This window comes from Mus caroli, unplaced genomic scaffold (genome assembly GCF_978045245.1).
Source record: "Mus caroli unplaced genomic scaffold, Mus_caroli_1 scaffold_5, whole genome shotgun sequence".
NCBI lineage: Eukaryota > Metazoa > Chordata > Mammalia > Rodentia > Muridae > Mus > Mus caroli.
Window position 1 is genome coordinate 117112526 of NW_028227260.1, and position 142270 is coordinate 117254795.

The following is a 142270-nucleotide window of genomic DNA, read 5'->3' on the forward strand; positions in this document are numbered from 1 at the left end:
ACTTACTATGTAGTGAAGGTTGGCCTTGAACTTCTGATCTTTCTTATGCTATGACTTTACCTGTGTGCATCATCACACCAGGGCTTCATGATGCTAGGCAAGAATGCTGACAACCGAGTTGCATACTTAGGCCTGAATAGGTTGTTTGTTTCAGGGGGTTTGTTGTTGTTTGGTTGTTGCCGTTGTGGTTGTGGTTGGGTTTTGTTTTGCTTGTTTGTTTTTGAGACAAGTTCTCACTATGTTAGCTGGGCCTGGCTTGGGACTTGCTACATAGATGAGGAGAGCCTCAAACTCACTGATATCTGCCTGCTTTTGCCTCTAAAGAGTTGGTGTGTGTGTGTTTAAATGGGAATTAAGCCCAATTATTCATATGAAGATTAAGAGTGGTAGTGCCAAATATAGCATAAACTTTCTATATAACAGTTAATAATATTCCTAGTATTGTTATCAATAATACTGGTATATTAAAAAGGTTTATTTATTTTATTATTTTTTGTGTATAAGTATTTTGAGTGTATGTGTGTGTACCACATCTATGCTTTGCATCAATGGATGCTGTACTGGCTATTTTTGTGTCAACTTGACACAGCTGAATTATCACAGAGAAAGGAGGTTCAGTTGAGGAAATGCCTCCATGAGATCCAACTGTAAGGCATTTTCTCAATTAGTGATCAAGGGGGAAAGGCCCCTTGTTGGTGGGACCATTCCTGGACTGGTAGTCTTGGTTCTATAAGAGAGTAGGCTGCGCAAGCCAGGGGAAGCAAGCCAGTAAAGAACATCCCTCCATGGCCTCTGCATCAGCTCCTGCTCCCTGACCTGTCTGAGTTCCAGTCCTGACTTCCTTTGGTGATGAACAGCAGCATGGAAGTGTAAGCCGAATAAACCCTTTCCTCCCCAACTTGCTTCTTGGTCATGATGTTTTGTGCAGGAATAGAAACCCTGACTAAGACAGATGCCAAAAGCATATGCTGGAGCCTCTGGATCTGGAGTTACAAACCATTGTGAGTTACCATGTGTGTGCTAGGAACTGAACCTGGGTCTTCTGCAAGAACAATCAGCATTCTTGTCTGCTGAGCCAGCTCTCCAACCCTGAGAGTAGAGAGAGTTTTAACAGTTTCTATTTACTGTGTATTTTTAAATGTATGAGGGCTCTGTTTGCATGTATGCCTGCATGCCAGAAGAGGGCATTGGATCCCATTACAGATGGTTGTGATCCAATCATATGGTTGCTGGGAATTGAACTTAGGACCTCTGGAAGAACAGCCAGCGCTCTTAACCGCTGAGCCATCTCTCCAGCCCCAGGAGTGATATTTTCAATGGTATGTATTTAAATGGCTAGTGAAATGAAAATTGGATGACTCTATATCAGGACTTAGTCATTTTAGTCCAGAAAAACTCCCAGGCTCTGACTCCATGCCCTGAACCATGCTATCATGTGGAGTGGCTGTTTACAATGACACGGATGATCTGCATCAGAGCAAAGAAGAAAACTGCTCTCTCAGGTGTCATTTTCCTCCTCAGGAGAGATGCTGAGCTCACTGTCTGGATGGCACTACGCACATCAAGGTTCCATACACTGAAATCCCGCTGCTGAAATGAAGTCCCAGATAGGTGAGCTGCTGGGGTGTGGGGGGTGTGGAGGCAGTATGGCAAGGCAGGAAGATCTCACTACATAGTGGGTTCCATCCCAGCACCAGAATAAAAGATTTTAATGCTCTAGTAACTTTAGAGCTGGGTGGGGTGATGGTACACACCTAGAATCTCAGCCCCTGGAAGTAGAAGCAGAAGAATTGCCACAAATTAGCAGAAGTGCAGGCCCTAGGACAGTGGGTGATATCCATGGGGAGGACCTGATGTGGACTGAATGAGCTATCTCCCATATATCATATTTTTGGGTATTTGATTACTTGGTCCCCAGTTGGTGACACTGTTTGGGTGTTACTGATGAGGAGGTGTCTGAAAAATGGAAACTTAAGGATTCTTTGGGAAGTCAGTTGTGTTGGATGGTGTTTTGCTGGGGCAAACATGTGAAAGAATGTTTCACTGAAGCAGACACAGGAGAAAGGATGTTCTGCTAAAGCAAGCACATGAAAGCACACATGAGGAAGGATTCTTTGCTAAAAACATGCATGTATTGGTCTGCCTTACATTGCATAGTTGAGCTGCATTTGTAAGGGACTCCATAGAGGGAAATGTACCAAAAAACAAAACAAAACAAAAAACCTTCTGGTGGTGTGCTGTGGCTTCTTGCCACTTCCAAGGACTTGGGCTGATGGGGAGAGAGATGTTAGCTTGGGCAAGACATGTGCTGAAGCAGGGCACGTGGAGGACACATGATGTTTGGAGGGTATAAAAAGACTCGAACAGAAACCAAGGCTGAGCTAGCCTTGCTTATAGAGCTAGCTGTGCAATGCTTGTTCATCTAGTGTCCTCACTGATCTTCACTCTGCTGGGAGAAGCATGGCAAAGAACTTTTCCTGGCATTCCAGTTGGCCCTTGTCCCTCCTGCTGACTCCTGCTGATTTGGCTGAGGCCTGACTGTTTCTGCTAGGTCATACCAGTACTGCTGCTATCCTCATACTACTGAATTAGACTGCTGGTGTATCTCTGAAGTGTTTGTGAGTGAATTGAGCTGCCTCTGCTAACCTGTGAACTGACCTGCCAATTTCCAGACAACACACATGGGTGTTGCTCCAAAGAACCTTTCTAAACAGGTCCACTTTTCCCCCCCACCCCGTATCCTTTCTTTTCCACTACCTCTGGTGGGTCATGGGTAAAAAGGGAGGTTAAAGAATTTAAGAACCATCATTTAAAATAGGCTTTGACAGGGCTGGAGAGATGTCTCAGCGGTTAAGAGCACTGACTGTTCTTCTGAAGGTCCTGAGTTCAAATCCCAGCAACCACATGGTGGCTTACAACCATCTGTAATGACATCTGATGCCCTCTACTGGTGTGTCTGAAGGCAGCTACAGTGTACTTACATATAAATAATAAATACATATTTTAAAAATAAGCTTTGAAAAAATTAAAGTTACATGTGTCTTTGCTGGAGGAAGTATGTCATGTGAAGGTGGTGGGGTGGGGTGGGGTGGGGTGGGGTGGGGTGGGGTGGGGTGGGGTGGGGTGGGTGGTGGTTTGAGAGTTCAATTCCCAGCAACCACATGGTGGTTCATAGCCATTTATGATGAGATCTGGTGCCCTCTTCTGGCCTGTAGGCATACATGCAAGCAGAATGCTGTATACATAATAGATAGATAGAAAGAAAGATAGATAGATAGATAGATAGATAGATAGATAGATAGATAGTTAGATAAGATAGTTTGGGACCCAAACTCTGCCCCTTTGCAAGAGCAGTAAGCTCTCTTATTGTCAAGCCATCTTTCCAGCATCCAGGTAGTACATTCATGATTGTCAGAGAAAGACATGCAGGGATCTGACAGGTAGTTCTTTCTTGACAGAATATATGCCTTCATGAGCAGAACAACAAGAGATTTCCAGCAGACAAACAGGCCTTTTCTCTGTAGCAGGAGAGTTCATCTAGCTTCCAAGGTTCAGCAGATTAGAGACCTCTCATGCAAAACTGAGCGCACATTCTTCTCAGGTGGGCTAAGATTGGTGCCCATGCAGGTAAGTGTGAGGAGTGAAGGAGAGAAGACTGGGGGGTCAGCAGAGCAGAATGGGGTGTGAGCAAAGTAGAATGGTGGTGGTGTCAGCAGAGCAGAATGGGGGCAAGTCAGCAGAGCAGAATGGGGGTGTCAGCAGAGAAAATGGGGGGTCAGCAGAGCAGAATGGGGGGTCAATAGAGCAGAGTGGGGGAGTCAGCAGAGTAAAATGGAAGGTCAGCAGAGCAGAACGGGGGGTGTCAGCAGAGAAGAACGGGGGGTATCAGCAGAGCAGAATAGGGAGTGTCAGCAGAGAATTGGTTGTCATTAGAGCAGAATGGGCTGCAGCAGAGCAGAACGGGCATGGCAGAGCAGAATGGGGGGTCAGCATAGCAGAATGGGGGCATCAGAGGAGAATGGGGGGCAGCAGAGCAGAATGGGATGTCAGCAGGGCAGAATGCGGGGTTAGTAGAGCAAAATGGGGGTGTCTTAGTCAGGGTTTCTATTCCTGCACAAACATCATGACCAAGAAGCAGTTGGGGAGGAAAGGGTTTATTCAGCTTACACTCCCATACTGCTGTTCATCACCAAGGAAGTCAGGACTGGAACTCAAGCAGGCCAGGAAGCAGGAGCTGATGCAGAAGCCATGGAGGGATGTTCCTTACTGGCTTGCTTCCCCTGGCTTGCTCAGCCTGCTCCCTTATAGAACCAAGACTACCAGCCCAGAGATGGCACCACCCACAAGGGGACCTCCCCACTTGATCACTAATTGAGAAAATGCCTTACAGCTGGATCTTGTGGAGGCATTTCCCCAACTGAAGCTCCTTTCTCTGTGATAACTCCAGCTGTGTCAAGTTGACACAAAACTAGCCAGTACAATTTACCCCTTGTCAACTTGACACACAAACACATCACTAGTAAGCCTCAACCCTTAGTTCTTATTCATCCCCAAGATCTAAATAACTTTAAAAGTCCCACAGTCTTTACATAGTAAAAATTCAATCCCTTTAAAATATCCAGTATCTTTTAAAATACAAAGTACTTTAAAATTCAAAGACTCTTAACTGTGGGCTTCACTAAAAAACTTCCTTCAAGAGTGAAAAATATCAGGGCACAGTCACAATCAAAAGCAAAAATCAATCTCCAACCATCCAATGTCTGGGATCCAACTCATGATCTTCTGGGCTCCTCCAAGGGCTTGGGTCACTTCTCCAGCCATGCCCTCTGTAGCACACACGTTGTCTTCTAGACTCCAGCTGCCTGTACTCCACTGCTGCTGCTGTTCTTGGTAGTCATCTCATGGTACTGGCATCTCCAAAATGCTGCTGTCTTCACTGTAACTTGGAGCTTTAACAATAGCCTCTCATAGGCTCTCTTCATGGTGCTAAGCCTCAAATCCTTTGCATGACCCCTTCAGTCCTGGGCCATTAGTTGCAACTGAGTCTGCATCTTCACCAATGGCCTTCCATGGCCTCTCACAGTGCTGAGTCTCAGCTGCTCTGCGTGACCCCTTCATGCCTTCAAAACCAGTACCAGCTGGGTGACTCTTACACAGTACCAAGTCCCACTGCAGCACAAGGTACAACCTTGGCTATCTCTGGAACACAGCCTCTGTGCTCTCAAAAAACACTTCCCAGAAGATGTCACCTCAATGATGCTGGTCTCTTCTTAATCACTGCTAATTTCTTAGCTCCAGCTAACCAGCATCAATAGTCCCAGTAATGCAACGGTTTTGCTTTAGTAGTTCTGGTATCTTGTTAATCACAGCTGATTCTTCAGCCTCAGCTAACCAGAACTACAGAATCTTCACAATCAAAATAGCAATGGCCCTGAAAAGAGTCTTTAATTTTCCCTCTGAAATTTCACAAGCCAGGCCTCCATTTTCTGCACTGTTCTCAACATTATCTTCCAAGCTCCTACACAAGGTCTCACAGAGCTCTTAACACCAAATGGATCTTCTAGCCCAAAGTTCCAAAGTCCTCCCACAGTCCTCCCCAAAACATGGTCAGGTTGTCACAGGAATACCCCACTATGCTGGTACCAATTCGTCTTAGTCAGGGTTTCTATTCCTGCACAAACATCATGACCAAGAAGCAAGTTGGGGAGGAAAGGGTTTATTCAGCTTACACTTCCATGCTGCTGTTCATCACCAAAGGAAGTCAGGACTGGAACTCATGCAGGTCAGGGAGCAGGAGCTGATGCAGAGGCCATGGAGGGATGTTCTTTACTGGCTTGCTTCCCCTGGCTTGCTCAGCCTGCTCCCTTATAGAACCAAGACTACCAGCCCAGGGATGGTACCACCCACAAGGGGACCTCCCCACTTGATCACTAATTGAGAAAATGCCTTACAGCTGGATCTTGTGGAGGCATTTCCTCAACTGAAGCTCCTTTCTCTGTGATAAATCCAGCTGTGTCAAGTTGACACAAAACTAGCCAGTGTAGGGGGTGTCAGCAGAGCAGAATGGGGGTCATCATAGCAGAATGTGGGTGTCAGCAGAGAAGAATGGGGGCTCATTAGAGCAGAATGGGCTGCAGCAGAGCAGGATGGGGGTGGCAGGGCAGAATTGGGGGTCAGCAGAGCAGAATGGGGGTCAGCAGAGCAGAATGTGGGGTCATTATAGCAGAATGGGGGGCAGCAGAGCAGAGTGGGGGGTTAGCAGTACATAATGGGGTCAGCAGAGCAGAGTGGGGGGTCAGCAGAGAAGAAAGGGGGTGATTAGAGCAGAGTGGGGGCAGCAGAGCAGAGTGGAGGTGTCAGCAGAGTAGAATGGCGGGTCAGCAGAGCAAAATGGGGGTGCCAGCAAAGCAGAATGGGGGGTCTGCAGAGCCGAATGGGGGTCAGCAGAGCAGAATGGGGGTGGTGTCAGCAGAGTAGAATGAGGGTCACCAGAGCAGAATGGGGGTCAGCACAGCAAAATGGGGGGTTAGCAGAGCAGAATGGGGGAGTTAGTAAAACAGAATGGTGGTGTCAGAAAAGCAAAATAGGGGGTCAGCAGAGCAGCTGGGGTGCAGCACAGAAGAATTTGGGTGTCACCAGAGCAGAATGGGGGTCAGTATAGCAGAATGGGGGGCAACAGAACAGAATGGGGGTCAGCAGAGCAGAATGGGGTTGTAGGCAGAGTAGAATGGGGGGGGGGTCAGAAGAGCAGAATAAGTGCATCAAAGCAGAATATGGGGCAGCAGAGCAGAATGTGGGATCCACATAGCAGAATGGGGGGCATTAGAGCAGAATGGGGATTCTGCAGAGCATAATGGGGGGTAGCAAAGCAGACTGGGAGTCAGAGTACAGAATGCGGGCCAGCAGAGCAGAATTGGGGGTCAGTAGAATATAATGGGGGTGTCAGCCTAGCAGAATGGGGGTGTCATTTGAGCAGAATGGGGTTGGCAGCAGAGTAGAATGTGAGTTCAGCAAACAGAATGGGGTGTCAGCCGAGCAGAATGGGGAGCATCAGAGCAGAATGGGGGTGTCAGCAGAACAGAATGGGGGTCAGCAGAGCAGAATGGGGGGCATCAGAGCAGAATGTGCTGCAGGAGAGCAGAATGAGGGCTGCAGAGTAAAATGGGTGGTGCCAGCAGAGCAGAATGGGGGGTCATTAGAGCAGAATGGGGTTGGCAGCAGAGCAGAATGGGGGGTTAGCAGTGCATAATGGGGGATCAGCAGAGCATAATGGGGGTCAGCAGAGAAGAAAGGGGGTTATTAGAGCAGAGTTGGGGCAGTAGAGAAGAGTGGAGGTGTCAGCAGAGCAGAATGAGGCATCAGAGGAGAATTGGGGTCAGCAGAGTACAATGGCAGATCAGCACAGCAGAATGGGGGTGTCAGCAAAGCAGAATGTGGGTCAGCAGAGCAGAATGGGGGTTCAGCAGAGCAGAATGGGGGGTCAGCAGAGCAGAATGTGAGGTCATTATAGTAGAATGGGGGCAGCAGAGCAGAGTGGGGGGTTAGCAGTACATAATGGGGAGTCAGCAGAACAGAACGGCGGGTTAGCAGAGCAGAATGGGGGTGTCAGAAAAGCAAAATTGGGTCACCAGAGAAGAATGGGGGGTCAGCAGAGCAGAATGTGGGGTCTGCAGAGCCGAATAGGGGTCAGCAGAGCAGAATGGGGGTGGTTTCAGTAGAGCAGAAAGGGGGTCATCCAAGCCAAATGGGGGGAGCAGCAGAGCAGAATTGGGGGCAGCAGAACAGAATCGGGGGCAGCAGAGCAGAATGAGGATGTCAGCAGTGCAGAATGGGGGTCAGCTGAGCAGAATTGGAGTCAGGAAAGCAGAATGGGGGTCTGCATAGCAGAATGTGGGGTGTCAGCAGAGCAGAATGGGGGAGTTAACAGAGCAGAGTGGGGGCATCAGAGCAGAATAGGGGGAAGCAGAGCTTAATGAAGGGCAGCAGAGCAGAATGGGGGTCAGCATAGTAAAATTGTGTGTAGCAGAGAAGAGTGGGTTTTCAGCAGAGCAGAATGGGTGGTTAGCAGAGTAAAGTGGGGGGTGTCAGTAGAGCAGAATGGGGTGTCAGCAGAGCAGAATGGGGGGTCAGCAGAGCAGAATGGGGGCATCAGAACAGAATGTGGGGCAGTAGAGCAGAATGTGGGATCCACATAGCAGAATGTGGGTGTCAGCTGAACAGAATAGGGGGTCAGCAGAGCTTAATGTAGGGCAGCAGAGCACACTGGGGGGTCACCAGAGCAGAATGAGGAGCATCAGAGTAGAAGGGGGTCATTAGAGCAGAATGGGGGTCAGCAGAGCAGAATGGGGGGTTAGCAGAGCAGAATTGAGGTGTCAGCAGAGCAGAATGGGGGTCATTAGAGCAGAATGGGGGTCAGAAGAACAGAATGGGGGGTCATTAGAGCAGAATGGGGGTCAGCAGAGCAGAATGGGGGGTTAGCAGAGCAATTTGAGGTGTCAGCAGAGCAGAATGGGGGTCATCATAGCAGAATGTGGGTGTCAGCAGAGAAGAATGGGGGCTCATTAGAGCAGAATGGGCTGCAGCAGAGCAGGATGGGGGTGGCAGGGCAGAATTGGGGGTCAGCAGAGCAGAATGGGGGTCAGCAGAGCAGAATGTGGGGTCATTATAGCAGAATGGGGGGCAGCAGAGCAGAGTGGGGGGTTAGCAGTACATAATGGGGTCAGCAGAGCAGAGTGGGGGGTCAGCAGAGAAGAAAGGGGGTGATTAGAGCAGAGTGGGGGCAGCAGAGCAGAGTGGAGGTGTCAGCAGAGTAGAATGGCGGGTCAGCAGAGCAAAATGGGGGTGCCAGCAAAGCAGAATGGGGGGTCTGCAGAGCCGAATGGGGGTCAGCAGAGCAGAATGGGGGTGGTGTCAGCAGAGTAGAATGAGGGTCACCAGAGCAGAATGGGGGTCAGCACAGCAAAATGGGGGGTTAGCAGAGCAGAATGGGGGAGTTAGTAAAACAGAATGGTGGTGTCAGAAAAGCAAAATAGGGGGTCAGCAGAGCAGCTGGGGTGCAGCACAGAAGAATTTGGGTGTCACCAGAGCAGAATGGGGGTCAGTATAGCAGAATGGGGGGCAACAGAACAGAATGGGGGTCAGCAGAGCAGAATGGGGTTGTAGGCAGAGTAGAATGGGGGGGGGTCAGAAGAGCAGAATAAGTGCATCAAAGCAGAATATGGGGCAGCAGAGCAGAATGTGGGATCCACATAGCAGAATGGGGGGCATTAGAGCAGAATGGGGATTCTGCAGAGCATAATGGGGGGTAGCAAAGCAGACTGGGAGTCAGAGTACAGAATGCGGGCCAGCAGAGCAGAATTGGGGGTCAGTAGAATATAATGGGGGTGTCAGCCTAGCAGAATGGGGGTGTCATTTGAGCAGAATGGGGTTGGCAGCAGAGTAGAATGTGAGTTCAGCAAACAGAATGGGGTGTCAGCCGAGCAGAATGGGGAGCATCAGAGCAGAATGGGGGTGTCAGCAGAACAGAATGGGGGTCAGCAGAGCAGAATGGGGGGCATCAGAGCAGAATGTGCTGCAGGAGAGCAGAATGAGGGCTGCAGAGTAAAATGGGTGGTGCCAGCAGAGCAGAATGGGGGGTCATTAGAGCAGAATGGGGTTGGCAGCAGAGCAGAATGGGGGGTTAGCAGTGCATAATGGGGGATCAGCAGAGCATAATGGGGGTCAGCAGAGAAGAAAGGGGGTTATTAGAGCAGAGTTGGGGCAGTAGAGAAGAGTGGAGGTGTCAGCAGAGCAGAATGAGGCATCAGAGGAGAATTGGGGTCAGCAGAGTACAATGGCAGATCAGCACAGCAGAATGGGGGTGTCAGCAAAGCAGAATGTGGGTCAGCAGAGCAGAATGGGGGTTCAGCAGAGCAGAATGGGGGGTCAGCAGAGCAGAATGTGAGGTCATTATAGTAGAATGGGGGCAGCAGAGCAGAGTGGGGGGTTAGCAGTACATAATGGGGAGTCAGCAGAACAGAACGGCGGGTTAGCAGAGCAGAATGGGGGTGTCAGAAAAGCAAAATTGGGTCACCAGAGAAGAATGGGGGGTCAGCAGAGCAGAATGTGGGGTCTGCAGAGCCGAATAGGGGTCAGCAGAGCAGAATGGGGGTGGTTTCAGTAGAGCAGAAAGGGGGTCATCCAAGCCAAATGGGGGGAGCAGCAGAGCAGAATTGGGGGCAGCAGAACAGAATCGGGGGCAGCAGAGCAGAATGAGGATGTCAGCAGTGCAGAATGGGGGTCAGCTGAGCAGAATTGGAGTCAGGAAAGCAGAATGGGGGTCTGCATAGCAGAATGTGGGGTGTCAGCAGAGCAGAATGGGGGAGTTAACAGAGCAGAGTGGGGGCATCAGAGCAGAATAGGGGGAAGCAGAGCTTAATGAAGGGCAGCAGAGCAGAATGGGGGTCAGCATAGTAAAATTGTGTGTAGCAGAGAAGAGTGGGTTTTCAGCAGAGCAGAATGGGTGGTTAGCAGAGTAAAGTGGGGGGTGTCAGTAGAGCAGAATGGGGTGTCAGCAGAGCAGAATGGGGGGTCAGCAGAGCAGAATGGGGGCATCAGAACAGAATGTGGGGCAGTAGAGCAGAATGTGGGATCCACATAGCAGAATGTGGGTGTCAGCTGAACAGAATAGGGGGTCAGCAGAGCTTAATGTAGGGCAGCAGAGCACACTGGGGGGTCACCAGAGCAGAATGAGGAGCATCAGAGTAGAAGGGGGTCATTAGAGCAGAATGGGGGTCAGCAGAGCAGAATGGGGGGTTAGCAGAGCAGAATTGAGGTGTCAGCAGAGCAGAATGGGGGTCATTAGAGCAGAATGGGGGTCAGAAGAACAGAATGGGGGGTCATTAGAGCAGAATGGGGGTCAGCAGAGCAGAATGGGGGGTTAGCAGAGCAATTTGAGGTGTCAGCAGAGCAGAATGGGGGTCAGCAGAGCAGAATGTGGGGTCATTATAGCAGAATGGGGGGCAGCAGAGCAGAGTGGGGGGTTAGCAGTACATAATGGGGTCAGCAGAGCAGAGTGGGGGGTCAGCAGAGAAGAAAGGGGGTGATTAGAGCAGAGTGGGGGCAGCAGAGCAGAGTGGAGGTGTCAGCAGAGTAGAATGGCGGGTCAGCAGAGCAAAATGGGGGTGCCAGCAAAGCAGAATGGGGGGTCTGCAGAGCCGAATGGGGGTCAGCAGAGCAGAATGGGGGTGGTGTCAGCAGAGTAGAATGAGGGTCACCAGAGCAGAATGGGGGTCAGCACAGCAAAATGGGGGGTTAGCAGAGCAGAATGGGGGAGTTAGTAAAACAGAATGGTGGTGTCAGAAAAGCAAAATAGGGGGTCAGCAGAGCAGCTGGGGTGCAGCACAGAAGAATTTGGGTGTCACCAGAGCAGAATGGGGGTCAGTATAGCAGAATGGGGGGCAACAGAACAGAATGGGGGTCAGCAGAGCAGAATGGGGTTGTAGGCAGAGTAGAATGGGGGGGGGTCAGAAGAGCAGAATAAGTGCATCAAAGCAGAATATGGGGCAGCAGAGCAGAATGTGGGATCCACATAGCAGAATGGGGGGCATTAGAGCAGAATGGGGATTCTGCAGAGCATAATGGGGGGTAGCAAAGCAGACTGGGAGTCAGAGTACAGAATGCGGGCCAGCAGAGCAGAATTGGGGGTCAGTAGAATATAATGGGGGTGTCAGCCTAGCAGAATGGGGGTGTCATTTGAGCAGAATGGGGTTGGCAGCAGAGTAGAATGTGAGTTCAGCAAACAGAATGGGGTGTCAGCCGAGCAGAATGGGGAGCATCAGAGCAGAATGGGGGTGTCAGCAGAACAGAATGGGGGTCAGCAGAGCAGAATGGGGGGCATCAGAGCAGAATGTGCTGCAGGAGAGCAGAATGAGGGCTGCAGAGTAAAATGGGTGGTGCCAGCAGAGCAGAATGGGGGGTCATTAGAGCAGAATGGGGTTGGCAGCAGAGCAGAATGGGGGGTTAGCAGTGCATAATGGGGGATCAGCAGAGCATAATGGGGGTCAGCAGAGAAGAAAGGGGGTTATTAGAGCAGAGTTGGGGCAGTAGAGAAGAGTGGAGGTGTCAGCAGAGCAGAATGAGGCATCAGAGGAGAATTGGGGTCAGCAGAGTACAATGGCAGATCAGCACAGCAGAATGGGGGTGTCAGCAAAGCAGAATGTGGGTCAGCAGAGCAGAATGGGGGTTCAGCAGAGCAGAATGGGGGGTCAGCAGAGCAGAATGTGAGGTCATTATAGTAGAATGGGGGCAGCAGAGCAGAGTGGGGGGTTAGCAGTACATAATGGGGAGTCAGCAGAACAGAACGGCGGGTTAGCAGAGCAGAATGGGGGTGTCAGAAAAGCAAAATTGGGTCACCAGAGAAGAATGGGGGGTCAGCAGAGCAGAATGTGGGGTCTGCAGAGCCGAATAGGGGTCAGCAGAGCAGAATGGGGGTGGTTTCAGTAGAGCAGAAAGGGGGTCATCCAAGCCAAATGGGGGGAGCAGCAGAGCAGAATTGGGGGCAGCAGAACAGAATCGGGGGCAGCAGAGCAGAATGAGGATGTCAGCAGTGCAGAATGGGGGTCAGCTGAGCAGAATTGGAGTCAGGAAAGCAGAATGGGGGTCTGCATAGCAGAATGTGGGGTGTCAGCAGAGCAGAATGGGGGAGTTAACAGAGCAGAGTGGGGGCATCAGAGCAGAATAGGGGGAAGCAGAGCTTAATGAAGGGCAGCAGAGCAGAATGGGGGTCAGCATAGTAAAATTGTGTGTAGCAGAGAAGAGTGGGTTTTCAGCAGAGCAGAATGGGTGGTTAGCAGAGTAAAGTGGGGGGTGTCAGTAGAGCAGAATGGGGTGTCAGCAGAGCAGAATGGGGGGTCAGCAGAGCAGAATGGGGGCATCAGAACAGAATGTGGGGCAGTAGAGCAGAATGTGGGATCCACATAGCAGAATGTGGGTGTCAGCTGAACAGAATAGGGGGTCAGCAGAGCTTAATGTAGGGCAGCAGAGCACACTGGGGGGTCACCAGAGCAGAATGAGGAGCATCAGAGTAGAAGGGGGTCATTAGAGCAGAATGGGGGTCAGCAGAGCAGAATGGGGGGTTAGCAGAGCAGAATTGAGGTGTCAGCAGAGCAGAATGGGGGTCATTAGAGCAGAATGGGGGTCAGAAGAACAGAATGGGGGGTCATTAGAGCAGAATGGGGGTCAGCAGAGCAGAATGGGGGGTTAGCAGAGCAATTTGAGGTGTCAGCAGAGCAGAATGGGGGTGTCAGGAGAACAGAATGGGGGTTAGCAGAGCCGAATGGGGTTCATTGGAATATAATGGGCTGCAGCAGATCAGAATGGGGGGGTCAGCAGAACATAATGGGGGTTTCATCAGATCAGAATGTGGATCAGCAGAGTAGAATGGGGGCAGCAGAGCATAATGGGGCTCAGCTGAGCAGAATGGGGTGTCAGCAGAGCATAATGGGGCTCAGCTGAGCAGAATGGGGTGTCAGCAGAGCAGAATGGGGGTCAGCAGAGCAGAATGGATAGTCAGCAGAGCATTATGTGGGGACAGCAGAGCAAAATGGTGGGTCAGCTGTGAAGAATGGGGGTGTAAGCTGTGAAGAATGGGGGGCAGCAGAGCAGAATGTGGGATGTCAGCAGTCCAGAATGTGGTGTGTCAGCAGAGCAGAATTGGGTGCAGCAACTAAAGGAGCAAGAAGCATAGAGGAAGAGCTGGACACTGGAAGCTCAGCTCTCTTTCCATGCCTGGGAGGCCTCACATGCCCATTCAGCCACCTGTCTCAGCTCCCCCATGTCCCCCTTCCAATGTGCCTCTAGCAATCAGGGTCTCCAGCCTCCTCGGAATGTTGAGCCTCCACTCCTGGCCTTGACCGTGTAGGGAGCAGTGATGTACTGGCATTTACCTGTGAGAAGTTTGGGATGATATCCCTCAATTCCAAGAGATCCTTCCTCACTATTCTAAGGGAAGCTGCCTTTGCCTTATGGCAGGCCAGGCCAAGGTAAGTCTGTGTCCCATTGGATCCCAAGGGAACTTGTACATGGCCCGTGCTGCTTACCTGGACTCCCCAATGCTGAACAGAACTCCCATGAGGAGAAACTCTCTGGAGCTGTGCTCTCTGGGGGCTGGTGGAAAGGGTGAGGGAACACGTACACACATACATACACACACACACACACACAAACACACACAGAGTGGATGAAGCAAGTTTCAACAAACTCCAACCACTTTACATATATACACACACATATTTCATGGATGGAGCAAAGCACCACCTAAGACAAAAATTGTCTATGGAAGAAAAAGATTAGCTCAGCCACAAGTGACATATTCTATAGAAACAATCACCATAAGGACATATTCTTCAAGAGGAAATCACAATAGGATTATTGCTTATGTAGTCTTCTTTGAAACTCATACTTACCTAAACATCTTCCATTTATATTTCTCTCATTGTAAACCAAAGCAACAATTCTTTTGTCATTAACAAAGTTTAAGCAAGTCGGCCTATAGTAGCAAGTTTTTGCCTCTGCGTAGCTGATGACAATTTGTATTTATGAAGAAACAGATCATCATCTATCTTACATCTTATTTTTGAAGCCTTGTTCAGCTAAACTGGCTAATGTTCTATTCTCTGTTCTTCACTCAGAATTATTTACTCTTTACTCATAACCCCATTTTTCCATGGTGCACACCGAACCCTGTGGTCACATCCACAGATCACAAGATCCAGGAACTCAAACCCAACCTAGAATGAATGCTTTCTTTGATTATTAACTTGTCCCAAGTCTATTTTTCTCTTTCAACTACAAATACATATTCGTAACGCATGAAAGCTTACTGGACTCCTTTTCTAACCTATACAGCTGTAACTTTAAAGTTTTAAAAGCCTACTTCAAAAAAAAAAAAAAAGGCTGAAGCAGGAGAGAGGATGTTCTGCTAAAGTAAGCACGTGAAGGGACACGTGATGAAGGATTCCTTGCTAACAACACGCATGTATTGGTCCACTTTACATTGTGTAGTTGAGCCGCTGATGTAGCAATGATGTAGTGATGTCAGCTGAGACAGACTCACACGGAGTTTTGCTCAGACTCATGGGCTGAGGTAAGCCGTGGAGGACACATGATGTTTGGAGGAAGTATAAGTAGAACCCAATGGACAGTGATGGAGGCTGAGCTTGGCTTGATTATAGAGCTAGTTGTACAATGCTCGTTCTTGCATCTTCACTTCTTCACTGATCTTGGCTTCTCTGAGAGGCACAGCCAAGAACTTATGGTGTTCCCACTGACTCTGGTCCCTTCTGCTGACTCCTGCTGACTCTGCTGAGGCCTGGCTGTTTCTGCTAGGTCTTTCTACCACTGCTGTTATCCTGACATTACTGAACTGGACTGCTGGTGTATCCCTGAAGTGTATATGAGTGGATGGAGCTGCCACTGCTAACCTGTGAACATAACTGCCAATTTCCAGACAACACAATCCTTTCCTTTCCACTACCTCTGTTAGGTAGTGGGCTAAAAGGGGGATTAAAGCATTTAAGAACCATTATTAAGGGCTGGTGAGATGGCTCAGTGGGTAAGAGCACCCGACTGTTCTTCCGAAGGTCCAGAGTTCAAATCCCAGCAACCACATGGTGGCTCACAACCATCCGTAACGAGATCTGGCGCCCTCTTCTGGAGTGTCTGAAGACAGCTACAGTGTACTTACATATAATAAATAAATAAATCTTTTTAAAAAAAAGAACCATTATTAAAAGTAGACTTTGGAAAAATTGAAGTTATACTATCACACCAGACTATAGGCAGTGAGGGTCACCCCTAACCTAATCACACCATGTTAGATACGGTAAGAAAGTAGCAATGCCCACATGAGAAGGCACAGCAGTAGCAATAGGCAACCCAGCCTTTCCAGCCGTGTCCCTTCATTCATTTGCACCCTTTCCTTGCTCTGCTCTCAGCCTTCCTGTACACCAGTGGTTCTCAACCTGTGGGTCGCAATCCCCACAGGGATATCAGATATCCTGCTTATCAGATATCTACACTACGATCAATAACAGCATAACTACAGTTACAAAGCAGGAACAAAACTAATTTTATGGTTGGGGGTTACCACAACATGAGGAACTGTATTAAGGGGTCGTGGCATTAGGAAAGTTGAGAATCACTGGCTTCTACTATAACCGTACATTATGCTCTCCCTTCTCTATCTTCTTCACTTCCTTCCTCTCCAGGTTCCTTTGTCCTCTCCTGCCTCTGCCTTCCTTGCAGAGCTGATGGTTCTCAGCAGTGAGGTTCAGGCTGGATGATGACATTCTCTTGTCAAGTGGATCCAGCCAGCCCATCTATACACTGGGTCCATGCAGCATGTGCACACAGCAGGAACTGTGATGTAAATGTAAGTCAGATTCCTCCCACAGTGACTCCCAGTCTAGTTGGGAAGGGAAAGCACAGCCATGAAAAGGAAACGAGCAGTTGACTGCGGTGGTGCACGCTTGCAATCCTATCCCATGGGAGGCAGAACAGTTTTCCACCAAGGACTATATCAATAGATGATACAAAAATGGAAGCCAGGGCCTTGCAAATGCTAGGCAAGCCCTCGACCACTGAACTATATCCCCAGGATGCTAAACCAGAAATTTGAACTCGGCAGGATCCCCTCAGAAAAAGAACAGGGGGAAAATATGTTTCCATATCCTTCTAGCCATTTTTGAAGAACTATAAATATCTTAATACCAATTCCAAAGGTCATTGCAATACCATTCATGAAGTATTAGATGCTCATGCAGAGACGGCTGGTTGACACTTATTTACCATGTCAGTAATTTTACACACCTTGTCTTCTTTTTAAAATTTGTATCTGTATGAGTGCTTTGACTGCATGTATGTCTGCACACCATGTGTATGCAGTATGTAGAGAAGGCAGAAAAGGGCATTAGATCCTCTGGAACTGGGTTAAAGACATTTTTGAGCAGCCTGGCATTGGCACTGGGCACCAAACCCAGATCCTGTGTAAGAGCAGCCAGTGCCTGTGCCCTCAACTGCTGAGCCACCTCTCCGGCCATCTCCTGGGTTTCAGCTGTAAAAACGACATTGCTTGTTCTTGACTACTTTAATTTCTGTGGATGTGTGTGTGGGTGCCCACAGAGGAGTAGGATCCTCTGGAGCAGGAGTTTCACACAGGCAGTTGTCAACCTCCAGGTTTGTGCTTAGAACTGAACTTGGCTCCTCTGAAAGAAGAGCAAGCACTCCTTGGCTATCAGATATCAGTAATAAAAGGCCCTGCTATTTTTTTTGTATTAACCTTAAATCATAGTAATTGTTTATATTTGATGTCTTTATGATGATCACACAGCCACATTACCTTCAAATAATGAAACTTCAACCTCTAAGTTCATACCTGTTCATGTACTCTGTCGACCAGGTAGGTTGAGACTTACAAACAGCTATTGTGTGGATGAGCAGGTAATGTCACTGAGTTCGGCTGTTCATGTGGAAGGAGCTTTTGGGAATCAGTTTCTCCTTCCATTTTGTTTTAAGGCATGGTCTCCTAGCAGTAACCCTGCAGCAGGGGGAGTTGCAGTCAGTATGGGAGCATGAAGAAAACAGCTCACCTGTCAGCAGAGCCACTGTGGGTATACCTCTGATAGGCAGAGCCCTGATGGTCCGGTCCTGCTAACATTTACTGCACTTGTTGCTGCCTTGGTCACTCTGGTCTTTTCTTTTTCTTTTTTTGCTTTTGCCTTGTATGGATATTCTTGGGGGCGGTTTCTAATTCCCCACTGGACAATGCAATCAAAAAGTGTAACAACAGTGATGATTCCCCCAAAAAGCATTACCAGTCAAAGAGTTTAATAATTTAGCATAAGATTTCTGAGAAAAAATTAAAATATGTATGGTTAAAAAGATTAAGGCAAGGTGCTTTTTATGTACAATTAATTAAATCAGGCAAGAGCGTTTCATCAGCTGCTTTGTAGCAGGAAACCTAAGGCACAACATAAAACATTCTTTGTTACTGAATGAAAGGCATGCTAAGGTTAGGAAGCAAAAACAAGGCAAGTCCAGTTGCTAAGGGCTCATGAGTTTCACTTACAAGGGACAGGCTAACGATCAAAGAATTAATTGAGTTTCAGTGCCCACTATTTAGATTGAGTTTCTGTGTCCATTTGTAAAATTTGGTTGTCCTGGTTTTATAAGTATAAGTTTGCTGATGAGTTCTGGTGTGCATCTTGAGGACTTAGTGCTGTGCAGCATGTAGACTGGATAGATTCTTCTTTTCCTGCCCTAAAGTTCTCTAGACAACTATCCATTTGCTTTGCAAACAATTTATATGAAAACGATATAAGAACAGGTAGAAGGTTAACTGTGTCAGATGAATAAGAATTGTGTTAAGTTAGAATAACATGACGTTGGGCTGGAGAGATGGCTCAGCCGTTAAAGGCTAGGTTCACAACCAAAAATATAAGAATAACATAACGTCTACTTCCTTGCTTGGAACTGCAAACTGCTACCTGTCAGTACAAGATAAACTGACTGTTAAAAAGATTTGGCTTGCTCAAATTCTGTTAATTTATTTTAGAAAAACTATTACTTTAGGACCTAGATGTGTTATGGGAAAAAAAATCACACTAGAGGTTGAGTGATCAGATGTAGGATTTAGAATAACTTGTTTTTTAAAAATATAAAACCTGGGGGCTGGAGAGATGGCTCTGTGGTTAAGAGGTTCTGAGCTCAATTCCCAGCAATCACATGATGGCTCACAATTATCTGTAATGGGATTTGATGCCCTCTTCTGGCATACAAGTGTACATGTGTGAGACCCCGACTTAGAGCGTTTCTCCCTAGAAGGTAAAGCCCCTGGACGGTCCCCAAGCTTGTTTTCCCTGATCTCTAAAAATACAGCCAGAAAGAAGCTCTTTGTTCTCTATAGCCAGCAAAAAGCCTTTTGTTTCTATACTTTACAACCAGAGATGCAATAATTGTAAAAGACCCAGCCAGGCACTTGCCTGGCTTCCTGTGCTGAGGACATGGAGATAAAAATTCAGAAAGAACTCACTCCCCACTCCTTCTGCCTTGTAAATTTCACCAAGGACACCCGGAAGAGAAGAACTCCGCCTAACTCCTCCCAACTCCTCCCAATTCCTCAGCTAGCTGTTAAAAGTCCCTGCCCTGAATGGCAGAAGGAGTTCGCCCTCAGCTAGCTGATAATAAAACCTCTTGCAGTTTGCATCAGGTGTGGTTTTCTCTCGAGTCATTGGGGTGCTGGCCAGCTCATCCCGGGACTTGAGCGGAGGCCCAGCTTCGGGGGTCTTACACATGCAGATAGAGCACTCATATACATAAAATAAATCTTTTTTTAAATTTTTTAAAAATTTTTTTATTACGTATTTTCCTCAATTACATTTCCAATGCTATCCCAAAAGTCCCCCATACCCTCCCCCCACTTCCTTACCCACCCATTCCCATTCTTTTGGCCCTGGCATTCCCCTGTATTGGGGCATATAAAGTTTGCAAGTCCAATGGGCCTCTCTTTCCAGTGATGGCCGACTAGGCCATCTTTCGATACATATGCAGCTAGAGACAAGAGCTCCGGGGTACTGGTTAGTTCATCATGTTGAATAAATCTTTTAAAAAAAAAGAATGCTTAACAAAAAGGAAAAAAATAATTTAAAAAATATGAAGCTTGTAATCATTATATGTAATTGAAACTCATGATTAAGAAATAATTATAGGGGCTAGAGAGACAGTTCAGTGGTTAAGAGCACTGGCTACTCTTCCAGAGGTCCTGAGTTTAAATTCCAGCAACCACATGGTGGCTCACAACCATCTGTAATTGGATCTGATGGCCTCTTCTGGTGTGTATCTGAAGACAGCTACAGAATATATATATATATATATATATATATATATATATATATATATATATATATATATATATATAAAGAGGAATGGTTATAATGTGATTTTTTTTCTGTATGGGAGATTTAATTAAGAGAAAAGGTTTCTGGAGCCTCCCTTCATCTACCAAGTGTGTGTGTGCCTGCTTTAGTGAGTGATTCCACAGCTCCTTCTAAACACACTGCTGGAGCAGGCTTCTGGCCATCTCCTTTTGTGTTTCTGCCATGCTTCCTAGTCCCGGTTAGTTCTCCAGGTTCCAGGTGATTCTCCTGTTTCTGCCTCTCATCTTGCAATTAAGAGTGCTAGGATTACAGATGCATGCTACCACACCCAGCTTTTTAAAAGATTTAGTTTAAGTTTTATGTGTCTCTCCATGTGTAGGTATGTGCATAAGTAAATACTGGTGCTCCTGAAGTCCACAAGATGGTGGATCCTCTGGGCCTGTTGTTATAGAAGGTTGTAATCACTTAATATGGATGCTGGGAACTGAACTCGGGTTCTCTATAAGAGCAGTAAGAACACTTAACCAAGGAGCCAACTCTCCAGCCCTAAGTTCTTATGTAAAACGTGAGTTCTGGGGATTGAACTCAGGTAATCAGGCTTGCAAGGCTAAACATTTTTACCAGCTGAGACATCTTGCCAACTTGGTTGACCCTTTTGATCCCTTGAAAGGTAAGGTCTAAGTCCTTGTTCAACATAGAAGCCTCAGTTTTCAGCCCTTTGCAACCCTTAAGGGATCAACATTTCAGAGTAGGAACCTGAGGCAGGATAGAAAGGGACAATTATAGGGACATAGGAAAGAAACCCCTCCCCCTGGAATCTGACTGAAGCCTCTCTCCAGTTGAGAAGAATTGCAGCACAATTAATAACATTGGCTGTAAAAGTTGTCAACATTAATAATAATATTCCTGGGCTAGTGAGATGGCTCAGTGGGTAAGAGCACTAACTGCTCTTCTGGAGGTCATGAGTTCAAATCCCAGCAACCACATGGCGGCTCACAACCATCTGTAATGAGAAACAAATAATAATAATAAAAAGAAAATTCCTTTATATCTAGATATGTTAAGATAGCAATGAACCAGGTTTAGGGCCTAAATGTGTAGGGCCTTGAGTAGGGACTGAACATTTTCTAGAAATCTCAAATAAGACAATTAACATTCAGAGTGAAAATCGCCTACCTAGACTTTTACCTTACCACTGTAATCTGGATGACAATCCCCCCAGAACCACTTTATGATATCATTTATGTTTCTTAGCAACCTTTAAAGATAGAAACTTCAAACCCTACTGTACTGGCTAGCTTTATGTTGACTTGACACAGGCTGGAGTCATTAGAGAGCCTCAATTGAGAAAAATGTCTCTGTAAGATTGAACTGTAGGCAAGCCCATAGGGCATTTTATTTAGTGATTTATGGGGAGGAGACAGCCCATCAAGGATGGTGCCACCGTGGGCTGGTAGTCTTGGGTTCAATAAGGGAATGGGCTGAGCAGGCCATGGAGAGTAACCCAGGAAGTAGCACTCCTCCAATGGACTTGGTATCAGCTCCTGCCCTCACTGCTTTTGATGAACTGTTATATGGAACTGTGAGTGGAATAAAACATTTCCTCTTCAAGTAACCTTTGGTCAGGGTGTCTCATTGAACCAACAGTAACCCTAAGACACCTACCAAAATCTTATATATGACTATTGTAACAGGAAAAAGGAAGACTCTTTGAGAAGCCCACACCCACACTCTCAGATGTGTCTTAGTTTCTTCAGAGTGCCTCTATTTTTCTCTTAACCCTCATGTTAATCCCTATATCAAATTATCTTTATTAAACCCTTACTTTACTTCATAAAAATGACTTTAGATTTTTTTAATTTTTTTATTATGCATTTCATAACATGCGCATAGTATATAATACGCTGCATAGCCTTCTAACAGGAACAGATGACCATAGCTGAGTAATTTTTTTCATCAGCCAGGAAAATGCTTCCTTAGTCAATGTTTTCCAGGCCCTGTAAAACAGTATGAAAAGGAGAATGTGAGGATTCTGTTCCTATCAAAATGTAGCATGCTGTTTAATTTCCAGTGTCACAGAATGGCATTCTGTTATTAAAACAAGTGATTTCACATCCCACAATTCTCTAACTGCAACAACAGAAACTAAATTGACTTCATAATCATTAAAGAATGGCCACTAAATGATGCCCCCCCCCCAGACAGGTTCTAGGCCTGGTTGGCCTCAAACTCAGAGATTTACTTGCCTCCACCCCTAGAATGTTGGGATTAAAAGTGTGTGACACTACATCATGTCTTGTGTTGTTGTTGTTGCGTTTTGACAAGGTCTCATATAATCAAAGTTGGCCTTAAACTCCCTATGTACCAAAGGTGAGCTCCTGATCCTCCTGCTAGGATTATGGGATGCACCACTGTACCTGTTCATTTCCTGACAGCAGCAAACATATTATTATATATGAAAAGACCTTCCCTTCACTCTAACTGGAACTACAGTCAAGTAATTATTTACCTCCTGGATCCTCATACACAGCCCCTACCATGGATCAGAGGGCCAAACAGTAAACTGTCTCACACAACAGCACTGAACACAAGGTGAACACTGAATCAGTCAACGTCTTCAGAAGGTGATGAAATAGAGAAGAAGTTAGAACCAAAGAAGTTAGAAACTGTTAGATTCTGTCTCAAGAAGACAAGAATCACTACCTTAAGTCAAGTAAGTAGTAGCAGAGCCAAAGTATCCTAACTCCAAAACATTTGCCCGTAAACACCCAAAGATCTAAAGTGGACATAGTATTGCACATCTGTAATCCTAATCCCAGTGAGTATTCAGGAGGCAAGTTTTCGGCTACTAGAGGCAAGGGCAGAAAGTTTGCTCTGAGTTCAAGGCTGCTGTAGGCTACACAGCAAGCTCCAGACCAGCCAGGCCTATGTAACAAGTGCCTGCCTTCAAACAAAAGCAATAGCCCCCTCTCCAAAAAAACTCACTCACAACCAAAAGCTTAAGACTCTGCTAGAGATAAGTAATGGCATTCCTTCCAGGTATGAAAATACCATAGGGTAAATGAAAGCATGGAACAGCGAGGCACAGGCTTTTTACAAGGCAGCTACTTAATCTCCCCTCATGTACATGAGATGGATTCTCACACAGCACTGAACTGAGCCCCATGCTCTACCCATGTTTTCCTATCTAGAAAATGAGCACAATTTTACCTAGGTTCACCGTGGGGTATCCATGAGGTAGGAGCAGCTATTAAGTGATTTATGAAACTTAAAGACTTATGAGGGTGAGAGGCAGAGAAATGGCTTTGCATGCAGACTTGTCAACCTGAGTTTGATACCCAGATCCTACAAGGGTTCCCAGATCCAGAAGTGACTGCCTTCAGATTGTCCTCTGACCTCCACGCATAGCCTGCACTCACCAACTCAAACCACACACAAACATATCAAACTACATTAATTCTTTTTTATGCTTTGTTTGACGAGATAGTATCTTACTACGTGGCCCAAGTTAGCCTCAAACTCACAGATTACCCCTGCCTTAGCCTTCCAGGGGTTAGCATTACAAGCACACGCCGCCACGGCAGCTCTATCACTTCTCTAAATAAGGCACTCCCACAAGCTGTCTTCTGACCTCCACATTTGTACCATGGAGCCTGCATAGAACTAAAGACAAATTTAAAAATAAATAAGTTCCCAGGCCTGCTAGTGCACACATTTCATTCCAGTACTCAGGAGACAGAGGTAGGCCAATTTATGACTTCAAGGCCAGCTTAGTCTACATAGCGGATTCCAGGCAAGCAAAGGCTAAATATTAAGACCCTGTCTCAACTACAAATCAACCAACCAAGTAAATAAATGGGTGTGCCCTCCATATGCACATGCATGCATGCACACCACATACATTGAGCATATATATATATATATATATATATATATATATAAAAGATTGTATACCACACTAGTAAAAACCATGCAAAGTAAATGAGCCCTGTATGACCTTAGGCAAGGCATTACCAGAAGCCCCCACAATTCTTTTAGTCATCTTACCTTGGACACATAGTAGCGATTGACTCCAGAGATACGTCTATCGCGTTCCATCAGATACCACTGGTACTGAACACGAGCAACTCGTTTTTCCTTTAAATAAAGAACAAGGCAGTTTATAAATATAAGTGACCCAGTAAAAAGATATACCCCACAATTTTTCTTAAATGACATACTAGAGGCTGAAGAGATAGCTCAGTGGGGAAGGGCACCTGCCTGCTATTCTTGGGTGCTCAACTGGCTTCCCAGCACCAAATTGGTTCCCAGCACCAAATTGGTTGGATTTTATTCGGGGGGGGGGGGCGAGGAGGGGTCATAACTGCAAGTCCAGGAGAGATTCAATACCCTCTTCTACTCTTCATGGGTGCACACAGACAGCAGCAGACACATACATAGATAGTAAAAGTTAAAACAAAAGCGAAATGACTAATACAAAGCCAAAATCTCCTAAATGAAACCAGACCATGATGGCAACTGACTTCTCAGCCTTCTTCTCCCTTTTTGAGTTGGGGGAGGGGACCAACACCACTGATTTTTTTCCTTTATCCTCCTCCTAGTCAACTACTTTTTTTTTTTTTTTTTTTTTTTTTTTTGAGACGGGGCTTCACTGTAGTAGTACCAGCTTTCCTGGACTTGACTGCTCTTTGCTCCTGCAGAGGACTTGATTCGTGGCACCCACTTCTGCTGCCTCCTAACCTCCTTTAACTACTAGTTCCAAGAGACCCGGGGACCTCTCTTGATCTCCGCGGGCTCCTGCACTCAAGGGCACAAATACATCCACCAAAATCAATTAAACAGTGTCCGCAAGGAGATGAACGATGGGAAGGAACGACTAACACCTTTCTCCCTCTGTCTAGGAACCAGGACCCAACTCTTGTCATCTACCTTGCTAACTGCCGAATAGAGATTTTGCCTTTTGGGCCACTCCTCCTCGGCCCTCAAACTGGCTACGTTTTACTAAAGATATAAGATGGAATCCCAAGTCTCCGCGTTCAGACAACATTAAGAGGAGGATCCCCCTTAGATGGCTTCTCCTTCACAGAGCGAAGGCGCATCCAAACGGCCACCGTCCCCCACCGTAAATGGCCACCGTCCCCGAGTCGGCCGCCTTACTTTGCCCCCGTTGGTGAATTTGTGGATGTACGCAGTGGACACCCCGGGGATGACCAAGCACACCCCCATAATGGCGAGGCCAGGGAGAATCTCGAACCACATCTCCGCACCGTTACTCGCACGCCAACCCGTCACCGGCTCCTCAGAGGTGACCCGGCTTTACCTCTCTTCCGGCAGCACGCGGGAGGGGCGGTGCCCCGTACGGCTCCGGAGGAGGAAGCGACGGTGGCTGCGGGGGCCCAAAAGTGACTGGCGTTCGCGGTCCGGCAAGTGTTCCCGGGCAGGATTCTTTCTGTCGTCCTCCTCCTCCTGTCCGGTTCGCTGCATCAGAGACCACCACGGAGTGTGACGACGCGAAGCGGTCCCGGACGTCGCGGCAGTTTCAGAACTTGGGGATCTCTAATGGCGGAGCAACTTTCTCCCGGGAATTCTACCCGTCAGGTGTGCACGTTCCTCTTCAAAAAGCCCGGGCGGAAAGGAGCGGCGGGCCGCCGAAAGCGCCGGCTCTGTGATGCAGACTCCGGGGACAGCTGCAGTAGCAGTGACGAAGGCAGCTCTGTGGTCCGCCCCGAGAAGAAGCAAGCGACCCACAATCCGATGATCCAGAAGACGCGTGGCAGCGCTAAACAGAAGGCAACCTATGGCGGCTTGAGTAGCGAGGACGAGAATGAACTGGAGGGTCTCAGCGTCGTCTACAAGTCTACCCGTTCGGCAAAATCCGTGGGGCCCGAGGATATGGGGGCGACCGCCGTCTACGAACTGGACACTGAGAAGGATAGAGATGCACAGTCCATCTTTGAGCGGAGCCAGAAGATCCAGGAGGAGCTGAGGGGTAAGGAAGATGACAAGATCTATCGGGGAATCAATAATTATCAGAAATACGTGAAGCCCAAGGATACATCCATGGGCAATGCTTCCTCCGGGATGGTGAGGAAAGGCCCTATCCGAGCTCCTGAGCATCTACGTGCCACGGTGCGCTGGGATTACCAGCCCGATATCTGTAAGGACTACAAGGAGACTGGTTTCTGCGGCTTCGGGGACAGCTGCAAATTCCTCCATGACCGTTCAGATTACAAGCACGGGTGGCAGATCGAACGTGAGCTTGATGAGGGTCGCTATGGTGTCTATGAGGACGAAAACTACGAAGTGGGAAGCGATGATGAGGAAATACCATTCAAGTGTTTCATCTGTCGCCAGACCTTCCAAAATCCAGTTGTCACCAAGTGTAGGCATTATTTCTGCGAGCGCTGTGCATTGCAGCATTTCCGCACCACCTCACGCTGCTATGTCTGTGACCAGCAGACCAATGGCGTCTTTAATCCAGCCAAAGAATTGATTGCTAAACTGGGAAAGCATCGAGCTGAAGCAGAGGGTGGTGCTTCTGATTTTCTAGAAGACATAGAGGAGAGTCCAGTTTCCATTATTTAGACTTTCCATAATTCTCAGTCTCAAAATAAATGTTTTGTTGTTTCTTAAAATCTTTTCTTTTCTTTCTTTCTTTCTTTCTTTCTTTCTTTCTTTCTTTCTTTCTAAAGGGAAGTGGCAGAGAAGGTAGGCGATGGAGTAGGGCTCCAGAGGAAAAGCTTCAAGATAGGTATTATCTGGAATTCTAGACCTGAAATAACTTCCATTGGTATATTCAGAGCACTATAGCATAGATCATGTGAATGGGAGAAGTTCATGAACAAAGCTAGGATTTACGTGAGGGAACCCAAGTCGGGATGACATCAAGAACTGAGCCTATTATATTACATTTGAATAGTTTAGAAATTACTCTGATGCTTTATTTGTTGGTACAAGTGCTGCTTTCAAATGCACATTTGGAGGGCTTGAGTTGGTCCTTGATCTCTTTGAGGGTGTTTCTTGCAGTCTTTGGGAAATTGTCCATGCTCTCTTTGAAGCACCTATAGGTAACCCCCGTTTCCACAGACGATGGAAATGCTCTCTGTTGAGCTGTCCCGTATGCTAGATACTATTCTCATGTGGCTGTCAGGTGCCTGAAATGTGCAAATGGTTACTGAATTGGATGTTGTACTGAACCTGGAGATAGCGAAAAGCCTAATGCTTTATAATCTATAATCTGAAACTATCCCTGTCCTCATAGACTCCAATAGGACTAATCACACCTGGTTAAAATTAGTGTACCTGTATTCACAATTGTTTGGGATCTAGCTTAGTGCTTGGTATATGATAAGAAACTGATAAGAGGCAAACGTTTTAAGATGGGGAATTTAGACCAAATCCCACACTGAAGGAATCTCTAGGTAATGGGGGGATGAAAATGACAAATACATTTGGTTAACATTCCTGAGAGGCAGGGAGGACAGGCCAGAAGACCAGTCAATATTTTAATGATAAAACTCAGACTGGGTTGATGTAAGAAAACAGATGAAAGTATAAGTTGAGTTAAAAGGGGGCTTTAGTCATACTTATTAATCTGTTTCAAGGTATTCTTTGAACGGACTTTCTTAAGCACTGTGTTTAGGATAGGGCCTAACATCAGTAAATAAAACAGACACAGGCCCCAACTTCCTAGAGCTGTATAGAGAGCAGCAAACATGGTGAGTATGGGAAAAGAGTTACTGGGTTGATCTCAGAATTAACCGAAACTCTTGGGTGGTGATAGGGCTCAGTGGGTGGAAACACCTGCTGCCAAACGTGAACAGGCCACTGAATTGGACCCACGTAGGGGAGGGACAGAGTTGACTCTCAGAGGTTGTCTTCTGATCTTCAAGTACACACAGAGAATAAAATAAATAAAATTTAAAGGGGAAAATAAGAATGAACCCAGTCCTAGGGCTGGGGGAAGATGGTTCAGTGCAGAGCAACTGCCTGGAATGCTCAAGGTGGGGGAGGGAGAGAATTGAAACCCTGCCGAGGAGTTCACAGACATGACATCACCTTTTCTTAAGATTTATTTGGGGCTGGTGAGATGACTCAGCGGGTAAGAGCACTGACTGCTTTTCCAAAGGTCCCGAGTTCGAATCCCAGCAATCACATAGAGGCTCACAACCACCCGTAATGAGATCTCATGCCCTCTTCTGGTGCGTCTGAAGACAGCTACAGTACGCTTATTTATAATAATAAATCTTTGATCAGGAGCCAGTAGGAACTGAGCAAGCAGGGTTGACTGGAGTGAGCGGAGGTCCTAAATTAAATTCCCAACAACCAGATGAAGGCTCACAACCATCTGTACAGCTACAGTGTACTCATATACAAAGAATAAATCTTTCCTTTGAAAGCTAGAAGAGGGCATTAGATCACCTGAAACTGGAATTAGAGGCAATAATGAGTTCATAGCAAGGGCTCTTAAGTGCTGAATCATCTCAAGAGCCCCACGAGCTCACATGCTAGACTAGACTAGATTCTGTAGTAAAGAGTACATGGAACTGAGATATATGAGCAGCTTACTAGAAAGGGGGCTTGAGGATGCTTAGAAAAGTAACATATAAGAGATGAGCAGAAGAAAGCAGTTAAATAGGAAAGAAAAGAGGATATTGGAGGATATTGTAGAGAAAAAAAAAAAAAAAACCACTCATGCAAGCCAAAGGAGAAAGAAATAAAACAACATGGCCAAAAAGATAATTCAATGGGTAAGGGTACTTGCTGTGAAAGCATGAGGGCCGGAGTTCAAATCCCAAGCTCCCAGCTATAAAAACCTGGCCATGATTGCACATCCTTCAGCTTTGTGGAAACAGAGATGGAAAACCTAGGAAGAATCAAGCACTGGGAGATGGTGGCTATGAGTGTCTGCAGTTCAAGCCTAAAGACCTGAGTTTGGATCACTGGAACTCATGTAAAAACAACAACAACAACAACAACAACAACAACAACAGAACCCAAAACATTGTTTATTTTATCTATTTTACAGCAGTGTGTGAATCCCAACAGTCCTATAATGAAATGGGAGGTGGAGACAGAAGAATACTCCCAAAGCTCAGGAGCCTGCTAAACTGAAGTTCACAGAGCAACAAGCAAGAGCTACCCTGCCTCAAAAGCAAGACAGGAAAGCTAAAGAGATAGTTCAGCAGTTAGGAGTGCTTACTATTTCAGATGACCCACATTGGGCAGTTTACAACTGCCTGTAACTCCAGCTCCAGGGGATCAGTGCCCTCTTCTGGCACGCCAGTGTATAGATCTCTCTCCACAAGTATTGTCAATCGTATGTGCCTCCACACAGAAACATGCGCACACATGTACACACACACACACAAGAAATAAATGTCTTTAAAAGATGGAGACTAATGCTTCAGTGTGCCACCCCTCAAACACACACAATAAAATAAATAAATAAATAAATAAATAAATAAATAAATAAATGTAATTTTTGAAAGGCTGAAGAAAGTCAGCAAGAAGGCTCAGAAGGTAAAAGACACTTGAAATCAAACCTGACTTGGATGCGCCAGTCTTTCTGGTGGAGAGAGAGAGAGAGACGTTCACATGATCACCATAACAAGCCATCCTATCCTCAGCACACAAATAATAAGTAAATGTAGTTTAATTATTTAGTGGTGGTGAGCAATACGGAAAACCACCTGGCGTCAAACTGATGGAAACACACACACACACACACACACACACACACACACAGTAATATGTAGTAAAAATAAAAGCTGGGCATGGGTATGTAGAGAAACTGTCTCAAGAAACAAAAACAAAATAAGCATTTTTTTTAAATTTTTAAATATTTTTGGCTAGGAAGCTATCTCAGTCAGAAAGGTGCTTCATACACAAGCATAAGAACCTGAGTTTGATTCCCCAGAACCCATGTAAAGTGTGGTAGTGTTCAATTGTAATCCTAATACTAGGAGGGTAGAGACAGACCCTTGAGGACCCGCAGTCAGTGTAGTCTAATAGGGTGAGCCCCAAGTTCCTGTCAGAGATTCTGTCTTAAAACAACGTGGTAGGTGGCTTGTGGGGAACAACAATCAAGGTTAACTTCTGGCCTACCTACCTACCTACACACACACACACACACACACACACACACACACACACACAATCATACACTAAGACACATAATAAGTAAATATTTAATATCTATTTATTGCATGTAAAATATTTTGCCTGTATGTATGTATGTATGTATGTATACCATGTTTAAGTAGTACCTGAGAGGCCAGAGAGAGCATTGGATTCCCTTGGACTGAAGTTACTGATAGTTGTTAGCTACCATGTGGATGCTGGGAATTGAACCTGGATCCTCTGGAGGAGGGCTAGTGGTTTTAACCACAGTGCAATCTCTCCAGCCCAAACTAATGTTTTCTTTAAGGTTTTAAACTAGGGCCACTGAGATGTTTTAGTGTGTAAAGGGCCTTCAGTCAAACCTGATGTTCTCGGTTCAATTATTGGAACCTACTTGATGGAAGGAGATGGGTGACTCTTATTGGATGTCATCTGACTTATCAAACTGATGGAAACATACACACACACACACACATGATTTTTTTTAAGTAATGGTAAGATGTCGCAGCAGGTAAATCTTGAGGTCCTGAGTTTCATCCTCCAACCACAAGGCAGAAGGAAAATGTTCATTCTCCAGCCTTGCCCTCTTACTTCCTTGCCCAGGCAAACAAACACGTGTACGAACATAGCAAAGAAATGTTTTTTTAAATTATTAAATGTATTTATTTATTGGGGATGTATGGATGCCACATCATTCATATGGAGGTTAGATCACGTGCCATGGGAGTCCATCCTGACCTTGCATGTGGTTTCAGGGGGCAAACATAGGCTACCACTTTTGGTGGCAAAGACCTTTAACCAGTGAACCATCTTGCCAGCCAGCCCAGAAAATGGTTTCTTTAAAAGTTTTTTTTTCTTTTTTTTTTTTTTTAGGCCCAGTGAAATATGTAGGTGTATAGGTCAGTATAGGTAGGTGCCTGCTACCAAGTCTGAACATCGGTGTTTGTTACGTGGGGACCCACGTAGTGTGAGGATTGAGATGATGTGGGTGAAATGTCTTCTACTTACATTGGTTTCATTTACCTGGATATACGAATATGGATGCATACAAAATAAGTAAAAAGACTTCATTAAGAAATAATTATTTATTTTTGTGCTTATGTATTATGCACACCACATGCATGTATGGTAACTGCAGAGGCCAGAATAGGGTGTCGGATACCCTGGAACTCAAGTTCTACAGATAATTATGAAGTGCCACATGGTTACTGGGATCCCAAAATGGGTGGAGATAGTAGAAAGCATTGTCCTAGATGATGAAGCTATTAACATTAAGGGTTCATTGGCCCCAGACCCTTCTGCTTCCTTCTGCTCCTCTATATCCTTCTGAGTCTCGTGCTTTACCCTATGGGTTTGAATACAGAGATGTGTTCCAAACCTTACTGCCCTCAGACCTGTACCAGGGAACTAAGGAAGCCAAGCACAGAGAGGTAATAGCTAGCACAAACAAAACTATATTCCATCTTGACCTTTGCACACTGATGCCCAGTTTAAGTGTGTGGCTGTATTGGAGAAAGGAAAGATATGGAAGTTGACCTTTTGAGATAGGAATAGAGTTTACAGTTCTATACATGCCTTACAGCTGGACCTCCATGTTATCAGAAACAAGGGGAGTTTCCATTGCAAAAACTTGGGGAACAGAGGTGAGTATATATATATATATATATGTGTGTGTGTGTGTGTGTGTGTGTGTGTAAGAGAGCCCCCTCTCAAGGAATGTACAATAAGAAATTGTAATCCAATGGGCATAAAAATTAAACTTCTAGAAATTCCTTAAGAAAGATTTTGGCCTTTGGAGAACAGGGAGAACCCAAGGACTCAGACCTCTATGTCGCAGAAAGAAATCCTGGGCCTACTATCCAGAAAAAATTGTGTCCTTTCCAGGTCTCCAGACCTTTGGGTTCTAACAAAACTCTTCTATCCATGCCAAATTCCCAACCAACTCTCCCAAAGAAACTATTTCACTTAACACACCTTGAACCAGAGTCCTGCTCTTCTTTGAATCAGTCTTCCTGCTGTCCGAGAAGCTGAGTGTGGGGCAACGGGCTACGCACAGATGGCCTGGTCTCCAGTCTAGGTCTTGAACCCCAGTGGAACCCGATGGGTGGTAATTCCCACATACATGGGATGGTAGGTGTTCGACCATGTCTCATGGACCCCTGGCTCCTGTGGAAGTTACTGCCCCCACAGCCCCCCCAGCCCCCACAGGAGAGGCATGGCTATTAGCCACGTAGGAACCGTAGGAACCGCACCAAGCCTTCCCACACACAAATAAGGTTTCCCCTAAACTCTCAGTCCAAGCCAATGAGAGGTACTTGTTGTCAAACCCTGAATCACCCCAAAAACTGTATAAAAAGCCATTCAGGGAATTAAGGTAAGGTCCTTTGTCTGAGCCTTTTGTTCCAAGAGCTGTACGTAACACTTGGGAAGAGATCTTCTCTCCTGAAAAGCCACCTGAGGTCCCACCGTGGTTTAGAGCGGCTCAGAGTTACCAAGCGACCTGGAAGGCATGGCAGAGACTTCCAACTTCCTGCCTGCACTTGCTTCCCTTCGCGGGAACCCTCACACCCGGCCTAGAGAGAGATCTCCATGGAAAACCTCTGGCACCCAAGCCCACAGCTGAGGGATTCTCATCCTTGTTTTCCACTCTTAACAAAGTCCATCACTTAGTTAATATTCCCAGCTGGAAATAAGCCAGGATTTCTGCTTATGTTATGGTGTGTGTGGGGGTAGTTTTTTTTTTAATTTCTTAAGATTTATTTATTATATGTACGCTGTCTTCAGACACACCAGAAGAGGGCATCAGATCTCTTTATGGATGGTTGTGAGCCACCATGTGGTTGCTGGGATTTGAACTCAGGACCTTTAGAAGAGCAGTCAGTGCTCTTAACCACTGAGCCATCTCTTCAGCCCCAATGGTGGGGGGTAGTTAGCCCCCATCCCCACACTACATAGGGATGGGAACTAACCAACCTGTTAGTCTATTGGCTGACAAAACTCACTGTGACCAGGAGCAACCCAAATTAATGTTAAAGGACTTTTTTTAAAAAAAGGCTGGAACTTGTCTAATATACAAAATCTTTAACCTACACATTTCCTCTTATTTCTGATGCCTGCTATTCTGCCTTGTGGTTAGCTCATTTGGACAACAGCGATATTTACTGAGCACCTGAGACTACTTGGCTGGGCATGGTTTGACTAAATGTGCCTCTTCTGATGCTTTACAAACTAAGAAACTCCTTTTGTGTACCTTCTGCCTCAGGTGTACCTATATAATGGGGAAAAGGAGACAATATATTTTAATATGAATGCTGGACTACAAAGAAAACAATAGCTATGCCTGTCCTCATTCCACTCCTGGCTGGCAAGGCATAGCCAACTCAATAGACACAGGTGCCATCAGCTTTCATCCTGAGGCATAACAATTTTAAGGAACAAAGTAGACAGGTTGATCAGGATCTAAAGGTACCAAAAGTTTCTAATTCTCAATGAGAATAACAGTTAGATCTCTTGCAGAACTGGTCCCACAATATCAGGGGCTTAGACTTATTTCTTAGGACACAAATGATGATTTGGGAGAAACTCTATGTTTCTATGCTAATTGAGAAGGAGTAATTTGGAAAATAAAAACTTGCCACATTTGGGGAACACCTCCGAAAGATATTGGTACAAAGGCATGAATCAGATAATTGGTACCATTTCTCTTGTTCCCCTGGCTAACTGCTCTGCTATCTGCACTGACTGGACCTTTAACTCTCATTCTAATTGGAGTATGTTGGGGTCCTTTATCTTAAATCCCATGGCCAATTATGTACAACAAAGGAATAATTCAGTCAAATTAATGGTTTTTAGTACCTACCACACCTCTTTAGGTTGAGTCCATGATTTGACTCATTCATTAAGACCAGTGGGGAATGTAATAGGCTCCCGGGCCTTAACACAATTGAATTCTTTCAGACTATAAAACTCAGCGCATAGACAGTACTACCTGTCAAAACAAAAAGAAGACCTAACTCATCGAAGTCTGTAGCTCTGGGAAAGTCTCTAAATGGACTGACCTTGGTTTTGGCTTCTGTAGTTCTGCTTCTGGCTGTTCTTGTTAACTGAAATATGTCAAAATCCAAGACACGGTTTTTGTATTTAAAAGCTTATCCTGAGAAAGGCTCGGTGCTACACTGGGATCCTGAACACCCAGTGTAGCAGTCTGCCAGAGAATAAAGACTTCCTGTTGTTTTAAATCCATATTTGATAGTCTTCTCTGGTGGGTACCTCAAAACACCAGTAAAATAAGCAAATAAATGTAATAAAAATATGAAAGAAAAACTGAGCCACTTGATCCAGAAGCATAGCTTTTGGAGTTTAGGCGTTCAAGGCCAGCTTGGGTAACACAGAAAGAGTGTTACAAGAAAAAAAAAATAACAAAACTGCATTCTGACATTTCTGTTACCACTGTGTCAACTGCATACAAATGCCAGCTCCGACACAGTGTTAAATCCACCTGCTTCAGTTTCAAAGTGAAAACACACCCACTTCTGCACCTCTGATTGGCGTAGTGTTTTTTTTCCCTACCAGTTTAATGAGAGCCCATGTTTCTTATATTGTCACCAAGGAGAAAGAGGAACACACAGGCAGGTACAGGCAGCAAGTGGGACTTGAGGTTACAAAAGTTTAGTCCTAAGGAAGCTCAGATCTGAGAAAAAGAGCCATGTAAATCTAACACAGATGTAATCTCGCGTGCGTTATAGGGACATTCAGTTTCAATTAGCTTTTACTCTTTACGTCGTGACTATGAAACTGCCCAGGAAAGGACACCTAAAGGACAGGCAGGAATCTGGATCGTGGAAACAGAGGTTGACAGAACGAAGGTTAGGGGAAATTTATTTATTTATTTATATATTTATTTATTTATTGAGTGCTAAACTAAGTGTGCCCAACTTGCAGCCCATAAGCTGCATGCATCCCAAGAAAGCTACCAACACTTTAGTAGATGACGTCAGGTAATGACGTCAGCATTTTGCATTTACCAGGCCCAGTTGGCCTTGAACTTGCTATGAAGTGGAGGCTGGCCTGAAATACATGAGCCTCCCATATTTCCCTCTCGAGTTCTGGATGACAGGCTTGTGCCACTGTGTCTAGCTTTAGGGAGACTCACTCTATCTGTGTACACTTGCATTAGGAGCTCCTTTACAGTTATAGCAAGAATGAGTTAAGAGATGCAGAATAGAATCAGTTCAGTGGTAGAGCTCTTGTCTAGCAAGGGCAAGGCCAAGGACAGAGTCCTCAGGCATGCCAGGCCTATTGGCATAAAGTTTCTTTCTTTCTTTCTTTCTTTCTTTCTTTCTTTCTTTCTTTCTTTCTTTCTTTCTTTCTTTCTTTCTTTCTTTCTTTTTGTAGAAACAGCCATTTATTAGTATGTTAATCTTTTTTTATTAAAATTTTTTTTTATTATTTTCTTTATATACATTTCAAATGCTATCCCAAAAGTTCCCTATACCCTCCCCCCACCCTGCTCCCCTACCCACCCACTCCCACTTCTTGGCCCTGGTGTTACCCTGTACTGGGGCATATAAACTTTGCAAGACCAAGGGGCCTCTCTTTCCAATGATGGCCGACTAGGCCATCTTCTGATACATATGCAGCTAGAGACACGATCTCTGGGAGTACTGGTTAGTTCATATTGTTGTTCCACCTATAGGGTTGCAGACCCCTTTAGCTCCTTGGGTGCTTTCTCTAGCTCCTCCATGGGGGCCCTGTGATCCATCCAATAGCTGACTGTGAGCATCCACTTATGTGTTTACTAGGCCCCGGCATAGTCTCACAAGAGACAGCTATATCTGGGTCCTTTCAGCAAAATCTTGCTAGTGTATGCAATGGTGTCAGCGTTTGGAGGCTGATTATGGGATGGATCCACGGGTGCAGCAGTCTCTAGATGGTCCATCCTTTTGTCTCAGCTCCAAACTTTGTCTCTGTAACTCATAAAGTTTCCTATATGACATTGCAAGAGCTTTTGAATGTAGTACCCCATGAATGTAATCCCAGCACTCTGGAACTGGAGACAGGAAGAACTGGAGTTCAAGGCCAGTCAAAGTAATATGAGACAGTCTCAAACAAAACAAACAAACAAACAAAAATCCAAACAAAACCAAAATCCACCAAAGGACATTTACCTTCTCAAAACTTGAACTTCATACTTTAAAAACCACAGCAGTCTCCCCAAATACTTACGTTTTTAAATCTTCCCAGAATACTGTGCTGGTTAAGTTCATTGATTTTTGTTTTGTTTTGTTTTGTTTTAGCCTACTAGACACAAATTATAGTCATCTGGGAAGAGATAACTTAATTGAAAAAAAAAAGGCCCAATAAGTTTGGCTTATAGGTAATATTGTGGGAGAATTTTGCAAACTTCAAAGTTTGAAGCGGGGGAGCCCAGCCCACCGTGGGCAATACAATCCCTAGGCAGGTGGTTCTTTATGGCATAAGAAATCAGGCTGAGCAAGCTATGGGGAGCCAGGCAGTAAACAGTACTCCTTCATGGTTTCTGCTTCAGTCCCTCAATGAACTATGACTCAGGACTTGTAAGTCATACCAACCAGTTCCTCCACAACTTGCTTTTGGCCATGATCTTTATCACAGCGATAGAAATCAGCCAAGACAACTTCTTAACCAATATAGACTTATGAGTCCTAAAACTCTGCTAGGATATTGGCAGATTTCTTCTCAAATAATGAATTGGACCTCATTCTATACAAAGGACTTTGATAATATTAGGTCACTACGTGACTAGAAAGTCTTTAAACTCTTAGGTCAGGCTATTTGGCCATGTGAGAGGATTAGGAATTAAAATTATGTCTCTATTAGGAATTAAAATTATGGTAGGATAAAAAAAGAAATGAAATTGTATGGGTAAGGAGGTGGGAGGGCTGGGAGGGATTGACAGAGGGGAAAGAATATAGAGAGGATTTATTGTATGAAAGTTTTTTTTTATTTTTGCTTTTTTTAGATAAAAATTGTTTTGTTAAGAAAAATGCGATAGGAGGGGCTGGGGTTGCGGTTTAGTGGTTAAAAGCAATGGGTACTCTTGTATAGGAACAGGGTTTGATTCCCAGATCAGGCATGATGGCTCACAACTCCCTGTAACTCCAGTTCCAGGGCATCTGATGCCGTCTTCTGGCCTCCTCTGATACCAGGCATATAAGCGGTGCAGAGTCATACGTTCAGTCAGAGCACTCATGCACTTAAAAACAAATAAGCGACAGGAAGCAAGTTCCCCAGTGGCTTTGAAGGGACAAGGCCAAGGTTGCCAGGAGTCTGTAGAGCACCAGTCCAAAGAAGACAGTCCAAGGGACTCAGCAGATACAAACAGGGTAGAGCTAGAAACCTGAGGGAGACGTTCCAGGCCTTGAACTCTGTGGGTTGACTGACTCCTGAAGGAGAGAACAGCCATGTGGAGGCAGAAAGGACCTGACATGCCCCACCCCACCCCCGCGGCCCCCTGGGCCTGGCTCCTTAAGGCTGATCCTCCATTCTTCTGGAAGAGTGGTTTGGGAAACGCGTGTGAACTCACCTGTTACCTGTGCTGGCACTTCCCCTCCCCTGGGAGCTCCTAGGATGACTTTCCTTAGGTCCAGATGAGCCACTTACCTTCTCTGTAAATACTTCTCTAATAAGAAGCCAACTATTTTCTTTAAGCTTATTCTGCCCAGGGAGAGCGAGCACTGCCCTGGCTTTCCTTACTGGCTGGCTACTGCCCGGCTGAGAACCCAAGGGAGAGACCTAGAAAACAGCCCCGGCAGGTTTTGCCCTTTAACTGCCTTGTCATAGGACCCAGGCAGGGATGAGGCCAATAATTTCATGCTTTATATCCCGTGGTATGTGTGTGTGAGTATGTGTGTGTCTTGTAAAGAATGTAACAGACTTAGTTCAGGTACTCTTGAAGGTTGTCTTGCTGGCCCCGTGGTGGTTGCTAATGGACACACATTTCATTATTTACCTATGGTGCATCAACCACTGCTGACCAACCAAAAATGTTTTTAAAAAAATCAAATAAAAATTACTGGAGCTTGTGGGAATAAGTAGTCTTATTGACCAAAATAAATTACAGGACAAAATACAGTGCTAAGATCAGACAATTAATAAAGAAAGGGGGATAGCAAAGAAACTGGAGAAAGTGTGTTTGAAAGCAAAAGCGAAACAAAACAAATGTATCAAGAATGTCTTCTAAAAAGTGTCCGACTTCTCTGCATGACAGCTGTCAAGTTCAAAGGTCAAACCCAAGGCTAGCACCAAGTTCTTCTAGTCTTGTGTTTTTAGAATACAGATTCTATGAGCTGAAGAGATGACTCAACAGGTAAAGGCACTTGATGCCAAAGCTGAGGACTTGAGTTCAATCCCCAGGACCCACACATAGTGGACAGAATCAGTTCTCCCAAATTGTCTTCTGACCTCCACACAGCCTCTGCTGCATGCCCACACTCACACACGTGCCCACAAAATAAGTAAAAAGGCAAGTATGAGTATAACCCCTATTGTTACTAACACAGCATGCCCCATATCTCAAACTGGGACAAGCCACTTGGTGGAAAGAGAGAATCAACTCCTGCTATGTTAGCACGTGCACACACAGATACACAGGCTGAAGTGGTTAACCCAAAAACTAAAGAAAATTTCCCCGCAGAAAATGGAGAAACTGAAATCAATGCAAATCCAACTTCTGATAGAAAAGAGAAGGAAGCTATGTTTGATGAGCCACTTGCCATGTCTGTCAGTGGTCCCTGTCTCCCTTATTGTCCAATATCCAGAGGGCTATTTTAATTACTTATAATATACAGAGCAAGACAGTATAGAAGATCCTCTGTCTTGTATTCTTCTTCTTTTCTAGAATTATTAATTTTATGTATATGAGTACACTGTGGCTGTCATCACACACATTAGAAGAGGGCATCGGATCCCATTACAGATGGTTGTGAGCCACCATGTGGTTGCTGGGAATTGAACTCAGAACCTATTGGCAGAGCAGTCAGTGCTTTTAACTTCTGAGCCATCTCTCCAGCCTGTCTTGTATTCTTGCTGAGGCCACTTTAGGTTTGACTAGCATTTGATCGCCTTGATGGGAAGTACCATGGAAAATTACCCAGCTCTATTCTGGGTAATCCCATGGTCAAGATTCCCCAGCTTCTGTTAAACTGCCTGCTTGTGCAGAGCACCCCTGCTCCAGATAACTGAATTTTTTAAAGCTTCTGTTAAACTTCTTGCTTGTACACAATATGCCTTGCCCCCTCCAGCTAACCACTTATTTTAGCTAATGTTTAAACTGCTTGCTTGTGTAGAACCCCACTTCCTGCCCCTTCCAGCTAACTGCTTGTCTTAGCTTCTGTTAAACTGCCTTCTCCAGATAACTGCTTATTCTTGTTTCCGTTAAACTTTTTCCTTGTACAGAACTCCACTTCTGTTCCCTCCAGCTAACTGCTTATTTTAGCTTCTGTTAAACTGCTTGCTTGTGATACCCCTCCCCCTGCCCCTGAAGCTCCTGCGCAAGATATCAAGATATGGTTTTTGCCTCCAAAAAACCCTTACCATGAATACTAAACATTTTACTTCAATCTCAAATATCTGAGTATATCCCACAAGATGGAATAAAGGCTTTCAATCAGCTATAAGCTATGCATGAGTAGTCATCCCTGGTTCCCAGTAACAGTAAATGTGTTTTTTAAAAGTATTTCTAGAAACATTTTAAAAAGGTTTATTTATTTATCTTATGTATATGAGTACACTGTCCCTGTCATCAGACACCCCAGAAGAGGCATCAGATTCCCATTACAGATGGTTGTGAGCCACCATGTGGTTGCTGGGAATTGAACTCAGGACCCCTGGAAGAGTAGTCAGTGCTCTTAGCCGCTGAGCCATCTCTCCAGCCCAACAATTTTTAAAAGGAAGGAATCCCAGCTAGTGCCATTTAAAAATGTAAATGATATGTTACTTTTTAATAAAAAAATTATGTGTATATGTGTGTGTGTGTCTATGTGAATGAATGCCACATGTATTTGGTTGCCCTTGGGGGCCAAAGGAGGGTATGGGATCCTTTGGAGCTGGAGTTACAGTTAACCAACTGTAACAGGTTGTGAGCTGCCTGCCATGGGTGTTGGGAACCAAATTCAGGTCCTCTGCAAAAGGCTCTTAATCACTGAGCCATTGCTTCAACGCCCCATCCCAACTCCCCCATATACTTGTGTGTGTGTATGTGTGAATTAAATATCAATATGTAGCCTTGGATGGGATGGAATTGGTTGTATAGACCAGGCTGGCCTCAAACTCATAGAAAGATAAGTCTATCTCTGTCCCCTGAGTACTGGGATTAAAGTGTGCGCAACCATGATTAGCTCATAAATGTTTTTTTAAAGATGCAAGACCATCCCATTTTTTTTTTTCTTTTGAGACAGCGTCTCCCTATGTAGCCCTGGTTGGCCTGACACTCACTCAGTAGACCAAGGTGGCCTTAAACTCACATAGATCTGCCTGCCTTTGCCTCTCTTATACTAGGATTAAAGGCACATGCCATCATGCCTGGCTTGTTTTTCTCCAACTGAGATATTAAATCACAGGATACTATGGCTTTCTTGGGTATTGGCTTAACACTCCATAAAGGGCAGTTAGTTTTATATCCTAGACTGCAAAGTGTGGTGAGCAAGTGTACCCCTATATGAATGTGTTATTGACGCGAGCATGGCCATATCAGAGAGGCCAAGGCTTCAGAACCATGGGATTGCATTCCCTAGTCTAAGTATGATGCTTATGAACATTGACCTTTAGCTAAAACCCCTGTGTCCTGTATGAGCGCAGCCAGAGATGGCTCTCCTACAGAGACCCACTACTGAGATTAGTTAACCTGCTTCCTCCTTGGTGCTGTACACAAGAAAGAAGCTTTAGTTCCCTTAATACTGCTGCTGCATCTCCATCAGAGCACACGACCTACCCCATCTCAGCCTCACTCCAACAGTAGTGAGGATGCTATAACATTGTGAATCAGTTGGTGTTAAATAAAGGGCTATCAGTATTAGAACATGATCCTATATGAGCTCCTATACAGGAAAATTTGCCACCAAGATTGAAGCTGGAATATAATTGGTGTAACATTTTAGAAAGAAACACAATACATGACTCTTTGGACTTTTGGCATGTGTTTTAAATATTGTGCATGAATTGAAATGTAATAATAATAATAATAACAACAACACAGCCAAACAGCCAAACAAAATCCCTGAAAGATGGGTATAGTTGCACTAACTTCTAATTATAGCACTCAGGAGGCTGAGTCAGGAAGATCCTAAATTTAAGGCCAATCTGGGTTACATAAGGATTTCTAGGATTCCATTGGCTGAGATCCTGGATCATAGTAAATCGTAAACAAACAGCGCTAAAAATTGACTGCTGATGACAAGGGCCCATTCCAGGCAAACCGGGGCCAGGGCAAAGGAAAGCAAGAGTGAAGGGGGCCAGAGAGAAAAGGCATAAATGGCACAGGTAGCATGCGTGACTTCAGAAGCACCCTATCTTCGATCAGTCTCCAGAGCAAGGATGGTATCAGGGAGCCCTGGGAAATGTGGGCATATTTCCCAGCATTAATTCATGTCCTCTGAGTCAGACTCTATTGTGATCTTCTGATTCTTTTTTTCCTTTTTTATTAGATATTTTTCTTCATTTACATTTCAAAAGTCCCCTATACCCTCCCCCTGCTCTGGACCTTCTGATTCTTAAAGCAAACCTGGTATATGATGACAATCGCGACTGTTTTACTGTATTGAACACGCAGTGTCAGTAAATGAAGCTGTACATTGTGAAATTATACTTTTGAGAACCTGCTTTTAAAAAGAACCCTTTTTTTATTAGGTATTTTCCTTGTTTACATTTCCAATGCTATCCCAAAAGTCCCCCATACCCACCCCCCCAATCTCCTACCCACCCACTCCCACTTTTTGGCCCTGGCGTTCCCCTGTACTGGGGCATATAAAGTTTGCAAGTCCAAAGGGCCTCTCTTTCCAGTGATGGCTGACTAGGCCATCTTTTGATACATATGCAGCTAGAGACAAGAGCTCCGGGGTACTGGTTAGTTCATATTGTTGTTCCACCTATAGGGTTGCAGTTCCCTTTATCTCCTTGGGTAATTTCTCTAGCTCCTCCATTGGGGGCCCTGTGACCCATCCAATAGCTAACTGTGAGCATCCACTTCTGTGTTTGCTAGGCCCCGGCATAGCCTCACAAGAGACAGCTATATCTGGGTCCTTTCAGCAAAATCTTTCTAGTGTATGCAATGGTGTCAGCGTTTGGAAGCTGATTATGGGATGGATCCCTGGATATGGCAACCACTAGATGGTCCATCCTTTCGTCACAGCTCCAAACAGTGTCTCTGTAACTCCTTCCATGGGTGTTTTGTTCCCATTTCTAGGAAGGGGCACAGTGTCCACACTTTGGTCTTCGTTCTTCTTGAGTTTCATGCGTTTAGCAAATTGTATCTTATATCTTGTGTATCCTAAGTTTCTGGGCTAATATCCACTTATCAGAGAGTACATATTGTGTGAGTTCCTTTGATTTCACATCATGCACTCCAATCCCACCCATCTCCTCCTCCCTTCATATCCGTCCTCTGCCTTTGCAACCTCCCCTGGAAAACAAAAGAAAACAACCCCACAAACAACAACAAAAAACACAACTTATTGTGGAAGCTGTAGTGTGTGTTATACTATACCTTTTTTTCCACACATCTTCACTAGCAAATGTCACTGTAAGGTCTAGTTCAAGCCTCTGGCTGCTGCTACACCAACAATACTGGATCCTCATGGGGACACTTCTCAGATACCCTGCTGTTGCCCTGTGTCATGGAGACCTTACAGCTTTGGATCTGCAGGACCAGCCTCTTCATGTATTCCAACACTTGACAGATGGGTTAGATGTTGGGGTGGGCTGACTGAAAGCCCTGGCCCTGCGTCTGGTTGGTAGCTGAGTTGGTCAGTCTGACAGCTCTCCTGCATCCATGCAATTTGCCCTGACAAGGGGCAGGGACAACTTTTGAGTTCTCATTCCCTTGGGGTCGGTTCAACCTTGCCCGTGTCACAAGCTCTAGCACACTGCTGAGGCGAGGTGAAAGGTCACTCTCTGGAGTGCTGCAGCTGTCAAGAGGCTGGGTCAGCTCACCACCCTCACACCCCTCAGGGCCAACTTCCCCACTTGCCTAGGCATAGAAACTTCTTTCTTTCTTTCTTTTTTTATTTAAAGGCATTTTTATTAGATATTTTCTTCATTTAAATTTCAAATGCTATCCCCAAAGCCCCCTATTCCTCTCCCCTGCTCCCCCCACACCCACTCTCGCTTCCTGGCCCTGGCATTCCCCTGTACTGGGGCATATGATCTTTGCAATACCAAGGGCCTCTCCTCCCATTGTCAGCCATCCTCTGCTACATGGTAACTATTTTAGGGAAGTTCTGAACGCCCTCTATTCAATTAAGTTGTGGAACAAGCTTACAGCCTTGTCTCTCCTTTGCCATGTTTGCTTTTGCCCACCCCCTTTGAGACACTTCCCTCTAGCCTAGGTTGAAAAGGACCTTGAATTCTTGTTTCTCCTGCTTCCACTTCCAAAGTGATGCAATTATATGCATAAGTCACAATGTTACACAGTTTTTTTTTTTTCTTTAAAGATAGGGTCTCATATGTCCTGGGCTGGTGTAGAACTAACTGGCTTTTGTAGCATATGATGACATCAAACTTTTGGCTCATTTGTTTCCACCTCCTGACTTCTGGGTATTGCTTGTGTGTACAACCATACTGAGTTTCTGCTGGGGATTGAACCTAGGGTTGTGTGCACATTGGGCACTCTACCAACTGAGCCCAACTCTATCCTCTTTGAGAGAGAGAGAGAGAGAGAGAGAGAGAGAGAGAGAGAGAGAGAGAGAGAGTCTCTCTTTCTCCCTCTCATCATTTGGAATTGTGGGGACGTTGCATATGGCATAATGTGCCCCGTGATGGAAATGATACGAAGTGGAGCAGCCTCCTAGTTGAAAATCCCATCTTCAGACTGCAGTAGATAGACAAGAGGGTCAGGTTGGACATTAATTTTTCAAGACAGTGTCTCACTGTGTAGCCCTGCCTATCCTGGAACTCACCATTTAGGGCAGACTGGCCACAAATTCACAGAAACCTGCCTGTCCCTGTCTTGATTGTTGGGATTAAAAACAGTTATTTTTGTATGCTTGTGCGCATACACACATGCTACAGCAAATGTGTGGACGCAAGGGAACAGCTCTCGGGAGTAGGCTCTCTCCACTAGCCATGTCCCAGGAATTAACTGAAGTAGTCAGGACTACTGACAAGTCCTTTACCCAATGAGCCATTTTGTTGATCCTAGGTTGGCTATTAAACAAGTTTTTCTAGAGGATGTCCAAGAGTCATTCATTCTCCAAAACTTGTTGAACTAAAAAAAAAAAAAAATTATAAAAAAGGTTTGACATGTGGGGCCCACAGCTTCTGCCCTGAGTAGCTGTAACAGGACAGTTACCGAGCTCCTTAACATGGCTTTCAGGCTTTCAGACTTCAGATTATAGAGTTTAGGAACATTGTGTGTGTGTGTGTGTGTGTGTGTGTGTGTGTGTGAGAGAGAGAGAGAGAGAGAGAGAGAGAGACAGACAGACAGACAGACAGAGACAGAGACAGAGACAGAGAGAGAGACAGAGAGAGACAGAGAGAGACAGAGAGAGACAGAGAGAGACAGAGAGAGAGAGAGAGAGAACCAATGCATGTGCTTCCTGGTGCCAAAGGAGGCCAGAAGAGGGCCTGGGCCACACTGGAGTTGGAATTACGGGTGTTTGTGATCTGTCAGAAGCTGAAAATTGAACTCGGATCCCCTGCAAGAGGAACAAGCACTTGTAACCTTGAAGCCTTCACTCTAGCCCCAGCTTAGGAATAGCTAAGCTACCTAATCAAACTGGGCCAAAATTCACTAATACCCACCACCAGATCGGCAGTTTCTTCCCATAACCGCACACAACACACTCTATGGAGGAAACCTAATAAACACAGCACACAGTGCTACAGTACAGGTAGGGCAATAAATCTCGGGACCTCAGAAAGGAGTACTGATTGCTGTGTATTCCTAGTCCAGTCTGGGAAACGTAGTGAATACATCAGAGGCTAGGGCTATGGTAACAAGCCTGCCTCAAACAAAACAGAGAGGGGGGAAAAAAGCCCAAAAATAGCACCAGAAATGTCTGGGAAAAATATTCAGAGTTCAAATTGTGCCCTAATCTTCAAGGTATGTAGCTGAGCCATTCATTTTACTGCTATCCTTTATTCTAGATGTGCGCATGTGTGGGAGCGTGTATGTGCACAACAGTGTAGAAGCCCTTGGAGTTCAAAGGCATCAGATTTTCTGGAGAGTTGCAAGGGGCCATGAGCCACATGACCTTAGTACTTTGAACCAGAGTTCTCTGCAGCAGCAATATAACTTGCTCATAAGTATGAAACCATTTCTCTACTCCTAACTGTTTTTTTTAAATGATTGTATGTGTTCTGAGTGCATACTGTGAAGGTCAGAGGACAACTTTCTTGGATTTTTTTCTCTTTTATTCTGGAATTGAACTCAGGGTTTTATGCTTTTGTAGCAAGCACCTATATCCTCTGAGCCACCAGCTCCTAGATTGTTCTTTGTTCCAATTTTAGAAAAAATTCCAATTTGTAAATGTTTTACCAACAACCATGCCAATTATTCTGGCAGTGTCTTAAGATGACATAACTATTTTAGAAAAATTAAAATCTAGGGTTAGGACTTTTCATACTACATTACTATAGGCTAAAAATAGGACAGTCAGGTATTTTGACTTTTGAGATATCTTCATCAGAGCTAAATATGTATTTAATTGCTTATATACTGTGTTTGGTTAAATTGTCCTTTTATCTCAACACCACAACCTAAATTTGTTCAATTTGCTAAGTCTTTATGCTTTAATCTAAAAATGCATATATGGATTTCTTGCCTGTGTGGATGGACCATATGCACAGGGAAACCGGAAGAGTGTCAAATCTGAAACCGGAGGTAAAGGTCGTTGGGAGCCATCATGTTACATTCTGGAATTTGAATCTGGATCCTCTTGACTGTTGAGTTATCTCTCCCGACTTGTTTTAAAAAATGATTATTGGAATCATAAAGTTAAGCCTTGGGTACTGAACTCACTTCCACCCACCCAGAAGTATTCCCTAAGCAACAACACTGCTACACACAGTTAAATTTTATTTACTCTTACACAGTAAACAGGAGGTGCAGGTTGGTTCCTTGTCTTTTTCTTTTTCCATTAGTAGCTTACAATTCTTTGGGTGAGATTCCCATTAGAAGTTTACTCAATTTTGTTTATTACCCCCAAATGCCAATTTTAACATTCACTTTGCAAATATCAGATAGGGAATAAAATGGGAAGCTAGCTTATTCCTTTTTCAACTCCTCCCAAAATTTATTAAATTTCACAAACATGGGGCAGGTAACAAGGAGAAAACTGTGAAACGTCTTGTTGCACCTTTTAGAATGACTGCTTGAGCATCTCTTCCGGTTCACTGTGCCCAACGGATTCAGCTTCAGGTTCAACACTTGTCGGCATTCCAACTTCGTTTCTGAGGGGAATAATACAACACATGTTCAAGATTTTGTGATAGGTAAAATGAAATAATAGTCAACTGGTGGTGACCCTCCTGTCTCTGTGCTAGGACCCTAAGAGCTGGGGACACTGAAGCTTAGCAAAGATGATAGGGCCCACCAAATGGGTCTCCTACAGCCTGTGACTATGGAGGGAAGGGAAGGAAACCCAAGGGGTCCCCAGATTTCAAGCCCCCTAGAGCAAGTGGTTTACCTCACAAAGATGTTGGGGAACTGAGTGCGTTGGAAGACGTGGTCCAGATCTTCAAGTTTCAGCTGGCTGAAGGCTCTGCAGATCATGATTATGTCAGCATCGTCCTGCAAATGTTGGATCCTGGTTTCTGCAGGTAGAGTTGGCTGGTCCTGGTCACCGTAGCCCTTGTTTTTGCCTCCGGACGCTCCTGCACCCACAAAACTACTGTCTTCTCCTGTCGCTCTTCCCAAATCAGATTTAGGCCAAAGTTGGTCACCACCATCATTTCCTCCCTCAACACTGATCATAGGTGGCATCACTTCTGAAAAGGATAAAGAGAGAAGATGCGAAGAGGCAGATAGAAAAACCTAAAGGCATTCAGACCCCTGACATCCAAAGGCCACAAGCAAGGAGTAGTAGCACTTGTGGCGGTCTCTACTCTCTTATCCACTTGTGTACGTCACAAAACTTTTTTTTTTTCCTTGGGGGGTATACCCTCTAAAATCCCCCAGAGGTTTCTTTGGGGAGGCGTGCCCACCGATTTCTCTATTGCAGCCCAAGTACCAACCTTTAGCTTTTTCTGAAGACGTATCAATTCCGAGGCTCTGGTAGCTGATGTCCTGGTGTTCAAACTTGCGGGGATGGTCCATTTTAAAGGTGTCTTTGAAACTTTAGGCGCTTAGAGCTCTCTCGGGGGTCTACTCTGCAAGATGACAGTTGGGCCGTCCTCTCACTGCGCCACCACCAACGGTTCTGCCCCAAGCGTTGAGAGGCCAGCGCAAGGGGCTTGTAGCGACTATGACGTTCACGGGCTGATGATTGGACAGCTTGTGACATGTATGACGATGGGGATTGGATAAGTTGCAGGAGCACTACACTGGTGATTGGACAGGTTAGACCATGCCCAAGGTTTGTGACTGGATGGGCTGTGATGATTTGGAGCTGCAAATTGGACTAAGGGATCCTATCCCTGTGCATTGAACGGCTGTGACAGGCAGGACAGTGGGGGATTGGACAGGCTAGGAGACACATAAAGTGTGTGACTGTATGCGCTGTGATGCATTTGATGCTGCAATTTCGATTGTCTAGAGGTCTTCTGTTCTTAGGGATTGGATCGGTGGGGAGGCACATTCACACAACCCTAGAGATTGGAGGGCTAGAATGTGCATATGTGCTATGCCGGGGACTGCGCAGATTGCAAAGGGCACGCATGATGTTGTGGAGATTGAGTGACACGCTTCCGGGTGTGGCTTTTCGGAGGGAAAACGTGTGTCTTGTGGGGGAAGGGGCAGAAGAGCGAGACTAAGAGTGAAATCTCACGAGAGCCTCTGAGCTTGCTGAGAAAAGCCCAGCCTTCAAGGTACGCGTGTGCATTTATAGTACGCATGCGCACTTATAGTGTGATGCCTTCCCGCCTCGAGCTACGTAGAACTGGAAGACCGAGTTTCTCCAAGCTCAGCTCTCTTGGAAGAAAGGATTTGCCTCAGGGTTCTAACCCATTCTCTCCCAAAGTGTCAAAGTTGTAAATAAGAGGAGACAACCAGGGGGCTGGTGAAGTGGCTCAGAGGTTTAGAGCACTGGCTGCTCTTCCAGAGGTCCTGAGTTCAATTCCCATCAACCACATGGTGGCTCACAACCATCTATAGGGGGAACTGATGCCCTCTTCAGGCAGGCAGTTGTAAATGTAGCAGAACATACATACATTAAATAAATGAAAAATTAAAAAAAAGAAAAAGAAAAAAAGAGGAGACAACCAGGCAGTAGTTTACAAGCTAAGAGTTTGCCCAACCACATATGAGAAGCTGAGGGCACAAAGCGAGGCAAGGTGTCCAACACCCAGACTAGCAGCTGCAGGGAGAAGCAAGCAAGCAGTTCAAAGCCAAGAGCATGCACTTAGCTGGGGGTATTTTGACCGTGAGTTTCTAGAACTGGGTTGGGGAAGCAATGGAGCCGGCTGATGGAGGAAACTTTGCTTTGGCACAGTAATCAGATAAGAAGTGCACAGACTTATACAACAGTGAATTGAATCTGGGAAGTGAGAAAACACATCCTCCTCAACGACCATTTCCTATTTTTTTTTCAAAACAGGAATGTGGGTGACAGGAAGTCCTTAGGTAACAATAGAAGTAACCAAAAAGGAGAATAAGTATTTGAAACTAGAATGCCTAAATCTACTTCTTTGCTGAGATTTTAGTATTAAAATCTGAGGCTGTTAAACAAAACAACCGTTGCTGGGAAGGACAGGATAGTATGTGCAGAAAATATAACCTTGTGTATTACCTGTGACTTTAAAACATGCCCTGGCTCCTGTGAAAAACATGAACAAAACCCCCAACAACCTATAGATTTGCAGTCCAATGTGCCCATTTCACTTATGGGTAAACACTTAGATGAACTTGGAGCAGAGCCTACACAGACCCTTGGAAACCACATTCACAGCAGCATTGGTCATAGTAGCTGGCAATGAATGTATCCTTGTGCCCTTTGGTGAGTGAGCTGCTGAAAAGTGAAATATATACTATACAGGATGGAATATTTATTATTTATGAGGTGTATTATTATGTTATTATATACATTATTTATAATGCAATACATATATGGGAATTCTCATTATTGATGTTTAAAAAGAATGAAATCCTGGGTTCTATCTTCAGCAGTGCACACTACAAATCAAAACAAAAGCTTCTAAAATGAAACAAAGAATTTTTGTTTGTTTGTTTCTTGAAACAGGGGTTTTGCTATATACCCCAGGCTGGCCACATCTTCTGGAGTCTCATGCGTCCACGTGCCTATTTGTAGGAGTCTAGGCTTGCAGCATCATTCCTGTCACATTACATTATAGCTGAATGAAAAAGAAAAAAGATTCATGTAAAGTAGTCTGTTTCCGAGATAGAAGAACTAGATAGTTTAGAAAGACCTCAAGTAATGTGAGGTTCTGCTCTGGGAAGGAGGAGACAGTATGGTTTCTGGATCGGAGCTGTGAAACAAGAGAGAACTGGATGGGATGGACCCTCGCCAGAGTAGCTGTCAGTGCCCTGTGTGCCACATAAAGGGAAGGCAGGGAAGAGAAATGGAAAGAGCCTAGATATACTTGGGCTAGCTGCTGCTTCTGCTCTTGCGAATAACCACATAGGAAGTTTCTTTTCGAGTTCAGGTTTGAAATGAAATTCTCAGCTTCATCCGAATCAGCTTTGTCTGGAAAATTGCTGTCTTTCCTTAGCGACTTGTCCTGCATCTCTAGTCCATGGTCGGGGTGGGGTAAGGTACATCCTTACCTCTCACACTAGGGGTTGGTCCTGAGATATACAGCACTGTCACCTCATGGAAGGAGGACTTTGTCATCCTGCTTAAAGGACAGTTTCTGATAATGGAAACCGGAATTTTTACAGAAGACACATGAATAAACATGTCGAGAATTCACCTCTTTATTGAAAGCACAAGTGCTGAGGGGATATGGCTGAAACAATAGGTTGGTGGGGGGGAGGGGGGTGCAGGAGTGGGGGATAGCCTCTGCATCTGGCTCCCAGGCAAGGGCTAACCTTGAGGCCCCTCCATAATCTTCAGGGAAAGGCGATGTGCTTATCAGGAGGAGGAACACCTCTGAGCCTTTGTTTATGAATTATGATATTTCCTATATTCTGCTCTTCTCCTTTGAAACCAATTCTACAATGGGAGAAAAAGAAATCAGCTTACTCTATAGTAACTAATTAGAGGAGAAAAATGAAAAAACACCCCCTTTTCAGTCAGAAGACCCTTTTTCCTCACTGTTCGAATTTTGCGAGGGGACAATATCCCCAGCAGTACAAAATAGTCCCTAGGCAAATGTCCAAATGCCACATGCCCTCTCCCCCTCTCTATCGTCCTGCACACTGGAAGACATTAGCAGCAGCATTTTCAGGCAGATGCAGCAGCATGCAGCAGGGAATTAGAATGCTGGGTGCCTTGATCTGTGTGGCTTCACTAGGCAATTCAAAACAGCAAAAGGATCAGGCATTTGGACTCTATGTGTTCCCCATTCCCACAGTCTCTGTTTAACCCATCAGCTTTATGAGTGCTGGGCCCTGCCTGCAAGCACTGAAATTGTCCTTGTAAGGACTGAGTTTGTATTTAATTTTTAGTACTTCAAATCATTTAGTCATGGAGCCCCTGGCTACACTAATTTCAATGAGTTATGTATTTACAACCCCAGTGGGATGTCTCCACAGAGACAATCTACTTAAAGGATAGCCATGTTAAAAGGAGTTGTACAAGATAGATATTTACTTATTTATATATCTCATTGATCTATGTATAACTGATAGAAGTATATGCACATATAACCCATATGTACTTTTATAACTTAAACACATAATTTATCTATTGGTTAAGTGTGTGTGATATGTATGCATTTAGGGATTGAAAGTAGCTTAGTAGTCATCTTTGTTCCTTTAGGAAGTTGTGTTCCATCTTGAAATGAGTCATTTCTGCATGCGAAGGCTATCTTATTTCCCCCCTTTCCTTTATCTACAATGCTCACAAAGTTCTAAAGTCAAATTGACAGGGCTAGAGAGATGCTTCGGTAGGAAAGAACACCTGCTGCTTGTACAAAGGTGTTTGCTTCCAAGTACCCACAGTGGCTCACAACTACCTGTAACTCCAGCTCAAGAGGATGTAATGTTCTCTTCTGGTCTCCAGCACCCACAGATATGTCAGATACATGGACATACATATATGGAAAGAAATTAAAAAATATAACAACAGCCTTTAAAAGAGTAATTTGAGGGCTGGAGGGAGATGATTCAGCAGCTAAAAGTGCTGGTTGGCTTTCTACAGGACCTGGATTTGATTCCCAGGGCCCACATGATAACTCATAGCCATGTGGAACTCCAGTTCCAGGTGATCTGACTTCCTATTCGGGCCTCTGGGGGCACAAAACATGTACTTCACAGACGTAAACACAGGCAAAACAAGCCATGCACATAAAATATAACAACAATAACAATTTTTTTAAAGATTTATTTATTTATTATATGTAAGGACACTGTAGCTGTCCTCAGACACACCAGAAGAGGGAGTCAGATCTCGTTACGGATGGTTGTGAGCCACCATGTGGTTGCTGGGATTTGAACTCCGGACCTTCAGAAGAGCAGTCGGGTGCTCTTACCCACTGAGCCATCTCACCAGCAACAATAACAATTTTTAAAAGGTAGTTTTGAAATAATGTGAAGTCAAAACAAACAAGCAAACAAACAAAAAAAGCCAAGACAAGAACAACAAAACCCCCCAGCAATTTCCTGGACAGAGCAGAGCCATCCTAGACCTGAAGCAAGTTCTAGAACGGCTGTTCTGTCAAGTTGCCTTGTCTTTACTCACCTTCACTTTGGCTTCACACACACACAGACACACTGCCAGCCGTTTTCTGAAGGGAAAAATGGCAAAAGTTCAGCCTTTGACATCTCAGAATGGAATAAATTGTGCATAGGATACTTCACATTTGTTTTTTAAATGTTTGTACCATCTTTCTACTGTCTGCAACATTCACCTTGAAGATTTTGAGGCTTAAAAACACTCTACCAGTGACTGTATTTCCTCAACACACCATTAACAGGCATAAAAGTCAGGCACATCCCTAGTAACTAACTTGAAAAACAGTAATATAGACAGGAAAAAAAAAAAAGGAGGGAGGCTCCTAAGACTGGGTGTGCAGATGAAGGAATGAGCCAAAAACAAAAAACCCAAGGACAACAACAACAACAAAAACCCAACAAAATCTCACAAGAAAAACTTGTGTGACACTCTTTGTCAGGACAGGAGGATAAACTCAAACAAAAGCAGATAGATTGATGGAAAGCATTCAAGGATTTCTGATATTCATTCAGTTAACACATGGGGTATCAAACCTGCAAGAGAGTGCTATGTTACATTTATTTATTTGCTCTGCCAGGGCCCGGGTGCACCCGTGGAGATCAGAGGACAGCTAATGGACCGTAGTTCTCTTCTGTTGTGTTTATGCTAGTGAATTTGGGTTCTCGGGCTTAATGTCAAGTGCTTTTATCCACAAAGAAAATCCAGGAAAAAAAAACCAACACAAGGCAAGGTAGAGTATGTCTGAGATTCTTGCATAAATGGACTCATAGAGACTGGGCTGGCCTGGAACTCATCATGTAAAGGAGGACAATGCTGCAGTTCTGATCTATCTGCCTTTACCTCCCAATCACTGAGGTTACAGATGATTTTGTTTTCTGTTTTGAGACAGTATACTACTCTGTAGCCTAGGCTAGCCTGGAACTCACCACTGTACTCACATTGGTCCATCCAGTGTCTTATCTATAGGCAGACATCCCATGTTCAATACTGAATCTTGTTTTATGGAGAATAGTTTTTGGAGGGGCAGAAATTTTAATGGGATGCCAAAGGACAGTGATTGAGAGAAATGTGCCAACATCTATAATTGTGTAATTTAAGAAACACAAGATGTACAGATGTACCAAAACTTTGGTTTTTAAAAAAACATGTAAGCCGGGCATGGTGGTGGTGCATGGCTTTAATCCCAGCACTTGGGAGGCAGAGGCAGGCAGATTTCTGAGTTCAAGGCCAGCCTGGTCTACAAAGTGAGTTCCAGGACAGCCAGGGCTATACAGAGAAACCCTGTCTCGAAAAACAAAACAAAACCAAAAACAAAAACGAAACAAAACAACCCCCCCCAAAAAAAACAAAAAACAAAACCATGTATATTTCATGTGTGTGAATGTTTTGCCTGCATGTATGTATGTGTCTCATATTCCTGTCTCGTGCCCAAGGAAGTCAGAAGAGAGGTTAGATGCCTTGGGTGGGTGCTGGGAATTAAACCTGAATCCTCTGCAAGAGCAACAAGTACTCTTAACTGCTAAGTCTTCTTGCCAGCCCTGGGTGTATGAAAATTTTAGACGAAGGCACAATGTCACTCCATACTCTCCTAAGTACACCCCATGCTTCTCACATCATCTTTTAAAAATACCTTATATCAACAGACACTGCCCAGTTTGACAGAATTAAATATTATCCGAACATTTCTTTACTCTCACTTTTACTAACTCCTACCCGTCACCCCAGAACCCTAGTGCTGGAGAATGGGGTCTGACAGCCTGGATTTTGTAAGTGACTTTAATTTCAACATGGCAAGAGAGAGGCACAGGAAAAAGGACCTGCTGGGCAAACCTTGTGGTCTGAGTTCGACGCTGGGAGCCATTTGGGATAGAGAGAACTCATTTCCCCAGTTTTCCTGGTACCCAGAACATACAATGTGGCAAACACACAACCAAATAAATGAATAAAAAGAAAACGTAATAAATCATTTTCAACGGAGCAAGAGGGGCACCAGGAGGAAATGGATAAACAATTCTGGATCACAGGCGCCCAGCGAACAGGCCAGCAAGCCAGCCTATCTGCTCACCTGTCTTGTGCACTGATGTACTGAGTGCGCTGGAAAAGAAGCTCCAGTTCCTGTAGCTGCCAGCGGGCGAACCTGTTGCTGGGGCCACATTTGCCCTTCGGCGGTGGCCCAGGCTGCGCAACCCGGGGGTCTCTTATTCTCCAGAAAACCGGCTGCTGAAGCTGCTGTGCATTCTCCCAGTCATGGCCTTCTCCGGTACAGGGAATCATGAAACTTGCAGCACCAGCAGCAGGCCCACCTTGTCTACTGAATGCTGCGTCGGCTGCTGCTACTCCCGACCCAGGCTGGCCCGGTCCACTCTCTCCCTCATTTCTTCCCTCTCCAGACAGGAAGACCATCATACCTTAAGTGGGGAAATGGAAAAACCAGGCGTCAGGGCCTAGGCTGAGGCGGAGGTGTGATGAAGTCAGGGCAAAGCCTGTGGCGCCCAGCTCCAGTTCAGTCCTATATGAGCCGCTCCTCCCCTCGTGGATATCGTCAACCCACCCTTCCCATCACTCACTGACCATTCACATTTTCCTCATCCTCAGGTATTATACGAAGCAGGTGATAAATGCTTTGATGCTCCATGTTCCGAAAGCCGTCGGAGCGGCTTGCAGCTTGTGTGTCTGTAGAGTCTGGACTGGAGCCCCCTACCGCTCAGAAAAGCTGAGCACCTCAACCAGGAAGTCCTATCTTCCGGCCTGGTTAGTACAGCATCCAATCATGAGCTCACAGTCCTGGCTTCCGGTTACCCCCCTGTTGCTATGGGCTGAGACCCTGAGGTGCAAAACCGAGGGCAGATTAGAGCTGCAATGAGCAGGAATTATTTGAAGGAAATCACGGCCCTTGGGCAAGTCGGGTATAGAAGGAGCTTCCACTTTGCATCTTAGCTGAATCCTCCGGCCTTGCTTAATTATCTTCCTAGAGAAGGGATGGCGGTTCACTGAGGGAACCCATTTGTGGGGAGTAAGAAAAGATCCCCATGCGCCTTTAATCCCAGCACTCGAGAGGCAGAGGCAGGCAGATTTCTGAGTTCGAGGCCAGCCTGGTCTACAGAGTGAGTTCCAGGCCAGCCAGGGCTACACAGAGAAACCCTGTCCCGAAAAACAAAACAAAAAACAAAAAAGAAAGAAAAGATCCCCCAGTAGCTCCGGAGGCCTTGTGGAAATGTGTGGACAATACCGCTTGGTCTATTTCTCCACATTTCGTCCCCGGTCCGCGGCAGAGACCGGATGTTAACCTAATGCGTCTATCTGGGAGGTTCTTCCTTAGGGCTTTCACAGAAAGTGGAGTTCACGTAGTGTATCGTGCTTCCAGGTCGACCTTTACGGGAGCTTGGGCAGAATTACAGGCCCTGTTGGCTCAGCAGACAGAGCAGAGGACTCACCTTCGCCAGGGCTACTGGGTGCGGGATGGAGGTGCGGTGTAGCGGGGATGGGACATGAGACTTTAGTAGCACTTTGATAAGTACTGGTAAAAACTGAGAATTTTCATACGTGTGTTGAACTTCCTCATATTTGTTTAGAACACACACGTACACACATATGCACACTGAAAAGGCAAAGTGTCAAGAGCAGGCTTTTATGCCTTGGTCTCCTCCATCCCAGAACTGTCAGTCAAGCAGCCCCTTCACTAACCTGTGGCTAGTATGATTTCATGGCAGCCACATTTTCCCAACTCATCTGTTCTGAGACTAAAAGGGCCCTTAAAAAACTAGTCTATCTCCAGTCGTTTCCATGTCTGAGTTGGCAATATTTGGGAACCCTGATGCTGGAGTAAGAATTGTTCTCCCAGAAAAAAAAAAAGAGTACCTCACAGTTTCGATAACTGCTTGTGTACTAACACACACACACACACACACACACACACACACACACACACACACACACTTTTTCTTTTCTGGCCTTTGTCTTTACCTAAATCCTGAAACTGTTTTTGGCAAGGTGCTGGGATCATGAGAGTTTTTCTCTCTAGTATGACCACAGTCATAGAGACACTGATTTCTGGGCAGGGGACGTAGCTTAGTTGACAGTGTCCTTGTGCCACATAAGTAATTTCATGGCTTAGAGCCCCTGAACTCCATGAAGTTGGCATATGTTTTCCAGTAACCTGGGAGTGTGGGGAGCTGGATACATGGAAGCAAAGGCATTAAAATCAGAGCTTTAGAGTCTTCACCTTGGTTACAGGATGTGTTTGAGATCAATTTGAAACATTTGAGACTCTTTTGGAGGTGGGGATGGGAAGACATCTATTTCCTTTGCCAAATTCTGATACCTCTAATTTTTTTCTGCAAAATGGTGAACAATGGGCCCGATTTAATTTTAATCTTTTTATTAAAAAAAAAAGGTGGCTGTTTCAAATGTGTAAAATTTACATATTACATTTCCATAGAAATGTAAGTAAGTTGTGTATGCATCAGTGATATGGCATACCTTTAGTTGTTGTTTTGACTTTTTGATACAGGGTCTATCTATGTAGTTCTGACTGTCCTGGAAATGTTGTAGCTTGTTAAAAGACCCTCACTCACACACAGACCACAGAGACCGTCATTGTTGCAAAACGCATGAGGATTTTATTTATTTAACATGTTGGCGAACCCCCTCTCAGCACCCAGGCTGGAGGAGAGACCCAGAACAAAGAAACAACACACTTTTTATAACTTTGTAAGGGCCGGATATAGGCACCAGCGTAGTCTGGCTTATTTTAATTGGTGTAGCCAATAACCTTTTTAGGCATTGGTTGGTTTGTATAGGGTGACTCTCATTTTGTCTGTCTTTGAGGTTTTTAGTGTGAGGCAGGGCAGGGGAATTGTTAATCTTGTTTTGGAAGCGTAATAATTTTGACCATTAAAACTATGTTTCTATATTTGTTTAGTCAGCCAGCTTTTTATTTGACTCTGTACTTGGCCTGCTAGTACAGTTTGGAAAGTCTTTTTGAAGGGGGAAGGTACAGGGTAGTCTTGAATTTATTTTGGATATTACAGAACTTACTATAAAGATTATATTTGGGAATATATAGGTATATATATATATTCCCAAATATAATCGGTTATGTTCATATAATGATACTATTTGTATGGTTTTAGGGCTGACTGGACAAGCAGTTGATGTGCTCCCCCTGGGGGGACCATCTTTCTTACTCATAGCTTTATTCAGTTGTCTGAAGTTATTTGTGTAGGTTAAGACCTCTTGGGCTGAATAAACCCTTTCCTCTCCAACTTGCTTTTTGGTCATGATATTTTGCGCAGGAATACACACGCTGACTAAGACAGTTTATTGATGGCCAACTGTAGTGTTGTCAGTTTAACAGAAGCAAGGAAACCGGTTCCTCTCTCCTCCCAAAGACCACAGCTACCCAGCCAATCCATTTTATATGTAAAAGTCAGACTCACAGTTTACCTTGCTGGCAGACCTCACACTGAAAGAGATAAAAATCACAAAACAGGTTCCAGTGTAACTTTTTACTCGTCTTTATTTAAAGGAACTTGCTTTGCAATAACTATTCTCTAACTGCCTATGTCTCAAGGTAAATGATTGCTTAGAAAAAGAAAAGGTTTGAAGTTTGTTTAAGTTTTCAGGGTCTAAAGAATCTAAAGTATATAAATGCAAGATGCAGAGGTCTGAGGATGTGAAAGCTTGAGTTGTAAGGCTCTAAGAAAGTGGTTTAAGGGGTGTAAATGCAAGTTATAAAGGCCTAAGGGTCTAAGGAGGTGATTTAAATATGTGAAAAATGAGAAATGTTTCAGATTTCTTTCCCTGTTTATGCTATTGTTATAGTAAGACTTCAAATTTTCAGAGATTCAACGAGAAGCAACATCAACGTGAAGTGGGAATTTCTGGTTGTGTCATGTGTTGCAGACTCATGTGATGTTTTGGTGAAGCAAGACCTGTGTGAGGACACGTGATGTTTGGAGTATTTGAGTATTTGAGTATTTGAGTGATATCTGTAAGTATGACCCAACAGACAGTGGTAAGGTACTTGCATAGCTAGTTGTGCATCACTTCATTGGTCTTGCGTCTTTGCAGATCTTCACTACCTTGTGAGGGGCACTGCAGAGAACTCCTGGCTTTCTGGCTGGTTTTGGTCACTCCTGATGACTCATACTAATTCAGTGGAGGTCTGGCTGTTTCTGCTGGTCATGCCTCCTCTGCTGATTTGTGTTTGGTGACACTCTTTTTGAACTGTACTGATAGTATCCTGGCACAACCAAACTGGATTGCTGGTATCCTGACAATGGAGATTGTAATTGCTCCAAAGAACTACTTCTAAACAGATCCACATCACTTTCTCCTATTTACCATCTTTTCCTCCCTATCTTTGGATGGTGGGCTAGAAAGGGGGGTGTCAAAGCATTAGAGAACCCTTATTAAAGTAGGTTTTAAAAAATCTAACTCTACATCAAGACCAATGGAATAGAATTGAAGACCCAGAAATGAACCCACACACCTACGGTCACTTGATCTTCGACAAGGGAGCTAAAAACATCCAGTGGAAGAAAGACAACATTTTCAACAAATGGTGCTGGCACAACTGGTTGTTAACATGTAGAAGAATGCGAATCGATCCATTCCTATCTCCTTGTACTAAGGTCAAATCTAAGTGGATCAAGGAACTTCACATACAACCAGAGACACTGAAACTTATAGAGGAGAAAGTGGGGAAAAGCCTTGAAGATATGGGCACAGGGGAATAATTCCTGTGTAGAACAGCAATGGCTTGTGCTGTAAGATCGAGAATTGACAAGTGGGACCTCATGAAACTGCAAAGCTTCTGCAAGGCAAAAGACACCATCAATAAGACAAAAAAACCACCAACAGATTGGGAAAGGATCTTCACCTATCCTAAATCAGATAAGGGACTAATATCCAATATATATAAAGAAGTCAAGAAGGTGGACTCCAGAAAATCAAATAACCCCATTAAAAATGGGGCTCAGAGCTAAACAAAGAATTCTCACCTGAGGAATACCGAATGGCTGAGAAACACCTGAAAAAATGTTCAGCATCCTTAATCATCAGGGAAATGCAAATCAAAACAACCCTGAGATTCCATCTCACACCAGTCAGAATGGCTAAGATCAAAAATTCAGGTGACAGCAGATGCTGGCGAGGATGTGGAGAAAGAGGAACACTCCTCCACTGTTGGTGGGATTGCAAGCTTGTACAACCACTCTGGAAATCAGTCTGGCGGCTTCTCAGAAAATTGGACATGGTACTACCGGAGGATCCCGCAATACCTCTCCTGGGCATATATCCACAAGATGTTCCAACTAGTAAGAAAGAAACATGCTCCACTATGTTCATAGCAGCCTTATTTATAATAGCCAGAAGCTGGAAAGAACCCAGATGCCCCTCAACAGAGGAATGGATACAGAAAATGTGGTATATTTACACAATGGAGTACTACTCAGCTATTAAAAAGAATGAATTTATGAAATTTCTAGGCAAATGGTTGGACCTGGAGGGCATTATCCTGAGTGAGGTAACCCAATCACAAAAGAACTCAAATGATATGTACTCACTGATAAGTGGATATTAGCCCAGAAACTTAGGATACCCAAGATATAAGTTACAATTTTCAAAACACATGAAACTCAAGAAGAACGAAGACCAAAGTGTGGACACTTTGCCCCTTCATAGAATTGGGAAAAAAACACCCATGGAAGGAGTTACAGAGACAAGTTTGGAGCTGAGACAAAAGGATGGACCATCTAGAGACTGCCATATCCAGGGATCCATCCCATAATCAGCCTCCAAACGCTGACACCATTGCAGACACTAGCAAGATTGTGCTGATAGGACCCTGATATAGCTGTCTCTTGTGAGACTAGGCCAGGGCCTAACAAACACAGAAGTGGATGCTCACTGTCAGCTATTGGATGGATCACAGGGCTCCCAATGGAGAAGCTAGAGAAAGTACCCATGGAGCTAAAGGGATCTGCAACCCTATAGTTGGAACAACATGATGAACTAACCAGTACCCCAGAGCTCTTGACTCTAGCTGCATATGTATCAAAAGATGGCCTAGTCGGCCATCACTGGAAAGAGAGGCCCATTGGACTTGCAAACTTTATATGCCCCAGTATAGGGGAAAGCCAGGGCCAAAAAGTGGGTATGGGTGGGTAGGGGAGTTGGGGGGAGGGTATGGGGGACTTTTGGGATAGCATTGGAAATGTAATTGAGGAAAATATGTAATAAAAATATTAAATAAAAAATAAATAAAAAAAAAGAAAAAGAAAAAAATCTGAGTCTACATCAATGGGATTCTGGTGCCTCTTCTTCTTCTTCTTCTTCTTCTTCTTCTTCTTCTTCTTCTTCTTCTTCTTCTTCTTCTTCTTCTTCTTCTTCTTCTTCTTCTTTTAAGATTTACTTATTATTATAAATAGGTACACTGTAGCTGACTTCAGAAGCACCAGAAGAGGGCATCAGCTCTCATTACGGTGGTTGTGAGCCATCATGTGGTTGCTGGGATTTGAACTCAGGACCTTCGGAAAAGAAGTCAGTGCTCTTACCCACTTAGCCATCTCTCCAGCCCTATCAATGGGATCCTGATAAGCTATTAATTTAGCCCTGATAAAGCACATACTACTATTATTATCCTAGTCACAAGCTCAAAAATTTAAAATTCCTTTATTTGTTTTCTAAGTACAGATTTAAAAGTGCTTCTCATTGTCATGAAAATATCTATGTCCAATCTAAATATCCAGCCCTCTGAACTAAAGAAAAAGTATGCTTTTAACTCAAAACCATAGCTTTTGCTATGACTCAGTCACAAGTCTAGCTGTTTACAGACAATTAGCTGCTTTTTTTCTACAATGAGAATTTCAGTACAGATTACGAACAATGGTAATGCTAATATATTTAAAACTTTTCTCTTTTATGTGAACCCAAGAGAAAATCATGTGGGATTAGGGAGTCATGACACAGGCCAAATAAACTTCAGATCCACAGTCTCTGTAACCAGCTTAAGCTCTCCCCTGTCCCCCCCCCCCCCAGCTGCTTAACCCTGAGAGTGGGCTTGCCCTTCCTCTGGTCTAGAGACTTCTTTCCTCCCTCCAACTAGGACCACAGGCCTGGAAGTTTGAATGTACATTCAAAGATTTTCTATAAAGATACTTAACATTAAATTCTATCCCTAGTCGATATCTGTTCTAACAGATTTCCAATCAACTACAGACTGGAAACTGCTTCAAAACTGCCTGCAACACTCCAGCCTCAGGTGGTCCTTCAGAACCATCTAGCAAAAGAGATGAGCCTGAATCCTCTCTCCATTTCCATGCTTTGACTAACATTCCAGCCTTGTTGGGCCCTGACAATGATGTTCTATTTTCAGCTGAGAAGCAGATACAGAAGAGATTATGCTACCCCCTTATAATCACCAAAAAGATAGGAATTTCAGGTCCAAAAGGAACCCAGGACAAATGACTATCTGTGGTGTCTATTAGCATACCAAGGCTCATATTGTTATCCAGGCTTCCTCAGTCTCATAACTACCTGTGGCTGTTCTCAACTCTTCTTACCCTGTTCTTTTCAGCTCACCTCACCCTATTCCCTACCCTAAACTTCTCCAGCTTGTGTGCTTCCCTCATCCAGTTTCTCCTTTTCTTTTTTTTTAAATTTATTTATTTATTATCTGTAAGTACACTGTAGCTGTCTTCAGACAGAAGAGGGTGCCAGATCTCATTATGGATGGTTGCGAGCCACCATGTGGTTGCTGGGATTTGAACTCAGGACCTTCTGAAGAGCAGTCGGGGCTCTTAACTGCTGAGCCATCTTACCAACCCCAGGTTCTTCTTTTCATGTAACCCCTGCTATTTTGTCCATACACTCTCTTGGCTTTTTGCTCATTCTCTTTTGTCTTCCTTTCTTAGTCTTCCATTCTCACTTTTTTTCCCCATCCACTCCTCTCTCATGGCCAAGTTCACTCTGTTGGCCATATTTAGTCTACTACTTTCTCTCTCTGCTCTGTACTCTTCCAGATGCCCTGGCTCTACTCTCCCTCATATCTACAATAAAAACCTTCCTCTCAATCATACCGTGGAGTGGTCATGTCCACTTTATACACTTACTATCCGTTTGCATTTGCTTTCACTCTTTGAATGTTCAACTCCCAATAGGAGTATATTTTAAACTTATTTATTTATCTTTTTGTTGTCATTGTTGTTTTTAATTTAATCCAGAAACATGGCCTCTCTGGCAAGGAATCACATTCAAATGCCTTCTTTTTGTTCATTTTTTATTGGTTATTTTATTTATTTACATTTCAAATGTTATCCCCCTCCCCAGATTCCCCCCCACAAGACTCTCCTCCCTCCCCCTGCTTCTATGAGGGTGCTTGCCCACCCACCCACCCACTCCTGTCTCAGCAGCCTAGCATTCCTCTATCCTGGTCCTGCCAGAGCCTGACCACAACAGATGTGGATATACAAAACCAAACATTGGACTGAGTGTGGGAGACCCCAGTGGGAAAATTAGGGCAGGGACTATAGGAGCTGAAGGGGTCTGCAATCCCATAGGAAGAACAACAATATCCACCAACCATACCCCCCAAAGTATGTTCCATTTCAATTTAACCTAAGTGATTATGAGCTCAGATGAGCAACTTTTAGCCTGCTAATATTTGTTGTTTCCCACCCAGACATATGTTTGTAATTCTTAATGTGCCCAGAGTAAAGAATATACTATACTCCACCCATAGAGAAGATCAACACACTAAAGTGGGGCCCAAATGAAGACAACTTCTGCACACACTCATTTGACTAGACATATTTAGACAAGCTGTGATTACTGTCAAGTTTTTACCTTCTAACAGCCTCAGGCGGAGGGGGACTGGTCCTTTGATATGGGTGCCCAGGGTCTGGATTCAGATTTCTGCTATTTATACAGCATGTGTTTTACCTACTGACCCTTCTCATGAACCACAAGAGAATCCACCTAGGAAAGATGAGAAGTTACCAAAACCTTTTTCTAAAGGGACTGAGTGTGAAATAAGAGCACTGAGATTCCAAGTAAATGGCAAATTAAAGGTAGAGATATAAATAAGATATAGATTAGATATTATATATTGTAATCATTAATTAACATCCATATATCATATAAACAAATTATTCTTTTCAAGTGATATCCATAACAAAATTGTTAGATTACATGGAGTTTATTTTTTTGTGGAAAAATAACTTTTATTTATTTATTTATTTTTGACCCTGTTATAACTGTCTCATATGAGGTTATGCCAGTGCCTGGCAAATACAGAAGTGGATGCTCACAGTCATTTATAAGATGGAACATAGGGGCCCCAATGGAGAAGCTGGAGAAAGCACCCAAGGAGCTGTAGGGGTCTGCAACCCTATAGGTGGAACAACAATATGAACTACCCAGTACCCCCCAGAACTCATGTCTCTAACTGCATATCTAGCAGAAGGTGGCCTAGTCGGCCATCACTAGGAAGAGAGGTTCCTTGGTCTTGCAAACTTTATATTCCCCAGTACAGGGGAATGCCAGGGCCAAGAAGTGGGAGTGGGTGGGTAGGGGAACAGGGTGGAGGGAGGGTATAGGGAACTTTTGGGATAGCATTTGAAATGTATATAAAGAAAATATCTAATTAAAAAAAAAAAGAGAAAAAGAGTTTGAAGGCTCGGTGGTTAAGAGCACTGACCACTCTTACAGAGGTCCTAAGTTCAATTCTCAATAAGCACATTATGGCCTACACACATCTGTAATGGGATCAGATGGCCTCTTCTGGTGTGCCTGAAGACAGCTATAGTGTACTCATATACATAAAATAAATGATTCTTTGGAAAAAAACCCAAATACTTTCTAGGTCTATATAATCCTGATAGAATGTAGACAAACCTTGGATTACATTATGATCTAGCTGGAATACAGACACTCTTTACTATACCTAATTCCTAACAATGAAGGTAAGGTTAGTTTATAGAAGGAAGTACCCAAGTTTGAAAGTGATGTCTAATTGAAGGGCAGACAATGTGATGAATCAGAGGAAGATTTGAAAGAATGAGAACAGAATAGAAGAGAGAGAGAGAGAGAGAGAGAGAGAGAGAGAGAGAGAGAGAGAGAGAGAGAGAGATAGTTGAGGAGTTGAGATTGGTGCAGTGGAGTTGAGTCAGTTCAATGCAGTTCAAAGTGCAATACAGTTGAATCAGTTCAGTAGGTGCAGTGCAGGAGCTGAGTCCAGTCAATTGAGGCAGTTGAATTCAGTTAGTCAGTTCATTAAAGTTGAGTCCATGCAGTTCAGTGCAGATCAGCAGAGGCAGTTGAAGCCAGAGAATGAGAAGGAGCCAGAAGAACAAATTGCCAGAGCTAGTTTGAGGCCAAGCAGAGAAATTCAGTGAGAAGCAAAATAAACAAGTTTGAATCAGTCAGCTTGGAGAGGAGTTTGGGCCAGAACAGCTGAATAAGTTGAATAAGCCAGCCAGATATCAGAAAGAACTAGAAAGAGTGAATTTATTCAGCAGTAAGCCTCAGAGGCTGAAACATTCTAGACTAGATTAGATTGGAGGCAAGAAGCGTCCAGAACTAGGCCTTGGGATAGTTAGAGCAGAGAAAGAAGTGCTCTGGGCTCAGCCCAAGCAGTGTAATTTGCACAGCCTATGTGTGTGGATTTCAACTCATCCTCCCATCTGAGGAAATGAAAGATAGTTTTACAACTTTTTATTGATTCTTTGTGAATTTCACATCATGAACCCTAATTCCACTCATCTCCTTGACCCTCCGTATCTGCCCTTGACACTTGCAACCTCCCTGCCACCAAAGAAAATGAACAAACAAAAGTTTTTCTGTGGAAGCTGTACATACCCTTTTGTTCAAACAGCTTTATTTCTTTTCTTTTTTCTCTTTCTTTCTTTCTTTCTTTCTTTCTTTCTTTCTTTCTTTCTTTCTTTCTTTCTTTCTTTCTTTCTTTCTTCTTTCTTTCTTTCTTTCTCTCTCTCTCTCTCTCTCTCTCTCTTTCTTCTTCTTTTTCTTTTTCTTCTTCTTCTTCTTCTTCTTCTTCTTCTTCTTCTTCTTCTTCTTCTTCTTCTTCTTCTTCTCCTTCTTCTTCTACAAATACTCATTGCAGTGCGTTATTGGTATTGTTTGAGACATTTAGCTTCTGCTACATTATCAATACTGGATCCTAACTGAGACTCCTCTCTGATATCTTTTTATTGTCCCGTGTTGTGAAGGTTTTGCAGCTTTGGTTCTGCCCTTGGGGTAGACGTTGGGGTGGGCCAACTCAAAGCCCTGGATCTCGGCCTGGGTGTTGGCTGAGTTGGCCAGCAGTCCTACACACACACCACCTAGGCTAGCTCTCCAGCACTGGCTGGGTGGGGCCAGCTCATCTGAGTGCAGCGGCTGGCAAGGGATAGAGATAGCTCCCAAGCTCTCAAGTCTCCAGGGCCAGATCTACTGTGCTGCCCTGCCAAGGTTTAGGGCCCACTTTCCCAAGTGCTGCAGCTGGAATAGGGCAGAGCCAGCTTTCCTGCATTCACATCACAGGGCCAGCTTTCTCACACTGCCCAGGCTAGGGGTGGGGCCAGATCTCCTTCAAGGGGGCTGGGGGTAGGACAAGGAGGACATTTCTTCTGTACCTGTGACACTGCAAGGCTAACGAGGGATGGAGCTATGCATAGCCCTTAGATGTCAACATGGCCCCAGCCAGCAACCCAGACCAAGGACTTCTGCATGGCCTTTGGTGGTAACATGGGCCATGGACATTGATGTTGACCCCTGCCGCAGCAGGACCATGAACCCAGACATGGCCCTTGATGGCAGCACAGGCCAGGACCTTACCATGGCCTCAGGTGACATCTTAGAGTGCTCACATCATGTTGTTCCTCACTCCAGTTCCAATCTCTCTTCATTGTGCACACACTATTCTGCTTCTCTTTCTCTTCTCTCTCTCCATTACTTACTCATCTTAGTGGAGTCCTGGGCCTCTGGGTGTCTTTCACGTGGTACTGGGTAGGGGTTGTCCTGTTTATCTATTTTTCTTATTTTATTAATCTTTTGAAATGTCATACAGAATATTTTGATCATACCTCCCTAACTCCTCCTAGATACATCCCTTTACTTACCCAGCCATTTTTTTTAAACAAAACATACTATGTGTGGTTTGTGCTGCATGAATATGAACATTCTCAGATGTATGTCCTCCCCTTGGAGCATGGTCTACCTCATCAGTAGGCACATCTTTAAGAAGACTGTCTTTCCTTTTCCCAGCAACTATTAATTGTCAATAACTCCTTAGCTAGGGCTGGGATTTCATACCTATCTCCGCTCTTCATGCTGGAATATTGTCTGGCTTATGTAGGTCTTGTGCATGCTGTCATACCTGCTAGGAGTTTATATGTGCAACTGCCTGAATGCATCCACAAAACACTATTACTGCGTAGTTATTTGCCACCTCTGGCCTATGCAATCTTTTGCCCCCTCTTCCACAATGATCCCAGCCCCTAGGAGTGTGTTTAGCATATGATACAGATGTCACATTTCCTGCTAAGCATTCTGAAGTCTTTCATTCTCTGCACCTTGACCAGTTGTGAGGCTCTACATTAATCATCATCTGCTCCAAATAGAAGCTTCTCTGGTGAGGATTTACAGATGCAGTAATCTATGGATACAAATAATAAGTCAGGAATCTGTTTAATACTCTGCTCATTTAGCAGAGTAACTTGATTTTTTTCCCCTAAGACTTATGACCCATCTAGCCATAGGTTCTTGGCCTTATAGTGGTGCCAGCTTTGGCTTTCAACTTGTGGAGTAGGCCTTAAATATGATCAGAAAGTGGTTGGTTACTCCCATGCCATTTGTGTCACTCTTGTGCCCATGTCCATATCCTTCTAGGCAGGTTTTTGTTGTAGTCCTCAAGGCTCACAGTTGGGTAAGAGATGGCAGCAAGTGCCAGGCAGCATATAGTGATTATTTTTATCCTCTAGTACCATGTCTAGTACCTTCCAGCACTATGAAAGCTGTGGGAACTATGGTTCCAGATTTATAGAGGGACTTTCTTAGACCCTCCAGCTATCTAAATACACAGAGGCTTTTTAAAACTATTTTAAAGCTTAGGGTTTTTAGCTAGGGCAGTCTCTCACCAGATACCTAGCTTAACCTGGCTAATCCTGGCACTATCCTTCCACATGGCTAGCTCTACTTCTCTGCTTTGCTCTGCTCTGTCTGTTCATCAAAATGGTCACTGGCAAATCTGCAGCTCATCTTCTCCCAGCATTCCTCTCTCTCGAAAGTTCTGCCCTCCACTTCCTGCCCAGCTATTGCCCATCAGCTTTTAATTGCAGTCAGATACAATTCTAGATAGTCTCTAGGTTAGTGAGGAAGGATGAATATTCACAAAATATGAGACTGGTGATGGGCCATATATATAACAGTACCAAGATCCAGCTAGCATTTAGCTCTCTGCCAGTACAGAATTAACAATTGAAGATAACAGAGATATATCTTCACACAATGAACCCCAACACAGGTTAGTACCAGCATGATTACTCTGTGTGTGACTCAATGATGTCTTAAACATCAGGGTCTTACTATCACATCTGGCAGATAACTGTGGCTGTTTGAATGAAAACGTCTGCAATATGCTCAAGTATTTGAAGAACTTGGTTTCTAGCTGGTGGTGCTGTTTAGGGAGGTCAGGATGAAATGTAACCTTGCTGGAGGAAGTATTTAGCTGGGGCCAGGCTTTGAGATTTTATAGCCTCACTTCACTTCAGGTTTACTCCTGCACGTTGTTTCCAGTTAAGGATGTTTGTTATCTCTTGATTTCTCTATCCTGCTTCTGTGCCTGGTACTTGCTGCCATATCTTCCTGCATGGTGAAGTCTTATCTTTCTGAATCCCTAAGTCAAAAGCAATTCTTCCTTTTATAAGATATTTTTGGTGATGATAGTTTACCATAGTAACAGAAAAGTAACTAAATCAGGAGTTGGTACCAGAGTGTGGACTATTGCCAGGAAGAATCTGACTTTTTTTTTTTTTTTTTTTGGATGTGGAAGGCTTTGGAATTTTGGACTAAAACATGGTTGAATGTTGTAAACAGAGCCTAGGGAGGTATCCCAGTAGGAACCTGGAAGACTCCTACTGGAATTGGGGGCAATGTGACCATGACGGCTTGAATCAAGAGGGGAAAATATGAGCAACTGAGCTAGAGGACATTCTTGTGATATTTTGGCAAAGAATCTGGCTGCCTTCTGCTCATCTTAAGAACTTGCCCAAGGCTAAACTGAATAGTAATGGACCAATTAAAGGTAAGTTCAAGAGAGCATAATATTGAATCCGTGACATGGTTATTAGTAATAATACATTTGTAAGTCTACAATGAAAAACAAGTGGGGCAGAAAGAAATACAAAATGTATAGTTTGGAGACTAGAACACTAGGAAGCTTACTTAATGTTACATCCAAGGCTTGTGCTGAGAGCCTACAATCATTGAGCTTAGCAAAGTTAATGTGAGGACTGCTGCTTTCCACTTGTGCAATAGGAAAGACACCCTCAGGGTAAGACTTCTTGTAACCAAGCTTCAAACTTATGAACTAAAAAAGACCCTAAGGAGTTTTCTGCTTTTGGAAAGCAAACAAAAGCTTCTGTAAATGTGATTCAGGAGGAGAGAGTCTATTCCAAGTTGGCAGCAGAACTTGGTATTACTGTACAGAACATGGCACTAACTTTCTAGTGGGCTTTCCAGTTCAAGAAATGGGACCCCAGGACCTCTTTTCTTTTGTTTTAAAGCAGGAAGTAGTGTATTTACTGGATTACTATCTGAAAGCCAGAGTCCCAAATCTCCCAAGGATGACGCTTTAATACATTATTGGCTCCTATGTCTCTTATGCATGGTTATATATATTCTGGTTGGGTATTTTTAAATTATTAGGCAGTGGCCACTAGAATGGGGAGGTAGGGGTAAAGGAAAGAAACTACAGGGGTGATAAGGTCAGTGTCAGGTCCAAAGGACACGACTCTCCTCAGTCCTGGGACCTGTTCTCCTTTACCAAAGGAGTTAATTGCTTATCACTGTCAGAAAGGGACATATGATTATTGTGGTGCTTAATATCATACCAAAATTTATGCTGCCCTTGGGCTTCCTCAGTTACACAACCACCTATGGCTCTTCTAAATCTCTTCTTACTCCACGCCCTACCCTAAACTTCTCCAACTCAAAGGCTTCTGTCCCACAGCTTCTTGTTCCGATTACTTCGGCCATGTGCTCTCTATGTCATCTCCTTTGTACTTCTCTCTTGGTCCCTCTTGCCTCTCTTTCTTGGTCTCCTTTGCTTTCACTTTCTTTCTCTTCCTCACTCACTACCTCCTCTTTCCTTTCATGGCCTAGTTCAGTCTGCCAGTCATGTTTAATCTATTTTCTCTCTCTGTTCTGTACTCTTCCAGATGCCTCTGGATGTACTATCCCTCATATCTACAATAAAAACCTCCCCCTCAATCACCTTGGAGTGGTCATGTCCTCAGTTTGTTTGGTCAATTCACATGTACATATGAATGTACTGGTTAGCTGTTTGTACATAAGGGCATTGACCAGGACTCATGGGTATTTTCTATTGTCTGTTCTCCTTGCTCTCTAGATTCCCCCTCTTCTACACTGGTGCTTTTTGGGGCCCAGGAGTTAACTCACAAACCACACATACATCAATCTCAGTCAGACAGGGATAGTTTATTGACCATTTTCCCCAGGACTGATTAATCAGGGCTGCAAACCAAACTCGGGAGCCAACTGGGACCACAAATGTTTTCCAGGGCCAGTTTATAAAGGCAAAAACCAAAATGAACTCATGTATAGGTGCAGGACAGGCTGCCTGGTGGTCAGCTCGGACTCAAGCTATTTTGGCTAGGTAAACAAAACAGTTGTAACTGACCTTAATTCTGATTGTTCCTAAGTGAAGCTTATGGTTGTGGAATTTCTTAAGATTAACAAACCTCGGAACATAATAATAAACCTCAGACCATAACAGGGTTGACCCTGCTCTGAGTCAAGCTATTTTTCTGTGTCAGTAACAATATGAAATGACTGGCAGGCATGGAACAAAATGGCTACAGCTATGCGGGGAGCAGACTTCAACAGTGCTCAAGTCCATCTCAGAGTAAAAGAACATTACCTTAGTTTAGGGGTCTATATTTCCATGGATTCTATGGGGCTGGAGATAAATCTTTTGATTAGGGAAACTATGACAACTAAAATCAAGCAGGCTCTTGGAATCAAAAGCATAACAACTATGACACACTTGAATCCCCCCAAAGATGAAAAACAGATCATTTATCTGGGTTCAAGTCACGTTGAGTCTAGATCAGAATGTGAACAACCTTCATCTGATTGGTGGTTCTTCTATGACATTTCCTTCATCATCTATTTGTATACAATAGTTGCTCAGGTTGAATTTTTCACAAGCTTCTTCTTTGTTGTTTGGTTAGGATATTAAGGGTCTTTGCAGTTTTATTAGTTATAATTTCTGTAGCAGCTTATAATCTTGATAATTAATTTAGCATACAGATAGATAAACCACCAGGATCCAGTCTATGCCTAGTGTCTGGACCATAATAATGGATTATATGTTCATAGGGCCATTTGTTAGCTTTACAGTCAACAATTTGTAAGGGAAGTTTCTTTGGGTCTCCTAGTCCTCATATATCTGATTAACACACACACACACACACACACACACACACACACACACACACACACACACATACACACACAGTATTTCAAAGTACTCTTCTCTGCCAAATGAAAGTAGGAAGAAGGAGGGCTGGATGCATCTTAACACACAAAATCTGGACCAGATTAGAGGAAATACAGCATAAGCTGTTCTCCTACATATCTAATATATTCTACCTGAAGCTTACCATTTGATGTTCATACTACAGTGTTCCATGCCTGTCAGAGGTGAGAGAAATCAGACAGAAGGTGGATAAAGGTTAATTTTAATCCAGCAACATAGCTGATCTTATAATATCCAAATATACCTTCTAAGTCTTTATGATCCAGCTGGAATGCAAACATGCCCTTAGTACAAACCTTTGATCCCTCTGGATGGAATTCTTTAGTACACACATTTAATCCTAAACAATTATGTCTCATTGAGGGGCAGACAAAGTGATGAATCAGAGAAAGATTTGACAGAATGAATCAGATATAGGGTATGTCCAACTCCCAGGAGAAAAGCTATTTAAAAGTAGTTCAGCAAACACAGAAGTGGATGATCACAGTCAGCTATTGGATGGATCACACGGCCCCCAATGGAGAAGCTAGAGAAAGTACCCAAGGAGCTAAAGGGATCTGCAACCCTATAGGTGCAACAACATTATGAACTAACCAGTACCCCAGAGCTCTTGTCTCTAGCTGCATATGTATCAAAAGATGGCCTAGTCGGCCATCACTGGAAAGAGAGGCCCATTGGACTTGCAAACTTTATATGCCGCAGTACAGGGGAACCCCAGGGCCAAAAAGGGGGAGTGGGTGGGTAGGGGATTGGGGGGGTGGGTATGGGGGACTTTTGGGATAGCATTGAAAATGTAAATGAGGAAAATACCTAATAAAAAAATAAATTAAAAAAAAAGTAGTTCAGGGGGAGTCAGTCGGGAGTCAGTTCAGGCAGTTCAGAGTTGGGAGTCAGTGCAATGAATACAGTATAGTAGAGTTGAATTGATTTGTGAGTTTGTGCAGTTTAGTGCAGGTCATCAGAGGCAGTTGAAGTCAGAGAATAAGAAGGAACCAGAAGATTAGAACCAGTTACCAGAGTTAATTTGAGGCCAAGCAAAACAATTCAGTGAAAAGCTGAGAGAAGCCAGATTGAATCAGTCAGCTTGGAGAGGAGTTTGAGCCAGAACAGTTGCATTGAACCAGCCATCCAGAGTTCAGAAAGAACTAGAAAGGGTGAATTTAGCAATAAGTCCTCAAGGTGAGAATTACATTTGGCGAAGAAAAGTTCCTTTTACAAGTGGGAGTTTTGTTCTGCATGGTTTAGAGATCCTCACCACGGAGGTTTTGGGAGCTTTCATTATACAGGCTTTGGCCTAGGCATGTTAGACACTATGTGAGGCTTCCAACAGAAGCACTGAAGTTCTTTTCCTATGGGGAATGTAATTTTCTCCAATAACTGAGGTTTTAAGAAAACATGTTCTGGTAGCAGGATAGGGAGCATCCCCTTTTTCCCCCCATAAACTTCAAGAGAATCAGACTCTCTAGCTTCCCAGCTCATTGATCTCCTCTATTAGACTCTCTACATACTTAGCAAGAAGAGACTTTAAAAGCCTGTACTGATTTCTGCCAGAGTTAGAAACAGGGTTCTGGTTATGGAAGGGATTTAATGGGTAGACTGCTATTTATTTCTTCATAGAAGAACTAGAATACTTGGTATGACATGGTTTTGTGGATAACAGGAATCCCTTTGAAATGTAACATTGTCATTCAAAGGCTGTGTGTGTGTGTGTGTGTGTGTGTGTGTGTGTGTGTGTGTGCGTGCATGCGCGTGCACGTAAGTATTTCAGCCTGCCACTCTTTTACTTAAAAAAAAAATATTAGGTATTTTCCTCATTTACATTTCCAATGCTATCCCAAAAGTCCCCATACCCTCCCCCCGACTCCCCTATCCACCCACTCCCACTTCTTGGCCCTGGCATTCCCCTGTACTGAAGCATCTAAAGTTTGCAAGACCAATGGGCCTCTCTTTCCAATGATGGCCGACTAGGCCATCTTCTGATACATATGCAGCTAGAGACACGAGCTCCGGGGGTACTGGTTAGTTCATATTGTTGTTCCACCTATAGGGTTGCAGACCCCTTTAGCTCCTTGGGTGCTTTCTCTAAGTCCTCCGTTGGGAGCTCCGTGATCCATCCAATAGCTGACTGTGAGCACCCACTTCTGTGTTTGCTAGACCCCGGTGTAGCCTCATAAAAGACAGCTATATCTGGGTCCTTTCAGCAAAATCTTGCTAATGTATGTGATGGTGTCAGCGTTTGGAGGCTGATTATGGGATGGATCCCTGGGTATGGCAGTCTCTAGATGGCCCATCCTTTCACTTACCATGGGTCTTTTAAGTTGTGAATAATAAAATAGCCAGGGTTACAGGTCCCAAATTAATACTCTGTTGTGGCAGTTCCCCTTGGAAGGACTACCACTTAGTTTGCTTTTTGCCAAGAGGCCCAAATCGCTCATGTTTAGTTAGAATGGTAGGTTTTGGAAGAGGGCATCACAGCCAAAGCTCTATTTAGTCTGTTTTCTTATTCCCAGGACAGCTCACTGCATAATTTAACACAGGGCTTTTGGACCTCAATTATGATGTTGCATGAGTCAAAAAGTATTGACATTGATTGTTTTAAATTAGTGATCCTTATTTTTTGGCTCATTCAACCTCTGTCTGGATGGTTACTTTTTAAATTATGTGTACTGAGGCTGGAGAAATGGCTCTGTGGTTAAGAGCACTGGTTGTTCTTCCAGAGGATCTGGGGTTAATTCCCAACATCTACTTGGAGGCTTATAACAATAGTAAGTAACTCCAATTCCAAGGGGATCCAGTGTCTTTCTGTGGTCTCTAATGGGCACTGAATGCACATGGTGTACAAACATACATGCAGACAAATACCCATACATATATATATTTTTAAAAAATTTAAAAACGTATATAGGTGCTGTGGTGGTTTGAATAAGAATGGATCCTATAGGTTTGTGTATTTGCCAGCCCTAGTTGGTGAGCTGCTTGGAAAGGATTAGGAGGTATGTCCTTGTTGGAGGAAGCGTGTCACTGGGGATGAGCTTTGAGTGGCTTTGCAGTTTCAAAAGCCCATATCAGGCTCAGTTTCTTGCTCTCTGTCTGTTGCTTATGGATCAGGATGTAAAGTTCTCAGTTATTGCTCCAGTGCCGTGCTTGTATGCTTCCCATCATGATAATGGACTAACCCCCGAAACTGTAAACAAGCTCCAAATTAAATACTTTTTTTTTTTAAAATTACAACTGCCTTGGTCATGATGTCTCTTCACAGCAACAGAACAGTAACTGAGGCAGGTATGTGTTTGCATGCATGTATATTTGTTCACAGCATACATTTCCTGGTATTGGTGGAAGCCAGAAGAGGGCACCAGATCCCTTGGAATTGGACAGAAGTTTGCGAGCCATAATTTGGGTGATAGAAATCAAGTCTGGATTGTCTGGAAGAGTAGCCAGCATTCTTAACTGCTGAGGCATCTCAGCCCATGGAGCATAGATAGATTTTGATAAATGGATACAATAAAGTAGGATCCACATAACCCCTTGACCTGATCAAGTTATATGAATACAGTGGTCACCACTAGAGGAGGTCCTTGAACCACAAAAAGGGACCAGATTAGGGCCAGTGGACAGAGACTATACATCCTATATCAAAGAGACGAAACTGCACTAACAGAAACCCTCTTCACTACAAATCCAGTTATCTGGAGCTGTTTCAACCAAATGTATAGCAAAAGTTACAAGCAATAGATAAAGACAAAGGGTTGCAGAGCGTTACAATGAGACAAAACCAGGTCACGTAATTAAGACTCATCAGTGCCTTAATGTGCCTCCACACATGGGCTGGCCAGCTTCGGGTGTGACCACTAGCACAGAGCTGTAGGTATCTGGTTTTGTCAGGTCTTCTGGTCTTGTTGAGTCATCAGATGCCACAGCCTGGTCTCTCCAGATGGTCAGCTTGCATGGTATTGATGTGTCAAGAACGCATTCCCAGCCACCAGGAAATGAGTTTCACTCTGCTAGGATGGACTCAAAAGATCACCTCTGTACCTTTAGTGCAGCAAGGGTGAATAAAACGACAGTGAGCACACCTTTCCAGAGGGGTTTCAGGGGCCATGGATTCTATTTTCTACCATACTGCAGTTCCTGGTTTAAAGGAGAGGGCATCTCTTGTGACGCTCACAGGCAGCTGTTCTCAGGCATGATGATGTATAGTAATCAAGGCTGAGTCAAGGGCCTGTGTTTGTTGTTTTAAAATGATACCTTAAGGCTCTCCATATGCCTAAATGTGGATCAAACAGTGGGAGGAGGGTACCCAGAAAGGATTTCATAAAGGCAGAACCGTTTCTGTTTGGCAGGGGTACATAGTACTCTTAATGAGGGGAATGAACAGTAACAGTTAATTCCAGTCTGAGTCTTTTGAAACAGTTTTCTTAGTTGTCATTTCAGTGTCCAGTTCGTACATTTCATCTTCCTGGAGCAGCTGTTCCATTTCAGCCATAATTGCTGGTCTGTTATCTGATCCTTTGGTAACAGAAATTCCAAAGCGAGGGAAGATCTCTATTAAGAGAAGTTGGACCTCCAAGTATCTTTGTGTGTGTGTAGATAGCAAAAGCTTCCACCCAGCTTTTGAAAGATTACACAAAGGCTGGCAGATTGCAGCCTTACATGCAAAGCATTTCAATGAAGTCCACAATTATACTTCACTAGGCATTATCAGTTCCAAAGGCAAATCAACTACCCACACTTTAAAAGACATTCTAAATATCCAGAAATGAGGTCAACCTGGACAAAAGGAGGATTTCTGGTGGTTAGATAAAAGCTTGCATTCCTCAGGAACTTGTGAAGCTGGTTTCCATATGCCAGAAGGAATCATTTCTCTCATGTCTGGTAGAAGGAACATAGGATCATCCGTGGTACTTGTTAGCATCAAAGGCTATTTTCGTCGACTTCATTTGATATCCTTTTTTCCCTTAACATCTTTTTATGTATGTAGTATGCATGTATGTGTGTGTGTATATATATGTACACACACATACATGCATACATACATAGAAGTTTCCTAATATATATATATATATACACACACATGTATATATGTGTATATATATATATATACACACACACATGTATATATATGTGTGTATATATATATATATATATATATATATATATATATATATATGGAAACTTCTATGTAGTGGGTTTTCTTATGACTTTATAGAAATTTCTTCTGTGTTAATTATCCCTTCCCATTCTCCTCTAACCATTTACAGTGGTGCATTTCATTTCGAATTTCATGATAACTTCTCTTCCTCAACTATAGACTCTTACTAGTTTTCTGACATCTATGGGTTTCCAAATGGAACATTCCTATTTCAAGATTCAAAGGTAACATCTGTAAATGAGAAAGCGTGCAACATCTACCTTTCTGCATCTGGATTTTTTCACTCAGAATAATTGTTTCCAACTTTATTCATTTGCTTATGAATCTCAGACTTTCACTTTTCTTTAGGGCTGAGTAATATTCTGTTGTACCTACATTCATTACCCATTTATAAGTCCATGGACAGCTAGGCTATCTCCATCCCTTGGCTATTGTAATACAACAGTGAACATGGATGAGCAAGAATCTCTGCTGTCAGATATATGCCCCTTGAGTATATGGCAAAGAGTGGTATAGCTGGATCATGTGGTAGATCTATTTCTAGCTTTTTTTTTTTTTTTTTTTTTTTTTTTTTGTAAAGCAACACTGATTTCAATAGTGGCCACACTAGTTTGTAAGTGCTCATCTTTCCCCTCACCCACACTGGCATTTGTTTTCATATTGTTTGTTTTTGTTTTTGTCATTTTGACACCGATCAGTGTATGACTGTTCCATAGAGCCAGAATGATGAAAACAATAATATAGTACACTGGGTGGCTTTTTATTTTTATTTTTTTTAAAGTCATGTTCAGTTTTCAGGAACTATTTTTTTTTTAATTTTTAGTTTTTTTGGAGAAACACTGCTGTTTGCCTGGTTTCCGAAGCCATGAGAATTATACAGTTTGAAAATACCTCAAAGAGTGTCACCCACCTTCTGCTCTGGGGAGGAGGGATGGTGTGCTTCTCAGGCTGCAGGGTTAGGACACAAAAGAGAAGGAATTGCTCTTGCAGCCTGAATGGGATGTGGCTTCTAGTGGCTGTGAAGCACCCACACTGGAAGTCACTACTAGTGCCCTAGCTGCTTCCTACAGTGGGAGAGCTGCAGGGAGAATTGGGAAGACTTGCTGCCTGCTTCCCTTGAAGTTTTGACTACCCTCTTAGGAAGTTTCTGTCAAAGCCCAAGGTTAGAGCCTGATTCTCAGTATTAGCTCTGTTTGGAAAAATTTTTTTTTCCTCACTCAGGACTTGTCTTCCCTTCCTTCCACATTTGTGGCCTCACAAGTAGAGAGGGCAGGAGTGAGGGCAGCATGATAGTGGGACAGAAAGGAATGTGTGAGTGACAGCAAAACCAAGCAAGGTACTTGGGAAACATGTGTTATCACGTACATGGGACATAATGACGTTGACTTAGTGATGTCATTTTATGAAAAGATACCTTGTCATCCTGTTTCAAGGACAGTTCTTTGGTAACTTTACATATTTCATACTAATTTGTAAAAAGAAATGAAGCAAAAGGTACAGAGAATTAACTTCTTTATTAGAAATACAGATGCTGCGGACGTAAAAGCGTAGGTGACAGCAACAACTTATCAATATCCAGCTCCGGTACAAGGGTGGTTCTCTAGTTCTCCTGCGTAGTCTTCAGAGACACCTTGGAGCATTTATAGCTTCTGCTGCCTCCGATACTGTTCTCATCTTCCCTTAAGCCAATTCTACAACAATCCAGAAAAAAAATGGTTCGGAATCATAATCAGGATTATAAATCAGAAAACACATCATGTAATATTAGTTGCCCTCTATACTTTACATCAATAGAATTTATATTAATATTATCTTGCTCAGAAGACCCTGGTGTATCACTCTGTAATTTTGTGAGGGGCTGAAGACCTGGTACAGAGTGCAGGGCTTGCCTACAATGGGGAAGCCCCACTTGTGTGGCCCCTGCAGTGCAACATAGTTCCCGGACTGTGGACCAAACATCGCACACCTGGTTTCTGTCTCTACTGTAGAGCCCTCTGCAGATTCTTATCAGCACTTTCGGGCAGATCCAGCAGCATGGTCCTGAGAGTTAACATGACGGGTGTCCTTAACTGCATGGCTTCAGTAGGCACCTCCTAACAGCAGGAGGACTGGACTCTATGCTTTCCCCATGCCCACAGTGTCTGTTTAACCCAGTATACATCAGCTTTCTGAGTGCCTGGCTCTACTGAGAACTAACCCTTTGTGGTGTACTGAAATTGCTCCAATAAGATTTGAATTTATGCTTAGTTTTCACTATTTCAAAAGTTTAGGATCAGGGTTATCTACAGTAATATGATTCTTATTTAAATAATTTATATTTCATAACCCCGGTGGGATGTGTCATCATTGATATCCTGAAGATATCAATGTTCCAAAGAATTTCATATATATGTATATATGTGAGTTTGATTATCAATTGTATTAATACAACTATTAATGCATAGAGAGTATATGGTACAACATATATTTGTAGTTTATATGCAAGATACATGTATATCTAATCTATGTGTGTGTGTTCTGTGTTCCTTTCAGAAGCTGTGCTCTGTGTTAAAATGAGCCATTTCAAGTGGGTTGGGCTTTCTTATTCAATTTTATACTCACAAAGAACATAAGGCTCAAAAGTCATAATAAGGAGGCTGTAGAAAAGAATTAAGAGCACTTGATGCTCTTGTAGGGGACCCAAGTTTGGTTCCTAGCCCATGCATAACCACTTGTAAATCCAGGGGATTTGATATCCTCTTCTCTCTCTGAGAACTCCTGCACACACGTTACATGCACACATAGGCAAATCTATACACGTGAATGAAAAATTATAAAAAAGATTTTAAAAATGTCCATTTGAAACATAACAATTAAAACACCACCACCACTTTGTGCATAGGATAAAAGTATCCAAGATAAGAATCAAGTTCTAGCATGTCTGTCCTGTCAAATTGCCTTCTTCTCCTTACCTTAACTCTGGCTTCACTCACACCTATCCATCTCGCCAGATGTCTTCTGGGGGAAAAATGGCAGATATTCAGTATTGGGCATTTTGAAAGAATTGAAAAGCTCTAGCAAAGAGAAGGAGAACATCCTTGTGACAAAGAGACTGCATACAGAATGGTGGAAAATCCTTTACCAAGTTTAATTCTGTCAAAGTGTTGGTGGCTAGAATATACAAAGAACCTTAAAAACTAAATGGCAGGAAAACATGCACCCAGTTAAACATTTCAGCTTGAATTAAGCAGGGAGTACTCACAAGGGCCCTGTGTATATGAATTCATCCACTGTGACTACTTATAAAAGACCTGCACAGAAAAAGGCTAGCCAAAATGCTACTGAGAATAGGAGAAAGCCTCGGGAATTTCCATGCAAATGGTAAAAGTGACCATTGACTTCAGCTGGGGGGAAGGAGAGTCACTTTGCTTCCATGTTCACATCATGAGGAGCTTATGCATGCTCCAGTAATAGTCTTACATCAGTGTATACACAGACAGCAAAAAGAAGACTCAGTAGGTTTTAGAAACATGAAATAGGAAGACAGAAGTAGAGAGGAAGAGGGCAGGGGTAATTTTAGGAAAGAGAATGTGAGGGTGGATTGGAGCTGCCGCATTATAAGCAAGGATGCAATGCTCAGACAGTAAACATAGACAAAAGGTAAATCAATTCGGCCATTCACAAAATAGCAGGATAGTAGATGAATGAGAATTGGTAAGCAGAAACGAATGCCCTATATATATATTTGACACATAAACTCATGTCTCAGGAAATTACCTTATTGAGACATAACGTTATTGAAGAAAAACTTCTAAACACACTCACTACATAAAGACGGTTTTGAAAAGCTGAGCAGCCTGCCCCTCTCTGTCAAGTGCTCACATTACAGGCACTGAGGCATTGAGACTCCATGCTTGCTCCTTCATTGCTCCAGGTAAACCATGGGTGGCATTATACATGTTAGGTAAGGATTCTACAAACTGAGCTACATCTGCAGCACATAAACAATGTCTTCACTATTTTGGCCAGACTGGAGAGATAAATTTCCAGTGCTTGACACTGACACGAGCAATGCCAGGATTTAGAGCAAAGAGGGATGAAACACTAGGAAAGAAAAACATGGAGGCTTTGTTTAGAGGTATTATCAGAGCTGTGAGTTGAGTCTTATCCAAGGAGATCTGCAGCACCAGGAGTCCAGGATATTCAACACCCTAAGGGACAGTGTGGAAACGTGATAGTGGTGCAGGGCCTTCTATTTGGGAGGATGAGGTGAAGAACTCTCGAAGGTGGGGCATGGAAGGGAAGCAACTTTTGCAATATAATACACTATTATTACAACAACTACTACTAAATATATACATATATATATTCATACACACATACATACATATGCATACATATGTACACACACACAACCTCACACACACACATATTTGACCAGAACATGGGAAAATGTGGCTGACATAGGATGAATCTGACTACATCCCAATATAGGATCTGTTTGAATGACAGTTCCAGGATGTGTGTGTGTCCAAGACAAATGTGAGGAAGTTCAGCACAGGTATGACAATTCTAACAGCTTTTACAAGCACTTATCAAAGCCTGAGAGTAATTCTAACACCTCTCCAGTAGCCCTGGCGAAGGTGAGTCCTCTGCTCTGTCTGCTAAGCCAGCAGAGCCTACAATTATGTCCAGCCTCCCATAAAGGCCGACCTGGAAGCACGATACACTACGTGAACTCCACTTTCTGTGAAAGCCCTAAGAAGAACTTCCCAGATAGAATCATTCGTTTATATCCGGTCTCTGCCGCGGACCGGGGACGAAATGTGGAGAAATAGATCAAGCGGTATTGTCCACACATTTCCGCAAGGCCTCCGGAGCTACTGGGGAATCTTTTCTTACTCCCTGCAAATGGGTTCCCTCAGTGGACTGCCATTTCTTCCCTTGGAAGATAATTAAGCAAGGCAGGAGGACTCAGCTAAGATGCAAAGTGGAAGCCCCTTCTATACCTAAATTGCGAAGATGAGCCATCATTTCCTTTTAGTAATTCTTGCTCAGGTAACCTTCCCACTGTCCTCAGTTTTGCAGCCTGGAGTTCAGCCGCAGCAACAGGAGGACAACCAGAAGGCAGGACACACTACCATAATTGGATATATGCTAAATTAGAGGATGGGGCCTGGAGGTGTGGAAGCAGACCATTGGTGGGTTAGAAGCTCTACTTCCGGAATTGTTGGGGGCTGTACCAGTGAATAGCGACTTCCAAGGCTTTACAGACATGGAGCATCAAAGCATCAATTACCTGCTTGATGTGGGACCTGAGGAGGATGAGGAAAATGCGAAAGGTCAGTGAGTGATGGGAAGGGTGGGTTGACGATATCCACGAGCAGAGGAGCGTCCCATATAGGACTGAACTGGAGCTGGGCGCCACAGGCTTTGCCCTGACTCCATGACACCTCCGCACCAGCCTAGGCCCTGAAGCCTGGTTTTTCCATTTCCCCACTTAAGGTGTGAAGACTCTGATGGGCTCCCTGGCTGGAGAGGGAAGAAACGAGGGAGAGAGTGGACGGGGCCTGCCTGGGTCTGGAGCCTCAGCAGAGGAAGGATACAGAGCAGGAGAATTAAGTGAAGGTGGGCCTGCTGCTGGTGCTGCAGGCCTCATGGATAACAGCAACCAAGAGGACCTTGGTGCCACTGGCTGTGCCCAGGAGAAGGAGAAGCAGCCAGAGGAGCCAGTCCCTGATTACATGGGGGATTTGGCAAATGTAAAGCCCGTGTCAGAGCCGTGGTCCACTGTTAATCCTGTGAGAGTGTTGGTGCCCGAATTCCGCCACCGTCGGAAACACAGCTTCACCTTGCAGCAACTACAAGAGCTGGAGAGCACCTTCCAGTGCAGTCACTACATCAGCACTACAGAGGCGTGAGTACATTGTCTAGCTTGCATCAGTTGGATGGGGGAATGAAGTTATGCCCAGAGAGTTTCTCCTGCTTCCTGTCCCCTTCTTGTCCACCTTTTATTTTATTTTACATGTACATATTTATTTAAGTCTCTCTCTCTCTCTCTCTCTCTCTCTCTCTCTCTCTCTCTCTCTCTCTCTGTGTGTGTGTGTGTGTGTGTGAGAGAGAGAGAGAGAGAGAGAGAGAATGGACATGCTGTGCTTTTGTGTGCATGTTAACAAGACTGCATATCTGGAGGCTGATGACAGCTTTTGGGAGTTGTTTCTTATTTTCCTCCTGTGAACCCTGGGTTTTGAACTCAGGCATGCAGGCTATCACCTTTACCATCCAGCTACAGTAGTGAGCACCAGGCCAGCCTCAGCTGCAGAGTGCAAGGCTATCTTTAAATTATTAAACCAATAAAGCCAACAAAGCAAAAGCAAGAGCAAACAGACAACTACCAGCAGCAACAGGCTGAATGAGAACGAGGCAATACATGTCTGTAAGCCCAGTACTTGGCCAGTAGATCCCAAGTTCAAAGTTATCTCAGTTATGTAATGAGCCCCATGCCAGGCCCTTCTCCATTAGGCCATTTGTGTTGTGATTGATAGCATACTCCACCGTATGTTTTCTGGTTGGTTGGTTGGTTGGTTGTTCCTGGCAGGGGTGGAGGAGGTGTGTTCAGAGGTCCTCTTCTGATTTTTGGTCCAAGATCTCACTGTGTAGCATGGCTTCCTGGAACTTGTAGGGAGCTCAGGCCTCAGATTTCAAATGTATTTGTAATCCAGGACTGTGCGGTCAGTGTGGTGAGGTTTTCTTATACTCATTTCCTGTATGCTGTGACTTCTAATACTTCCTTACCCATAGTGGAAGAGGATTCAGCAGGGTAAAGGCATTTGCTATGAGAACCTGAGGTCCATTCAGAGGACACACATAGAAGATCACTCCCTCACGCTGTCCTCTTACATCTGCATGTGCAATAGGGACACATGCACACACTACAAAATAAATTTAAACAAGAAATGTGATATTTCATTTTTCAGGTAATCAGCGATTGGAGTACCTCATTCTTAAGTGAATAATAAAAAATTTTGGATGCTTTCCATTAAGCTTCTTCCTTGGAGTTTCCTTTTATCCTGACAGAACACTTTGTTTTTCCTGTTGGCGTTTGTTTTGTAGTTTTTGTCTTGTTTTGAGTTGTTTTGTTTGTGGTAGCCTCTCCTGTTCCACTGTCACATGCATTAGGAACATTTCTTTGGAAGGTTTTACTGTCTTCATTAGTGCTTTAAAACTTGCTTATTACAGACATGCTTGGGTTTGCACATCTATTAATACTAACTTGGTAATCAAATGCTACCTGTACTGTTTGCTCTAAGCACCTCAAAATTTTCAAGGTGATGATCAGAGAAAATATGAATTGAGACAAACCATTCAAAACAATGATAAAATATTCCTCTCGAATTTTATTTCACATATTCATAATTCTTTTTATCTTTTTTTAACTGTAGAAAACGTCTGGCAAGTTCCATGGGTGTGAGTGAAGCCAAAGTGCAGGTCAGTCCACACACAAAGCTGTTTGGTAGGACAGCCATTCTGGAACCTGGTGCATTTGTAGGTCCTTCTGGTTCTCTCAGTAGAATTGTGTTGCCTTTGATAACATGTCCAAACCATGGTTGAAATGACTTTTTGACGATTTATCTCTAGTTTTTTAATGTATGTTTGGGCAAGTGTGTATGTGTCGCACGTTCATGCCATATGTGTGTGGCTGATCAAGGAAGCCAGGAGAGGGCATATATTTCACGTATATGCCGGACGGACACGTATTTATAAGCAGCACAAATGGTCCTAGGAGCTAAACTCAAGTCCTCTACAAGACCAACAAGCAAGAACCACTAGACCATCACTCTAAACCAAGCAATATGGCTTTTGAGATTCTGTGGTCTTTGTGGGTAGAAAATGGAATAAGAAAGCCCTACTCCTCAGGAATGGCTCATTTCCTGGAGACACAAACTTCTTAAGGAACAAAGAATTGTACCAAGCTTGTTTTCACTAAGTGCATATATATATCACATACATGTATCCTGTGGGTAAATCATTATATGCATTTTAACTTAGAAAGTGTGTACACATTATGTGTAAAATAGATGTATTCTGTATAGATGTGTAGCATTTATATATGCACATTAAAATCATATATATGTGTGTGTATATATGTATATATAAAGAAATATTAACATATTGTCAGACTAGTATACTTTTGTGTATATATGTGCGTATGAGTTTTTTGAGGGAGAGAGTTTCTCTGTGTAGCCCTCCCTGTCCTAAACTCACTCTGTAGAATAGGCTGGCCTCAAACTCACAGAGATCCTCCTGCCTGTGCCTCCCTAGTGCTTAAGTTGAATATGTGTGCCACAATGACCTGGCCAATCCTAGTGCTCTAGGGAGTAACACTATGGTTGTGACATATGAATTATGCAAAATGATATAGCTAGGGCGTCCCTGAAACTATTTGTAAAAAATATTCATAAATTATATCCTTAGAGTCTGAATAGGGGGGAGGTAATAATTCACAGGTCAAATCCACATAACTAATTAAAATTTAGCTAAACAGAAACTTATGGAAATGGAGAAAATATCAAGTCAAAAACCCAACTTGCCTGTTTTGTTCGTTCTTTGATCCCTTTGTATGTGTTTTGACCATATTTATCCTGTTCCCCATAAACCTTTGTGTCCTCTAATTTTTAATAATACATCGAGACTAATTTGTGCTGCTCAAATATATATGTGTGTGTGTGTGTGTATATATATACCCTGATGTACCATGAAAAACACTGTTTTCTTGTGGTCATACACAGTCTCTTTCCATCCTCTTTGCCATATGATCTCTGAGCCTTGGAAGGAGGACATATGGTATATATGTTCTATTTTGGGATGAGAATTCTCCAATCTCCTTTTTTCTATGCCTTGATCAGTAGAAGATCTCTATGTCGATCACTTCTCAAAGTAGTATTTTCTCTGATGAGAGCCGAGAACTGCACTAAATAGAATGATACAACATTAGTTGTCAGGTTAATGTTATGCCTACATGGCAGAGTAATAGGAAGGGGGTCGCCCCCTAGGACTTGTCTAGTTACAGGTTCTTGGCCTTCATAATGGTGCCAGGTGTAGGTTTCAGAGTGTGGAGTAGAACCTGAATTCAAATGGACACTACTTGATTACTACAATTAGGAAAAGAATACTGTAGATTCTGGTTTTTAATAAGTTCTTCAACTATAATCCTAGTGGTTTACTCCTGTCTCCCAATTCCTTTTTCCCAATGACTTTAGGAATGGTTTTTGAAGAGGAGAGAAAAATACAGGAGTTATAAGAGGCTGTAAATGCTCAGAAGTCCTCTTCCTGCATCCCGGAGCATCTCTCTCTGAAGGCTGTGGAGAAGCCCCAGGGAGCCACCCATGCTCAAAAGCCATAGCCAGATGATGTTGTGGGTTCAAAGCCCTGTTAAACACTGTTATCTCCTCAATACTAGTATTTCAATAAAGAGCTGAATTCTCAATATACTTATTTTGTGCTTCTTCTGAGATTGTTAGGATACATATCTCATATCAGGTAAATGCCATTTAAACACAAGAAGAACTGTTTCCAGGAGGTAACATCTGTGCATCACAGTCAGTAAGCCCTGTGTGTTACAGGCACTTTAAAACATCCTTAGTAGCAGTACCCTGACCCAAGTGTTCCTGTTTGTCACCCCCTCTTACTGTTCTCACCATGACTCTTATCCCATGCAAATTTAAAAGAGAGATGATGCAGGACCCAAAGAGAAACAGCAGTCTCTTCCAAACACAGGTGATGCATGCCACGCTGGCCCCCTCTCAAGATTTCACTCCAGCCCTGAACTCTGACAGAAACTTCATTTGAGACAACCCACAGGGTTCACAGGACACAAGCCATGAAGTAGGAAGTACATTCCTCTCAATTATTTTCCTTGCCTTCGTTTTTTTCTGTGAACGTTTGGGGCCATATGTGGCATGAGACAGCAGTTAATTCTGTCTCAGGTCTTAGGTTTAGCTTCCACCATCATGCTGTTATTACACACTTAGTCCCTCAGCCCTTGTATTTCCAACAAAGAGCTGAGTTCTCAATATATCTGTTTCAAGTGTCTTCTGAGACCTCTAAGGAATATGTCTAAATTACCAAGGCAATGTCATTGAATCAGACAAGACAGATGTGACTTTTCTTGGTTCTGATAGTTCAGAGGTTCTCCACTTTCCGTGCAAATATTTCTTTCTCTTCCATTCATTTAAAAAACACGATGAAATATTTAAAATGAGCATGAAGGAAAGCAGTGGTACAAACAGTGGAGTCCTTCCATTGGGAAGTGAGGGTAGAAACAACAAGTGGCCAGGACCTGGCCACAACACTTGAGAAGTGGACCTTTAAATTAAGTGGCCCGAGTTGGCCACACAGTAAGTTCAAGAACACCCTGCATGCACTAAATGAGGCCTCCATCTCACTTTTAAATGTGGGACTGGGAAATGGGTCAGTAGGGAAAGTGACTGCCAGCCATTAGGAAGACATGATTGTGACTCCCAACATAGACATAAAACAGTAGCATATATTTTAGTCTGGGTTCTGAGACAGGAAAAGATGCTCCAAAGAGGGTGCTGGTCATCCTGCCTAGCTTTAACTGTGGGCTTAAGGTTTAGAGACAGAATGTGATCCAGAAGAGGCTAACATAGGGCTGGCTAGAGAGATGTCTCTGCAGTAAGATTACATGCTGCTCTTGCAGAGGGCCTAAGCTTGAACCCCAGCACACACAACAGACAGTCACAATGGCATGTAACTCAGGCTCCATGTGATCTGACACTCTTCTGGATTTTACAGCCATATGTGCACAAACCACACTCAGGCACACATATGTTCACATGATGGATAAATAAAAATCAAGAGGCTGGAGAGTATGTACTTGTCTTCCAGAGGACTCAGACAGACTCCTGTCTACCTCCTGCACCAGGAGGTTCACAACCACCTCTCACTTCAGCTCCACGAAACACAACAGTCTGCCTCTGTAGGCATCTGCACACACACACACACATACACACACACACACACACACACACACACACACACACACACACACACCTGAACACACACGTGCACACTTGCCGTTAAAATACCAAAGATTAATTTTAAAAACTTACAATAATATGCAAAGTGCTAGAAGTTGTTGCTCAATGTTGACCTCTGCCCAGTCTTGTGAACAGATGGGTTCCCACCTGGAAAATACATATGTAAACACACGCACAGATGACACGTGCATAGGGTGAAAGTTGTTTTTAATTAAAAGAGGAAAGTCAGTCATGGATTCAGATTGATACACTAATCTTTTAATACTTCCACTATAAATGTTGTAAAAAAAAGTTAATGGAATTTATAACAAAGGACTTAGAGGAACTCAAGGGAAAAGTGTTGACAAAGGATATCAAACTGTTTTCCAGATAACAAATAGAAATTCACAGGAAATGAAAAGTAAAAATAAAAATTCTATAAATAAAAAATAACATAAGGACTCATGAGGTAGCTGTGAACATAAAATATCTTCCCAGCAGTTCTAAGGACCTGATTTCCATAACCAGGACCCACACAATGGGAGGACAGTTGTCCTGTGATATTGACATAGGAACCACTGCTCCCTCCCCTCAGCAATAAATAAATGAATTGAAAGTATATATCCTAACAGCATTATTAATAAAGACAAATAACTTCATTGAATAAAAATCACTGGAGCAGCCAATAAGAGAACTGCATAGTCTTGAAGATGGGCAGTTCAGAGTACTCAGTCTGAGGAATGGAAATAAGAGAAGAGGGTAGTCTTGAAGATGGGCAGTTGAGCGTACTCAGTCTGAGGAATGGAAATAATAGAAGAGGGTAGTCTTGAAGATGGGCAGTTGAGAGTACCCAGTCTGAGGAATGAAGATGAAAATATTCAAAGTATTAGGAAGTGTGGGAAATGGATGTGTAGGGAGAGTGGGCAAAAGTACCTTAGGAAAAGAAAAATATAGGGGTTAACAGGATGCATCCATGGTAAAGATGCTTGCATCCAAGCTTGGTGTCCTGAGTTTGGTGCCCAGGTTCCTCACAGTAAGACAGAACTGATTCCCACAGGTTGTCCTATGGTTTGTGGGTATGTGCCATGGCATACATCCCATAATATAAGTAAAATATGAATTTAAAAAGAAAAATTGGGAGAACACCTGAGTATAATGCCCAAGAGATGAGAACATCTGGAGGAAGGGGAAAATGACCACTTGTAGAAATAATGGCAAAATGTGTAAATACTGCAAACCCTCCACCAGTAGCCAAGGAAAAAGCCTAACCTAATTAAAGTACCCAAAACTTGATATTTACACCAAGACTCTCCTGCTCCTGATACAGAAAAGGATTGCTTGACAACAGCAGCAAAGAGAAAGCGCCTTATGCAAAGGCACGTAAATATAAGGCATAGCACCCTCGTGAACATCGGGGCCAGGAACTACTGTGAACAGCATATTTAAGGCAGTGAAATGAACCTTTAAAGCCCCGTGGGTGGATGTTTCCAGATGTGACACGAACAAGTATTCAAAAAGGACAGAGGATGGAAGCAATTGCCATTATCCCAGAAACCAGGAGGAGGAAGCAGGGGGAACGGATTAAGATTCTGGAGATGCCTACACAACAGTGTCTCAAAAATATTTTTTAGGAATTTCATAAATTCATTCTTTTTAATAGCTGAGTAGTACTCCATTGTGTAAATGTACCACATTTTCTGTATCCATTCCTCTGTTGAGGGACATCTGTGTCCTTTCCAGGTTTTGGCTATTACAAATAAGGCTGCTCTGAACAAAGTGGGGCATGTGTCCTTCTTACCAGTTGGAACATCTTCTGGATATATGCCCAGGAGAGGTACTGTGGGATCCTCCAGTAGTACCATGTTCAATTTTCTGAGGAACCGCCAGACTGATTTCCAGAGTGGTTGTACAAGCTTGCAATCCCACCAACAATGGAGGAGTGCTCCTCTTTCTCCACATCCTCACCAGCATCTGCTGTCACCTGAATTTTTGATCTTAGCCATTCTGACTGGTGTGAGGTGGAATCTCAGGGTGTTTCGATTTGCATTTCCCTGATGATTAAGGATGCGGAACATTTTTTCAGGTGCTTATCAGCCATTCAGTATTCCTCAGATGAGAATTCTTTGTTTAGCTCTGAGCCCCATTTTTTAATGGGGTTATTTGATTTTCTGTAGTCCACCTTCTTGACTTCTTTATATATATATATTGGATATTAGTCCCCTATCTTGTTTAGGATCTGTAAAGATCTTTTCCCAATCTGTTGGTGGCCTTTTTGTCTTATTGATGGTGTCTTTTGCCTTGCAGAAGCTTTGTGATTTCATGAGGTCCCATTTGTGGATTCTCGATTTTACTGCTCAGGCCATTGCTGTTCTATTCAGGAATTTTTCCCCTGTGCCAATCTCTTCGAGGCTTTTTCCCACTTTCTCCTCTATAAGTTTTACTGTCTCTGGTTTTATGTGGAGTTCCTTGATCCACTTAGATTTGACCTTAGCACAAGGAGATAGGAATGGATCCATTTGCATTCTTCTACTTGATAATTGCCAGTTGTGCCAGCACCATTTGTTGAAAATGCTGTCTTTTTTCCACTGGATGGTTTTAGCTCCCTTGTCAAAGATCAAGTGACCATAGGTGTGTGGGTTCAGTTCTGGGTCTTCAATTCTATTACTTTGGTCTTCTTGTCTGTCGGTATACCATTACCATGCAGTTTTTATCACAATTGCTCTGTAGTACAGCTTTAGGTCACACATGGTTATTCCACTAGAGGTTCTTTTATCATTCAGAAGAGTTTTTGCTTTGGACCTGGAGGGCATCATCCTTATTGAGGCACCGCAATCACTAAAGTACTCAGATGATATGTACTCACTGACAAGTGGATATTAGCCCAGAAACTTAGAATACCCAAGATATAAGATACAATTTACTAAACGCATGAAACTCAAGAAGAAAGAAGACCAAAGTGTAGATACTTTGCCCCTTCTTAGAATTGGGAACAAAACATCCATGGAAGAAGTCACAGAGACAAAGTTTGGAGCTGAGACAAAAGGATGGACCATCTAGAGACTGCCATACCCGGGGTTCCATCCCATAATCGGCCTCCAAACGCTGTCACCATTGCATACATAAGCAAGTTTTTCTGAAAGGACCCTGATATAGCTGTTTCTTGTGAGGCTATGCCGGGGCCTGGCAAACACAGATGTGGATTCTCACAGTCAGCTATTGGATGGAAGACAGGGCCCCCCAATGGAGGATCTAGAGAAAGTACCCAAGGAGCTAAAGGGAACTGCAACCCTATAGGTGGAACTACAATATGAACTAACCAGTACCCCCAGAGCTCGTGTCTCTAGCTGCATATGTATCAGAAGATGGCCTGGTCGTCTATCACTGTGAAGAGAGGCCCCTTGGTCTTGCAAATTTTATATGCCTCAATACGGGTAATGTCAGGGACAAGAATTGGGAGGGTTGGGTAGGAGAGTGGGGGAGAGGGACTCAGGGACATTTGGGATAACATTTGAAATGTTAACGAAGAAAATACCTAATTAAAAAAATAAAATATAAATTATATAAATTATAAAAATACAAATAAATGTAAGCCAAAAAGATATTTCTTAAAGGAGGGACATAGAATGACAATATCAAGTGAGAGATAGGCAGTTCTAAAGCAATATAGATAGCAGTATATTATTTTAATAATGTATAATAAAAATAGAGTGTCCTAAGGAAAGGAAAACTCACTATAATAAATCACAATAGATAAAGTGGATGTTCTAACCACAAGCACCAATATACATAATGTTTACAAACAGACAGGGAATATTCTCCAGATAGATTACAGAATAAGTGAAAATACTTGTCAGTAAATTTTAAAAATTAAAGCAGGCTCTATGCACACTTCATAACTGTAGATGGCAGAATCATAAATGGGAAAAATGGTTGTCTATTTTTAGAAAGAGTGTCATTTTCTATTTGTAGATGCGGTCATATGTCCCTCTCTGAACACAAACTCACTCTGTACACTAGAGGGACTGTGGCATCTACCTCCTCACAGGATAGCATTACAATGCAGTTCAGAGATTATGTGACTTTAAGTATGCTAGGTAAGGACAATGCAATTGACCTACAACCCTATCCCTGAAATGTATGTCTTTACTGTTTTGACTAGACTAGGTCTAGAAAAAACAATTCTCTTGTGCTTGACACAGCAATGATGGGATTTAGAGCAAAGAGGGAAGAAAAACTAGGAAAGATAAACATGTAGGCTTCGTTGTGAGGTAGTTATCAGAGCTATGAGGTAAGTCTTACTCAAGGAGAACTCCAGGGCTCCAGGATATTCCCACCCTAAACAAGGGACAGTGTGGAAACATGATAGTGGTGCAGGGCCTTCTATTTTAAGAGTGACCAGTACATGTTGGCAAAATGTGGCTGCATTGGGATGAGTCTGACCACATACCAACACAGGGTCTGCTTGACGGACAGTTCTGAGATAGAGACCAAGATATAAAAGCCTGCTTTCTCAGAGAAGACATTAGAAGTGTGTGTGTGTGTGTGTGTGTGTGTGTGTCTGTGTGTCTGTGTGTGTATCTTCGAGACAAATGTGACGAAGCTCAGCACAGGTATCACAATTCTCATTGCTTTTACCAGTACTTACCAAAACTTGACAGTACTACTAACCTACCCCCAACCCCTGCCCCAGGAGCCCTGGGGAAGTTGTGCCCTCTGATCGTTCTTCTGATCCACCAGGACCAGTAAGTCTACCCAAGCTTCTGTAAAAAGAGCATGGAAGCACAACAGGCTCTGTCTTAGCTACCCTCCTATTTAACTGGTGGCCTGCTTAGAGTTTCAGAGGGTGAATGCACAATCATGATGGCAGGAAGCACGGCAGCAGGTAGGCAGGCATGGCCCTAGAGGAGTAGTTGGGAGCTTGTCTCTTTTTCACCAACATGCTCTCAAGGGGGGGAGGGGTATTAATTTGGAATGGTGTGGGCCTTTAAAACCTGAAAGCCCACCCCCAACAATTTGCCTCTTCCCACAAGGCCACACCTCCACTAAAAAGGCTATACTCCCCAATCCTTCCCAAGTACTTCCACCAACTGGAGACCTAGAATTCAAATATATGTGTCTATAGGCAGTCATTCTCATTCAAACCACCACAGGATCTAAGTTCACTTTCTGTGACAGCCCAAAGGAAGAGGCCTCCTAGATAATCACATTGATGTAATTTCTTTTCTCTGCCACCTCTCAGGGAATCAATGTGGAGCACTAGACCAAGAGGTAGTTCTACAGATATTTTCCTCAAGGGCTCCAGAGTTACTGGGAGATATTTTCTTGTTCCCCACAACTTGGCTTCTACAATTGACCACCATCCCCTCGGTAGGAAGAAAATACACTATGGTCAGAGAAGTCAGCTGAGATGCAGCTTCAAAGGTCATTTCTGCATCTCTACTTCCTCGAGGTTTGTGCCCTCCCTGAAAACGTACCATGCTCATCCCAGCACCAAACTCCTCTCCCCAGAGCACGTCAGGGTGAGCACCTAATGGTGCTCATTATAGCACCTCTGGGCTCCTACCTCACCATAGCAACAGGTGATGAGCATGAAGCCAGAACGTTCCATCTATAACTGGATACATAGTGACGTGGAACAGGCTGTAAGAAATCTCTTCCAGGTCAACGGTTACCGCTCTGCACTACTACCGGAACTACATCAGGATTACCACAGAGCTTCAAGATCAGTCTTGGATGTGAGTCTAAAATGGAGAGCACCCAAGGTATGGAGTGTTAAAACATCAAGTACTTGTTCAATTGGGTAGTATATGAGGATGAGGGTACAGGAGATGGTCAGTATGTAGCTGGAATGGTCAGTAGGTAGGAGGAAGAGCGATGTAACTATCTCCCTGAGAGACATGGAGGTGGCTCGGGAGGCATGACCAGACTGTCGCCATGGGCGGCTGGCATCCCTGCGACTTGTTGCCTACTTTAGGCGGCAAGGTTGACTTTTCTCCATTTTTCCACCTCCAGGCACCATGGTTTTTCCAGCTGAAGAGGGAAGAAATGAGGAAGATACAGGACAGATCGAGTCGGCATTGAGAGCCACAGCCCCAAGGGGGAGAGGAAAAGAAGAATTAAATGGAGAGAGTCCTGCCGCTGCTGGCATCGCAGGCCTTGTAGAGGAAGACAGGAACAAGGAAGATCGTGGCACCAAGGGGGGTGAGAAGAATGAGCAGGAAGCGAGGGAGCCGATTCCTGAGCATGCTGAGGGCGAGAGTGTCCAGGCTGCTGAGCCAAGGCAGGTGCCACGACGTCGATCTTACCATAGATTCACCCAGTGGCAGCTGGACGAACTGGAGAGAATTTTCCAGACCAATTATTTTCTCAGTCTTGAAGCAAGGTGAGGAGATTGCCTGGCCTTTTCTCCTACTTGATGGGATCAAGTGCTGGTCCGAGGTGACCATTGACCTCCTCCCTGCTCCCCCACAGAGCCTTGTTTTTGGATTTATATTTTTAATTAAAGACCTTCATTTATTTGGTGGGGGTTGGCATGTGGTGGGTCCTTGGATTTTCATGGGTGTGAGTATATTGACCACCTGGCACATGAGGAGGCAACAGGACACTTGCAGCGTTCAGTTTTATGATCCATCATGTGGGTCCAAGACATTCAACTGAGAACATCAGGGCTATCCAGAACGCACAGGGACCCACTTAGTCATCTTGTCAGTACCCACAAACACTTGCCTCTAGAAATCCTAATCACCTGGGAAATTCAGGCTGCCAGATCCCTTGTCCTGCACTGTGGTTCTGAGGTAGGGGTAAGAGTCATACAAAATGACTTGAAGTTATTTCCATACAGTAATTCCATGAGTCAAAGTACAAAACTTCAGCCCACGTCTCCTACAGTAGTTAGGTTCTTTTAAAAGAGATTTGCAAGGCTGAGCTATGGTCGCCATACTACAGAGGGGTATCCTGCTCTTGTTAACGTTTTTGATACATCTGTACATCATGTATTTTGCCTTTAAGTGTTTTATAATTAGAAACTCACTGACAGATTTCTCTCCTTACCTCCCACCTCCAAGATCTCTCTAGGAATCCCTTCCTCATCTGGCACTCACATTATAGAGCAGACTGATCTCAAACTCACAGAGATCCTCCCACCTTTGCCTCTCAAGTGCTGGGACAACATGCTCCACCAAGCCTGGCTCCCAACATTCTCCTAGTTCTTTTGGCTTTGCTCTTTCTTTTCCCCAAGCTGCCCACGGAAAATGGTCCACAAAACCAGGACTTAATATTGAGCACGTGTAAGAGATTTGTGCTGAGATCTAAGGCATGTTCATCTTAGCTGGGTTTCCCTTTCTCTTTATTCTTGTCTGCTCACTCTGTAGTCCAGCCTGACCTGGAAATCACAGGGACCCTCTGCCTGGTCCTTTCTCATTGTGGGAACTCAGGAAGGGATTGCCAGTACTATGGAGGGTTGTTGTTGTTCTTGTTCTTTGATTCTTGTTTGTTGATTTGTTTGACTGTTTCTTTTCTGTCTGAAGTGCTTTTGATATTTTCTTTCCCAAGGCTTGTGAGATTATGGTTCAGTGGGTAAAAGTACTTGCCACCCAGCTGGAGAGCCAGAGTTTTGTCCCCAGTATCCACATCCACATGATAGACAAAGGACTCTACCTTCCATTAGGTGCCCTCTAAGCTCTACATGTTCACTAGGGCACAGGAGTGTGTGTGTGTGTGTGTGTGTGTATACACACCCCCAAAGACTAATTCCAATAAATGTAACATTTAATTCCCCCCAACCCTCTGTACATTGGAAGTCCTCTTATACTAATGGCACATTAGAACTCTTCATGTCCTCTCTGTCAATCCATCTTCTTTTGAGTTTATCCTTCTGTCCTGACAAAGGGCCTCCTTCAGCATTCCCGTGTGCATTTGCATTGCAACTATTGCTTTGTTTGGTTTTCTCTTGGTTTTTGAGGCAGGGTCTCATGCACCACCACAGACAGTATTACCAGTATTTGCCTAAGGTTGTTGACGCCTGTGTTGTGGCTTTTAATAATGCTTATTAGGGGCATGCATGGGTGTTCATGTGTATGAACGGTCCATTAATAATAAAGAAAATTACATATAGAATTTGTTTAAATCTTCATACCCTCCAGATAAATGTCAAAGGAGTTGGGGCATGAGACCAACATTTTAAAACAAATATAAAAGATGCTTCACATATTTTCTTTCATGTATAATGGTAAATACTGATCAACTATCATTTTACCCTCAGAAAACAACTGGCCAGATGGATGGGTGTGAATGAAGCCATAGTGAAGGTCAGTACACCAAAGAAAGACCTTTGCAGGACAGCCAGTTAACAACTTGCCTTATGTCTTGGCCGCATTCATCTTATCCATGAAACTGTTAACGTAAAACTGTTTCAGAGTGTTTTTCAAGATTGTTTTATTTTTACTATGTGTATGTCTCTGTGTATAAAATATGTGGCCAAGTGCCAAAAAATCCAGAGTGGGGCACTTATTCCCTGAAGCTGGATTTACAAAAATCCTCAGGAGGACACTTATTCTCTGAAGCTGGCTTTAGAGGTCCTCTTGATGCACCCGGCTTAGACACTGGGAAACAAACTCTGGTCCCTGTGCAGGAGCAGAAAGGACTCTTGACCTTTGAGCTGTCTCTGCTGTCTGCACCGAATTACTTTTCATCTTTAAGGTCTTTGTGAGTAGACATGGAATAAGGAAGCCTCACCATGCACAAAGGGCATATTTCAAAATGGAACATGACTTCCTAAACAAACAAAGAATAGCACTGAACTACTTTCATTTCTTAGACATATACCTATTACACATACATGTACTCTATAGATAAATTATAAATACAGATGTCTTAACTTATAAAATAGGTATTTAGTATATATAATTGCATTATGTATAGATATACAGACACACATATATAACTATGTGTAATTCATTGCAATGCTGGTTTTTAAAGGTAGAGTTACTCTGTGACATCATACGGAAGTTAGGGGCTCCACAATCAAAACTGATTTGAAATGCTCAAAACCAAACATAAATTTTATCCTTGCAGAAGGAATATTAGTTAGGCCATAGCTCAAAGGCTGAACCCAGCAGTCATAAAGCTGGTGCAAAGGCTGGTGCATCGGCCTGAAAATGCTGCTTACAACCTACAATGTGAATTGCAGTAGAGAGGGAAACAAGGTGAGCCACCTTTGAATACATTTCTCGGACTATTTTGCAGTGCTGATGTGGAAAGCAGGGTCTACAACATTCTAGGCCAGCGCCGAACACTGTGCCAGCCCCTTAGTCTCTCACAAAATTAGAAAGAAGTGTTAGCCACCAGGTTCAAGTAACACTGATATATGAACTTACATGCTATGGTTTTTTTTCAATTATGGTCCTAAATATCTGCTACTCTGAACCAATTCCTTTTTCTCACTCATTGTAGAGATGGTTTCAGAAGAGGCGAGAACAATACAGGTGGTATAAGAGGCTATAAGGTCTCAGAAGTTCTCCCCCTGCTTCTCAGAACATCTTTCCTGAAGACTGTGAAGGAACCCTGCAGTGCCACTCTAGCCCAGGCAACAGAGAGAGATGAATTGTTTTCTGCTCCTAACAATATGTTATTAAACTCTTATCTCTCTAAAGCACTTGTATTTAAATAACAATATGAATTTTCAATATGATTGTCCCATGTGCCTTTTGATTTAGTAAAATATATGTATAAGCTCTGTTTTTTCCATATTGTAACTTTTAAAATAGTTCCTGTTAAACAGGTTACCACTTAAACTTCAAGAACACAACTTTGTTTCCGTCCTAGTCATGGTAATTCTGAAACACTCTACCAACATCGATGTGCCAGCAGTATTCCAGCTGAAGGATGCTGCCCCTCACCATCAGGATCATGGCCTCCATTTCAGAGATCACCATGAAAGAAGTCAAATAATTTTACCAGAAGAAGTATGGAATCTCTCATTGGGGAGTCATTCACGATGAAACCAAAGGAAACTATGAGAACATCCTGGTGGCTGTGTGGGACAAATTAGAAGTCCCTGCTGCTCTGCAAGATTATGAGGGGAACATCTCCTAGCTGCTGTTTTCCTACTATCACCATAGGCTTAGTAGGAAAGTTGCTTTAGCACAGTAGTCCAATTATCTCCTTTAAATAATATAGCGTATTAATACGTTTTACATCGTACCTCAGTACAATAGAGAAATTCTTGTTGTGTTAATTATGTCTATTCTAAATTATAAATCCCTATAAGCAAGTCACTTTGGTGATAATATTCCTGAGAGACTAGTTTACATGGACTAAAATAAATCAGTTTCATAAGACAACAATCCAAGAACACAGAGTGTACATCACTGTATTCACCCTATGGCACTGTGTGCCTGGGATCTTCCCGAGTCATGGAAGATTCAGAGATGAAATAATCCCAGAGGCCATAGTTGCCAATGAGTTCACTAGAGATGCAGAAGCTGACACTCTCCCCATATTCTGTGGGGCTGGAATTCATGAGTAGCTACCCTGTCAAACTCAGACCCCAGACCTTCTGCCATGCTTTACCCCTCACTCCTCATCCTGGAAATATGGGCTGATCATTCACAGAGATGCAAGAGTGTTATCCTTCACTTAAGGGAGCAGAGAGAGTCATGGGATGATGTTTGTTCTCAGGACCTAGAGTACATAGATAACTTATAAGAAGCCAGCAGAAAGCCTCAATTTCAAAAGTGACTTTTGTGATACAAATGTACAAAGGATGTATTTCCATAGATCGTTTCTGGAGTTCTTACTAGAAAACAAGACCCAGAAACAACAAATTGAGCTGGAAAAGAAACTCTGCAGGGTGCATCAAAGCCAAAGGAGAATAAAAGGAATTCTCATATAAAGAGGAAAGAGTCCATTAAAATAACACCAGATTCCTCAGTGGACACTCTGATATCCTGAAGAACCTGGCACAATTTATTATGGGTTCTAAAAGATGGCAACTGCCAGTATAGACTACTGTACCCAGCAAAACTATACACCAAAATTGTAAGATATTGTTACAAGCAAGGTAGAATTCATGTCCACTAAACCAGCTCTACAGAGAATACTGGAGGCAAAATGTCAGACTGAGGAGAAAAATAAGCACACCAATAGACTCTATACAGTGAATATGTGAAGCTATGGTTACTGAAACACAAAATTGGACTATACACACAAAAACAAAGAAGAACAATAAAACTGCTGCAATCAACACACAGCTTTCAATAACTACTTTAAATATGTATAGCCTTAACTACTCAATCAAAAGACACAATTTGGATGAACAAATTAAGAAACAAACTCTACCTTTTGCTGTCTAAAAGAAAATCTTCTTTTTTTTTTTTTTTTTTTTTTTTTTTTGGTTTTTCGAGACAGGGTTTCTCTGTGTAGCCCTGGCTGTCCTGGAACTCACTTTGTAGACCAGGCTGGCCTCGAACTCAGAAATCCGCCTGCCTCTGCCTCCCGAGTTTTGGGATTAAAGGCGTGCGCCACCACGCCCGGCTTAAGAAAATCTTCTTATCTTGAAGGACAGTGAAAGATTGTGTGGGAAAATATTCCAAGCGAATGAGACCAGAAAACAAGAACATGGTCCTATCCTAATATCTGAGCAAAATATTCTTCCCTTCAAACTAAAATTGATCATAAAAAATAAGGGAGAACACTTTATTCCAAGGAAAGGACACTAAACACATACACTCACACACACATGGATGAAAGCAAACATGTAAACACTCATATGCACACACTCCCTCACACTCCACATTACACACTCTGTTAAAGTCACACATGCACTAACACTAACACCCAAAACACAATAACACAACACACACTCACTCCCACAACTCTCTTTCATGCACACTCATATACATGCACACACTCACACATTCACACATACTCACACACCTAACCATTATACCACACTTAGTAGAGATACCCACCCATCCAGAAATACTCACAAACTCACATGCACAGGCAAAACACTCATGTGTAAAATGAATGCATGTAAAGTATTTTTTGTTATCAATTACCTTAGGTTTGTGTCTATGGAAAATATGTAATAAAATAAGAATATATCCTGAGTGAGGTAATTCAGTCACAAAAGGACACACATGGCATGCACTCACTGAGAAGTGGATATTAGCCCAAAAGTTCAGAATACCCAAGATTCGATTCACAGACCACATGAAGGCCAAAAAGAAGGAAGAGCAAACTGTGGATGCTTTACTACTTCTTAGAAGGCTGAACAAAATACTCACAGGAGCAAATGTGGAGACAAAGTATGGAGCAGAGAGTGAAAGAAGGCCACCCAGAGACTGTACCACTTGGGATCCATCCCATATATAGCTACCAAATACAGACACTACTGTGGGTGCTGGGAAGTGCTTGCTGATGGAAGCCTGATATGGCTGCCTCCTGAGATGCTCTGCCACAGCCTGACAAATACAGAGGTGGGTGCTCTCAACCAATCATTGGACTGAGCACAGGGTTCCCTGATGGAGGAGTTGGAGAAGGGACTGAAGGAGCTGAGGGTCTTTACAGCCCCATGAAGGGAACAACAGTGTTAACTGGCCAGATCCCCTGGATTTCCAAGGGACTGGACCTCCTACTAAAGAATACACATGGAGGGACCCATGGTACTGGCCACATATGTGGCAGAGGAAGGCCTGATAAGACATCAGTGGGAGGAGAGGCCCTTGGGACTTAGGGTGTAAAAAAAAATTTCACAGTGTGAAGAATTGTGCCAGAATAAGATAAAAATGTGGACAACATTATATTGTTAAATTAGTATTACCTCTATTATATATTACATTTTATAGTAATATTTTAAGGTTAATATATTTACATTATTTTTATAGCAAAATTATATATATTGATATTCATATCAATATTGATATAAATTATTAGTATAATGTATAACAATATCTTTTTAATAATATTTTAGTATATATAAAAATAAGTAAAACACAAAATTTTGCTAGTGTACGTTATAGGAGAGTACTTTTGTCCCCTTTTCTCTTTTCCCCTCTTTTTATTAAAAATAGGGTTTTGTTTTTCATACAATGTATCCTGATTGCAGTTTCCCTACCCTTCCCTCCACTCCTTCCAGAACCTCCCTCTTCCCCTTCCATCCTGGTCTAATCCTGTTTTGTCTCTGGGGAAAGAACAGCCTTCTAAGAGATAACAACAAAACATAACAAATGTATACATATATAAAAATAGAACAAGCACCATCATATGAAAAGTAAACAATCAAACCAACAGAAGGAGAACAGAAAATTCAGGGAACACACACCCAGCACATGGTAGCTCACAATCATCTGTGACTCCAGACCCAGGGAATCCTGAACCCTCCTCTGGACTGCTCAGGAACTGCAGGTAAGTAGTGCACAGCCATTCATGCAGAAGAAAGCCCCGTGTGTGTGTGTGTGTGTGTGTGTGTGTGTGTGTGTGTGTGTGTGTGTGTGTTCTGTAATATATTAATGAAAGTATTTTAAAAGAAAAATCTGCCAGAAAAATGAAATATTAAAAATGCAGAAACAGACAAGTAAATTTCAAAGAAATGTACCAGACCTTAATAACAGAAAAGACTAAATTCTGGGTAAAGACTTCAGTGAATTAAAAATCACTTCAAAATCTTGTAGACTGAGATCAAACTGGAGAGGTAGTATTTCACTTCCTACATCATCAGTTTTTCGTTATGGTGATTGCACAAGGGATATGTATGCATGTGTTAGAGTGGTGTGCCCAAGTATGCTTGTGCACTAGAAGTCAGATGTCTATGTCAGGTGTCTTTGTCAACTGCACTCTGTTTTTGTTTTGTTTTGTTTTGTTTTGTTTTGTTTTGTTTTGTTTTGTTTTGTTTTGTTTGCTTCTTTGTTTTGTTTTTCAATTGAGAGTTTGTCTGTGTAACAGCTCTGGCTATCCTGGAACTCAGTCGACCATGCTGGCCTCAAACTCACAGAGATCTGACTGCTTCTGCTGTGCCCATGCTAGGATGAAAGGCATGTGCAAATAAGCTGAGCTCCCTACCGAGTTTTTTTTTTAATGTTCTTTTTTTTATTGGGTATTTATTTCATTTACATTTCCAATGCTATCCCAAAAGTCCCCCCCCACTACCCCCCGCACTCCCACACCCACCCACTCCCACTTCTTGGCCCTGTTGTTCCCCTGTACTGAGGCATATAACTTTTGCATTACCAATGGGCCTCTCTTTCCAATGATGGTCGACTTGGCCATCTTCTGATACATATGCAGCTAGAGACACGAGCTCCGGGGGGGGGGTCTCCGTAGTTCATATTGTTGTTCCACCTATAGGATTGCAGATCCCTTTAGCTCCTTGGGTACTTTCTCTAGCTCCTCCATTGGGGGCCCTGTGATCCATCCAATAGATGACTGTGAGCATACACTTCTGTGTTTGCTAGGCCCCTGCATAGTTTCACAAGAGACAGCTCTATCTGGGTCCTTTCAGCAACATCTTGCTAGTGTGTGCAATGGTGTCAGCATTTGGAAGCTGATTATGGGATGGATCCCCAGATATGGCAGTCTCTAGATGGTCCATCCTTTCGTCACAGCTCCAAACTTTGTCTCTGTAACTCCTTCCATGGGTGTTTTGTTCCCAATTCTAAGAAGGGGCAAAGTGTCCAAATTAACTCAAACAAGTCAATGGCCTTTCTGTACACAAAGGATAAACAGGCTGAGAAAGAAATTAGGGTGACAACACCCTTCTCAATAGTCCTACCGAGTTTTGAAACAAATTCTATCACTGAACATCTCAGGACATCCCATGACTCCCGGGATCTTTGTATCTCCACCTGAAACCTGGCTCCATCAGCCCTGGGTTTGGAGATGTCTATTTCAACTGCATTGCCTGAACTTTTTACATGATGTTGAGAATCCAGGGGCTACAGTGAGAAACTAGGTTTCTCTCTGTAGCCCCTGGAAGTCCTAGAACCCACTCTGTATGTAATTTCAGGATCTTGAAGATTCTCCACACTGATTTTCAGAGTGATGACATCAGCTCTGAAATTAAAGGGAATTAAAGGGAAAAATGCTTGCAAGCCAAATACCGGCATATATTTAAAAAAAAAAAACAAGAATTGGAAGGATACAAAACCAAGTTACAAAACCCAGTTGCCCTTCTATACACTAACAATAAGACATAGTGACAAGAGCGATCATGGATTCATTCCCACATACAGAGGTGTCAAAGAAAATAAAATGTCATGTTGCAGAGATGGCTCAGTGGCTAAGAGCATAGACTGCTCTTGCAGAGGTATTGATTCCCAGCCACCACATGGTGGCTCACAACAATCTGTACTGGGGTCCAATGCCCTCTTGTGTGTGTGTTTTGGGGGGTCTGAAGACAGCTACAGTGTACTCAAACAAAGTAAAATCTCTCAGACCACTAAAATCAAGAGAGCAAATGACCCAATTTAAAAAAAAAAAAAAAAGAGGGGTTATGGTTCTGAACACCGAGGTCTCAAAATAAATTTAAAAAATGATTAAAGTAAAAAAAAAATCTCTAAAGTGTTCAACACCCTTAGCAAGTAGAGAAGTTCAAATGAAAACTACTTTTAAATCCATCTTGCCCAATCCAGAATGGTTAAACTCAGGAAACCTGTGAAGCACAAATGCTGGCAATTATGTGGGAAAAGGGAACCCTTGTGCACTGGAGGTGTGGCTACAAGCTGATGTCATCACTCTGAAAATCAGTGTGGAGAATCTTCAAGATCCTGAAATTACACACAGAGTGGGTTCCAGGACTTCCAGGGGCTACAAAGAGAAACCTAGTCTGGAAATAAAAACCAAAAAAAAAAAAAAAGGAACAAATAAACAAAATCTAAAAGGAGAAAAAAGAGAAGAAAACCGAAGAAAAGAAAAGAAAAGGAAAGGAAAGGAAAGAAAAGAAAAGAAAAGAAAAGAAAAGAAAAGAAAAGAAAAGAAAAGAAATAAATAGAAATGACAGTTACGGTTTAGCCAAGGAGAATATTATGTATGTTAGAAAAGGATTCTATGTAGTAAGCTGTATTTTTCAACACAAAAATTTGATATTTTTATAATATTGACCACAACTATACATAAAAAAAAATACCCAGGTTCTGTGCACCTTGACCACACAATAGTTTGAGGCTACACAACAAAGAACAAACAGGGCCAGAAACATGTATGTGTAAGTTTGGTTTTAAGAAAGGTCCAGGGTTGGAGAGATGACTCAGCGGGTAAGAGCATTGACTGCTCTTCCAAAGGTCATGAGTTCAAATCCCAGCAACCATATGGTGGCTCAAAACCATCCTTAATAAGATCTGATGCCCTCTTCTGGTGTGTCTGAAGACAGCTACAGTGTACTTAGATATAATGATAAAATAAATCTTTACAAAAAAAAAAAGGTCCAGAATATTGAGGTGTCTTTTGGGTGGAGAAGAACCCCTCCTCTGTCATCAAGACCCCAGAATATTCCCACCCTAGAATAACAACCAACTGGAGATAGCCTAGTTCCTAGGGGCTATTCCTAGTCTCTGAATAGCCAGAGCCTGTTGTAAAATGTTTGCTGCCTAGAGACCAGTTTGACCACATGCCTGCAGAGGGGCTGCTTATCTGACAGTATCTGGATAGAGACTCGCATCTGCTCTCGACCCTTTGACCTTCCAGCAAACACATTAGGAAGGCCCATTCAAGAGAAATGCAGGGAACCTTAGTAAGGTATGGGGATGTACTCAGTCCTTCACAGTTTTAACCAGTCTGTCCAGTACTAATAAACCCCCATCCACACCCAAGCTCCTGAAAAGGCACAACATGGACACATGGCAGACTCAACTAAGCTTTCTGTGAACACTCAAAGGAAGAGACCTCGTGGATAAACTTATCCGTTTAATTTCTCTTCTCTATCAAGTAACAGGCCGCTAGGATAAACTACTAGGCCTAGAGGAAAGACACTCTGTGTTTTGAGAGGAGGTGGTCTCACTCTGGTTCTGACTGTCCTGAAAATCACTATGTAGACAAGACTGGCCTGGAACTCAGATATATCCACTTCCTTCTCTCCCCTGAATGCTGGGATTAAAGTCGTGAAAAGACACCCCCCAACTAACAAGAGGTATTCTAAAAACACTTGTGTATCGTCTCCAGAGCTTTTCTTCTTCAATACGAGTCGTTTGCACAGTTGAACGTAGGCAGTAATTTATCCAACTGCGAGGAGGGTAGCCCCGTGTGCATCCATACCAGCCTGAGTACCACGTGGTCCCTGCAATGATATCCTGCTCCTTGCAGCACCAACCTGTTCTGTTTTGCACCTGAGGCTCAACCCATAGATGCAGGAGATCAAAAGGAAGTCAGGGTAGCTCACCTATGATTGGACACTTGGTAACCTGCACTACCGCCCCCAAGGGCAACAAGAGAATCTCTTCCTGGTTGGAAAGCTAGACTTTCGGCTTTCAGCTTTCGGCTTTCGGCTTTCGGCTTTCGGCTTTCGGCTTTCGGCTTTCAGCTTTCCACTTTAGGCTTTCCCAACCTCAAGGGCTCCGACTCAGAATCTGCTGGGCCAAGCTGCAGGGAAGCACTCAGGACATGGAGATTCAAAACACCACCTACCTACTTCATGACGGACTTGGCAAGGACAAGGAAAAGTGGAATGGTGAGTGCCCTCTGGGAATGGTGGATTGTCCACATCCATGAGGGGAGGAATGTGTCCCGCAGAGGTGATTTGATAGTTGCAGTGCTCCGGAGCCTTTGCTGAGACTTAACAGTGCCTCAGCACCAGCCTAGGCCCTGACGCCTGTTTCTTTCTTAGTTTGTTTGTTTGTCTTGTTTTGTTTTATTTCCCCACATACAGGTGGGAAGACACAGGCAGTTTTACCACTGGATGGAGAGGGAAGAAATGAAGGAGAGAGTGGAGGGGGCCAGCCTGGGTCCGGATCCGCAGCAGTGGAAGGCGACATAGCAGAAGAATTCAGTGGAGAAGGTTGGCCTGCTGCTGGTGATGCAGACCTCATGGATAACACCAACCAAGAGGACCAGGGCACCAGCGGCAGTGCCCAGGAGGAGGAGAAGCTGCCAGAGGAGCCAGTTCTCAAGGATCCTGTGGTCATAGAGAAAGTGCAGCCTATTCCAGTGCTGGTATCTAGTGTGCGGCCTAAGTCAGTGTGGGTACTCCAGCGTAGCTTACACTACAATTTCCAATGGTGGCAGCTGCACGAGCTGGAGCGATTTTTCCAGCAGAATCACTTCATCCGTGCAGAAGAAAGGTAATCAGATTCTTGTTTCCTGGGAGCACAGAGCAGTCCACGGTGGCTGCCGGGTCTTTCAACGGCTACCCGCTTAGAATTGCACATTCTGTCGGTATTTGTTGGTTTGTTTATGACAGAGCGAGTGTGTTAATGTGGGTGTAGAGTACAGCTTGGGTTAGGCTGTTCTCTCCTTGCACCTAGTGAGTCTCTGGGTCAAATGTAGGCCATCAGTCTGACTTCCTTCACCTTCACCTTTTCCTTTCTCTTTACCTTCCTCACCTTAATCTTTTGGCCTATTTCCTCAGCTGGCCTCTTACCCTAAATTAAAGCCACTTCCAAAGTCAAGGCTGCCAGATTCCTGCATCCTGCAGTAGTGTGGTATGGCAGTGTGCTGGGGTAGGTGGGACACTTGTGCAAATGTTTGTTCTGGATACTTTTATATCAACTTAACACAAGCTAGAGCTATCAGAGAGGAGGGATTCTCAGTTGAGAACAAGTTTCCATAAGAGCAGGCTCTGTGATGAGCTTCACAGCTTAAGTGATGAGGCCTCAACAGTTAAGAGCAATAGCTACTCTTCCAGAGGAGTCAGACTTAAACCACAGCACCCAGGTAGCAGGTCGCAATGGTCTGTAACTGCAGTTCCAGAGGATCTGGCACCCTCACATAAGCATGCCTGCAGGCCAAACATCAATGCCAATAAAAAGAAGGAACATATATGTTTTAAAAGACCAGGTGATAGGCAAGTCTTTAGGGTGTTTTCATGATTGTTGGTTGAAGTGAGAGGGCCCAGCCCATTGTGGGTGAGGCCACCCCAGGGCAGGTAGTCTTAAATTCTATAAGAAAGGAGACTGAGCAAGTCATGGGGAGCAAGCAGCATCCCTCCATGGCCTCTGCATCAGCTCCTGCCTCCAGGCTCCTGCCCTGCTTCTGTTCCTGTTCTTAGTGTTAGCAAAATATGGAACTGTTAGCAAAATAAACTCTGTGCCCTCCAACTTCCTTTTGGTCAGGTTGTTTCATCACAGCAATTGTAACTCTGGCTAAGACAATGAGGATGAAGGCATTTTCAGATAGCATTTAAATTAATCCGCGGAAAACTTCAGGCTATGTCTTCTCTATAAGCAAGGCCCTATAGAAAGTGTGAAAGATCGAGTGTTTGGAATAAGAGCAACTTAATAAATCTGTCTATCATGTGTTTGACTTTAAGTTTGTTTGTTTGTTTTACTTATGAGGGCATTACCTCTTCAGGGTGTACCTACATATATTTTTCTGTGTGTTTATGTATATATATATATATATGTATGTATGTATATAAGTATATATACATATATTTATGTATATGTGTGTGGTGTGTGTGTGTGTGTGTATGTGTGTATGTGTGCATGTGTGTGTGTGTGTTGTATCTCACTGGCTGGCATGGAACTTATACAGCTCGAGTGGTGGCACACACATTAAAAACCAGTACTCAGGAAGCAGAAGCAGGGGGATATCTGATTTCAAGGCCAGCCTGGTCTCCAAAGTGAGTTCCAGAACAGCCAGGTCTGCACAGTGAAACCCTGTCTCAAAAAACAAAAAAAATAAAAAGAAAGAAAGAAAGAAAGAAAGAAAGAAAGAAAGAAAGAAAGAAAGAAAGAAAAGGAACTCATAGATCACTCTGCCTGCCTTTGACTCCCAAGGGCTTTCATTAAACATAAAAACCACAGAGCCTGGTGACACCTTTCCCTTAGTTACTGGGGTTTTTGTTTTTTGCCTACATTTTTTTTCCGTTCACATAAAAAATGGTCTGTCAACCAAGAATCAATACTGGGCACAATGGCATCTTCCAGTAACCCTGGTGCTAGTAATGCCAAGCCCACACAGGGGTGGCTTTCCTTGTCAGTTTGGGCTACTGTTTTAGTTACGTTCCTCTTGCTGTCATAAGATGCCATGACCAAGGCACCTTATTAAACAGTGTTTTGGGAGAGTTCCTGAATATCACATCGGGGAGTATGGCAGCAGGCAGGCAGGTACTGGCACTAGCTAAGATCTTGAGATACAACCACAGGCAACGATAGAATCTCATGAGTTTTGAAAGTTCCAAGCCTACCCTCTCCTCCAACGAGATCTCGAGTTCCAGTTCCTTTGAAACAGTTCTACCAACTGGGGATTTTATTCAATACAATAAGCATTCAGACATGTGAGTCTGTGGGAGAGTGATATTCTCACAGTTTCAAAGTGAAACATTATCTGAAAACATTATTTTACAAAAGCACGATGCACATTCCTGGCTTTCCTGGAACTCACTCTGTAGAACAGGCTGACCTGGAAGTCACAGAGATCCCCCTGCCTCTGTTACCTAACAGTTGGGACTAAAATCCCAGTGGAATTTAATTAAGCTTCAAAAATCTTCATGGTGAATGTGACAGATAGTGAAGGGTGGAATAAATATTTAGAGAAGTATGAATAAAACATTTCTTTCAAAATGCCCAATACTGAATATCTGCCATTTTTCCCCCAGAAGACATCTGGCGAGATGGATAGGTGTGAGTGAAGCCAGAGTTAAGGTAAGGAGAAGAAGGCAATTTGACAGGACAGACATTCTAGAACTTGATTCTTATCTTGGATACTTTTATCCTATGCACAAAGTGGTGGTGGTGTTTTAATTGTTATGTTTCAAATGGACATTTTTAAAATCTTTTTTTATAATTTTTCATTCACGTGTATAGATTTGCCTATATGTGCATGCAACATGTGTGCAGGTGTTCTCAGAGAGAGAAGAGGATATAAAATTCCCTGGATTTACAAGTGGTTATGCATGGGCTAGGAACCAAACTTGGGTCCCCTACAAGAGCATCAAGTGCTCTTAACTCTTCTCTACAGCCTCCTTATAATGACTTTTGAGCCTTATGTTCTTTGTGAGTACAAAATTGAATAAGAAAGCCCACGAAACTTGAAATGGCTCATTTTAACACAAAGCACAGCTTCTGAAAGGAAAACAGAACACACACACATAGATCAGATGTACATGTATCTTGTATATAAACTACAAATATGATGTACAAATATATGTATATACTCTCTATTCATTAATAGTTATATTAATAAAATTGATAGTCAAACACACACACACATATATATATATATATATATATATATATATATATATATGAAATTCTTTGGAACATTGATATCTTCAAGAAATCAATAATAACACATTCCACTGGGGTTATGAAGTATAAATTATTTAAATAAGAATCACATTACTGTAGATAACCCTGATACTAAACTTTTAAAATAGTGAAAACTAAGCATAAATTCTAATCTTATAGGAGCAATTTCAGTACACAACAAATGGTTAGTTCTCAGTAGAGCCAGGCACTCAGAAAGCTGATGTAAACTGGGTTAAACAGACACTGTGGGCATGGGGAAAGCATAGAGTCCAGTCCTCCTGCTGTTAGGAGGTGCCTACTGAAGCCATGCAGATAAGGACACCAGTCATGTTAACTCTCAGGACCATGCTGCTGGATCTGCCCGAAAGTGCTGATAAGAATCTGCAGAGGGCTCTACAGTAGAGACAGAAACCAGGTGTGCAATGTTTGGTCCACAGTCCGGGAACTATGTTGCACTGCAGGGGCCACACAAGTGGGGCTTCCCCATTGTAGGCAAGCCCTGCACTCTGTACCAGGTCTTCAGCTCCTCACAAAATTAGAGAGTGATACACCAGGGTCTTCTGAGCAAGATAATAGTAATATAAATTCTATTGATGTAAAGTATAGAGGGCAACTAATATCACATGATGTGGTTTCTGATTTATAATCGTGAAAATAATACAAAGCAAATCTCTCTTCCTTCTCATGGTAGAGATGGTTTAAGAAGAGGAGAGAGCACTTCAGAAGAGGACAAAATCAGTCAGGGATGAATCATGATGCCCCTCTGTGGTCCCACTCTACCTTTCTCTGAAGATGGCACAGGAGCCCTGGTGTACCACCCTTGACTAGGAGCCACGTGCAGACACCTGCTGTGTTCCACCAACATGTTATTGCATCTTTATTCCCTGAGGACTTGTATGTGAAATAAATAGATTCTCAGTTTCTTTGCCTCATGTGTCTTTTTGATTAGTATGGTAGGTGTGGCCCTAATCAAGGAAATGCCATTTATAGAGAGCATCAAGGTCTCTTTCTGGAAGTTGATGGTACCGAGTGATCAGCAGTAGCTGTTTAGTATCACAGAAGGTTGTCACATGTCACAGTGAGTGTGCATTGACCCATACATTGTTTTGGTCCTCCTAATACAATTTTCTCCCCGGATGAGCTGGCACTTTTAAAGGAATAGGTCTGAATTATACAGGTCTCAAGATTTCAGAAACACTCTAATTCTTAAAATAGGTTCCCACACTTGTAATTTCATAAACAGTAACTGATGAAAACTAAACACCACATAAAATTCCAAGAAACACCTAATGACCTGTTCTACCCTGTCCACCCTCTGGCTCTAAGTATCAAACATTCAACTGTCATTTCTTAGGGTCACCAATGGTGCAAGGCACACTAAATAGTAGCTGGATATCTTTCTACCCTATGTCATTGCACTCGGGTGATTGAATTCGCCCTGCAGTGGATGTGCCCACCTGTGCAGAGCTGGAAGGACTCACAAGCTGCTCCATCACACACATGCCCATGCCGCTCACACACACCACTCTGCTCAGACCCCTCCCTTCCTCACCGTGCATCCTGGGCTTGCCTTGAGTCCAGATATATCAAGGACCTCAGCAAAAGGCCCTATACCCTGAACCCAATACAGGAGAAAGTGGGCAATATGGCTCGCCATCCTATCAGAGAAAAGGACTTCCTCAACTGGGTCCTGGTGGTGTGGGCAGTAAAATTATCAGTTGACCAATGAGAACTCAGAAACGAAAAGCTCTAGCAAAGAGAAGGAGAACATCCTTGTGACAAAGAGACTGCATACAGAATGGTAGAAAAACCTTTACCAAGTATAATTCTGTCAAAGTGTTGGTGGCTAGAATACACAAAGAACCTTAAAACTAAATGGCAGGAAAACATGCACCCAGTTAAACATTTCACCTAGAATTAAACAGGGAGTACTCACAAGTGCCTTGTGTATATGAATTCATCCCGTTACTACTTATAAAAGACCTGCATAGAAAAAGGCTAGCCAAAATGCTACTGAGAATAGGAGAAAGCTTCGGGAATTTCCATGCAAATGGTAAAAGTGACCATTGACTTCAGCTGGGCGGAAGGAGAGTCACTTTGCTTCCATGTTCACATCATGAGTAGCTTATGCATGCTCCAGTAATGGTCTTACATCAGTGTGTACACAGGCAGCAAAAAGAAGACTCAGTAGGTTTTAGAAACATGAAATAGGAAGACAGAAGTAGAGAGGAAGAGGGCAGGGGTAAGTTTAGGAAAGAGAATGTGAGGGTGGATTGGAGCTGCCGCATTATAAGCAAGGATGCAATGCTCAGACAGTAAACATAGACAAAAGGTAAATCAATTTGGCCATTCACAAAATAACAGGATAGTAGATGAATGAGAATTGGTAAGCAGAAATGAATGCCCTATATATATATATATTTGACACATAAACTCATGTCTCAGGAAATTACCTTATTGAGACATAACGTTATTGAAGAAAAACTTCTAAACACACTCACTACCTAAAGACGGTTTTGAAAAGCTGAGCAGCCTGCCCCTCTCTGTCAAGTGCTCACATTATAGGCACTGAGGCATTGAGACTCCATGCTTGCTCCTTCAGTGCTCCAGATAAACCATGGGTGGCTTTATACATGTTAGGTAAGGACTGTACAAACTGAGCTACATCTCTGGCACATAAACGATGTCTTCACTATTTTGGCCAGACTGGAGAGATAAATTCTCCAGTGCTTGACACTGACACCAGCAATGCCAGGATTTAGAGCAAAGAGGGATGAAAAACTAGGAAAGAAAAACATGTAGGTTTTGTTTAGAGGTATTATCAGAGCTGTGAGTTGAGTCTTATCCAAGGAGATCTGCAGCACCAGGAGTCCAGGATATTCCCACCCTAAACAAGGAACAGTGTGGAAATGTGATAGTGGTGCAGGGCCTTCTATTTGGGAGGATGAGGTGAAGAACTCTAGAAGGTGGGGCCTGGAAGGGAAGCAACTTTTGCAATATAATACACTATTATTACAACAACTACTACTAAATATATACATATATATTCATACACACATACATACATATGCATACATATGTACACACACACAACCTCACACACACACATATTTGACCAGAACGTGGGAAAATGTGGCTGCCTTAGGATGAATCTGACTACATCCCAATATAGGATTTGTTTGAATGACAGTTCCAGGATGTGTGTGTATGTATGTGTGTGTGTGTGTGTGTCCAAGACAAATGTGAGGAAGTTCAGCACAGGTATGACAATTCTCACAGCTGTTACAAGCACTTATCAAAGCCTGAGAGTAATTCTAACCCCTCTCCAGTAGCCCTGGCGATGGTGAGTCCTCTGCTCTGTCTGCTGAGCAAGCAGAGCGTTCAATTTTGCCCAGGCTCCCATAAAGGCCGCCCTGGAAGCACGCTACACTATGTGAACTCCACTTTCTGTGAAAGCCCTAAGGAAGAACTTCCCAGATAGAATCATTCGTTTATATCCGGTCTCTGCCGCGGACCTGGGACGAAATGTGGAGAAATAGACCAAGCGGTATTGTCCACACATTTCCGCAAGGCCTCTGGAGCTACTGGGGGATCTTTTCTTACTCCCTGCAAATGGGTTCCCTCAGTGGACTGCCATTTCTTCCCTTGGAAGATAATTAAGCAAGGCAGGAGGACTCAGTTAAGATGCAAAGTGGAAGCCCCTTCTATACCTGAATTGCGAAGAGGAGCCATCATTTCGTTCTAGTAATTCTTGCTCAGGTAACCTTCCCACTGTCCTCAGTTTTGCAGCATGGAGTTCAGCCCCAGCAACAGGTGGACAACCAGAAGGCAGGACACACTACCATAATAGGATATATGCTAATTAGAGGATGGAGCCTGGAGGTGTGGAAGCAGACCATTGGTGGGTTAGAAGCTCTACTTCCGGAATTGTTGGGGGCTGTACCAGTGAATAGCGACTTCCAAGGCTTTACAGACATGGAGCATCAAAGCATTAATTACCTGCTTGATGTGGGACCTGAGGAAGATGAGGAAAATGCGAAAGGTCAGTGAGTGATGGGAAGGGTGGGTTGACGATATTCACGAGGGGAGGAGAGTCCCATATAGGACTGAACTGGAGCTGGGCGCCACAGGCTTTGCCCTGACTCCATGACACCTCCGCACCAGCCTAGGCCCTGAAGCCTGGTTTTTCCGTTTCCCCACTTAAGGTGTGAAGTCTCTGGTGGACTCGCTGGCTGGAGAGGGAAGAAACGAGGGAGAGAGTGGACCGGGCCTGCCTGGGTCTGGAGCCTCAGCAGCGGAAGGATACAGAGCAGGAGAATTAAGTGAAGGTGGGCCTGCTGCTGGTGCTGCAGGCCTCATGGATAACAGTAACCAAGAGGACCTTGGTGCCACTGGCTGTGCCCAGGAGAAGGAGAAGCAGCCAGAGGAGCCAGTCCCTGATTACATGGGGGATTTGGCAAATGTAAAGCCCGTGTCAGAGCCGTGGTCCACTGTTAATCCTGTGAGAGTGTTGGTGCCCGAATTCTGCCACCGTCGGAAACACAGCTTCACCATGCTGCAACTACAAGAGCTGGAGAGCACCTTCCAGTGCAGTCACTACATCAGCTCTACAGAGGCGTGAGTACATTGTCTAGCTTGCATCAGTTGGATGGGGGAATGAAGTTATGCCCAGAGAGTTTCTCCTGCTTCCTGTCCCCTTCTTGTCCACCTTTTATTTTATTTTTAAGCTTTTGGGAGTTGTTTCTTGTTTGCCTCCTGTGAACCCTGGGTTTTGAACTCAGGCATGCTAGCTACCACCTTTATCATCCAGATACAGTAGTGAGCACCAGGCCAGCCTCAGCTGCAGAGTGCAAGGCTATCTTTAAATTATTAAAATAAATCAATAAAGCCAACAAATCAAAACCAAGAGCAAACAGACAAATACCAGCAGCAGGCTGAATGAGAACCAGGCAATACATGTCTGTAAGCCCAGTACTTGGTCGGTAGATCCCAAGTTCTAACTTATCTCAGTTATGTAATGAGCCCCATGCCAGGCACTTCTCCATTAGGCCATTTGTGTTGTGATTGACAGCATACTCCACCGTATGTTTTCTGGTTGGTTGGTTGGTTGGTTGTTCCTGGCAGGGGTGGAGGAGGTGTGTTCAGAGGTCCTCTTCTGATTTTTGATCCAAGATCTCACTGTGTAGCATGGCTTCCTGGAACTTGTAGGAAGCTCAGGCCTCAGATTTCAAATGTATTTGTAATCCAGGACTGTGCGGTCAGTGTGGTGAGGTTTTCTCATACTCATTTCCTGTCTGCTCTGACTTCTAATATTTCCTTACCCATAGTGGAAGAGGATTCAGCAGGGTAAAGGCATTTGCTATGAGAACCTGAGGTCCATTCAGAGGACACACATAGAAGATCACTCCCTCACGCTGTCCTCTTACATCTGCATGTGAAATAGGGACACATGCACACACTACAAAATAAATTTAAACAAGAAATGTGATATTTCATTTTTCTGGTAACCAGGGATTGGAGTACCTCATTCTTAACTGAATAATAAAAAATTTTGGATGCTTTCCATTAAGCTTCTTCGTTGGAGTTTCCTTTTATCCTGACAGAACACTTTGTTTTTCCTGTTGGCGTTTGTTTTGCAGTTTTTGTCTTGTTTTGAGTTGTTTTGTTTGTGGTAGCCTCTCCTGTACCACTGTCACATGCATTAGGAACATTTCTTTTGAAGGTTTTACTGTCTTCATTAGTGCTTTAAAACTTGCTTATTACAGACATGCTTGGGTTTGCACATCTATTAATACTAACTTGGTAATCAAATGCTACCTGTACTGTTTGCTCTAAGCACCTCAAAATTTTCAGGGTGATGATCAGAGAAAATATGAATTGAGACAAACCATTCAAAACAATGATAAAATATTCCTCTCGAATTTTATTTCACATATCCATAATTCTTTTTATCTTTTTTTAACTGTAGGAAACGTCTGGCAAGTTCCATGGGTGTGAGTGAAGCCACAGTGCAGGTCAGTCCGCACACAAAGCTGTTTGGTAGGACAGCCATTCTGGAACCTGGTGCATTTGTAGGTCCTTCTGGTTCTCTCATTAGAATTGTGTTGCCTTTGATAACATGTCCAAACCATGGTTGAAATGACTTTTTGACGATTTATCTCTAGTTTTTTAATGTATGTTTGGGCAAGTGTGTATGTGTCGCACGTTCATGCCATATGTGTGTGGCTGATCAAGGAAGCCAGGAGAGGGCATATATTTCACGTATATGCCGGACGGACACGTATTTATAAGCAGCACAAATGGTCCTAGGAGCTAAACTCAAGTCCTCTACAAGACCAACAAGCATGAACCACTAGACCATCACTCTAAACCAAACAAATGTCCTTTGAGATTTGTGGTCTTTGTGGGTAGAAAATGGAATAAGAAAGCCCTACTCCTCAGGAATGGCTCATTTCCTGGAGACACAAACTTCTTAAGGAACAAAGAATTGTACTAAGTTTGTTTTCACTAAGTGCATATATATATATCACATACATGCATCCTGTGGGTAAATCATTATATGCATTTTAACTTAGAAAGAGTGTACACATTATGTGTAAAATAGATGTATTCTGTATAGATGTGTAGCACTTATATATGCACATTAAAATCATATATATGTGTCTGTATATATGTATATATAAAGAAATATTAACATATTGTCAGACTAGTATACTTTTGTGTATATATGTGCGTATGAGTTTTTTGAGGGAGAGAGTTTCTCTGTGTAGCCCTCCCTGTCCTAAACTCACTCTGTAGAATAGGCTGGCCTCAAACTCACAGAGATCCTCCTGCCTGTGCCTCCCTAGTGCCTAAATTGAATATGTGTGCCACAATGACCTGGCCAATCCTAGTGCTCTAGGGAGTAACACTATGGTTGTGACATATGAATTATGCAAAATGATATAGCTAGGGCATCCCTGAAACTATTTGTAAAAAATATTCATAAATTATATCCTTACAGTCTGAATAGGGGGGAGGTTATAATTCACAGGTCAAATCCACATAACTAATTAACATTTAGCTAAACAGAAACTTATGGAAATGGAGAAGATATCAAGTCAAAATACCCAACTTGCCTGTTTTGTTCGTTCTTTGATCCCTTTGTATGGGTTTTGACCATATTTATCCTGTTCCCCATAAACCTTTGTGTCCTGTAATTTTTAATAATACATCGAGACTAATTTGTGCTGCTCAAATATATATGTGTGTGTGTGTGTGTGTGTGTGTGTGTATATATACCCTGATGTACCATGAAAAACACTGTTTTCTTGTGGTCATACACAGTCTCTTTCCATTCTCTTTGCCATATGATCTCTGAGCCTTGGAAGGAGGACATATGGTATATATGTTCTATTTTGGGATGAGACTTCTTCAATCTCCTGTTTTCTATGCCTTGCTCAGTAGAAGATCTCTATGTCGATCAGTTCTCTAAGTAGTAGTTTCTCTGATGAGAGCCGAGAACTGCACTAATTAGAATGATACAACATTAGTTGTCAGGTTAATGCTAGTCTGACTTGGCAGAGTAATAGGAAGGGGGTCGCCCCCTAGGACTTGTCTAGTTACAGGTTCTTGGCCTTCATAATGGTGCCAGGTTTAGGTTTCAGAGTATGGAGTAGAACCTGAATTCCATTGGACACTACTTGATTACTACAATTAGGAAAAGAATACTGTAGATTCTGGTTTTTATTAAGTCCTTCAACAATAATCCTAGTGGTTTACTCCTGTCTCCCAATTCCTTTTTCCCAATGACTTTAGGAATGGTTTTTGAAGAGGAGAGAAAAATACAGGAGTTATAAGAGGCTGTAAATGCTCAGAGGTCCTCTTCCTGCATCCCGGAGCATCTCTCTCTGAAGGCTGTGGAGAAGCCCCAGGGAGCCACCCATGCTCAAACGCCATAGCCAGATGATGTTGTGGATTCAAAGCCCTGTTAAACACTGTTATCTCCTCAATACTAGTATTTTCAATAAAGAGCTGAATTCTCAATATATTTATTTTGTGCTTCTTCTGAGATTGTTAGGATACATGTCTCATATCAGGGAAATGCCATTTAAACACAAGAAGATCTGTTTCCAGGAGGTAACATCTGTGCATCACAGTCAGTAAGCCCTGTGTGTTACAGGCACTTTAAAACATCCTTAGTAGCAGTACCCTGACCCAAGTGTTCCTTGTTTGTCACCCCCTCTTACTGTTCTCACCATGACTCTTATCCCATACAAATTTAAAAGAGAGATGATGCAGGACCCAAAGAGAAACAGCAGTCTCTTCCAAACACCGGTGATGCATGCCACGCTGGCCCCCTCTCAAGAAATCACTCCAGCCCTGAACTCTGACAGAAACTTCATTTGAGACAACCCACAGGGTTCACAGGACACAAGCCATGAAGTAGGAAGTACATTCCTCTCAATTATTTTCCTTGCCTTCGTTTTTTCTGTGAACGTTTGGGGCCATATGTAGCATGAGACAGCAGTTAATTCTGTCTCAGGTCTTAGGTTTAGCTTCCACCATCATGCTGTTATTACACACTTAGTCCCTCAGCCCTTGTATTTCCAACAAAGAGCTGAGTTCTCAATATATCTGTTTCAAGTGTCTTCTGAGACCTCTAAGGAATATGTCTAAATTACCAAGGCAATGTCATTGAATCAGACAAGGCAGATGTGACTTTTCTTGGTTCTGATAGTTCACAGGTTCTCCACTTTCCGTGCAAATATTTCTTTCTCTTCCATTCATTTTAAAAACACAATGAAATATTTTAAATGAACATGAAGGAAAGCAGTGGTACAGACAGTGGAGTCCTTCCATAGGGAAATGAGGGTAGAAACAACAAGTGGCCAGGACCTGGCCACAACACATGAGAAGTGGACCTTTAAATTAAGTGGCCCAAGTTGGCCACACAGTAAGTTCAAGAACACCCTGCATGCACTAAATGAGGCCTCCATCTCACTTTTAAATGTGGGGCTGTTAAATGGGTCAGTAGGGAAAGTGACTGCCAGCCATCAGGAAGACATGATTCTGACTCCCAACATAGACATTAAAAAAGTAGCATATATTTTACTCTGGGTTCTGAGACAGGGAAAGGTGGCTCCACAAAGGGTGCTGGCCATCCTTCCTAGCTGGAACTGTGGGCTTGAGGTTTAGAGACAGAATGAGATCCAGAAGAGGCTAACATAGGGCTGGCTAGAGAGATGTCTCTGCAGTAAGAGTACATGCTGCTCTTGCAGAGGGCCTAAGCTTGAATCCCAGCACACACAACAGACAGTCACAATGGCATGTAACTCAGGCTCCATGTGATCTGACACTCTTGTGGATTTTACATCCATCCACAAATATGTGCACAAACCACACTCAGGCACACATATATGCACATCATGGATAAAGAAAAGTCAAGAGGCTGGAGAGTGTGCATTTGTCTTCCAGAGTACTCAGACAGACTCCTGTCGACCTCCTGCACCAGGAGGTTCACAACCACCTCTCACTTCAGCTCCAAGAAACACAACAGTCTGCCTCTGTAGGCATAGGTACACACACACACACACACACACACATATGCACAGGCATGCACATGAACACACACACACACACACACACTTGCAGTTAAAATAACAAAAATAAATTAAAAAAAAACTTACAATAATATGCAAAGTGCTAGATGTTGTTGCTCATTGTTGACCTCTGCCCAGTATGTGAACAGATGGGTTCCCACCTTGAAATAACACGTGAAAAGACATGCACAGATGACACATGCATAGGGTGAAAGTAGTTTTTAATTAAAAGAGGAAAGTCAGTCATGGATTCGGATTTATACAAAAAGCTTTTAATACTTCCACTTTAAATGTTGTAAAAAAAAAGTTTACGGAATTTATAACAAATGAATTAGAGAAACTCAAGAGAAAATTGTTGACAAAGGATATCAAACTGTTTTCCACATGACAAATAAAAATTCACATGAAATAATACATAAAAATAAAAATTTTATAAATAAAAATAACATAAGGACTCATGAGGTAGCTGTGAACAAAATATATCTTTCCAGCAGTTCTAAGGACCTGATTTCCATAACCAGGACCCACACAATGGGAGGACAGTTGTCCTGTGATATTGACATAGGAATCACTGCTCCCTTCCCCTCAGCATTAAATAAATGAATTGAAAGTATGTATCCTAACAGCATTATTAATAAATAAAGACAAATAACTTCATTGAATAAAAATCACTGGAGCCGCCAGTAAAAGAACTGGATAGTCTTGAAGATGGGCAGTTGAGAGTACTCAGTCTGAGGAATGGAAATAAGAGAACTGCATAGTCTTGAAGATGGGCAGTTGAGAGTACTCAGTCTGAGGAATGGAAATAAGAGAAGAGGGTAGTCTGGAAGATGGGCAGTTGAGAGTACTCAGTCTGAGGAATGGAAATAAGAGAACTGCATAGTCTTGAAGATGTTTCAGTTGAGAGTACTCAGTCTGAGGAATGGAAATAAGAGAAGAGGATAGTCTTGAAGATGGGCAGTTGAGAGTACTCAGTCTGAGGAATGAAGATGAAAATATTGAAAGTATTTGGAAGTGTGGGAGTGGATGGGTAGGGAGAGTGGGCAAAAGTACCTTAGGAAAAGAAAAATGTAGGTGATAACAGGATGCATCAACGGGTAAAGATGCTTGCATCCAAGCTTGGTGTCCTGAGTTTGGTGCCCAGGTTGCTCACAGTAAGACAGAACTGATTCCCACAGGTTGTCCTATGGTTTGTGGGTATGTGCCATGGCATACATCCCATAATATAAGTAAAATATGAATTTAAAAAGAAAAATTGCGAGAACACCTGAGTGTTCTGAGTGAGGTAATTCAGTCACAAAAGAACACACATGGCATGCACTCACTGAGAAGTGGATATTAGCCCAAAAGTTCAGAATACCCAAGATTCAATTCACAGACCATATGAAGCCCCAAAAGAAGGAAGACCAAACTGTGGATGCTTTACTGTTTCTTAGAGGCTGAACAAAATACTCACAGGAGCAAATATGGAGACAAAGTATGGAGCAGAAACTGAAAGAAGCCACCCAGAGACTGTACCACCTAGGGATCCATCCCATACATAGCTACCAAATATAGACACTACTATGGGTGCTGGGAAGTGCTTGCTGATGGAAGCCTGATATGGCTGCCTCCTGAGACGCTCTGCCACAGCCTGACAAATACAGAAGTGGGTGCTCTCAACCAATCATTGGACTGAGCACAGGGTTCCCTGATGGAAGAGTTGGACAAGGGACTGAAGGAGCTGAGGGTCTTTACAGCCCCATGAAGGGAGCAACAGTGTTAACTGGCCAGATCCCCTGGATTTCCAAGGGACTGGACCACCCACCAAAGCATACACATGGAGGGACCCATGGTCCTGGCCACATATGTGGCAGAGGATGGCCTGATGAGACATCAGTGGGAGGAGAGGCCCTTGGGATTAGGGTGTAAAAATGAAATTACACAGCGCGATGAAATGTGCCAGAAGAACAAAAAACCTAGGATAGCAAAAACTCTTCTCAAGGATAAAAGAACCTCTGGTGGAATCACCATGCCGGGCCTAAAGCTCTACTACAGAGCAATTGTGATAAAAACTGCATGGTACTGGTATAGTGACAGACAAATAGACCAATGGAATAGAATTGAAGACCCAGAAATGAACCCACACACCTACGGTCACTTGATCTTCGACAAGGGAGCTAAAAACATCCAGTGGAAGAAAGACAGCATTTTCAACAAATGGTGCTGGCACAACTGGTTGTTAACATGTAGAAGAATGCGAATCGATCCATTCCTATCTCCTTGTACTAAGGTCAAGTCTAAGTGGATCAAGGAACTTCACATAAAACCAGAGACACTGAAACTTATAGAGGAGAAAGTGGGGAAAAGCCTTGAAGATATGGGCACAGGGGAAAAATTCCTGAATAGAACAGTAATGGCTTGTGCTGTAAGATCGAGAATTGACAAGTGGGACCTCATGAAACTACAAAGCTTCTGCAAGGCTAAAGACACCATCAATAAGACAAAAAAACCACCAACAGATTGGGAAAGGATCTTCACCTATCCTAAATCAGATAAGGGACTAATATCCAATATATATAAAGAACTCAAGAAGGTGGACTCCAGAAAGTCAAATAACCCCATTAAAAAATGGGGCTCAGAACTGAACAAAGAATTCTCACCTGAGGAATACCGAATGGCAGAGAAACACCTGAAAAAATGTTCAACATCCTTAATCATCAGGGAAATGCAAATCAAAACAACCCTGAGATTCCACCTCACACCAGTCAGAATGGCTAAGATTAAAAATTCAGGTGACAGCAGTTGCTGGCGAGGATGTGGAGAAAGAGGAACACTCCTCCATTGTTGGTGGGATTGCAAGCTTGTACAACCACTCTGGAAATCAGTCTGGCGGTTCCTCAGAAAATTGGACATAGTACTACCGGAGGATCCAGCAATACCTCTCCTGGGCATATATCCAGAAGATGTCCCAACCGGTAAAAAGGACACATGTTCCACTATGTTCATAGCAGCCCTATTTATAATAGCCAGAAGCTGGAAAGAACCCAGATGTCCCTCAACAGAGGAATGGATACAGAAATTATGATACATTTACACAATGGAGTACTACTCAGCTATTAAAAAGAATGAATTTATGAAATTCCTAGCCAAATGGATGGACCTGGAGGGCATCATCTTGAGTGAAGTAACACAATCACAAAAGAACTCACACAATATGTATTCACTGATAAGTGGATATTAGCCCAAAACTTAGGATACCCAAGATTTAAGATACAATTTGCTAAACGCATGAAACTCAAGAAGAATGAAGACCAAAGTGTGGACACTGTGCACCTTCTCAGAATTGGGAACAAAACACCCAGGGAAGGAGTTACAGAGACAAAGTTCGTAGCGGTGATGAAAGGATGGACCATTTAGAGACTGCCGTACCCAGGGATCCATCCCATAATCAACTTCTAAACGCTGACACCATTGCATACACTAGCAAGATTTTGCTGAAAGGACCCAAATATAGCTGTCTCTTGTGAGACGATGCTGGGGCCTAGCAAACACAGGAGTGGATGTTCACAGTCAGCTATTGGATGTATCACAGGGCTCCCAATGGAGAAGCTAGAGTAAGTACCCAAGGAGCTAAAGGGATCTGCAACCCTATTGTTGGAACAACATGATGTACTAACTAGAACCCCGGAGCTCTTGTCTCTAGCTGCATATGTATCGAAAGATGGCCTAGTCAGCCATCAATGGAAAGAGAGGCCCATTGGACTTGCAAACTTTATATGCCCCAATATAGGGGAATGCCAGGGCCAAAAGAATGGGAATGGGTGGATAGGGAAGTGGGGGGGCGCTATGGGGGACTTTTGGGATAGCATTGGAAACGTAATTGAGGAAAATATGTAATAAAAATATTAAAAAAAAAAAAGAAAAACCAAAAAAAAAAAAAAAAGAAATGTGCCAGAAGATAAATATGTGGACCACATTATATAGTTAAATTAGTATTACCTCTAGTATATATTACATTTTATAGTATTATTTTATGTTAACATACTGTATTTACATTACTATTTTATAGCAAAATAATATATAATATATTGATATTCATATCAATATTTATATACATTATTAGTATAATGTATAACAATATCTTTTTAGTAATATTTTAGTATATATAAAAAGTAGTAAAACACAAAATATTGCTAGTGTATGTTATAGGAGAGTACTTTTGTCCCCTTTTCTCTTTTCCCCTCTTTTTATTAAAATTAGGGTTTTGTTTTTCATACAATGTATCCTGATTGCAGTTTCCCTACCCTTCCCTCCACTCCTTCCAGACCCTCCCTCTTCCCCTTCCATCCTGGTCTAATCCTGTTTTGTCTCTGGGGAAAGAACAGCCTTCTAAGAGATAACAACAAAACATAACAAATGTATACATATATAAAAATAGAACAAGCACCATCATATGAAAAGTAAACAATCAAACCAACAGAAGGAGAACAGAAAATTCAGGGAACACACACCCAGCACATGGTAGCTCACAATCATCTGTGACTCCAGACCCAGGGAATCCTGAACCCTCCTCTGGACTGCTCAGGAACTGCAGGTAAGTAGTGCACAGCCATTCATGCAGAAGAAAGCCCCGTGTGTGTGTTTGTGTGTGTGTGTGTGGGGGGTTTTCTGTAATATATATAATGAAAGTATTTTAAAAGAAAAATCTGCCAGAAAAATTAAATATTAAAAATGCAGAAACAGACAAGTAAATTTCAAAGAAATGTACCATGACCTTAATAAGAGACAAGACTAAATTCTGGGTAAAGACTTCAGTGAATTAAAAATCACTTCAAAATCAAGCCAAATTAAAAAAAACAAGAAAGTGGAAGGATACAAAACCAAGTTACAAAACCATTTGCCCTTCTATACACTAACAATAAGACATAGTGACAAGAGCGATCATGGATTCATTCCCACATACACAGGTGTCAAAGAAAATAAAATGTCATGCTGCAGAGATGGCTCAGTGGCTAAGAGCATAGACTGCTCTTGCAGAGGTATTGTTTCCCAGCAACCACATGGTGGCTCACAACCATCTGTACTGGGGTCCAATGCAACCTTGTGTGTGTGTGGTGGGGGGTCTGAAGACAGCTACAGTGTACTCCAACAAAGTAAAATCTCTCAGACCACTAAAATCAAGAGAGCGAATGACCCAATTTTAAAAAAAAATAGGGGCTATGGATCTGAACACAGAGGTCTCAAAATAAGAAATAAAAAAACAATTAAAGTAAAAAAAAATCTCTAAAGTGTTCAACACCCTTAGCAATTAGAAAAGTTCAAATGAAAACTACTTTTAAATTCATTTTGCCAAATCCAGAATGGTTAAACTCAGGAAACCTGTGAAGCACAAATGCTGGGAATTATGTGGGAAAAGGGAACCCTTGTGCACTGGAGGTGTGGCTACAAGCTGATGTCATCACTCTGAAAATCAGTGTGGAGAATCTTCAAGATCCTGAAATTACATACAGAGTGGGTTCCAGGACTTCCAGGGGCTACAGAGAGAAACCTAGTCTTGATATAAAATCCAAAAACAAAGAAACAAACAAAAAAATCCAAAAAGATAAAAAAGAAAAGAAAAAAGAAGAAAAGAAAAGAAAAGAAAAGAAAAGAAAAGAAAAGAAAAAAGAAATGACTGTTATGGTTTAGCCAAGGAGGACATTATGTATGTTAGGAAAGGATTCTATGTAGTAAGCTGTATTTTTCAACACAAAAAATTGATATTTTTATAATATTTACCACAACTATACATAAAAAAATACCCAGGATCTGTGCACCTTGACAACACAGTAGGTTGAGGCTATACAACAAAGAACAAACAGGGCCAGAAACATGTATATGTAAGTTTGGTTTTAAGAAAGGTCCAGGGTAGCCGGGCATGGTGGCGCACTCCTTTAATCCCAGCACACAGGAGGCAGAGGCAGGCAGATTTCTGAGTTTGAGGCCAGCCTGGTCTACAAAGTGAGTTCCAGGACAGCCAGAGCTACACAGAGAAACCCTGTCTCAAAAAACCAAAAAAAAAAAAAAAAAAAAAAAGAAAGAAAGAAAAAAGAAAAAGAAAGGTCCAGGGCTGGAGAGATGACTCAGCGGGTAAGAGCACTGACTGCTCTTCCAAAGGTCATGAGTTCAAATCCCAGCAACCACATGGTGGCTCAAAACCATCCTTAATAAGATCTGATGCCCTCTTCTGGTGTGTCTGAAGACAGCTACAGTGTACTTAGATATAATGATAAAATAAATCTTTAAAAAAAAAAAAAGGTCCAGAATATTGAGGTGTCTTTTGGGTGGAGAAGAACCCCTCCTCTGTCATCAAGACCCCAGAATATTCCCACCCTAGAATAACAACCAACTGGAGATAGGCTAGTTCCTAAGAGCTATTCCTAGTCTCTGAATAGCCAGAGCCTGTTGTAAAATGTTTGCTGCCTAGAGACCAGTTTGACCACATGCCTGCAGAGGGGCTGCTTATCTGACAGTATCTGGATAGAGACTCGCATCTGCTCTCGACCCTTTGACCTTCCAGCAAACACATTAGGAAGGCCCATTCAAGAGAAATGCAGGGAACCTTAGTAAGGTATGGGGATGTACTCAGTCCTTCACAGTTTTAACCAGTCTGTCCAGTACTAATAAACCCCCATCCACACCCAAGCTCCTGAAAAGGCACAACATGGACACATGGCAGACTCAACTGAGCTTTCTGTGAACACTCAAAGGAAGAGACCTCGTGGATAAACTTATCCGTTTAATTTCTCTTCTCTATCAAGTAACAAGCCGCTAGGATAAACTACTAGGCCTAGAGGAAAGACACTCTGTGTTTTGAGAGGAGGTGGTCTCACTCTGGTTCTGACTGTCCTGAAAATCACTATGTAGACAAGACTGGCCTGGAACTCAGATATCCACTTCCTTCTCTCCCCTGAATGCTGGGATTAAAGTCGTGAAAAGACACCCCCCAACTAACAAGAGGTATTCTAAAAACACTTGTGTATCGTCTCCAGAGCTTTTCTTCTTCAATACAAGTCGTCTGGCACACTTGAACCTAGACGGTAATTTATCCAACTGTGAGGAGGGTAGCCCCATGTGCATCCATACCAGCCTGAGTACCACGTGGTCCCTGCAATGATATCCTGCTCCTTGCAGCACCAACCTGTTCTGTTTTGCACCTGAGGCTCAACCCATAGCTGCAGGAGAGCAAAAGGAAGTCAGGGTAGCTCACCTATGATTGGACACTTGGTAACCTGCACTACCGCCCCCAAGGGCAACAAGAGAATCTCTTCCTGGTTGGAAAGCTAGGCTTTCGGCTTTCGGCTTTCAGCTTTCGGCTTTCGGCTTTCGGCTTTCGGCTTTCGGCTTTCGACTTTCGGCTTTCGGCTTTCGGCTTTCGGCTCTCGGCTTTCGGCTTTCGGCTGTTGGCTTTCGGCTTTCGGCTTTCGGCTTTCAGCTTTCGGCTTTCGGCTTTCGGCTTTCCCAAACTCAAGGGCTCCGACTCAGAATCTGCTGGGCCAAGCTGCAGGGAAGCACTCAGGACATGGAGCATCAAAACACCACCTACCTACTTCATGACGGACTTGGCAAGGACAAGGAAAAGTGGAATGGTGAGTGCCCTCTGGGAATGGTGGATTGTCCACATCCATGAGGGGAGGAATGTGTCCCACAGAGGTGACTTGATAGTTGCAGTGATCTGCAGCCTTTGCTGAGACTTAACAGTGCCTCAGCACCAGCCTAGGCCCTGACGCCTGTTTCTTTCTTAGTTTGTTTGTTTGTCTTGTTTTGTTTTATTTCCCCACATACAGGTGGGAAGACACAGGCAGTCTTACCCCTGGATGGAGAGGGAAGAAATGAAGGAGAGAGTGGAGGGGGCCAGCCTGGGTCCGGATCCGCAGCAGTGGAAGGCGACATAGCAGAAGAATTCAGTGGAGAAGGTTGGCCTTCTGCTGGTGATGCAGACCTCATGGATAACACCAACCAAGAGGACCAGGGCACCAGCGGCATTGCCCAGGAGGAGGAGAAGCTGCCAGAGGAGCAAGTTCTCAAGGATGCTGTGGTCATAGAGAAAGTGCAGCCTATTCCAGTGCTGGTATCTAGTGTGCGGCCTAAGTCAGTGTGGGTACTCCAGCGTAGCTTACACTACAATTTCCAATGGTGGCAGCTGCACGAGCTGGAGCGATTTTTCCAGCAGAATCACTTCATCCGTGCAGAAGAAAGGTAATCAGATTCTTATTTCCTGGGAGCACAGAGCAGTCCACGGTGGCTGCCGGGTCCTTCAACTGCTACCCGCTTAGAATTGCACGTTCTGTCAGTATTTGTTGGTTTGTTTATGACAGAGCGAGTGTGTTAATGTGGGTGTAGAGTACAGCTTGGGTTAGGCTGTTCTCTCCTTGCACCTAGTGAGTCTCTGTGTCAAATGTAGGCCATTAGTCTGACTTCCTTCACCTTCTCCTTTTCCTTTCTCTTTACCTTCCTCACCTTAATCTTTTGGCCTATTTCCTCAGCTGGCCTCTTACCCTAAATTAAAGCCACTTCCAAAGTCAAGGCTGCCAGATTCCTGCATCCTGCAGTAGTGTGGTATGGCAGTGTGCTGGGGTAGGTGGGACACTTGTGCAAATGTTTGTTCTGGATACTTTTATATCAACTTAACACAAGCTAGAGCTATCAGAGAGGAGGGATTCTCAGTTGAGAACAAGTTTCCATAAGAGCAGGCTCTGTGATGAGCATCACAGCGTAAGTGATGAGGCCTCAACAGTTAAGAGCAATAGCTACTCTTCCAGAGGAGTCAGACTTAAACCCCAGCACCCAGGTAGCAGGTCGCAATGGTCTGTAACTGCAGTTCCAAAGGATCATTCACCATCACATATGCATACCTGCAGGCCAAACATCAATGCCAATAAAAGAAGGAACATATTTGTTTTAAAAGACCAGGTGATAGGCAAGTCTTTAGGGTGTTTTCATGATTGTTGGTTGAAGTGAGAGGGACCAGCCCATTGTGGGTGAGGCCACCCCAGGGCAGGTAGTCTTAAATTCTATAAGAAAGGAGACTGAGCAAGTCATGGGGAGCAAGCAGCATCCCTCCATGGCCTCTGCATCAGCTCCACCTCCAGGCTCCTGCCCTGGTTCTGTTCCTTTTCTTAGTGTTAGCAAAATATGGAACTGTGAACAAAATAAACTCTGTCCTCTCCAACTTCCTTTTGGTCAGGTTGTTTCATCGCAGCAATTGTAACTCTGGCTAAGACAATGAGGATGAAGGCATTTTTAGATAGCATTTAAATGAATCCGCAGAAAACTTCAGGCTATGTCTTCTCTATAAGCAAGGCCCTATAGAAAGTGTGAAAGATCGAGTGTTTGGAATAAGAGCAATTTCATAAATCTGTCTATCATGTGTTTGACTTTAAGTTTGTTTGTTTGTTTTACTTATGAGGGCATTACCTCTTCAGGGTGTACCTACATATATTTTTGTGTGTGTTTGTGTGTGTGTATATATATATATATATATATGTATGTATATAAGTATATATACATATATTTATGTATATGTGTGTGGTATGTGTGTGTGTGTGTGTATGTGTGCATGTGTGTGTGTGTGTTGTATCTCACTGGCTGGCATGGAACTTATACAGCTCGAGTGGTGGCACACACATTTAAAACCAGTACTCAGGAATGAGAAGCAGGGGGATATCTGATTTCAAGGCCAGCCTGGTCTCCAAAGTTTGTTCCAGAACAGCCAGGTCTGCACAGAGAAACCCTGTCTCAAAAAACCAAAAAAATAAAAAGAAAGTAAGAAAGAAAGAAAGAAAGAAAGAAAGAAAGAAAGAAAGAAAGAAAGAAGGAAAGAAAGAAAGAAAGAAAAGGAACTCATAGATCACTCTGCCTGCCTTTGACTCCCAAGGGCTTTCATTAAACATAAAAACCACAGAGCCTGGTGACACCTTTCCCTTAGTTACTGGGGTTTTTGTTTTTTGCCTACATTTTTTTTCCGTTCACATAAAAAATGGTCTGTCAACCAAGAATCAATACTGGGCACAATGGCATCTTCCAGTAACCCTGGTGCTAGTAATGCCAAGCCCACACAGGGGTGGCTTTCCTTGTCAGTTTGGGCTACTGTCTTAGTTACATTCCTCTTGCTGTCATAAGATGCCATGACCAAGGCACCTTATTAAACAAAGTTTTGGGAGAGTTCCTGAATATCACATCGGGGAGCATGGCAGCAGGCAGGCAGGTACAGGCACTAGCTAAGATCTTGAGATACAACCACAGGCAACGATAGAATCTCATGAGTTTTCAAAGTTCAAAGCCTACCCTCTCCTCCAACAAGATCTCAAGTTCCAGTTCCTTTGAAACAGTTCTACCAACTGGGGATTTTATTCAATACAATAAGCATTCAGACATGTGAGTCTGTGGGAGAGTGATATTCTCACAGTTTCAAAGTGAAACATTATCTGAAAACATTATTTTACAAAAGCAAGATGCACATTCCTGGCTTTCCTGGAACTCACTCTGTAGAACAGGCTGACCTGGAAGTCACAGAGATCCCCCTGCCTCTGTTACCTAACAGTTGGGACTAAAATCCCAGTGGAATTTAATTAAGCTTCAAAAATCTTCATGGTGAATGTGACAGATAGTGAAGGGTGGACTAAATATTTAGAGAAGTATAAATAAAACATTTCTTTCAAAATGCCCAATACTGAATATGTGCCATTTTTCCCCCAGAAGACATCTGGCGAGATGGATAGGTGTGAGTGAAGCCAGAGTTAAGGTAAGGAGAAGAAGGCAATTTGACAGGACAGACATTCTAGAACTTGATTCTTATCTTGGATACTTTTATCCTATGCACAAAGTGGTGGTGGTGTTTTAATTGTTATGTTTCAAATGGACATTTTTAAAATCTTTTTTTATAATTTTTCATTCACGTGTATAGATTTGCCTATATGTGCATGCAACATGTGTGCAGGTGTTCTCAGAGAGAGAAGAGGATATAAAATTCCCTGGATTTACAAGTGGTTATGCATGGGCTAGGAACCAAACTTGGGTCCCCTACAAGAGCATCAAGTGCTCTTAACTCTTCTCTACAGCCTCCTTATAATGACTTTTGAGCCTTATATTCTTTGTGAGTACAAAATTGAATAAGAAAGCCCACGAAACTTGAAATGGCTCATTTTAACACAAAGCACAGCTTCTGAAAGGAAAACAGAACACACACACATAGATCAGATGTACATGTATCTTGTATATAAACTACAAATATGATGTACAAATATATGTATATACTCTCTATTCATTAATAGTTGTATTAATAAAATTGATAGTCAAACACACACACACAAACACACACACAAACACACACACACACATATATATATATATACATATATATATACATATACATATATATATACATATATATATATATGAAATTCTTTGGAACATTGATATCTTCAAGATATCAATAATAACACATTCCACTGGGGTTATGAAGTATAAATTATTTAAATAAGAATCACATTACTGTAGATAACCCTGATACTAAACTTTTAAAATAGTGAAAACTAAGCATAAATTCGAATCTTATAGGAGCAATTTCAGTACACAACAAATGGTTAGTTCTCAGTAGACCCAGGTTCTCAGAAAGCTGATGTAAATTTGGTTAAACAGACACTGTGGGCATGGGGAAAGCATAGAGTCCAGTCCTCCTGCTGTTAGGAGGTGCCTACTGAAGCCATGCAGTTAAGGACACCCGTCATGTTAACTCTCAGGACCATGCTGCTGGATCTGCCTGAAAGTGCTGATAAGAATCTGCAGAGGGCTCTACAGTAGAGACAGAAACCAGGTGTGCAATGTTTGGTCCACAGTCCGGGAACTATGTTGCACTGCAGGGGCCACACAAGTGGGGCTTCCCCATTGTAGGCAAGCCCTGCACTCTGTACCAGGTCTTCAGCCCCTCACAAAATTAGAGAGTGATACACCAGGGTCTTCTGAGCCAGATAATATGAATTTAAATTGTATTCATAAAAAGTATAGAGGGAAACTAATATCACATGATGTGGATTTTGATTTATAATCGTGAAAATAATACAGAGCAAATCTCTCTTCCTTCTCATGGTAGAGATGGTTTAAGAAGAGGAGAGAGCACTTCAGAAGAGGACAAAATCAGTCAGGGATGAATCATGATGCCCCTCTGTTTTCCCACTCTACCTTTCTCTGAAGATGGCACAGGAGCCCTGGTGTACCACCCTTGACTAGGAGCCACGTGCAGACACCTGCTGTGTTCCACCAACATGTTATTGCATCTTTATTCCCTGAGGACTTGTATGTGAAATAAATAGATTCTCAGTTTCTTTGCCTCATGTGTCTTTTTGATTAGTATGGTAGGTGTGGCCCTAATCAAGGAAATGCCATTTATAGAGAGCATCAAGGTCTCTTTCTGGAAGTTGATGGTACCGAGTGATCAGCAGTAGCTGTTTAGTATCACAGAAGGTTGTCACATGTCACAGTGAGTGTGCATTGACCCATACATTGTTTTGGTCCTCCTAATACAATTTTCTCCCCGGATGAGCTGGCACTTTTAAAGGAATAGGTCTGAATTATACAGGTCTCAAGATTTCAGAAACACTCTAATTCTTAAAATAGGTTCCCACACTTGTAATTTCATAAACAGTAACTGATGAAAACTAAACACCACATAAAATTCCAAGAAACACCTAATGACCTGTTCTACCCTGTCCACCCTCTGGCTCTAAGTATCAAACATTCAACTGTCATTTCTTAGGGTCACCAATGGTGCAAGGCACACTAAATAGTAGCTGGATATCTTTCTACCCTATGTCATTGCACTCGGGTGATTGAATTCGCCCTGCAGTGGATGTGCCCACCTGTGCAGAGCTGGAAGGACTCACAAGCTGCTCCATCACACACATGCCCATGCCGCTCACACACACCACTCTGCTCAGACCCCTCCCTTCCTCACCGTGCATCCTGGGCTTGCCTTGAGTCCAGATATATCAAGGACCTCAGCAAAAGGCCCTATACCCTGAACCCAATACAGGAGAAAGTGGGCAATATGGCTCGCCATCCTATCAGAGAAAAGGACTTCCTCAACTGGGTCCTGGTGGTGTGGGCAGTAAAATTATCAGTTGACCAATGAGAACTCAGAAACGAAAAGCTCTAGCAAAGAGAAGGAGAACATCCTTGTGACAAAGAGACTGCAGGCAGAATGGTAGGGAAACCTTTACCAAGTTTAATTCTGTCAAAGTGTTGGTGGCTAGAATATACAAAGAACCTTAAAACTAAATGGCAGGAAAACATGCACCCAGTTAAACATTTCACCTTGAATTAAACAGGGAGTACTCACAAGTGCCTTGTGTATATGAATTCATCCCGTTACTACTTATAAAAGACCTGCATAGAAAAAGGCTAGCCAAAATGCTACTGAGAATAGGAGAAAGCTTCGGGAATTTCCATGCAAATGGTAAAAGTGACCATTAACTTCAGCTGGGCAGAAGGAGAGTCACTTTGCTTCCATGTTCACATCATGAGGAGCTTATGCATGCTCCAGTAATGGTCTTACATCAGTGTATACACAGGCAGCAAAAAGAAGACTCAGTAGGTTTTAGAAACATGAAATAGGAAGACAGAAGTAGAGAGGAAGAGGGCAGGGGTAAGTTTAGGAAAGAGAATGTGAGGGTGGATTGGAGCTGCCGCATTATAAGCAAGGATGCAATGCTCAGACAGTAAACATAGACAAAAGGTAAATCAATTTGGCCATTCACAAAATAACAGGATAGTAGATGAATGAGAATTGGTAAGCAGAAATGAATGCCCTATATATATATATATTTGACACATAAACTCATGTCTCAGGAAATTACCTTATTGAGACATAACGTTATTGAAGAAAAACTTCTAAACACACTCACTACCTAAAGACGGTTTTGAAAAGCTGAGCAGCCTGCCCCTCTCTGTCAAGTGCTCACATTACAGGCACTGAGGCATTGAGACTCCATGCTTGCTCCTTCATTGCTCCAGGTAAACCATGGGTGGCTTTATACATGTTAGGTAAGGACTCTACAAACTGAGCTACATCTGCAGCACATAAACGATGTCTTCACTATTTTGGCCAGACTGGAGAGATAAATTCTCCAGTGCTTGACACTGACACGAGCAATGCCAGGATTTAGAGCAAAGAGGGATGAAAAACTATGAAAGAAAAACATGGAGGTTTTGTTTAGAGGTATTATCAGAGCTGTGAGTTGAGTCTTATCCAAGGAGATCTGCAGCACCAGGAGTCCAGGATATTCCCACCCCAAACAAGGGACAGTGTGGAAACGTGATAGTGCTGCAGGGCCTTCTATTTGGGAGGATGAGGTGAAGAACTGTCGAAGGTGGGGCCTGGAAGGGAAGCAACTTTTGCAATATAATACACTATTATTACAACAACTACTACTAAATATATACATATATATTCATACACACATACATACATATGCATACATATGTACACACACACAACCTCACACACACATATTTGACCAGAATGTGGGAAAATGTGACTCCCTTAGGATGAATCTGACTACATCCCAATATAGGATTTGTTTGAATGACAGTTCCAGAATGTGTGCGTGTGTGTGTGTGTGTGTGTGTGTGTGTCCAAGACAAATGTGAGGAAGTTCAGCACAGGTATGACAATTCTCACAGCTGTTACAAGCACTTATCAAAGCCTGAGAGTAATTCTAACTCCTCCCCAGTAGCCCTGGCGAAGGTGAGTCCTCTGCTCTGTCTGCTGAACCAGCAGAGCCTACAATTATGTCCAGGCTCCCATAAAGGCCGACCTGGAAGCACGATACACTACGTGAATTCCACTTTCTGTGAAAGCCCTAAGGAAGAACTTCCCAGATAGAATCATTCGTTTATATCCGGTCTCTGCCACTGACCGGGGACCTAATGTGGAGAAATAGACCAAGTGGTATTGTCCACACATTTCCGCAAGGCCTCTGGAGCTACTGGGGGATATTTTCTTACTCCCTGCAAATGGGTTCCCTCAGTGGACTGCCATTTCTTCCCTTGGAAGATAATTAAGCAAGGCAGGAGGACTCAGCTAAGATGCAAAGTGGAAGCCCCTCCTATACCTGAATTGCGAAGAGGAGCCATCATTTCCTTTTAGTAATTCTTGCTCCGGTAACCTTCCCACTGTACTCAGTTTTGCAGCCTGGAGTTCAGCCGCAGCAATAGGAGGACAACCAGAAGGCAGGACACACTATCATAATTGGATATATGCTAAATTAGAGGATGGGGCCTGGCGGTGTGGAAGCAGACCATTGGTGCGTTAGAAGCTCTACTTCCGGAATTGTTGGGGGCTGTACCAGTGAATAGCGACTTCCAAGGCTTTACAGACATGGAGCATCAAAGCATCAATTACCTGCTTGATTTGGGACCTGAGGAGGATGAGGAAAATTCGAAAGGTCAGTGAGGGATGGGAAGGGTGGGTTGACGATATCCACGAGGGGAGAAGCGTCCCATATAGGACTGAACTGGAGATGGGCGCCACAGGCTTTGCCCTGACTCCATGACACCTCCGCACCAGCCTAGGCCCTGAAGCCTGGTTTTTCCATTTCCCCACTTAAGGTGTGAAGACTCTGATGGACTCGCTGGCTGGAGAGGGAAGAAACGAGGGAGAGAGTGGACCGGGCCTGCCTGGGTCTGGAGCCTCAGCAGCGGAAGGATACAGAGCAGGAGAATTAAGTGAAGGTGGGCCTGCTGCTGGTGCTGCAGGCCTCATGGATAACAGCAACCAAGAGGACCTTGGTGCCACTGGCTGTGCCCAGGAGAAGGAGAAGCAGCCAGAGGAGCCAGTCCCTGATTACATGGGGGATTTGGCAAATGTAAAGCCCGTGTCAGAGCAGTGGTCCACTGTTAATCCTGTGAGAGTGTTGGTGCCCGAATTCCTCCACCGTCGGAAACACAGCTTCACCATGCTGCAACTACAAGAGCTGGAGAGCACCTTCCAGTGCAGTCACTACATCAGCACTACAGAGGCGTGAGTACATTGTCTAGCTTGCATCAGTTGGATGGGGGAATGAAGTTATGCCCAGAGAGTTTCTCCTGCTTCCTGTCCCCTTCTTGTCCACCTTTTATTTTCCTTTTACATGTACATATTTATTTAAGTCTCTCTCTCTCTCTCTCTCTCTCTCTCTCTCTCTCTCTCTGTCTCTCTCTATGTGTGTGTGTGTGTTTGTGTGTGTGTGTGTGTGTGTGTGTGACAGAGAGAGAGAGAGAGAGAGAGAGAGAGAGAGAGAAAGAATGGACATGCTGTGCCTTTGTGTGCATGTTAACAAGACTGTATATCTGGAGGCTTGATGACAGCTTGTGGGAGTGGTTTCTTGTTTGTCTCCTGTGAACCCTGGGTTTTGAACTCAGGCATGCAGGCTAGCACCTTTACCATCCAGATACAGTAGTGAGCACCAGGCCAGCCTCAGCTGCAGAGTGCAAGGCTATCTTTAAATTATTAAAATAAACCAATAAAGCCAACAAAGCAAAACCAAGAGCAAATAAACAACCACCAGCAGCAGCAGGCTGAATGAGAACGAGGCAATACATGTCTGTAAGCCCAGTACTTTGCAGGTAGATCCGAAGTTCAAAGTTATCTCAGTTATGTAATGAGCCCCATGCCAGGCCCTTCTCAATTAGGCCATTTGTGTTGTGATGGACAGCATACACCACCATATGTTTTCTGTTTGGTTGGTTGGTTGGTTGTTCCTGGCAGGGGTGGAGGAGGTGTGTTCAGAGGTCCTCTTCTGATTTTTGATCCAAGATCTCACTGTGTAGCATGGCTTCCTGGAACTTATAGGGAGCTCAGGACTCAGATTTCAAAAGTATTTGTAATCCAGGACTGTGGAGTCAGTGTGGTGAGGTTTTCTCATACTCATTTCCTGTCTGCTGTGACTTCTAATATTTCCTTACCCATAGTGGAAGAGGATTCAGCAGGGTAAAGGCATTTGCTATGAGAACCTGAGGTCCATTCAGAGGACACACATAGAAGATCACTCCCTCACGCTGTCCTCTTACATCTGCATGTGCAATAGGGACACATGCACACACTACAAAATAAATTTAAACAAGAAATGTGATATTTCATTTTTCTGGTAACCAGCGATTGGAGTACCTCATTCTTAAGTGAATAATAAAAAATTTTGGATGCTTTCCATTAAGCTTCTTCGTTGGAGTTTCCTTTTATCCTGACAGAACACTTTGTTTTTCCTGTTGGCGTTTGTTTTGCAGTTTTTGTCTTGTTTTGAGTTGTTTTGTTTGTGGTAGCCTCTCCTGTACCACTGTCACATGCATTAGGAACATTTCTTTTGAAGGTTTTACTGTCTTCATTAATGCTTTAAAACTTGCTTATTACAGACATGCTTGGGTTTGCACATCTATTAATACTAACTTGGTAATCAAATGCTACCTGTACTGTTTGCTCTAAGCACCTCAAAATTTTCAGGGTGATGATCAGAGAAAATATGAATTGAGACAAACCATTCAAAACAATGATAAAATATTCCTCTCGAATTTTATTTCACATATCCATAATTCTTTTTATCTTTTTTTAACTGTAGGAAACGTCTGGCAAGTTCCATGGGTGTGAGTGAAGCCACAGTGCAGGTCAGTCCACACACAAAGCTGTTTGGTAGGACAGCCATTCTGGAACCTGGTGCATTTGTAGGTCCTTCTGGTTCTCTCAGTAGAATTGTGTTGCCTTTGATAACATGTCCAAACCATGGTTGAAATGACTTTTTGAGGATTTATCTCTAGTTTTTTAATGTATGTTTGGGCAAGTGTGTATGTGTCCCACGTTCATGCCATATGTGTGTGGCTGATCATGGAAGCCAGGAGAGGGCATATATTTCACGTATATGCCGGACGGACACGTATTTATAAGCAGCACAAATGGTCCTAGGAGCTAAACTCAAGTCCTCTACAAGACCAACAAGCATGAACCACTAGACCATCACTCTAAACCAAACAAATGTCCTTTGAGATTTGTGGTCTTTGTGGGTAGAAAATGGAATAAGAAAGCCCTACTCCTCAGGAATGGCTCATTTCCTGGAGACACAAACTTCTTAAGGAACAAAGAATTGTACCAAGCTTGTTTTCACTAAGTGCGTATATATATCACATACATGTATTTTGTGGGTAAATCATTATATGCATTTTAACTTAGAAAGTGTGTACACATTATGTGTAAAATAGATGTATTCTGTATAGATGTGTAGCACTTATATATGCACATTAAAATCATATATATGTGTGTGTATATATGTATATATAAAGAAATATTAACATATTGTCAGACTAGTATACTTTTGTGTATATATGTGCGTATGAGTTTTTTGAGGGAGAGAGTTTCTCTGTGTAGCCCTCCCTGTCCTAAACTCACTCTGTAGAATAGGCTGGCCTCAAACTCACAGAGATCCTCCTGCCTGTGCCTCCCTAGTGCTTAAATTGAATATGTGTGCCACAATGACCTGGCCAATCCTAGTGCTCTAGGGAGTAACACTATGGTTGTGACATATGAATTATGCAAAGTGATATAGCTAGGGCATCCCTGAAACTATTTGTAAAAAATATTCATAAATTATATCCTTACAGTCTGAATAGGGGGGAGGTTATAATTCACAGGTCAAATCCACATAACTAATTAACATTTAGCTAAACAGAAACTTATGGAAATGGAGAAGATATCAAGTCAAAATACCCAACTTGCCTGTTTTGTTCGTTCTTTGATCCCTTTGTATGTGTTTTGACCATATTTATCCTGTTCCCCATAAACCTTTGTGTCCTCTAATTTTTAATAATACATCGAGACTAATTTGTGCTGCTCAAACATATATTTGTGTGTGTGTGTGTGTGTATACCCTGATGTACCATGAAAAACACTGTTTTCTTGTGGTCATACACAGCCTCTTTCCATCCTCTTTGCCATATGATCTCTGAGCCTTGGAAGGAGGACATATGGTATATATGTTCTATTTTGGGATGAGACTTCTTCAATCTCCTGTTTTCTATGCCTTGCTCAGTAGAAGATCTCTATGTCGATCAGTTCTCTAAGTAGTATTTTCTCTGATGAGAGCCGAGAACTGCACTAAATAGAATGATACAACATTAGTTGTCAGTTTAATGTTATGCTGACTTGGCAGAGTAATAGGAAGGGGGTCGCCCCCTAGGACTTGTCTAGTTACAGGTTCTTGGCCTTCATAATGGTGCCAGGTGTAGGTTTCAGAGTGTGGAGTAGAACCTGAATTCAATTGGACACTACTTGAATACTACAATTAGGAATAGAATACTGTAGATTCTGGTTTTTATTAAGTCCTTCAACTATAATCCTAGTGGTTTACTCCTGTCTCCCAATTCCTTTTTCCCAATGACTTTAGGAATGGTTTTTGAAGAGGAGAGAAAAATACAGGAGTTATAAGAGGCTGTAAATGCTCAGAGGTCCTCTTCCTGCATCCCGGAGCATCTCTCTCTGAAGGCTGTGGAGAAGCCACAGGATGCCACCCATGCTCAAATGCCATAGCCAGATGATGTTGTGGATTCAAAGCCCTGTTAAACACTGTTATCTTCTCAATACTAGTATTTTCAATAAAGAGCTGAATTATTAATATACTTATTTTGTGCTTCTTCTGAGATTGTTAGGATACATGTCTCATATCAGGGAAATGCCATTTAAACACAAGAAGATCTGTTTCCAGGAGGTAACATCTGTGCATCACAGTCAGTAAGCCCTGTGGGTTACAGGCACTTTCCAACATCCTTAGTAGCAGTACCCTGACCCAAGTGTTCCTTTTTTGGCACCCCCTCTTACTGTTCTCACCATGACTCTTATCCCATGCAAATTTAAAAGAGAGATGATGCAGGACCCAAAGAGAAACAGCAGTCTCTTCCAAACACAGGTGATGCATGCCACGCTGGCCCCCTCTCAAGAAATCACTCCAGCCCTGAACTCTGACAGAAACTTCATTTGAGACAACCCACAGGGTTCACAGGACACAAGCCATGAAGTAGGAAGTACATTCCTCTCAATTATTTTCCTTGCCTTCGTTTTTTTCTGTGAACATTTGGGGCCATATGTGGCATGAGACAGCAGTTAATTCTGTCTCAGGTCTTAGGTTTAGCTTCCACCATCATGCTGTTATTACACACTTAGTCCCTCAGCCCTTGTAGTTCCAACAAAGAGCTGAGTTCTCAATATATCTGTTTCAAGTGTCTTCTGAGACCTCTAAGGAATATGTCTAAATTACCAAGGCAATGTCATTGAATCAGACAAGGCAGATGTGACTTTTCTTGGTTCTGATAGTTCAGAGCTTCTCCACTTTCCGTGCAAATATTTCTTTCTCTTCCATTCATTTTAAAAACACGATGAAATATTTAAAATGAACATGAAGGAAAGCAGTGGTACAGACAGTGGAGTCCTTCCATAGGGAAGTGAGGGTAGAAACAACACTTGAGAAGTGGACCTTTAAATTAAGTGGCCCACGTTGGCTACACAGTAAGTTCAAGAACACCCTGCATGCACTAAATGAGGCCTCCATCTCACTTTTAAATGTGGGGCTGGGAAATGGGTCAGTAGGGAAAGTGACTGCCAGCCAGCAGGAAGATATGATTCTGACTCCCAACATAGACATAAAAGAGTAGCATATATTTGAGTCTGGGTTCTGAGACAGGGAAAGATGGCTCCACCGAGGGTGCTGGCCTTCCTTCCTTGCTAGAACTGTGAGCTTGAGGTTTAGAGACAGAATGTGATCCAGAAGAGGCTAACATAGGGCTGGCTAGAGAGATGTCTCTGCAGTAAGAGAACATGCTGCTCTTGCAGAGGGCCTAAGCTTGAATCCCAGCACACACAACAGACAGTCACAATGGCATGTAACTCAGGCTCCATGTGATCTGACACTCTTCTGGATTTTACAGCCATATGTGCACAAACCACACTCAGGCACACATATGTGCACATGATGGATAAATAAAAATCAAGAGGCTGGAGAGTATGTACTTGTCTTCCAGAGGTCTCAGACAGACTCCTGTCGACATCCTGCACCAGGAGTTTCACAACCACCTCTCACTTCTGCTCCAAGAAACATAACAGTCTGGCTCTGTAGGTATCTGCACACACGCACACGCACACGCACACGCACACACACACACACACACCTGAACACACAGTGCACACTTACCGTTTAAATACCAAAAATTAATTTTAAAAAACTTACAAAAATATGCAAAGTGCTAGAGGTTGTTGCTCAATGTTGACCTCTGCCCAGTCTTGTGAACAGATGGGTTCCCACCTTGAAAATACATATGTAAACACACGCACAGATGACAGGTGCATAGGGTGAAAGTTGTTTTTAATTAAAAGAGGAAAGTCAGTCATGGATTCGGATTGATACACTAATCTTTTAATACTTCCACTATAAATGTTGTAAAAAAAAAGTTAATAGAATTTATAACAAAGGACTTAGAGGAACTCAAGGGAAAAGTGTTGACAAAGGATATCAAACTGTTTTCCAGATAACAAATAGAAATTCACAGGAAATGAAAAATAAAAATAAAAATTCTATAAATAAAAATAACATCAGGACTCATGAGGTAGCTGTGAACATAAAATATCTTGCCAGCAGTTCTAATGCCCTGATTTCCATACCCAGGACCCACACAATGGGAGGACAGTTGTCCTGTGATATTGACATAGGAAACACTGCTCCCTTCCCCTCAGCAATAAATAAATGAATTAAAAGTATATATCCTAACAGCATTACTAATAAATAAAGACAAATAACTTCATTGAATAAAAATCACTGGAGCAGCCAATAAGAGAACTGCATAGTCTTGAAGATGGGCAGTTGAGAGTACTCAGTCTGAGGAATGGAAATAAGAGAACTGCATAGTCTTGAAGATGGGCAGTTGAGAGTACTCAGTCTGAGGAATGGAAATAATAGAAGAGGGTAGTCTTGAAGATGGGCAGTTGAGAGTACCCAGTCTGAGGAATGGAAATAAGAGAAGTGGGTAGCCTTGAACATGGGCAGTTGAGAGTACTCAGTCTGAGGAATGGAAATAAGAGAACTGCATAGTCTTGAAGATGGGCAGTTGAGAGTACTCAGTCTGAGAAATGGAAATAAGAGAAGAGGGTAGTCTTGAAGATGGGCAGTTGAGAGTACTCAGTCTGAGGAATTGAAATATGAGAACTGCATAGTCTTGAAGATGGGCAGTTGAGAGTACTCAGTCTGAGGAATGGAAATAAGAGAAGTGGGTAGCCTTGAACATGGGCAGTTGAGAGTACTCAGTCTGAGGAATGGAAATAAGAGAAGAGGGTAGTCTGGAAGATGGGCAGTTGAGAGTACTCAGTCTGAGGAATGGAAATAAGAGAAGTGGGTAGCCTTGAACATGGGCAGTTGAGAGTACTCAGTCTGAGGAATGGAAATAAGAGAAGCGGGTAATCTGGAAGATGGGCAGTTGAGAGTACTCCTCAGACTGAGGAGAAAAATAAGCATACCAATAGACTCTATACAGTGAATAGTTGAAGGCAGAAGCAGGCTCTGTGATGAGTGTCACAGCGTGAGTGATGAGGCCTCAACAGTTAAGAGCAACAGCTACTCTTCCAGAGGAGTCAGACTTAAACCCCAGCACCCAGGTGCCAGGTTGCAATGGTCTGTAACTGCAATTCCAGAGGATCTGGCACTCTCACATACGCATGCCTGCAGGCCAAACATCAATGCCAATAAAAAGAAGGAACATATATGTTTTTAAAGACCAGGTGATAGGCAAGTCTTTAGGGTGTTTTCATGATTGTTGGTTGAAGTGAGAGGGACCAGCCCATTGTGGGTGAGGCCACCCCAGGGCAGGTAGTCCTACATTCTATAAGAAAGGAGACTGAGCAAGTCATGGGGACCAAGCAGCCTCCCTCCATGGCCTCTGCATCAGGTCCTGCCTCCAGGCTCCTGCCCTGCTTCTGCTCCTGTTCTTAGTGTTAGCAAAATATGGAAATGTGAGCAAAATAAACTCTGTCCTCTCCAACTTCCTTTTGGTCAGGGTGTTTCATCGCAGCAATTGTAACTCTGGCTAAGACAATGAGGATGAAGGCATTTTCAGATAGTATTTAAATGAATCCGCGGAAAACTTCAGGCTATGTCTTCTCTATAAGCAAGGCCCTATAGAAAGTGTGAAAAATCGAGTGGTTGGAATAAGAGCAACTTCATAAATCTGTATATCATGTGTTTGACTTTAAGTTTGTTTGTTTGTTTTCCCCTTAGCGATAAATAAATGAATTGAAAGTATACATCCTTACTGCATTATTAATAAATAAAGACAAATAACTTCATTGAATAAAAATCACTGCAGCAGCCAATAAGAGAACTGGTTAGTCTTGAAGATGTTTCAGTTGAGAGTACTCAGTCTGAGGAATGGAAATAAGAGAAGAGGGTAGTCTTGAAGATGGGCAGTTGAGAGTACTCAGTCTGAGGAATGAAGATGAAAATATTAAAAGTATTAGGAAGTGTGGGAGTGGATGGGTAGGGAGAGTGGTCAAAAGTACCTTAGGAAAAGAAAAATGTAGGGGTTAACAAGATGGATCCACGGGTAAAGATGCTTGCATCCAAGCTTGGTGTCCTGAGTTTGGTGCCCAGGTTCATCACAGTAAGACAGAACTGATTCCCACAGGTTGTCCTATGGTTTGTGGGTATGTGCCATGGCATACATCCCATAATATAAGTAAAATATGAATTTAAAAAGAAAACTTGCGAGAACACCTGAGTATAATGCTAAGAGATGAGAACATCTGGAGGAAGGGGAAAATGACCACTTGTAGAAATAATGGCAAAGTGTGTAAATACTGCAAACCCTCCACCAGTAGCCAAGGAAAAAGCCTAACCTCATTAAAGCACCCTAAACTTGATATTTACACCAGGACTCTCCTGCTCCTGAGAAAGAAAAGGATTGCTTGACAACAGCAGCAAAGAGAAAGCACCTTGTGCAAAGGCACGTAAATATAAGGCACAGCACCCTCGTGAACATGGGGTCAGGAAGTACCGTGAACAGCATATTTAAGGCAGTGAAAGGA

The 142270-nt window shown here is 43.2% G+C and overlaps 9 protein-coding genes across 9 annotated transcripts; 6 read left to right on the plus strand and 3 right to left on the minus strand.

The window, feature by feature from the left end:
• Nucleotides 1-21753: 21753 nt before the first annotated feature.
• Ndufa1 (NADH:ubiquinone oxidoreductase subunit A1) lies at nt 21754-25267 on the minus strand. Its single transcript, XM_021155175.3, has 3 exons — nt 25071-25267; nt 23961-24050; nt 21754-21910 (listed from the first exon to the last, which is right to left on the minus strand). The coding sequence occupies exons 1-3, from the start codon at nt 25170-25172 to the stop codon at nt 21890-21892; spliced, it is 213 nt and encodes a 70-aa protein (XP_021010834.1). The 5' UTR covers nt 25173-25267; the 3' UTR covers nt 21754-21889.
• A 16-nt stretch (nt 25268-25283) lies between these two features.
• Nucleotides 25284-26633, plus strand: Rnf113a (ring finger protein 113A). The gene has a single exon (XM_021155174.2). It carries the CDS (start codon nt 25473-25475, stop codon nt 26496-26498), a length of 1026 nt encoding a protein of 341 aa, XP_021010833.1. The 5' UTR covers nt 25284-25472; the 3' UTR covers nt 26499-26633.
• A 19921-nt stretch (nt 26634-46554) lies between these two features.
• On the minus strand, nt 46555-47581 carry LOC110287406 (uncharacterized). The gene is made up of 3 exons (XM_021154040.2): nt 47463-47581; nt 46916-47216; nt 46555-46679 (listed from the first exon to the last, which is right to left on the minus strand). Exons 1-3 carry the CDS (start codon nt 47542-47544, stop codon nt 46589-46591), a joined length of 474 nt encoding a protein of 157 aa, XP_021009699.1. The 5' UTR covers nt 47545-47581; the 3' UTR covers nt 46555-46588.
• Nucleotides 47582-50305: 2724 nt separating this feature from the next.
• On the minus strand, nt 50306-54925 carry LOC110287411 (homeobox protein DLX-3-like). Its single transcript, XM_021154045.2, has 4 exons — nt 54812-54925; nt 54306-54648; nt 52247-52292; nt 50306-50557 (listed from the first exon to the last, which is right to left on the minus strand). The coding sequence occupies exons 1-4, from the start codon at nt 54873-54875 to the stop codon at nt 50507-50509; spliced, it is 504 nt and encodes a 167-aa protein (XP_021009704.1). The 5' UTR covers nt 54876-54925; the 3' UTR covers nt 50306-50506.
• Nucleotides 54926-81427: 26502 nt separating this feature from the next.
• Nucleotides 81428-85463, plus strand: LOC147004773 (paired box protein Pax-3-A-like). The gene is made up of 4 exons (XM_085837747.1): nt 81428-81494; nt 81658-82069; nt 83595-83640; nt 85413-85463. Exons 1-4 carry the CDS (start codon nt 81428-81430, stop codon nt 85461-85463), a joined length of 576 nt encoding a protein of 191 aa, XP_085693873.1.
• Nucleotides 85464-104783: 19320 nt separating this feature from the next.
• Nucleotides 104784-109395, plus strand: LOC147004774 (uncharacterized). Its single transcript, XM_085837748.1, has 4 exons — nt 104784-104850; nt 105049-105460; nt 107938-107983; nt 109281-109395. The coding sequence occupies exons 1-4, from the start codon at nt 104784-104786 to the stop codon at nt 109377-109379; spliced, it is 624 nt and encodes a 207-aa protein (XP_085693874.1). The 3' UTR covers nt 109380-109395.
• Nucleotides 109396-112564: 3169 nt separating this feature from the next.
• On the plus strand, nt 112565-116437 carry LOC147004775 (homeobox protein HMX3-like). Its single transcript, XM_085837749.1, has 4 exons — nt 112565-112631; nt 112795-113206; nt 114558-114603; nt 116387-116437. Exons 1-4 carry the CDS (start codon nt 112565-112567, stop codon nt 116435-116437), a joined length of 576 nt encoding a protein of 191 aa, XP_085693875.1.
• A 9276-nt stretch (nt 116438-125713) lies between these two features.
• LOC147004776 (uncharacterized) lies at nt 125714-130381 on the plus strand. The gene is made up of 4 exons (XM_085837750.1): nt 125714-125780; nt 125979-126390; nt 128890-128935; nt 130283-130381. The coding sequence occupies exons 1-4, from the start codon at nt 125714-125716 to the stop codon at nt 130379-130381; spliced, it is 624 nt and encodes a 207-aa protein (XP_085693876.1).
• A 3186-nt stretch (nt 130382-133567) lies between these two features.
• On the plus strand, nt 133568-137645 carry LOC147004777 (rhox homeobox family member 2B-like). Its single transcript, XM_085837751.1, has 4 exons — nt 133568-133634; nt 133798-134209; nt 135780-135825; nt 137595-137645. The coding sequence occupies exons 1-4, from the start codon at nt 133568-133570 to the stop codon at nt 137643-137645; spliced, it is 576 nt and encodes a 191-aa protein (XP_085693877.1).
• The last annotated feature ends 4625 nt before the right edge of the window (nt 137646-142270 follow it).

Excerpts from the sequence above, each read along its gene's own strand:
- Ndufa1 (XM_021155175.3), bottom strand. The coding sequence starts at position 25,172 with ATGTGGTTCGAGATTCTCCCTGGCCTCGCCATTATGGGGGTGTGCTTG. Across the intron at positions 24,051-25,070 it reads AATTCACCAACGGGGGCAAA|GAAAAACGAGTTGCTCGTGT; the intron begins GTAAGGCGGCCG and ends CTTTATTTAAAG. Across the intron at positions 21,911-23,960 it reads ATCGCTACTATGTGTCCAAG|GGCCTGGAAAACATTGACTA; the intron begins GTAAGATGACTA and ends ACTGTTTTACAG.
- Rnf113a (XM_021155174.2), top strand. The coding sequence starts at position 25,473 with ATGGCGGAGCAACTTTCTCCCGGGAATTCTACCCGTCAGGTGTGCACG.
- LOC110287406 (XM_021154040.2), bottom strand. The coding sequence starts at position 47,544 with ATGGACCATCCCCGCAAGTTTGAACACCAGGACATCAGCTACCAGAGC. Across the intron at positions 47,217-47,462 it reads GTCTTCAGAAAAAGCTAAAG|AAGTGATGCCACCTATGATC; the intron begins GTTGGTACTTGG and ends TATCCTTTTCAG. Across the intron at positions 46,680-46,915 it reads TTCCCCAACATCTTTGTGAG|AAACGAAGTTGGAATGCCGA; the intron begins GTAAACCACTTG and ends TATTCCCCTCAG.
- LOC110287411 (XM_021154045.2), bottom strand. The coding sequence starts at position 54,875 with ATGGAGCATCAAAGCATTTATCACCTGCTTCGTATAATACCTGAGGAT. Across the intron at positions 52,293-54,305 it reads TACATCAGTGCACAAGACAG|AAAACGGCTGGCAGTGTGTC; the intron begins GTGAGCAGATAG and ends TTTTCCCTTCAG. Across the intron at positions 50,558-52,246 it reads TGTGTGAAGCCAAAGTGAAG|AATTGGTTTCAAAGGAGAAG; the intron begins GTGAGTAAAGAC and ends CTCCCATTGTAG.
- LOC147004773 (XM_085837747.1), top strand. The coding sequence starts at position 81,428 with ATGGAGCATCAAAGCATCAATTACCTGCTTGATGTGGGACCTGAGGAG. Across the intron at positions 81,495-81,657 it reads GGATGAGGAAAATGCGAAAG|GTGTGAAGACTCTGATGGGC; the intron begins GTCAGTGAGTGA and ends TCCCCACTTAAG. Across the intron at positions 83,641-85,412 it reads TGAGTGAAGCCAAAGTGCAG|GAATGGTTTTTGAAGAGGAG; the intron begins GTCAGTCCACAC and ends CAATGACTTTAG.
- LOC147004774 (XM_085837748.1), top strand. The coding sequence starts at position 104,784 with ATGGAGATTCAAAACACCACCTACCTACTTCATGACGGACTTGGCAAG. Across the intron at positions 104,851-105,048 it reads GGACAAGGAAAAGTGGAATG|GTGGGAAGACACAGGCAGTT; the intron begins GTGAGTGCCCTC and ends CCCCACATACAG. Across the intron at positions 105,461-107,937 it reads TTCATCCGTGCAGAAGAAAG|AAGACATCTGGCGAGATGGA; the intron begins GTAATCAGATTC and ends TTTTTCCCCCAG.
- LOC147004775 (XM_085837749.1), top strand. The coding sequence starts at position 112,565 with ATGGAGCATCAAAGCATTAATTACCTGCTTGATGTGGGACCTGAGGAA. Across the intron at positions 112,632-112,794 it reads AGATGAGGAAAATGCGAAAG|GTGTGAAGTCTCTGGTGGAC; the intron begins GTCAGTGAGTGA and ends TCCCCACTTAAG. Across the intron at positions 114,604-116,386 it reads TGAGTGAAGCCACAGTGCAG|GAATGGTTTTTGAAGAGGAG; the intron begins GTCAGTCCGCAC and ends CAATGACTTTAG.
- LOC147004776 (XM_085837750.1), top strand. The coding sequence starts at position 125,714 with ATGGAGCATCAAAACACCACCTACCTACTTCATGACGGACTTGGCAAG. Across the intron at positions 125,781-125,978 it reads GGACAAGGAAAAGTGGAATG|GTGGGAAGACACAGGCAGTC; the intron begins GTGAGTGCCCTC and ends CCCCACATACAG. Across the intron at positions 126,391-128,889 it reads TTCATCCGTGCAGAAGAAAG|AAGACATCTGGCGAGATGGA; the intron begins GTAATCAGATTC and ends TTTTTCCCCCAG.
- LOC147004777 (XM_085837751.1), top strand. The coding sequence starts at position 133,568 with ATGGAGCATCAAAGCATCAATTACCTGCTTGATTTGGGACCTGAGGAG. Across the intron at positions 133,635-133,797 it reads GGATGAGGAAAATTCGAAAG|GTGTGAAGACTCTGATGGAC; the intron begins GTCAGTGAGGGA and ends TCCCCACTTAAG. Across the intron at positions 134,210-135,779 it reads TACATCAGCACTACAGAGGC|GAAACGTCTGGCAAGTTCCA; the intron begins GTGAGTACATTG and ends TTTTAACTGTAG.